At 44.4% G+C, this 134,678-nt stretch overlaps 4 protein-coding genes across 4 annotated transcripts; 1 reads left to right on the top strand and 3 right to left on the bottom strand.

Annotated features, from left to right (window-relative positions):
- Positions 1 to 16,180: 16,180 nt before the first annotated feature.
- LOC139930898 (G patch domain-containing protein 2-like) lies at positions 16,181 to 38,279 on the bottom strand. Its single transcript, XM_071924227.2, has 10 exons — positions 38,251 to 38,279; positions 36,107 to 36,799; positions 31,342 to 31,403; positions 29,939 to 30,097; positions 29,759 to 29,838; positions 29,600 to 29,664; positions 29,432 to 29,471; positions 29,218 to 29,309; positions 24,598 to 24,683; positions 16,181 to 19,767 (listed from the first exon to the last, which is right to left on the bottom strand). The coding sequence occupies exons 2-10, from the start codon at positions 36,793 to 36,795 to the stop codon at positions 19,577 to 19,579; spliced, it is 1,464 nt and encodes a 487-aa protein (XP_071780328.1). The 5' UTR covers positions 36,796 to 36,799; positions 38,251 to 38,279; the 3' UTR covers positions 16,181 to 19,576.
- A 23,229-nt stretch (positions 38,280 to 61,508) lies between these two features.
- Positions 61,509 to 75,298, bottom strand: ift43 (intraflagellar transport 43 homolog (Chlamydomonas)). Its single transcript, XM_071924229.2, has 9 exons — positions 75,251 to 75,298; positions 74,235 to 74,336; positions 71,164 to 71,234; positions 68,706 to 68,741; positions 67,807 to 67,853; positions 63,349 to 63,421; positions 62,541 to 62,616; positions 62,324 to 62,386; positions 61,509 to 62,059 (listed from the first exon to the last, which is right to left on the bottom strand). Exons 1-9 carry the CDS (start codon positions 75,293 to 75,295, stop codon positions 61,949 to 61,951), a joined length of 624 nt encoding a protein of 207 aa, XP_071780330.1. The 5' UTR covers positions 75,296 to 75,298; the 3' UTR covers positions 61,509 to 61,948.
- A 1,296-nt stretch (positions 75,299 to 76,594) lies between these two features.
- Positions 76,595 to 87,481, top strand: tgfb3 (transforming growth factor, beta 3). Its single transcript, XM_071924162.2, has 7 exons — positions 76,595 to 77,341; positions 82,609 to 82,772; positions 84,193 to 84,322; positions 84,486 to 84,593; positions 85,333 to 85,504; positions 86,122 to 86,275; positions 86,375 to 87,481. Exons 1-7 carry the CDS (start codon positions 76,996 to 76,998, stop codon positions 86,531 to 86,533), a joined length of 1,233 nt encoding a protein of 410 aa, XP_071780263.1. The 5' UTR covers positions 76,595 to 76,995; the 3' UTR covers positions 86,534 to 87,481.
- Positions 87,482 to 88,080: 599 nt separating this feature from the next.
- ttll5 (tubulin tyrosine ligase-like family, member 5) lies at positions 88,081 to 133,960 on the bottom strand. The gene is made up of 32 exons (XM_071924196.2): positions 133,902 to 133,960; positions 131,709 to 131,815; positions 131,475 to 131,557; positions 130,496 to 130,602; positions 130,058 to 130,188; positions 129,809 to 129,891; positions 128,915 to 128,984; positions 128,691 to 128,775; positions 127,044 to 127,145; positions 126,783 to 126,874; positions 126,415 to 126,522; positions 120,724 to 120,805; positions 120,163 to 120,224; positions 117,379 to 117,470; positions 116,731 to 116,772; positions 115,642 to 115,749; positions 115,395 to 115,486; positions 114,725 to 114,787; positions 114,256 to 114,288; positions 113,497 to 113,645; positions 112,949 to 113,213; positions 111,176 to 111,293; positions 110,554 to 110,700; positions 110,246 to 110,340; positions 109,960 to 110,108; positions 109,104 to 109,688; positions 108,780 to 108,967; positions 105,669 to 105,808; positions 99,378 to 99,576; positions 96,090 to 96,298; positions 92,384 to 92,466; positions 88,081 to 89,456 (listed from the first exon to the last, which is right to left on the bottom strand). Exons 1-32 carry the CDS (start codon positions 133,958 to 133,960, stop codon positions 89,404 to 89,406), a joined length of 3,981 nt encoding a protein of 1,326 aa, XP_071780297.1. The 3' UTR covers positions 88,081 to 89,403.
- Between the last annotated feature and the right edge of the window lie 718 nt (positions 133,961 to 134,678).

Here is a 134,678-nt window from a genome sequence, read left to right as displayed (position 1 = left end):
TAAGCTGACACAGAGCCAAATGCTTCTGCACACTCGCCAGTGCACACACACACACACACAATTATACCTGGCCCAGGTCCCTGATCTCTCAGCGATACAGAGGACCTCAACTTTTTCTGGGCGTGATTGATGGACGGCAGAGTATCCCTGAGGGAGCGGTGATTAAACAGGAAGTAGGGAGAGTCAGAGCAGACCGGGAGCTGGCTGACCCCTCCTCCCCAGCCACTCACTGATCTGCTGCTACAGAGAATAGAAGAGAGGAGGGAAAGAATGAAAGGGAGCCATGGATTATCAATAGAGTCAATATGGCGTTGTGTTACATGTGCCCTCTGACCTAAGCAGGGTTTCTGGCTCTGATAGCCTTACTGCGATATCCTCTCGTCAGGATCCAGCAAGGCCAGTGGAGAAGACTGTTTTAATTCATCTGTATTCAACATCAGATGTTTGGATTTTTATCTGTGTGCTTATCAGGGGTTTTTGGATCCAGTAATGTTCTGATTAGAGAATTTGAGATTCATTAACTAGCCTACCACTGAACCATATCACATATTGTAGACTGTGGAATTTCTGTTAAAAGAAAAGACTCAAATTGTTTTGACAAATATTGTTTAATTGAGCAAAAGATGTTTCATTCATGGGTTAACTTATATATATATATGTGGTAAGAAATTTCCATATATATATATATATACATATATATATATATATACAGCATGTAATAGTTGTAGTAGTAGTAGTATAGTAGTATATGTTTATATATATATTTTTTTTTTTTATTCACAATCTATTTCATCAGATGTCTCATTTATGTAAAGTTCTCATATTAGTATGCAAATTATTCAAAAAATGATCTTGCAGGCACTTTATCAAAGCATTATCTCTTCATTCCTAATTAGAATTCTAGTCACACCGTCAATGAAAAGCTTGTTTCAACATATACCGTTCACCACTGGTCCTATACAGTATTGTTACTGAGCTGAAATCTGTCTCAGAACTGCTACTTTAATTCATCTCCAGCATTCCACGTTTAATTTTTAGCCTTGGCTGCCCACAGGGACTTTAACCCTTTCTGCTGTCTCATTTTAATCGGATGCTTTTTTGTTAAATGTTTAACTTAAATTGGGAGCCTCATAAATATTCCAAATCACTCGTCCTGTGTTTGATGAGGAAATGAGCCTCGTACCCGCCGTGATTCCCCAGGCAATGGGGAGAGAAAAAAATCCCTACAACTTAACTCTTGGAACTAGACCTGTGTGCCGCTCTGACAGCCTACATTAGCAAGCAGCAAATTGTTTTAACAATGTGAGGGCCGCCTTTGTGTCGAGATAATGATGATATCTCTTTTCTGTGGCGCTACATGCTACTGAGGTAATCATAAAGGTCTCCTCTGTCATCACTGCCTGAGAGACCCTTTTATGGTCTAAAGGGACAACAGCTTGTGCTGAATATGAATCTGAATCACACTCCACTAACAGAACATACATGTACCGTGATGATCCCAGGTGATGTAGCATGTTCTCTGAGGAGTTTGGATTTATGCTCGATCAAATTAGAAAAATCATAATCAGACGTTACAGTAATATTTATGTAATTTTCTAAGACTGAATGTATTATTTTAAAACTTTAATTGAATCTGGACCTCCTCAAAGGTGAACACAGGAGCAGTGCATAGATATAGTTAATATTGTAGCTCCCTTAGCAAGGGTCAAGCAGGTCTGACCTTTGAGTCAGATAGGCCTCACTTTTTTTTTTTTAGTTCTCTCTCTCTCTCTCTCTCTCTCTCTCTCTCTCTCTCTCTCTCTCTTCTCCCTCTCTGTCTGTCTGTCTTTCTCTTTTTCTGTCTCTCTTTCTCTCCGTTGGCTCTGTGGTCATTAATCTTCCACACAGGTGCTGAGGTACCTGACCCTCTGCTCCACTTCCTCCATTAGCACCATGACAACCCGACTGTAAGGTTCATATACCCAACAGTATTTCCATCCCTCTTCTCCCACCCAACTTCAACTGGTCCGGAAACTACAATCTGTGCTGCGTCCCCTTCACTCCACAAGGCAACAGTTACACTTGTTTCAATGCAGCTTTTATCATCCAATCATGACATAACGCACTAAGTGATCTGGAAGCAAAGAAATTATATTTTGTTCACACTGGTATTGGATCTTCAAAAACAGATATGGCTTGCATTGTGATCTCAATTCTACATGGTTCAAATGCAACTCAGCCACAGTGTGTATAGCAATATAAAGAGATGAAGAGAGAGGAGAAAGAAGTAATGCAAAATCTGAGCTTTAGAGTTAGATCTAAAAAATTGTGTGATGACAATTGTAACCGTAGCCTTTATTCAGTGATAAGGCTACTCACAAATCAAAGATAACTTGAAGAAATATGACAATTCCCTAGAGTCCCAGTGGAACATTAAAGGTTCATTCCGGTTATTTTCAACTGTTCACTTTCAAGTGTTGAAAAGATTTGTGTTTCAATCCCTTTCCAGGTTCAACTGTCAGAGCTTAATTGGCCCTTGAGTGTGTATTGGAGAGCAGCGCTCCCGGCGAACTGGAGGTACGTAGAGCTCTACAGTGAAGTAAGTGATGACATTTTCAACAAAATTAACTAGGAAAGACTAGGAAAGTAAGGCCCAGGTTGAAAATAACCAGAATGGTCCTTTAAGCTCTATTCTTTCCTAAAAGATACAATAAAATTAGCAGTAATACAGTAGATATTCCGTCTACTGTTAGTGTAATCATTACACTATACCAGTGTAATGATAATGCGACAAGACCATGACACGATTTCTCGACCCGAGAATAACACACCAGCTCCATTTTAAACAATGGCTGTGGAGGCTCATGTTTTCATCGGCGTGTCCCAGTCAGAGTTGTGAATCTGTGCCATGTTCTGGGGTCGCGACCCCATCGCTGCTGCTGCCTCCTCCACAGAGCTTCAGTTTCACACCAGAGGAAGGCCTCGTTCAACAGCTGGACTGTCACGCACACACACAGACACACACACACACTCTCACATCACACACACACTCTCTCACATCACACACAGACATAACCCTACACAAATACACACGCTCATTTGGTTTTACATATGCAGCATCTCTCTGCATCCTCTCGCAGGCCGCCATACGCCCGGGCCCAAGGCAAAGGAAAACACAAATGTCACTCAGGATGGGGAAAGGTTACAGGGAAGCCAAGAGCTAGATACTGTTAATTTGTTCCCCTGGGTTCAAGGAGGAGACCAGCAGAGTGATCTGGCTTCTCTAACTCCGGAGATATTTCCAAAATACCAACTCCTGCGGCAGTCTACATCATCTATGAAAGAGAACTTTGACAAAGAGTAACTTCATGACGTTGTTAGTTAGTGCAGGCAGAGCTGAATTACCTGCAACCGTTTCCTTTTGGATTACACTACAACTTACTGCATCCAAGTATCAAGTATTAAAACTTGAAAAGATCAGATTTTGTGAACACATCAGCAAGTAATCAATCTTATAGAAATAATACACAGAATAATATCATGAAATACTATGCAGACTGTACTGCCAAAATTATAGCTATTATAAATCTATTTTGGTGCATTATATCTTGCAGTTCTCCGTATCGTACAGTACCATTAGAGAGAGTCTGATGTAATTATGTACAAGCGGTAGTCATATTAGATCCTGTGTATTGTTAAATGCATATATAAAATATTTAGAGACTACACTATACAGAGGACTAAAGGATATACTGTGCCAAAATAGTTACACGAATACTTTTCTATAATTTATTATCCACCAGCGTCCTTATGGGAGTGGTTGTACATTGGGAGGTGTGTGTATTCCTGGTGGTCCCATCCAGACTGTGTGTCTGACTTTCAGCATGTCTCTCCTCCCCATCTCACTGAGGTCACCTCGTTGGTATCGCAAGCGCAGCAGTCACATTGTGCTTCAATGCAGACAGATTGCTTATAATAACCGTTAGAGACCTTTCATTTTTCCTTGTCAGCGATTTGCAGGATAATTTTGGCACCCTTTAAGGATCCAACTCCCCTAATAAGAGGATAAAAATAAACAAGCTAGTTGTTGAAACACTATATTGGGATGGCATAATCCTATTTACAAGTCTGAACGCACTCCGGCCAATAAAATCAAACCCCAGCAACGCGGTTATATGTGGCAATTTTCACTATTTCTAAAACAAGAAAAGACTGAGTGCAAGGCTTTTAGAGTGCCAGGATGTACTAAATGGATGAAACGTCACTTTCCAAATTTCATTACGAAAGACCTACAGAGGAAAATGCTCAGTCAATTTATGTACCATAGCAAATATTAGGCACAGTACAGGTACATTTATTTTTGGGTCAGCTATTGACCACTTTGATAACAGATTACATTATAAGTCTATTTTCATTTGCTATATAGCTGTTTAAAAACAAGTTTCAAATTCTGCAGAAGTGGAGCGTATTGATTCCTCCGGTGAGATGCAGAAGTGCTGCTGCTTCACTGTCAGCCCCGTCCGTCCATCCGTCCGTGTGTCACAGCTGATGGCTGGCAGATCTGACATCAGTCTGACAACCACATCAAAGCCCTTTAATACTCTGTCTGTGGCTGAATATACAGCGCACTGCGTTGCATGGATACATTTATTCTGTTGATTTTCATGAGAAGTAGAAACGAAAATGTGGTTTGTGTATGAAAGGGAGATATTGAGAGACATTAGGCAATACTGAGATTAAATAAATTAATGAAGTGAAGAAAGTTTGAGAAGAATATAGTAAAAGGTGATATATGAAAACTGAATGCAAAGTATTATAGGGTGAGCTAGATAGAGTAGGGTGAATTAATCAGAGGAGGCTGAAGGACAGAGGTTGAAGGAGCAAACTAATGTCGGCTCTGCCTTGAGTGAGATGGACATTTAAAAACATAGCTGGAGATCAATACACACAAGGCTATCTCTGTTGATAAGATCTATCCATTACTGTCTTCAAACTTCAACACATTTAATTCTGTTCGCTGATTAAAATAACTCATTGCTCAATCAAACATATCTAGGTCCAGGCCAACAGAGTTCTTAGCGGACTAATATTGTCCCACTGCTCTTTATAAATACGAATTATAATACCAACACAATATACAACCTATGAGTTAATAATATGTGGAGATAACCTATAAAACGTTGAAGCAAAACTGGGGTTCATTCAGGGGCAGTGAGACTGGCAAAAAAAATAAAATGGGAATGTGTGACATTAATTCTGGGCCTCTATTTACCCCATTTCCTATACTCTCTTTATGTATCTAATATTTCTAATTTACCACCGTCCAGGAAAAGTGACACAAGAAGCCATAAATTCCCTTCTAATTCCAAATAATTCCGATTACATGGACGAGTAGTTTTCAATCAGAAAGATAATCTGGATGATAGATGGTGGGATAATTGGCTGTCTCTGCCACGTAAATATTGTGTCGTTCTATTAATCTTGCCGAATGAAGTGTCAAGCTGTCACTCATTCGTCAAACTGAATTAGGAAATATAACGAATAAATAAATGCATGCGGGTGGCGGTGGCTGTGTGTGTGTGTTTGTGTGTGTGTGTGTGTGTGTGTGAGAGAGAGAGAGAGAGAGGGAGAGATAAGATGAGATGAGATGAGAGCAGGCAGCTGCAGTGGCCCTGAGTGAAAGTGGGAGAGAGGAATGGGAGACTTAGAGAGGTGTGTGTGGTGGCCGGCTGTGCTTTACTGTGTGTGTGTGTGTGTGTGTGTGTGTGTTTGTGTGTATTTAAGAGAGTGAAAGAGAGACAGAGAAAGAGAGTAAAACGTAGAAATGTGATGCTCATAGAGACGGAGAACAGAGGAAGGACACCACTATCAGTTCTAGCTCTCCTTCAGCGAGCCTTGAGTATAAAATCATCTGGAGTATTACGCATCTTAAAACATTACTGTGTAACCGTAGCCTGCGCTTAATCTTGCCAAAGGCATTTTTATCAGGACGGATACCCTCAGAATTACATTGTGTTTTCTGTCCCAGGGTCCATATCTGTCACATGTCAAATCACTCTCAAAGACAGCTGCAGTCGCTGAATATTTCACCCCACCATCAGGTGAATAGCTGAGATTGTTTCCAGCCTCAGAGGCAGAAAGGCCATTTGTTCAAATAAACTCACAAGGATATTCACACAGCATTCTGGTAATATACAGCAGTATAACTCATGTTTACTGAGACCTGGATGCAAAATATATGAAGCGCGTGGGCCAATCAAGTATTTGTAACATATAATTCATATGTAAGAGGCTGTATTTTTTCCCTATCATTCCAAAGGTAATAAATATCTCATCTACTCTTTTAACCTGTAGGAGAGGAAGATAAAAAAATCAACCGGTGACATCCTCTTAATTTAATTTATAAAGATCATAATTAACGACCTGCAGGCTGCAGGAGACCCCATTTCAGAGTGGAGACAGAAAGGGCCTCAGCCATAAGAATAAAAATGAAGTTTTCATTGAATTCTGAATTAAATCTCAAATATCAGTAATTTAAAAGAAAAGGTCAACTCTAATGGAGTTCCTCCCTGCTTTTTAATATCTCATAATTCTCTTTAAGGGGTCTACCTGGCATGACGCGGGCCACTAATTGTGGCCGATTAATTAATGAAGCCATTAGGTGTTTGCAAAGGCAAACAAAGAGCCAGGCTCTCCTAAATCATCAGTGCCCTTCGACATGGTTATTATCCGGCGGCAGGTGAACCCCAGGCTTGACGCATGACAGATTAGATCTTCTCAGAGGATGGGCCGTCCATTTATCTGCCTGATAAACTCAGAGCCTCTCTCCATTTTCAATCATCAGAAAGGAAATGAGATTAACAATCTAATGACGCCAGCACCCACACACACACATACACACACACAAAACAATACTCTTAAGCAACTGTCCATTTATCGTAGCTTTGATTATGAGCTCAGGAAAAAAACATCTTCAGTGATATGTGATCAAAATATTATTTATGATATATCAGAAACCGGGGAGCTTTTTTTATTTGATGAACCCCATTCTCTCCATTTCCATTCTCCCTGCTCTGCTGTGTCCCTGTTAAATCACACAGCGCAGCGTGGGTTCACACTGTTCTAGAGAGGTCTGGGCCTGTCATTTCACAACTCCAATACCTCAGACCTAAATTTACAGTGCGGGGCTTGTGTGCCCCGCTGCACTCCCCCGGCGGGTCAGCCCCTCCCCCGCTGTCCCTGACACGCATAGCAAGCATCCCGGCCCTCGTAAAGCTGACATCTTCACTAAACTATGCTAACAAGGCCGTAGTGATTTGTATATGCACAGCCTGGTGGCACGTGGGGGTGGGGGTGGGGGGCGGGACGGGGGGGCACGGGAGGAGAGGTGCAGGCAAGGCGGGGTGGGGAGGATCATGGGTGGGATCTACTCGCACGCTGGGGGGCAGCTAATCAAAGCGCCGCCGCACTGCCAAGGTGCAAGTGCACACACAAACGCACAAATACACAAACATCCAAAGGTTCACAACGGCGTAGGGTGACAGGCCACCCTAGGGTCCGTGGAACATTCCAGCGCTCCGATTCCTCCCAGCGCTGGGATTTATAGACTTCAGGCTGAACGGTTGGTGCAGGTGCAGAGCACAGACAACTGCTCTGCTCTGCTGATGCAATATATTACCGAGCAACAAACATCAGCCAGGGTGTCAACACAAACAACACTCTTATTATTTAAGGCTGTCTCTTTTAAAGGTGATGAGCTTGACTGGCTGGGATGGAGGAATCCAGTTGACTTGGGGGTTGAGCGCTGTGTGCGTTATTTACGAGAACTGAAGGGTTGATGAATCGACTTCATTTGCTTTATTCGGCTCATATGGATCAAGATTAACTGGAGAGTGAACGATTTATATGCTATTCTGGAACATCATTATATTTTACCTATAGATATACTGTACACAGCAACTGCTGATGGCAAATTTGAATACAGACAGACACGTGCGTTGCTATTCCCTATTAGCTGATCAGTATAAGGCATCTCTCGTCATGGCTGTGCCTAGTGTCTATTAATACCTGGTTGTGGGCCGGGGGACAGAGACCCGTCCACCGATCACTTGCTTATGATTGAGGGCCATGCGTGATCTTTTACTGCCCCGACAGGTGAGGCTTATTTGAGGGCATCGATGAGAGCAGCGGCCCTGTCATGACCCGGCCGCTGCTAATTTGAGAGACTCACAGTTAAAATTATATTACACTTCATTAAAACACACTCCTTTTTTATCTCTCCAGGAATGACATTCAGGAGGCGCTTGGTTAATAAGATCATCCTGCAGAGAGATCCTCAACTTTGAAGTGGGTATATATTGCATTAGTGGCAAGCCTCAGTTGAGCAAAAACTTCTGGATGGCTCGAGGTAATTTTGAACAGAACAAATTTGCATAAAATTCTCACTACACCATTTTTATATTTTACCTTCCAATTGCATATTTTAGAACAGAGTCAGCTCTTTGCCTTATACTCAAGAGCTTATTAACCTGGTAAATACATTTATATATGTATTAAGACTAATTACCTTTACAGCAAAGGCCTGGGGAGTAGCTGTAGGTGGAGGGAAGGTTACATACACACACACATATACACACTTGGCCACCAAGGTTGAAGTGCCTTGTGTATATGTGTGTGTGTGTGTGTGTGTGTAGAATTAGTATTAATCATTAATACTACAGTACTTATGTACAACAACAAGGCTCCCACAGCTTTGGGAGTAAGAGAAAGGGAGGCCGCCATCTTTGAAGAGGCTCGAGTGACACCAAGATGAACTTTAGAGGAATGCAGAGGATCTCCCTTCACTGTCCAGCCTGTTCCTAAAACTAATAACCTCACCTGCTGCCTCATTCATAAACCAGGCCATGACTCCATCACTTATTAGATCTGTTGCATCATCTGACAACAAAGAGCTGCCATAATGTGACACAACCGATCCACTGTGCTGTGAATACAAGACAGACAGGGTTAGAGTGGCATGATTCTGTCACTACACTGCAAAAAGTATCCATCTTAACAAGTCATTTAATGTAGTATTGAGTCCTAAAAATATATTTTTCTTAAAATAGGAAAAAAAAATCTGGCAATGGGGTGAGATAAATTCATTTATTTCCAGTGCAAATCCACTTGTTTCAATAATTTTATTGAATTAAGTATCATTGTCTTGGTATCTTGTTTCCTTGGAGCCTTTTTTCAAGATATTGAACTTGTTTCTGGAAAATTCTTCTAACAAGTGGAATTATCTTGTTCCACTGGCAGGATTTTTCACTTGTTTTAAGAAAAATTAAATTTTAAGACTGACAATGAGACTAAATGACCTGTAAAGATGGGCACTTTTTGCAGTGCTCTCTCTCTCTCTCTCTCTCTCTCTCTCTCACTCACTCTCTGTCTTTCTGTCTCTCTCTCTCTCTCTCTCTCTCTACCGGGGGTCAGCAGGTAGTGCGGCAGTAGCAGTGAATGAGCGAGGCTGTCAGCGTGGCCTGGAGTGGGCCGTGTGGAGCTGCTGTCAGAGGGTGTCAAGTTTCTCCGCTCCACACTGTGGCCCTCTGTCCTGCTCGTGGCCGCATCTCAATGGGCCCTTTGATGGGCCACCCGAGGCCTTTCATCATGCACCTTGCCCCAGAGCACGGGGCCTGGGGGGGGGCAGGGTGGGGGAGTCCACACAGCACAACACCTGGCAGGTACGCAAAAACCACGTGCCCAGGCCGAAACAAAAGCTACTCTGTCAAGACGTTTATTGGAAATTAATTTCCTCTCCCCCATCTTTTTGCATTCATAAAACGCAGGACGGAAAGGAGCGGGGGCGATACGGGCGGCACTCAAACATGAGCAGACACAGGAAGCGGCAGTTCATTAAGGAAATCATAAGACTTATTGGCTTATGAGTAGAGCAAGTTTGTTTTTGTGAAACCCATTGAGACATTTATATCTGAAATGTCTTTACAGGAGAACATGTTTTTATGACACTGTTCTCAACCCTTCTCATCTGTTTTTTATATCCACTTTTCAACATACTGTACTATATCTGCAGCATACCGGTCAGATGAATACGTGATATCACCAAACAACCAACTTCAAATTGATTAAAAAAGTGGAAAAACTATAAAATCTGTTTGAAAAGGGTGCTGCGGGCCCTGTGATTATGAAACTTTCGAAATAATAATACAATTCAACAATGATACAAATATAGAGAGAAAACTATTAACATCGACATTAACAGGTTTCCATGTGCCAGCAGCAATATCTACATCAGTTTTATACCGCGTAATACTAAAAGTGCAGTGTAAATGATTCATCTGTTCCATCTGTCTTATCTGACTTGGCCCTCTAGGTGCTCCAGTTCCCATACACCTGTTCCCTGCTTCCCTCTGCCTGTCCTGCCCTTCCACTCCTTTACCCCCCCCCCACCCACCCACCCACCCCAAACACACTGCGGGCCCGTCCGAGGGATCATCCTCTTCCTCCCTTATCTGCAGTTCAAAGCCTGTTGACTGAATTATCTCCGGACGGTAAGAGAGAAAGGAAACAACTGTCGGCGAGCTCTCAAGTCGGCCGGGGGAGAGACTCTCCTCCGACAACTGGTTGGTTAACTGGGCCTTGCTGCCTAATCCCGAGGCGGAGAGATGGCTCAGAGAGAGAGAGAGAGAGAGACAGAGAGAGAGAGAGAGAGACATCAATGCCTGTACACGGAGCTCTCCACAGACAAATGGGCCCTGTATTATTTCCCTTTCGGGGAGAGCAGTGTCATTGGATAGTGGATGTTAGGAGCGGGAGCGGAAGCTGAGGTCTCAGGTTTGAGTGGCCACAGAGAGCGCTTGACTGAGGTGTTGAGAGGAGAGGTGTGGCGGCCGAGCCCGCCGGAGGACAGAGTGGAGAGATTCAACTGCTGCGCCGAGGGGAAGAAAGAACAACCGCCGCTCCGCAGAGTGAGTGGAGCCTATTGAACCCGGGACACCTGTGAGCGCTGATCAAAGGCAAGTTCTGCTTGTGCGTGTGCAATACTGTATCGGCCATATTGTTTCCATAATCACACATGCTGTAGAGAGGAGACTCTGAGCTCAATTAAGGGACTAGTTCACCCCAAAATCTACTCACCACCATGTCAGTCGAAACACACAGTGAGCCCGTACTTCCATAGGAGATAAATAGCTAAATGTTGGACTTTTGGACCCACAGTGCAATTGTTTGGCTACAAAACACTTGGATTATGCTGCACGAGCTTATTTGGAAAAATTTGATGGACATTTTTCAGCTTTTTTAGGCGCTGTAAAAAGAAGGCCCCTATAACTTCAGTAGTTTGGTAAAAGGCTGAGATGGAACTACGGGGGCAAACTGGCTGTGAGTTTGGAGGTCCTACAAACAACAATGGGGTTTCGACTGACATGGAGGTGAATAGATAATGACTGAATATTCATTTTGCGCTGAACTACTCCTTTAGCATTCTGACTGCATCCATGCCTAACGGCGGGCCAGATGCATATCCATATACGTTTGAAAAACCCGACACATTTGCACAGAAGACATCAACACCGCCAGTCAGCATAAACGTTTTACCGCCATATGGCTCGACCCTTAACTACAGTATGGGCTGTTAGATACAGTTGATTTAAAGAAGCCCAAGTCCTCCACATCCACATAGATCTCCCCCCCTGGCCCCCTCGTCTGTCTTGGCTCTCTGGCACACAAGGTCATCCCCTAGCTAGTCACGACACTCCAATTAAGGCGACTGATGGACGCAGCTAATTGGTAGGATTTATAACCTCCTTTTATTATGCTTTATGAGGAAGGCAAGTGGAGGGCATTACCATTTATAGGCCCCGGGCTCCATGCTGGATCACTGTCATCCGCTTCTGTCCAACCTGACTGCTGAATACCGCAGCAGCCTGAACCGCCCGAGCCGGGACGTCTTCGGGGGAACAGGTGCAGTGTCCCCTCACCCTTTCCTGTTTCCGCTTTTGATATAATGAGAGAGCATGCGGGATAGAAAAACGATACATCACGCAAACACAAAAGTGATATGTGGGGGGAAAAGAGGAAGAGATAACCGAAGAGATAGGAAGAGGGAAATAGAGAGAGAAAGGGAAAGAGGGAAGACAGAGTTAAAGGTGGGGTGAGGCGCAGAGGAAGGCTCCACGGGGCAGGAAGGCAGGCTCCCATAATGACTGTGTGGTTATTGATTGTATTGTCAGGGTGGCTGACCAGGGTCCCGTGTGCTGCGGGCCCCAGTCCATCTGTGGACAATGCAGTCAGTTACAGCTCGCTGCTCCGTCTAATAAAGAACAGGCAGATTGATGTCACCAGTATGGTTGAACTCTACCTAACACTCACCAGCAGCACCTCTCTGCACACACACACACACAGACACACGTGCACGCAGAGACACACACACACAGCGGGACAGTTGGAGAGGAATGAAGGGGTGAAATCATTTTATTTTATACCCCTGTGGAGATTCCTCCTTAGGAAACATTAGACCTAAGAATCCCAGTTGAGAATCTGATTCAAAAATATACCACTAAAAAAAACCCAACTATAATTTCTTCTGTGCTTGTTTGCTTTTTATAGCAGTTCTAGGAATCAGTTTAATAGCAATTCCATGCATCTCCGCTCAGGCGGCTTTTTCGTTACACACCTTGATTCCGCAATACTACAGTACTGACAGAGAATTTGCAATAAACTGTTGTTTTCTAGGATACAAAAACACATGCATCCAGATGCATGCACGTACACACACACTCAAATTATGTGCAACCTGTTTGTATCAAGCAGAGCAGGAAAACACAGTCTGTCAGAGATCTTTGTGTGCGTCCCCTAAGGGAAAACTACGCCACACTGTCAGCCAAGCACACACAGAAGAGACCGCTTTTCCCACCTAACAGCAACGCAACACATGTCTGCCACGAAGCAACATCTTATACCGCCAGTCGGTGTGTGACAGGGTTTCAAGTCAGCCGTCTCGTTAAAAACGGCAGAACAAGTCACAGTTATAATGACGGTGTCGTGTTCCGCTGGTTAAAGTTGTCTACTTGTGGAGGAAGTCGGCGGGCCAGCTGAACATTTGGCCGCACCCCAGCCCCGTCGCCCGTGTGGCAGCAGCACGAGCGATTACTCCTGTGCAGCCAGCCAAAACACAAAAATCAATAAACAATCTCAACGTTTCTGAGGGCCTTTCGTCTGACCTAATAAATGTCTCAATTCACTGTTATGACTTCATTTTGCTTTAACGTCTTCTTCATGTGCATCTTTTGCCGATCAATTAGAGAATGGAGTGCCCCCCCCCCTGCGCCCCCCTCCTCCCCCTGTCACGACACCTGCCCTCGATCGGCCGCTGCAACACATGCAGACACACACACACCACACACACACACATCCCATGCCCAACCACAAGGTGAAAGGCTATTTTTATCATTGAAATTAGATCCTATTTGAAAGCACTCTCCAAAATGGCTCAAGAGAGGATGTTGTACTTGATAGGCAGAAATCCATGCCATCCAATACTTTCAAGTTATTCTACAGCTCATTTTCCTGCGTTGGGTAATTTTATCTCATCTCAGTTTGAGGAAGGATGATTTTTCCCATCAGTAGTACATCCTGTACATTGTTCTCATACAAATCCCACTGAGTAATGCGGTGCTTGGGTCCGGCCAGGTAGCCAGATGTGTTCATAGTGTAAGTGTGCGGGAGAGGCTCCATTTCCAGGCTGTCAGTGGCAATGACGAGCACAGTGTCTCTCTCTTCAGGCTGCTCCCGCTGTCACAGGCCCTAATCCTGGTGCTGCAGGGATGACAGGTGAGCGGTGCCAGAGCCCCCGGTCTGTGACTGGGAGCTCCGGGAGAATCTCGCGCGCGCCCCCTCTCTTGTCTCCCATCGATTCTGCCAGTTCCCATTATTGTCAATCAGAGCGGTGGCGTCTCCACGGGCAGGAGCTGCGCAGCGAGCGACGGCCGGGGCAGCGGGGTGCGGAGGAGAGAGGAGAGCCGCACGCCGCACGCCTGCCAGGCGGCACGGGGGCCGCCGGGGGCCCCCCTCCTGAGGCCGCCCGGGCAGGATGCCACAGCTCAAACCGGGACCTTTTTTTGCTTTACAACACACAGCGCACATGGCTGAGAAGCACGGAGGGGTGAAACCTCTGGAGCAGAAGCGGCGCTTTTGTGTCGACAATAGGAGCAGCTGAGGCCCCTTCGCCCGCAAACATAGTTTCACAGGGCTGTCAGCAGGAAAGCATTACTGCTCTCTCAGACGTGACTGCCTTGTTAGAAAAATGACATAATAACAATGACAGGAGTAATGGAACAGAAGTGAGGCACTGTTCCGCAGGATAAGGAGGGTTTGGGAGGTGGCTGCTCTCTGGGGCCGGGGCCGTCGGAGAGCCCCAGATGGCTCCTGTGTGGGCACATCCCCCCGGTGGCTCCTGACCCTGAGTGGGCTGCCGGTGCGGTGCCGCGCGGGCGTTCTGGTTGGGTAATGCGACCATGCGGCGGCTATAAGCCCCGGAGATTGATGGGAGTGGTGCCCTCCCTCCCCGCGCTGTAAAAGATTATCCGCTCACCCGCTGGAAACAAAGCTGTGATGGAAATTCGTCTCGCATCATCAGCAACAAAATATCTACACGGCGAAGCGGGAGTCTCTCATTTTTCATGGGCTATATATTAAATAAAAAAGGGCATTAAAGAAAAAGGGAAGGGGGGTGGTCTGAGTGATAGCACTAGTTAGTATTTTTTTTTAAATGGGCCACTTGAATCGGGGAGATTATAAGGTTTTTATTGGCTGTCAGGAAACACAACTTTCTGCGTACTTCACCCGCTGAAGCTCGTAACGCTCTGATTAGAATGCCAGCAGAAATGAAAAGGAATGGTGCTGGTGTAAGACGGTGCAGGAGCAGCAGGACAAGCACAGATGCCCTGGAATCTGCTCTCCCTCACAAATACACAAGAGCCCCCCCCCACACACACACACACACACACACATACACACACACGCAGACATGCACAGCGTGAATGAATAGGCCGCTCACCGTCTCCAGACGTGGGATTTATACGCCAAGTTTCACACTCAGCTCTGGTGTCAGGATCCAGTTATGCTGAGGGAGACTGAGCCACGCTTATTCTAAGCAGGATACATGAGATACATCAACTAGAGTGTTATCTCTCTCTAAGTGAATATTGCATTCAGCTGATATGTGTTATTTGAATTTCCCATTAGGGGGGAATGTGTGTCTGAGTGAAAAAGCTCACTGATGCTTGCTCATTTCACACCAAGCAGCGAATGGGAGCCTTGCTTCACAGTTGCAGTGTCATAGTGGTGATAAGGATGGACTGATGGAGGCTACTGCCGGGTGGGTGACTAGTCGGGAAACTGACTCCTGTTACTCAAAGGGTCACCTACACAGAAGCTGCCGTGTCAGTTTGGAGCCTAACCACCATTCACTAGAAACCCAACCAACTTTTCCCCTGATCGCTGTGATCTTTCCCAGTGGCTCCCTGCTTGATTCTAGTGCTGCTGCTGGCACCATGCAGTACTGATACTGCAGATCAGACCTCATGAGTAAAGTATCAGGTTGAAATGGGTCATTATATCGAACTGAGAGACTCCAGTCTGTTCACTTCTGTCAGTTTGTTCAAATTCAACTTTCAATCTCCCACAGTAGAGTAAGGCAGGGAGAGTAAGAGAGGGGAACATCAAGCTCCTAAACATGACAGAGCTGGCTCTTTCTGACGAGAGGAAGCCATTGATTTTTCCTCCATTTCGCCATCAATCTGGTGGAGAAGAGGTGGCTGTGGGTGCTCAGACAGCTGATGATGTGATTTGTAACAGTGGACCACCGGTGAGCGGAGAGAATTGCTCCAACTCTCAACACGTGGCAAAGTGACTACCACCTTCTTCAGCATCCAGCCGCAAGATTAACAGTGGGGGATCTATTGATAATCTCCACAGGCCGAGGGAGTATTTCCTCTGTCACACACAGCCACACTGCAGCCACACTTCCATTTATATTCAATAGAAGCACTGTCAAATCTTGTGGGACTCAAGCGGCGTAATTCTGTATTCAATATTTATACCGAGGCCATAAAGCATATGTAAAAATGTGATTTCAAATAAAAAAGCACAAAACAAATTACAACACTTTCACATGCAAACGTGTACACATATTTTTAAAGTCAGTTTGGCAGATTAATTGGTTTGATGTTCAACCTTGATTTCAAGTCACATTTTCACAGTCATCATGACCATTGAATCTCATTTATTGAACACAAATTCACTATTTGGAATAAATACGTTTTGAAAGGCATACTGTAGGCTTTACTATAAATACTCATGACACACAGGAATGATTAATACATCACCTATTGGATAGGCAAGACATTATGTAATCGGTTAAACATTTCACATTCGAATAATTATGAAATTGAACAAAGGTCATAAATAGACCTAAACCAGCTTCATATTAAAAAATAGTCTAAATACAATCAAACCTGCTCCTACAGAGTTTATACAACAGCTCAGGAAAACAGTCTCCACCTGCTAGCAGTTATTTTGACCAAGCCTTGGGTGATCAGAGCTTCTGCATAAACACTGCACTGCAGGTCTGATTGAATTTTACCATTGTAATGTCTATCTAACATCTAGTGACACCGTGCAGGCTTTCTAAGGAAGGAGTAATCCTCTTTAGATCATTTGCAAAGCAATTAGGCATGCTTCCACTGCTATTAAATATGAAGATAACAGCCTATGAGATAAGATGCTATTTGTGCTACATATCAAATGGGATAGCTGCCTAAGAGCCCTGATATGGGGGAGATAGATTTAAATCCTTGTAAATGAAATTAAAAAATATGATCGTAAAAAATTAGAGAGACATATCTACTGTACTATCTATCATGAAATTGAATTGATTAATTTAACGTCCACAAATTGAAATCCTCAATGGATGAACCTGTATTATGCATCACATCATAAATACTACACACACATATATATATATATTTTTAACACAGTGCAATAATTTTGAATGCGTGGTTTTATGGACAATATCAACATTCTGACATTCCATTGAACAAGGCAAATATATAAATACGTTCAGCTGCCAAGAAAATAAGAGATCATGTACAATATACTGATTATTACTAGTTACTAGTGCAGCACCACCATACTGACAGTCACAGGAAATCCAGAGAGCACACAAGGCTTGATTGCAGTGAGTTGAACTGTTATGACTCGCAACATGCAGCCGTCAGCAGGAACCAAAGAGACTCTTTTGCATGTGTTTCTACCATCACTTGCTACACAGCAGAACAAATGCCACCGACAAGAAAGGGACCCAAAAAAAAAGCAAATTCCCCATTGACCTGTGACCCGGGGGACAGAGGGGCTGCCCTGCGTGCATAGAGAGGAGGTTCAAACAGAGTTTATGACTACATTATCTCTCCCTCTCCTCATCTCCTCTCCACCCATCAGTGGACACTGGGAGCCACCGCACTGGAGGAGACAGACCAGGCATCACTCATTCACTCGCCTCCTAGGTGCCTTTGTCAGGTGATTGCTGGCGGAAAAAGGAAAACAGATCAATACATCTCCCATGGGCCTGACAGGTAATCTTTACCTGGGATGAAATATGAGTGGTACCAGCCTGCCGGATTCCTTAACTGTAACCGGGCGATTGACTGGCTGCGCGGAAACCATTCCCCCGCTTCCTGGCCATTGGAAATTCATTTTGGGGGCATGCGGTCCGGCTGAGACGTCATTATGGTGACTGCTAATTACCATGGGAGCAGGTGAGGCGTTTCCCCCGGCTACTAATGGAAGCTAATCTGAGCTGATGCGGCTTCCTCCCTGTCAATGCTCTGGCACCAAAACACAGACTGACGGATAAGGCAACAGCGAGAAGCTCTCCTTAAAACACTACACAGTCAATACTTGTCAAACGTGTTCAGGGGCATCCGTCTGGCAGCAGCCTTCAAAGAATTTATCAAAAGCCTCGTTTTTTTTCTAATTATGAGCCTCAACCGGCGCTATTCCTATCAATCAGGTCTATATTCCTGGAATGGTGCTACCCAGGAAGAGTCCCGGGACTGCAGGACTCCCTCCAGCCGCTCTGGTCAAGCTGCAGAAAGCGGCAGTGGCCAGGGGGCGGGCTGCTCTCTGCCTCAACACTTTGACTGATTCCTGTGGCGGGATGTCTTGTGAGAGGCATCCATTTAGACGAGTGTGCACACACAGCATTTATAAATGTCATCCCGTGCCAACATGATCACATAAAGCCTTCTCAAGAGGGATGATTGCAGAAGTATAACTCATGTTAATTGACAAATTTCATTCTACTCAACGTGAATCTTCTCCTAAATATGGCTTTAAATTGTCTAAAAAGACATGCAGTATGTAGTTGATAATTATGCGATTCATTTCACTAAAAAAGTCACTTATACAGTGCAGGTAAACCAGGATGTACATCACTTGACTCCTATATATAAAATGCATTATTCTTAAGATATTCCTTGTGTAACTGGTTTGGAGAGAACTCTATAGCTGCAAAGGATCATTGTGAGCAAGGATGCCTGTTCTCTTTGATCTTGCTGTACGCTGCCATTGTTCTTTTAATGCAACTGATGCTGAGGAAGCTGGGGCGATGTATACCCCAAGGGTAGGTGAGGATACTGTGTACGACTCTCCTCTCCTGTTCTCTACCGGCTCCTCCAACTCCTCTCTGCTCGCTCTCACCCGCTCTCTGCACAGCTCCGAAAACAACTAATCCACCGCCGCTGAAAAAACAGGCTGTTCAAACACATTTGCAGCTGGCCTTGAACTTAAACACGTTTGGGGAAATTTGAATATGGAAGGTAAGCTGAAGAGAACAGAGGCGGCCCTCGGAGGACCGCGACTACACTCCCTCTATGTTGTGCTAATGAGCACCTTTGTAGCAAGTGTAGCTTTTCAAATCCATGCTAATAGGAGGCCTGTACTTTGTGTGGCTCTCTACCGGTGGTCGCCTCTGTGAACCCTGTAGCAGCATGTGGCAGCTAAACATTCTGATGCTCTCCTGTCTCTAAGCTAGCGACGTGCTGCTACATGGCCTTGTTGGTCCCGCTCTGGCAGGCGTAAAGTAGAGCAGACCCCCTAGCCACTCCTGACCATCTTTCCAGTTCCCCGCTGACAAACGCTGGGCTACTAGAGAAGACATAATTGTTGGGCCTGTGTGGGAGCAGCTGGCCTGGAGACTGTGTGCAGAGGCAGGAGGAGCCGCCTGGTGCTGGAGTCTTGAGTCGCAAACGAGGAGCCTCTTGAAGCTGCCTTCTTCCTTGAGGACACGGCTGGCTAAGGAGCGCTTAACAAGGCTTGATTGCATTAACATTTCTCATCCTCAAAAAACACTAACTGGAAAGACTTGATGTAGCTGTAAAATGCTGATTTGAAGAGTAACGATGTGTTCCGTATTCGTTTTTTTTTTTTCATCATAAAGTTTGTGCAGCAAGAGGAGTTTCAGCCTTGTGATTCTCTGGCACAATAACTTTCCTTTTTGTCACAGGGCCTCCTTCCAAGCTAGGGTGTGTTTGTCCCGCCCCTCTCAGTTCTCCTCCTGGTGCCCCTGGGGGTTAAATAAACTCTCAGGCTGGATGAGGTCTGGCTGGTCAGAAGTGGAGGGCTGTGGGCCCGCTGCACTTGTTGCCCCTGAAGCCCCCACAGCCTCTGGGATTAAGGTGTTCCTGGCTGCCCGTGCCTCTTCTCCCAGGTCGTCCTTATGAAAGGGGTTGCTGGCTGCAGAGGGAAAGGGAAAGCACACATCATATTCTGGACATGCAGCACAGCACCATGAGCAAATGTTGTAAAGGATATTCACATAATTCCTAGATTGTTTCAATGGCTCCCCAATAAAAAATTAAATTTAGTCCACGACTCACGGATCACTCCCCATTTTAGGTATATTGAAATGGAGCAATCCTGTCCTAATAGGCTAAGTATTAATGAGGTTTTGGTCAAGTGAGCCCAATCCAATTTGGCCCCATATGACTTGTGGACATGGTTATTAAAAGGCCAATCTGTGCTGCTCCTATGGCTTAACTCCCCACCCCCCCCTCCAGTTATGCTGTGTGAGGAGCTGTGTGTTTTTGACTCCATTCATCACGCGTTCACATCTCACTGACTACCTTCCTTTTTAAAGATCCTCATTCTCTTGATCGCGCTCACCTTTAAAACTTTCCGTCTCGGGGAGTGGGGGAAATAATCTGAAACAGAACTTGGGCCAATTTTCACAGAAGGCAGAGGAACTCTAAAACAATTGCGCTCGCTAACATGCTTTCTGCTTTCCTACTTCACATTGATAAATAAATCTCTCCCCCGGTCTCCCAAAAAGTTAGTGGCGGTCACACAAGACATTTGCGAGGCAGTCCCAGAGCAGAGGACAAGGGAACTAGAAGTGACATTGTGGCTGTGGGCTGTCTCAAAGGATTAGGCATTACAGCATTCACTGGCATGTGCTTTTGCTCGTTCCCATTATATCTGCTTGTGCCTCTTTCCAGATGACTTCTTCCCCAAACTGATCCGGCGGGCAAGATAATTGATTAATATTTCTTGAGGGAACGATGACTAACCGTTGCTGAGGTTCAACCCAAACACTCAGAGGTCTTGGGTTAAACATAGTCAAAGCCCTGGATCAAAAAATCAGGAGTTTTCATATTTGACAGATACACAGGAATGAGCAGCAACATTTAGTCACTTAGTGTGTTTACATGCACGCAGCATTCCAGATACTAGCTCGTATCCTAGGTCAAGGTCATGTTCAGGATAAGCTGTTTCTATGCATCTTCACATCCAGAATATCCACGTATAAATAAATATTCAAGGGTCTCATGATTGGGCTAAGAGCTTGCGTAGGTAAGCAACATATGGCGATCACATGCACCAACTCATAAACAGCAAATCTGAGTATCTCAGAATATTAATATGTAAAAACATTCATTGAAAAAGGAGAATTGAGAAATGATTGTGAATAATAAAGGGCTGTTTCATTTGGCCCAAACACCTAAACCTACGTTCAGTTGGTTTAACATGAAGGTCAGTGAAGACATTATAACGCAAAGGTTTTCTGTCAATGGGAGAATTACAGTACACGCATTTATTGGGGTGATAATGGGTGGTTGAATGGAACCATCTTACCATCTTAATAAGCTCTCATGTGATGCTCTCTAAAAACAATCATTACAGGCCTTCCTGGAGCACTCCCCTTCCCCCTGTTTATTAATCAGCTAATTACACATTGACAGTAATGGGCCTGCTGATTCCCACACTTAAATGAACAGGGCTGAATAGCTCTTTAATGATTAGCCTTTGTGTTTCTCTCTCTCGCTCATACTACACACACCACACACAAGCACACACACACACACACCATTCATTTCACAACTGGAAAAAAGTAGGACATTCAAAGCAAAGCTCCTAGTGAGAGGGTTTGAACGCCAGGCAGTCAAGAGTACAGCACCTGACCGACTGAGCTGCTAATCGCACTAGAGAGCCTCCTAAATAAAACTGGCTCAACAAGAAGGAAACCGAAAAGAAAGCAATTTGCATGGTTACAAGGCAACAAGGCAGTAAATTCATGGTTAAAAATAAATGTAAAAAAAAAAAGGCGGGGGCTCTCCTTACACCAGTTTGTGTGGGTTTTCGAGTGTTTCGCTCAGCCTCCAGCAACAGCGAAACCACCATGAAAGTTTGGTGGAGCGGCGGAGGCAGGGGCAGGTGGAGACGGAGGAGGTGGGATTTTTTGAAGGACGCGAGCGGGGTGCGGAGTGGAGCCGGAGAGGGCGAAATAGTGCGGTGGGCTGCATTTCTGTCAGCAGAAGTGATGGCTGAGTGGTAGCGTTATTTGTCTTGTGCTGCCATACGGCCCTCGCACCAGCCTGGGCATTAATGAGAGGGGGCCGGACCGCCGGGCAGGAACACGCCGGGCCCCCGACGCAGGTGATCTGTCACACAGCCGTCTCGCTCAGGCAAGGAGACACGCGGAGACAGAGAGGAAGGGGAGAGGCGGCAGGCCAGACCCAGGGCCGGCCTCCACACCGGCACCCAGTCGCGCTTTCCAACATATAGAGATAACATTCAATAACCTGTTTGACTGCATTAATCAAAATCTAAATCGGCCCGAAGGTTAACTACCCCACCTATTTACCCCACACCAAACTCCAAGCCCCTCCTGAAATGTGGCACGCTGAATGGGTGCGAGTTTGAGTTTATTACCATCATCCCTTTATAGAGATAAAGATGAAGGGCATTATAGGAGACAGCAGGGGAGGAGTAAAATTGCAATAATTAATTAGTCTGCGTGTGAGACGAGCCAAGGCTATTAAAATCCATCAGGATCTTTACACTTACTGATTCATCTCTGCCTTACAAATAATTCTCTCCCAAAATTGTGGAGTGTGTAGAATGTATTCATTTGCATTCCCCATCCCTGGGCTACATTATGATATTTTCTCTAATCCACTAGTCATCCTCTCAGTGGAGAACAGGAATATCAATATCCTTATGGACAAAGCCTGAATGAATACAACTTGAGTAACAAAACTCATAAATAACTTCAATCCTTATTTTAACAATACCTGACCACATATAACAAAAACCTGCCATGCTTTGTTCTATATCTAGTAAGGAGTTGTTGTCTATTTCTCTAGTTGGATTGATGGTGGTGAGAAAAGCAGAAAATGGCCAATTTAAGGCTGAGAAATGGAATGGTCATCTAATCCAAACAGATACCTGGCTTGATAAGTTGTTGGTTTTTTTCACAGCCAGCTTCGACACTGCCGTGGAAGTGCTAAAAGGGTAAAGAAAGAAGACAAAGCAACAGCTGGGTACCGCCTCAGCAATTCCCCACGGAGCCCTGGGAGACACCTCCGGCCACAGACCATTTTCACTCCTGATTACAGAGTTTCAAATCAACCACTAACACATACAACAATTCACTTCCTCTGGCCAACTCAAACAAAGAGTAGCCTGTCTTGTTCACTAAGAGCAACACAGGGAGCCATACTATTCTTACAGAAAATATTCCTTCCCATGCAAACAAGGTGTTTACCAGAAAACAGGTCCACCACTCTATGAATCACCCAATCAGAGGGAAAGGTTACTTTTGCGCCTGTACACATTTATGACAAGCAGAGAACGGCAACAACCAAAATCTGTACACATAAAGTGTAAAGGCTTGTCAGAGTGAATGTGCATCTCCCGGCAGCGGTGAGATTACTGAGGAGAGGCATGGTGCAGCAGGCTGCCAAAGTAAAGATTTATACAGAGCAGTTGCAGCTGCAGAAACTGACATTGGCCGACACGGGATGCATGATAAATCACGGTGGACAGGGGGCACTAGACTCAAGAACCAGGAAAACACACTCTGAACAGGGCCGTGGGGAGATGCGCGAAACTGGAACCCTTTTATGCAATTTAAAAAACAGACAGTGTTTTAGTCACTTCAAGAGCTTCAATATCTACACATTTAAGTAAAACATTTAATTAAAGATGTTTATTCAATTAATATTCTGTGAGCATTTGTTGTCTTATTTGTACGTTTTTATTAGTTCATTATTTGTCTTTTTTTGCCTGGAGTACACCAATAGTTCATTTAATTTGTGAAAAATAAATGAAACAACTATCTTTCAAACAATCTATCATGTTTAAGTGAATTTTTATTTTCCCAGCTGACTGTGGAGCTGTAAAGTGTAGTTCTGCAGGGGAGAAACTGAGGGATGCCCCTCTCCTGGTTCCGCATGTTGAATATGAGGGGTCTTTAAGGGGCAGGGGTGAATCTTTTTTTAGTTTTATGGGAAGTGGTTCAGCGCTGGCGAGGTGAAGGACAGAGTTGCCGGCCGTTCCATCACTCAGTGCAATAAATGGATGCAATCTGTATCCCAGTAAAGCATTGGCTGTTTTTAAATTCCACCTCTTTTATCCAAATGAATGATGGACCCCGGTACAGTGCACTGTGCGGCAATATTAATATACATCAGAGGCCTGCACCCCTCACTAAATCAGGGAACCACCAGCATTTGTTATTTAAATGACAAACAGCAGCTGCAGGAGCGGAGCACGGAGAGGAGACTTAGGAGAAAAGGTGGACAAACCAATTCAGATTTCAATCCGGCAAAGACACAAGGCCCCGAGCCATCAGTCTAATGAAAAACGGCAGCCCCACCGGCCCAAACGCACGAAACGGCTGCTGCTCAGTGCCACCTCCAATAGGGTCCACCCCACATCACACTTCTCTTTGGCTGTTCTAGTCTGTCCTGTGCTCCCAACATAACACCGCTAACTGTAGACTTCCCTCTGCTGTTGGCAAGTCCGCGCTCACAAAAGACGAGACTCACCCTTTGCATATTGTGATGCTGGGGGACTTAAGAAAATGTGTAAAAAAAAAAATACATGAAAACAGAAAAATGTTTACATCTGAGAAAAACACCTACAATTCAAAAGGTATCATTCTAAACGTATGGGGTTAATGTGTGTGTGTGAGGGGGTGTCTAATAACAGAACCGCTCCGATAAGGGTTTAAGTGAGAGTGGAGAAGGCCAGAGATTCATTAGTGTGTGTGGAGTCTGTTACCTGATGTGGTGACGGCCACAGCAACAGTCTTCCTCCTCCTCTTGATGTCTCCTGTGCATAACAGTCCCAGAGGGACGTTGGTCTGCCTGGGGGACACGAGAGACACACCAGACAAACGTTACTCACAAAGGTGGTGACACAGCCTCCACCCACAACCCCACCCACCCACAACACACACATACACACATGTACCCAGAGTGTAGAAATTAAATAATTTCACAGACGACACTAAAAGCCTGTCCCGCACAGATCCGAACACTGCAATTTACATTTTATCCTCCGTAAGACGCATATTTTGCCACATCCTGATTTTTCATCATTCATCCCTGTTTTCAGATATATTAGATGAGGAGCGTAAGAGGTGCCGGGGTCGTGCGGCTGAGTCATTGCAGAGCTCACACAAACAAATTACACCTGCTCTGTGCCTCCTGTGTCATATGTCAGGAGCCCTGAAATAGGAAAAGCCCCCCCACGATCTCATAGCCCTGACTCCTGAGATGTAAAGTTAAGGTCAAGGTCCCTTCCATCACTGTGATAGGTTCACTTTGTGTGTGTTTGTGTTTTGGGGGGGGGGTTGGGGGTGAGAGAAAGAGAGAGAGAGAGAAGGAAGAGTTTGAGTGTGTGAGTGAGCTATAATGAGAAACCGTGATAAACCAAAAGAATCAAGCAGAACTACGACATATGCTGATACACAGCTACAGTAGACTGCATCCAAGAGACAATTTAAGCAACAATATGGTGCGCTGTTTGAAAATGCCAATCAACCTGTAAAAAAAGTGAGTTCTTGACAGTGCAAAACAACAGCGGACCGTGAGGAGGAGAGCTCCTCGTTAACCGCGGCGGCTCATCTAGGACTGCAGGCTACATAAAGCTCACAACCCCGGCAGGCACGTGCAGCGACGGTCCTGTCAGGGCAGCCTTTTAACAGGCTGCGTGTTCCATGACCTCAACACCCATAAATCACATGACGGGGGTGCAGGCGCGGGGCGTCGGGAGCTGTGCAGGGCGCGCTTTGAGCGAAGTCTCTATGTTGTATAATCAATAGATATAAAAATAAATGGCTTGACCGTTATTCTCTCCCTGCTACCCCTCTCTAATAAAATCCCAGTAATGCATATTTCATTTACTTTTATACTTATTGATTACCTGTACTCCAGTTAGTAAATCACGCGCCTATCGATCCCTCAATCGTACCTCTGTCGGACAGCACATAACCAGCCATTTGCGCCCCTGATAAAGAGCTCAGACATTGAACTCCCCACAGTAAATCTTTGCAAACTAACTTTTTAATTCCAAAATCGATCCGCGTTTAAACGTCGCATTATTTCACGAGGCACGCCCGCGGTATTAAAAGTAATACCCTGATGCATTTGGTCTTAATGTGCGGAGGTCCATCCCTCCATCTCTTCCCTCATTACAGCGGGGCCGCGGCGCTCTGGGGCCCCGCGGCCTGCAGGGAGGCGAGGGCCCTCCCCTGCTGCCGAGGGCTGAGAGGCAGAGCCGCTGCGGGGCCGCCAGGAGCCCGCCGAGACGCTCAGCACAATGCTAATCAAACATGAGAATACCATCAGCTGGCTCATTAACCGAGGCAAAACACCACCATTCATCTCAGAGTGGAACCCAAAGGCTTTTTATAAGCGTGTTAGCTGGCTCAGCGTAAGTCTAAAAGAACTGGCAAAAAAGCATAACACTGTTGATATCGTTTAACATCTGTCACTTCATCATCTTATACAGCATAGCAGATGCTGGCTGGTTGTTTTGTCCCTCAAATTTTTTTAAATAGTGGTGAGAAAACTAAACACTCCTAAGACTGAAAAAGCAGCAATGAGCAATGGAAGAACAAATGATATGCAATGAAGACGGCCAACAACAACTAAATTCTATCAAAGACGCAAGGACATTGAGGAAAATGTCTGCAAGATGGATTTTTCAGGTCATATGAGACACTTCTAAATGCAGTGTGGTCCCTTAGGGTGCAGAGTAAAACAGCACTGACACAGGGTCAATTGTAATTTTGGCGCCCACATCCAAAAGCAGATATATCAATTAAAAATAATAAATCAAAAGAGGAGCGAGGAGCTGCAGTTACAAAATGGCCATCTATTTTCATTAGGGTACATGGCGCTTCAGGTGTGAGCAGGATCTCAAGATTAATAGAGGTATTCAAATGAATCAGAAAGGATTAGGGTCTCCTGGGAACATAATCAATAGCTCCAAATCAATAATCAATAGGCCACTCACACCAATATACTAACTGCTGACACCGAGATCTCACAATTAAAATGAAAACTGGGAAGGGAGTGGCGTAAGACTATGATTTATCTCACAGTGCAAATGTCATTTAGAAATAAATAAGTCAATAGATAAAAGCTGCTGGTGCCTGGCTCAGGTGGGAGGCGGTTATGCATTTTAACATGGCCGCCAGCCCCGAGCATTAGAGCCAAATCCCACAAAGCATCGTCCCTATTCACGCGCCGATACGAGGATAAATGGCACGCAACCCCACACAGCCTTTATCACTTAACATCAAATCTCTGATTGTTGCCGTCAACTCCCGCCAAACAGGAGATGACAGCTTTTATTAATACAGTATCATTTCAACCTGGCCGCGATACAAGATTAATGCTTACACTTTGCCCACAGAGAAAACACTTTTCTCTCAAGGGTGTTTGAAAACAAAGAAAAGTCAGATGTATGGGAGCTCAGCGCTAAAAAAATCGATCATGCGGGTAAGTTGTTCAAAAGAAATGAAAATATAGTGAAGAAGCCGAGACTGGCCGTTTTAAAGTTTGCTGGGATCAAGCTGCTGCATGAACAATTACAGAATCTCAGTTTTATCTAGGAGCTGTCATCAGTTACACAATACAACAACTGCTATTGTTATTGGGCTATATGGGTAGGGGCGCTATGCATAAGGGATCATTATAATTGTGTGTGTTTGTGTGTGTGTTTCAGAGTTGACTGAGGCAGAGGAGGGAAGCAAATGGGTGCCATGTGTGCAGAGCCGGGTCGTAAGGACAGAGGAGCCATCTCACTGGAGAGTGGATTTGAGCAGCTTGGGGAGATGGATTCAGCTCATGCCGTCCGACGGGACACATCAGAAGCCCCTCTCGTCAATCCCCCCTCTCTGCCTCGTTCATTTGGGAGTATGATTTATACTTTTTGAAGTGAAGGGTCTTGAATCCCGCTATAAAGGAATTAAGAGGCCTCCCCTGAGTCCGCCATTCAAATGAGAGCATGGCAGGGATATGAGGGCTTTTTAATAGAGAGAAATTAGTATTCACAATGCCTCGAACTGGAATCTGAAGGAACCTTTCAGGTGGAGAAGAAAGGGCCAGTTTAGAAAAGAAAGCCCTAAGAAGTTGGGGGCTTTTCATAGCAGTCGTGTTTTTGCCCCTCATCAAGGAGTGGTGGAGCGCTCTGTGAAACAACCCAAGAGAGAGAGAGAGAGAGAGAAAGAGGGCGCTTGAAACAAAATTAAGAATGCACCATAAATAGGCAGAGTGGAAACAATACAATGAGGAGTCCCACAGTCTTGAGGCCAAGGGGCTGCTCAGCCTCTCAATAGTCCCCCATGCAGATCCAACAGTTCCAGGGATGACTTGGAGCAATGTGAGGCTTTGACAAACATCTTTTAGATAAACTTTTTAAAAATGTTTTTCTGCAGTCCCAGAAATGCTGGGATTTGAATCTGCATTACAACTATGTCAACACATTATATTTCACTATTTGGGAAAGCTGACCTTGAAAACTACTGAATTCAAGTCCAACTGAAACTACGTGTTAGATCCAACTGCTGCTATCCATCAGTCAGCTCAGCTCAGAGTCCAAACCTTGCCATTTGGTTGAATGTGAACACATACGATATGTGTGTTTACAGTATGTGTGCATCGTAATGTTTTATTCTCTGCAGCAAAGGAATATACATCACGTATAGGTTAACGTTTAAAATTCCCTTCCACTGGCTCCCACCATGAATATTTTATTTTTCAAACATGATTTGAAATCATTAATTTACAGGGCAAAATAGTGTGAGTGAATGAATGAGTAACAACTCATTCATCTTAAATGACACACACATTTGGGTGTGTGAGGGTGTGTGTCCTCTTCCCTGATTCCCCTCCTTCATGTGTTAATCTTATTTTGACGGTTGAGATGGAGATGGTTCATCTCATGAAGTATTTCCCAAACAGGTTAGAAGTCTGAGAGGGGTGATGTGGTCACTGGAGGAGGGCTCCTGAGGACCTGCTACAGTCTATTTAAGGGAATACAAGAGGCTTGGCTGTCTCTAGCATTCACATCAGTAGTGGAGACAAAGAGCTTCACAGGAGTTCAGAGCCCTAGACCACAACCCACCTGCTGTATCTGCACTCTCTCTCTCTCTCTCTCTCTCTCTCTCACACACACACACACACACACACACACACACACACACAGTCTCTGAGGTATAAACTTAACATAGATTACTCTAGTTAAAAGCGACCTATGCTCTGTAACTGATTCATTTAAGAGAGTAGACCATGGATTTGTCCATCAATATATTGAGCTTTAATGGAAAAACTCGATGGCGTCTCCAATAGGCCCTTGAGAGGCTGCTTCATTTTGCATGGCATCACCTACCTGTTTTTGCAGATTGAGGAGGAACATCTGCGATGGGAGCTCTCTGACACCATGCCAATAGGATACACAGGTAATGGGCACAAAGGGTTGAACTGGAAATAACAATCATCAATACTGTTTAGATTTTGCCATTTCAGAAATAGAGTCTGAACAAACTGGTGTAGAAAAGATAAAGTTTGGTAAAACTGTGAAAACCAGCAATATTGTAACATACCTGGCTTCGGTCTCGTTTTCCAATAGAAGGCAGCCAAAAACTAAAAGGGGGATAATCAAAGTAGAATTACTGGATGTAAAATGATGATGCAAACAGATGGACTTAATGCCTCAAGAGTGTATATAATTTTGTTTCTGAAACAAGACAATTCTAAACAGTATATCTTACTCTCTCTGGTAAGGATCTTGAGAAAAGTGCTTCAATCTCTCCACAAACATCGGCATACTGTTGTCCTGTAAGACAGAAACTTAGAATGTGAATACTGTGTAACGGTTTTCAGCAGCTGTAAGTCTATAGATAGTGTATGTAGATGAAGCCTGCTGTAACCTTGCTGGGAAGCCTCCTCCTACCCTTCCTGATGCAGCGGGCAGCGGTGCCAGGCAGTCGGTTAAGGCGGGCATGGTACCCTGCAACAGAACAACAACACACCGCATTTATCCTCCTGTGTTGAGAAACGGTCAGACAAGAAGATCAGTGCTTAAGTGAGACCACAGTGTCCTCCATCACCTCTCTGCGAGGGCCGTGCGGGCTGCAGGAAGGTGGGCGAGGGTCGTTTGTCCTCCAGGGAGAGCTGGCTGTCCGAGTCCCAGCTGGGCAGCAGGCTGGCGACGCCCTTCCCTGCTCCACAGTCTCCCTCGAAGAACCAGTCGCTCTGCTCATCATCACCTGCACACACAGGAAAGCACATTGGTTAGCACTTTTTCTACCGGACATACCTTGAAAGGAATAGTTCACCCCAAAAATGAGAAATCAGTCATTATCTACTCAGCCTAATGTCAGTCGAAACTCCATTGAAGTTTGTAGGACCATTAAACACACAGGGAGTTAGCTCCCTGTACTTCCATCTCAGCCTTCTCTCTAACTATTGAACTTAACAGGGCCTTCTTTCTACTGCTCCAAGAAAAAGCATAAATAAAATGCCCAATGTCCACTTTCTCCCAACAGCTCATGCAGTTGAGTGGGTTTTGTAGTCAAACAAGTGCACTGTGGGTTCAAAGGTACAACATTTACCCCATTATCTCCTATATTTTCCTCTCTGATAATGCTCTGGTCATGTGCACACCCTACAGTAGTAATAGTAATAAGCAGAGTCTTCCACCAGAAAGCTGTAGTGTGCGTGCGTGACCTTTTGGACCCACGGTGCAATAATTTGGCTACAAAACACTCGGATTATGCTGCATTGAGAAATTTGAGGGACATTTTATTTATGCTTTTTTGGAGTTGTAAAAAGATGAACCTGTTAACTTGAATAGTTACAGAGAAGGCTGAGATGGAGCTACTAAAACAATGTGTGTTTGATGGTTCTACAAACTGCAATGGAGTTTCAAATGACATGGATTTGAGTAGATAATGACTGAATTTTAATTTTGAGGTGAACTATTCCTTTAATTACACACCAGCAGACAACTAGACAGTACCAGCCCAGTCTCATCCCCAGACAGCGAGCTCTCCTCAGACCTGTCAGTCAGCAAAGCGCATGCAGGAACCATGCCTCTCACAGTCAAGGTGTAGTGACAACTGTTAAATCAGAGGCCGCCTGGCCCCACCACGGCTAATGAGATTAGCAAAGGCTTCAGCGCTCATTAACACGACATGACAACGTCTTATTAGAGTCGCCTGGGTGCCCAGCAACCGGCCCATTGTATCGAAACCTCTCTCTCTCGCCCCAGCATTCCCACAAAGCGGAGCTGTATATTGTCCAATTCTGACGACCCGTCGCCGTTCTTTCCTCAATCAAGAATGCTCTGTAAGCTGCAAAGACTCTATGACAAAAGCATGGCAAAACAAAATCAATCAGCTGTGTTAATTTGCAATTTTTTTTTAAACCAAAGTAAGTTATGACAATGTTGTGCAAAGAGGAGAAAAATGTAATGGTTCCCTGTATGTTAAAATGATGAATTGTCTTATACCTTGTCTCCCCTCATCATTGGTGTAAAGGCCAGGGTCACTGCTGCATATACTGCTTGTTTCACTGCAAAGGAAGAGGAAAAACATATTTGAATTATCATCATTGACTGGTTTCTTTAATAACAATGACATTTGAGGATGAAGAATTCTGTTTTGATTTATAATGTCAAAATTGATGGGTTCCTGGGTCAGACAATGTTGTAGCATTTGAAAAGTGAACAATGTGAATCAAAAATGTACATGCCCCCGTAATGTCAACATTTAACATGTAACATTCAATAATAAAAATAATGAAGAAGACCGGAGCTAGAGGTCGACATAAATGGAAATGACACAAAAAGACAGAGCGTGCTCCGTTCTCCCTTGTTGCGATAGCAAACACAAAGGCAAGGGGAAGGACTCTGATCGAAGCCACTGAGTGACATGCACAATCTAATTGAATATCCTCCGCTGTCAGCTCCAATCTAATCTGGCCTGCGTTGTGGAGGATGACAGGAGAGCGAAACACATTCCCCTGCCCGCCCCTCCCTCTGGGTGTGCCCCACACAGAGAGAGACCCACAGACGTGCCTCCACACAACAACTGGCCAACATCTGCTGCGTGGGCTGCTGCCGCTGCTGCCTGGGCCGCTCCGTTGCTGCTGCTCTCCACACCCCCAGGCAACCCCTGTTACACTCCCTCCACACCCTCTGTGCTCCCTCCACTCCCCCAGACGGCCCTGGGTTCCTCTGCCTCTGTCACACCTCAGCCGCCTTGGACTGGGAGCTCCAGACACTCCAAGGTCATGGAGGGAGGCGGGGGGGTGGGGTTGGTGATGGTGATGGAGGGATAGGTGCTCACAAAACTATTTCTTCTTTTTGACAAAATACCAAGTTGTCACATTATTGTCATTGTTTTGATGAACCTGCAAGAAATTTAACATGTATATGTATTTCTAGCTGCAGTCTTTAAATTAATATTCATGTTTAAATTCAATTTCCTGACTACATCTAAGTCATAGGTGGGGGAGGTGGCTCCTTACATTTCCTAAATCCCCCCACAGAATGCCAGCTAGCTTAAATGGTGCTAATGGCCATTCAAAGTCCTTTAGGAGAGTATTCTCCATTGGGAGTGGGGGAGCCTGATGCTCTTGATTGCCTTGCATTTTGCTTCATGGTGATCAGCGCTGACCTTGGAGAGCGAGGCTGGCAGGGTCAGATATGCGCTGATATGGTGCTTTGCCATATTGCAGAGGCGTGCCGGCGACGGCAGGATCAGAAACACGGCCGTCCAGCCTGCGCGTCTCTCTGGCCAGATGGTCCTGCATCATCTCCCCTCACATACACAAGAAGCAGATGTGAGAGGGACCAGGCCTCTCCGGGGAATCTGGAAGATGTCTGGCCTAGCCAAGCAGTCCTGGACCGTCCCTCTGCCCCGTCTCCACCCCTTCAGCCTTCTCTCCAGACTCTGACTCCCCAGGCCTCTGCTCAGCTGTACCCCACCTCTGGACACACAGCCTGGCATCTGGACCGCACTGCTCTCCTGCCCAGCGTCAGCAGAGGGCACAGACACAAGCTCTATAATAAGCACTAACTGCCCTTTTGGTTTTCTGCTTCATTCCACAAGCTTTCTCCCTCTCAAAGATCCAAGTGTGTAGGTGGTACCAGAGTAATAGAAGCCAACGGTGTACCCAGTGCTATTTATTGATTAGGTGTTGACTTTTAAAATCACAAAAAAGAACCGATGATGATAAACAATTTCCAGCAGCATGGCGTCTTCCTCTATTTGCCATGCTGATAAATGTGTTTGCTTCTTATCAGAGGGATTTTGTGCAAAGTTTGAAAAAGAATCACAGGTATAAACAATTAATTAGAGACACCCATTAAGTATTTATCCGTATTAAAGGTGTAATGTGATGTCGCTTGGAGCAGCCCAGGGCCGATGAGAGACCGTTTCCATTAAGTACTGCCTAATTAATGCCATGAATAATTGAGACACCCATTTTTCTCGAGACCAAAAGAAACACCTCTTCTCTTTCTTCAACAGTGACCTTTGTCAAGAAAAGTTGACAAACACTGTTGTCGAACTTTGGCTTTTGTTTCACGTAGAACTATGAAGTGAAAGGATATCATTCCAGTGTTTGTTTACACCTCATCAAACGGGACGCCAAAAGCCTTGCAGAAAATAGCACTTCCCCCACTCTGAAAAATAAGACAACTTATTTAGCATTAGGTACCATAACAACAAATAAGTCTTAATTAGCTAATATGCCATATGTCCGTGGTGAAACAAAGACAAGGACAGAAACAAGAACTGCATTCCAGTGTTGTAGGGCTGAACTAATCGATTCCCCACATGGCCCCATTGTCTCTATACAAGCCAGAGAGGTGAAGCAAAACACAGTATCCAGATGAGCACTAATCATTAGGATATAATCCTCAGCTCCTGGGAGAGACAGACCAGTTTGCACAGAGATTACGGGCTAGCCGCCATTTATTGAGCCCGGGCTCATTCTGCAGAGGAATAAAGAAGAGGCAGAGACGGAGGGGGGCAAAGCGCTGATAACAATGGATCTGTGGGCTCTTCAAACAAGCCGCCCCAACCCAAATCCATGCCCTCTTCCATGGGTGTCTGATTATAAGGTTATCCCACCCTCCCTGAGCTGCAGTAATTGGATTAGTCTCAGAGATTTATGAAAATGAACTTCGGCAAATGGTGCACCGCTTTACCAAAAACTCCTCATAGAGTTTTCAAAATATAAATTACAGCACGATAAAGCTGGTTGTGAGAAAAGCGCGTACAATGGCTTTGTTTTTTTCTGGTGGCAAGGTTGTCCATGGTGAAATCAACATCACCAGTAACAGCACACAGCTGGAGACGGAGGCTGAGCCTGGGACGGCGTCTACCCACAGGTGAGGCCTGCTTGCTGGGCCAGCCTGGGCGCCAGGTGGCCTCACTGCCAGCAGGCTGGGCCAGGTCTAATCAAGGATGTGGAGCCCAACTGGAGCTGCCAACATCTGCTCCCCTTGCACTTGGGTGGCTAAAGGCAACGCTCTGCTCAGTATGCACATATGAGGAGTGACCTTGAGGAAAGGGACGTTTTAAGAGACCAGACGCATCGTACGGAAAGGTTAATGGAATGAATGGAGAGCAAAGAAATCCAGGTGGTTAAAAAGGCATTTCAACAATGGCATCTGTGTCTGACATCAAATGGACCATAGACTCTCTGAGTATAAATACTGCTGTTGTACCACTGTCAACCCCTCATCACGGCTGCCATTTTTTCATATCCTTTGGCTCCACCAGGGCTTAACCATTAGATTGTTCAGCCCTCGGTACAGTGTGGCAGTCTACTGAGCAGCAATCAAGAGCGTTGGTGTTGTGTAAGTGAGAAATGATTGACAGCGTGCCATGGTGTTCCCATTTATTTCTTCTCCGGAGCTGTTTTCTGTCAGAACGGCTATTGATTTTTCCATAAAGTAAGAAAACAAGTACCGTTAAGGGGCTAGGGAGGTCAGCACAAATTAAACCAGAAGATGTAAAGCCCTCTGTCTGTCCCATTATTGGTTACCACAAACGTCTTCTTCTCCCATTTTTATATGATCCAACAGATAATGAGATCATCAAGGGAAATACACTGTGGAGGAGTGTGGCAGGAGAGACGCTGGGAATGAGAGCAGCCAGGCTCAAACAACTAGCTCAAGAAGATCCCTACATTGTACAACGTCATTTAATAATAAACTACTGACCATATTTGTCTATGTATCAGACCATTATACATGTGGACCATTTGAGGTATACATAATTAAAAATAATTAGTTACTTTCATAAATAAGGATGATTTCATGAAAAGTGTTAGTATTTACAAGCAAAAACCTTTGCTTTGCTAATAATTTTAATAATATTCTATCATGAGTGGTACTTTTATGCCAGCAAACGCTTTCTGAGAAAAAGTGACTGTTTTGATTCCACAATATATTGTAATATTTGCTTAACGTTGTAGTAATACAGAGTCACATTCTGCTGTCAGTTACAGCAACATTTACTGTTGCTAAATAAAATGCACACAAGAGGGTGCACTCTGGGATGCTGGGACAGGCACAGCTTTAATTACCCAGCCCAAGACAGGAATTCATTTCAAAACGAATCAATACCACGCCAAGTCACTTATTTATTTGTGACAATATTTCTCGAAAGGAAATAATGAGCTGGCAGATGCCCCGAGGCATAACTATCAAAGATCCCTCCCTGGTGATCATCTCAGCTATGGGAGATGAGGATGAAGGGACTATATCATTCATTTTTAATGTCAACTCAATACTTTAAAGTGGAGTGGCATGATTGTGATACATTTTTTGGTTTAGATGAGGACACACTGAATATTGACAACTGGCTAGATGAAGACAGGCAGTATAGATCATCTTAAATGTCGCCTTGTTTAATTGCTTCTGTCTGATAGTAGTTATGCCCATGACTTTTATGTTATGGGTTTAACTGCCTTGGTAACTTTCCATTTAAAGGGTAAAAAGGGCTTTTAGAATTTTGAGCACATCCTCCAACGTGGCTTTAATCCTGTCTCTTTAACCAGAGGTAGGGTTAACATTTGGTTTGCTGCAAATTTGTAAATTAAATGTAGGCCTTTGGAAACTGGAAATGCTTATTTGTCACAGATAATGGACCTAAAACCTCTTTTTCATACATCTACATGGACGTGTGGATCTTCGCCTATGGGCCTGACTGTGTAATAATGCAATGAAGGAAGGGCTGAGTTTGAATCTAACACATTACCCTTCGGACATGTTCTCATCTGAGGCATCTCTCTGTTCCTTGGCCTCCAGTGTGATCTTATCCTTCCAGCACTCCTTCGCCATCAGGCCGGCTCCTTCAGCCTGTCTGTCTGCTCCCACCCAGCCTGACCTCTTCTTCATGTGCAACAGACGCTGCTTCTTAGATGACCTGTGGCTGCAGCCCCGCTTGCCGTCCACACCGGAAACTTTTAACTTCTGCTGCAAGCTGACCGTGACGTCCGAGGTCATTCGCTTGACCTTCCGCCGCCTCCGGAGCGGCCTTCCTGGAGTATTCTCGGTGAAGGAGTCGGACTCCGGCCAGGAGTGCTGCCTGGTCTTGGCAGAGCCGCCGGTGAAGGAGTGCCACCGGTTGGTCACAATCATGTCGTCGGAGTCGCTGCAGTTGGCCGCGGAGGCCGTGGTGGTGGAGGGGGCGGCGAAGGCGGCGTTCTCCCTGCCGTCTTTTGCCGCCTCGTCCAAGCTGGACTCCGAGGCCTCGCTCAGGCAGCGCCGGTGCTCCAGCGGATACAGGGAGGAGTCGCAGCGGCGCTTGCGACCTCTGCGTCGGCGGATCTGCCTGCGCTGCTGCAGCGGGCTCAGGACCATCTCCTCCCACAGCTCCCCCAGCTTGGTCTGCTCCGAGGTCTGCTCCAGGGCAGACACCAGGTCCTGCACCAGCTCATCCATCATGTTGCTGAGGCCGAGGGAAAAACAAGACGAGAGGCTAAACTTTATTGCTGTCCTGACAGTTATTTAAACAATTTAGATCCTGGTACATCAAATATACATCGTGTTAGGTGTGAGCAGGGTAACTCAAGCAGTCCACTGGTTTGCTTGGCACACAACAACAATGACATAATCGCACGTAATGAATGCTGACGCAAATGTGCGGTTTGTAGGAGACAGGGACGGCAGGGAAGATATCAGTGGAGGCTGGTGACTCAAGAAGTTGAGGACATGGCTTGCTAAATTGCAAGGTAAAAGGGTATAATCCAAAAATGCATGACTGTTACAGGAAGAATCCACTCTCAGATATTCACACACTGTTAAATAGCCTCAATTTATAATGTCCAATGCATTCCAGGAGTTATTTTGTGACAAAGTGTTGTAATTTACTTTATTGGTGTACCCACTTTCCCTCACCCTGCATTGTCTACTTCTACCTCTACTTCAGCAGCTAAGAAAAAGTTACTCCCGTTACTCAATGCAATATGTCTTGTGGCTGCATTGCATTATGGTCTAGTGAGGTTACTGCAGGTGGAGGAATTGGCATCTCTGCCTTTCCTTTGGTGGATTTCTCCCTGTATGATTGTTGCAGAATTTTGAGTCTAGAAAGAAACGTTTGCTCTTTGGGGCCTGATTCCAAAAGCTGACATTTACTGTTGATGTTTTAGATGATTTTTTTTTTCTGCAACCAATCTCCATTGTAGCTGCTACTGGAAAAAACGTGACGTCACATTGTCCACGTTTGGCCAGTTATCCGCGGGAATAAGAAAAACACGGAGCCAAACAACAACACGGGCCCAGAAATGAACATCGACAGTAGCTGTTGTTTGACAGCGTCAACATGATTCAAGGTGGATTATTCCTTTAAATCTACTGCGCTCAAGACCTAGCAGCCTAACATTTGAGAGGATAATCGACCCTCCCCTCCCCTAGAAACGGTGGCGTATAACACTGAGGGTATCACAAGGTATAAGCTACCCTTTTACGCTTACAATGTGGAAAAAATAATTGGCGGGATTTGTGCTGCTTCTTTGAGTGTTTGCACCCATAACAGGAAAAAACACACTTTCAACACAGTCATAACTAGCTAGGGAAGAGGCTGGATAGCTACATAACGTGAGTGCTATACAACAATAGCAGAGAGGGTACTAGAGCTGTCCGCATCCCCTGTGCAGACTGTGTTACATAACATCACCTAACACGTGAGCTCAGCACAAGGACAGCCTGCGACACACACACACACACACACACACGCACACACTCATCTCCCATGCTTTAACTATCAGCCACGCGCGCCGTTTAACAGCATTTAACGCGGAAACCGTCTCGTAAACCGAGTCCCGTGCCTAAACAGAAGCGCTATCGTGGTGTTATGTAATCGTTAAGCGGACAGTCCGGTGTGTTTCGGGGGGCACTCACCAGTCGCAGCTCCCCTACTTGTTTTGTTTTCACAGCTGTGACACCTCGACGCACTTCCGCCCTGCTGTCAAAGCGATGAAGTAACATCCGGCTCGCCGTAGTTTTCCAGCAAAACAGCGCGCGATACGACGACGGCGACATTATGAGAGATAGATAGGTATATCTGGACCTAAACTCGGGTTTAGCTTGCTAGGCTAAAGAATTGCCTATTTAACTTTCTGAAAGATAGGAAAACAAACGGTAACATTCCTATAATATGCTACTAAACTACTCCTATAGGGAATAGTGTGTCTGTGGTACGCAGGAGTGAGTTTATAGTGGCATTACATGGTATTTTATGGTGTTTTTTATATTATGGTATAACTACTATACCACTACTATTCCTATAATGTTCCTATAGGGACTTACAGTGTGTCTGTGGTGCTCAATATAGTTTATAGTGACCTTATTGTAGGCTACTTATGGTACTTTTTTTTGTCTCCTGTGCTAAATAGTGTATAGGATTTTTTGTCAGGGCATGTGGATTTCAAGGCGTCTTGCTGATAAACAGGCCATTGTTATAAACATACATTTTGTTAATTTCTTGAATCCTATACAAAACAGTGTAGGCTATAGGATTTTCTGTGGAATAATTTAATAGTGGATGCATGATATTTTAATGTTTTGCTGTCAAATTTGTGTAGTAGGCATCTAAACTGTATTATAGGATTATTTTTTGTCAGAGCATGTGGGTATCAAGAAGTCTACCCAAAATGCTGCTCACTGATAAAGAGACATATAGCCAGGCCATTGTTATAAACGTATGTAACATTTTGTTAATTTCTTGAAACAAAATACAAAACCGTGTTAACTTTGTGATTAGAGTAGCTTATAGTAATTCTGTCACGTCCTATACCTTTTAAAACAATAGTGGACTAATAAGTGTTTTATGATGTGTGACAACTCCCAATAATGAAGGTTTGTCTCAAAGCCAGTGTGTTGCTGAATGAAGCAAAAAGTCATTTACCACTTCTTTCATCTCTCAGATGAAGGCAGCCCAAATAATAAAAAAAGAAAAGTCTGTGAAAATGAGTACAAAAGCCATTTAATCTCTCTCATCTTCCTCTTAATAACTGCAAATTTCCCCTTGGGCCCATGGGAGAGGGCCTCTCTGTGCCGCTGCCACCTTATCTGTCGCCTCCATATTTCAGCATGCTGAGCGGCTCCCTCAGTACCCAGCCCCCGGCCTCCTCTCGCCCGGGCCTGTGGGAAAGCCGGGCTCCTGGGCCCGCCATTGTTCTGGCCTGGGAGGCAGTCCGGGGAGAGCACTGAAAGCCGGAGAGTGGGAATATTTAAAAAAAAAACTTCAGCCACTGCTTCATTAAGCGGCAGCCTTTCACAAGCAAACATATCAGAAACAGCCCCCTTTCAGAGGCAGTAATTAGCAATTTGGAAACCTTGCCCCCTCAGGATATACAGTTTCAATTTAGTCAGCAGCTTTAGATTCTTAGGCACTTAATATTCATTGTTTCTCCCATCTTCCCAATTTCTCGACGTACATTGTCTAGTCTTTCACTGGTGATAAAGTGTTTTATCTTTCATGTAATTCTTCTTTTCAATGAGCCCTCTGCAAGAGAAGTTAATTTTTATAAATAATTTTCAAAGGGATTTGCAAAGAATGTGTGGGATATGATAGCAAAGTGCTCTTCAAGAAGTGCCAGGCTGAATATCCTATGGAGCTTGTGCTTGATTGATTAAGTCGGGCAGTAAATAGTGTATAGTGAGAAAACTTCCTGCAACTTGCCAGGAAGTTTCATTGCGGAGCTCCCTCTACAACTCGTGACATGGGTGGAAAAAGTAAAGGACAGTAAAGTTCAAATGACAATATTCAATGCAGTGATATCTAAACATACCAGGAGAGAAGCAAAGGCCTTCATCATGCCAACAACATCTCCAGGGTTTGACCCTTTGGGCAATGATGTTACACTATTTAGTTCTGTTTTACAATAACTTAATCATGAGTATTGTTGCCATAAAGTATTTTCCCATGTTTTCCCTGGCATGGTAAACCCGACACCTTTGCATGGACGGCATGGCAAATGTTTGCAAACTGCTTAACAAGCTAAACCACATATCTTACCTCAGGGGGCAAGAATGACACTTATCTTTGCCACCATGGAGCCTTTGTTTCAAAATGCTACCACTTCCATTCATTTGCAATCAGCTTTGTCTAATAGAAATAATTGATTTTTGCCTCTTCTCCACAAATGAAAAAAAGGCTTGTGATTAAACATTTTGTCTCGAAATCTAAATTCCGAGATCCCCATCAACACTTCGGAAAAATAGGCAACTCATTAAAGCAAAAAAAAAAAAAAAGAAAAGCTAGCTAAGATGTGAAAAGAGGGGCAGGGAATGAAATAATGAATGGAGTCCGAGTGAGCTATCTTTCCCAGGCAGAGCGCCACTAGGGATGCAAACTCTCAGCCACCAGAAATGAGCTACCTATCTGTGAAAAGAGTGACTGCTCCATCCTATTTGATTTGGCTCTCCTATCATCTCTTAAGAAGATGTCAGCCTTGCTTCGTCTATTGCTCTGAGCCTTTATCAACCCGGAGACGATTTCCCTGCAAAAAAAAAAAGGGGGGAGACGCATTTCAGTGCCTTTCAGGGAGCAACACTAAAGAATAAGTGTTATGCGATAAAAAGGGGGTTGTTAAATAGATCTGTCTATTTGTATGGTAATAATGATCGCTTAAAGACCCGCAGCTCCGTGACTTGTAGAACAAGGAAACAAATCTGTATTCGGGTATTGTGTTAACATGACTCTCCAAACGACCTTGTGAAACTTTCATACAGTAAAAAATGAGTTGGATTCTTGAGGGGTTTTTTTTTACTTTGTTTGCATGATTCTTTCCCCTGTAGAGTGTAAGCAGCCTTGTGCTGAATGAAGCTTGTCCCTCCCAAACTACACCATGGATTTTGCATTTTAAAAGGACATTGGACTCTTGATATCAGAGTTTTCTTATAGACAGATTTGAAAAAACAATATGAAAGCGTTATTCATTATTGTGTTATTGATTCATGATACCAGTAACAAGTTCATAACAGTCTTGGTAGTTGAGCATGTTGGGATGCTTGTGTGTTTGAATTCAGGTCTTGACCTTTGCCACATATTATACCTTTTCTTTTTCCATCTGATATGCCATGAAAATATATACACTACCAGTCAAAAGGACACACATTTTTCTTTGTTTTTACCATCTTTCACATTTTAGAATAATAGTAAAGACATCAAAACTATGAAATAACACAAATGGAATTATGCAGTGATCAAAAAAGTGGTTGCCTTGATGGAAAGGCAAAGGCTTTGGAAAGAAATTTATACATAGGCATCCTGGTCATTGTGGTTACCAAGTCCTTGCTGTTGTAAAGTCCCAATTCAGCCATAACTGTGAGGACCAAAGCAGCATCAACTGACTGACAAAAAGCCAACCCTGAGGTCTCTCATTAGGATTCAAAGGCTCCAGTTTTCTGTCCCCAGATGGCATAAGCTATTAACAAAATTATCTGGAAAGCTGGTCCATAAACCTCCGGAGCATTGTTTTGTTGTCAAGCAAATCAAACAGTAAGTGGGGTTTGTTTGTTGCTCTGTGTACCTGGAGACCCTCCTGTACATTGTTCCAAATGCAGCGCTGCCGTGCTTCGTGATGTCAACCTGCTCCACCAATGTAGGTTTGACATGTCAATTTAGCAGGTGGCGGGCTGAAGCCGAGCTCAGTCATTTGATCCTTTATCTCCCCTTTTGATATCTCCGTGGCATGTCAGTGCAAACAACAAACAGCCCGGCCGGCCCGGTGACGTCTGCCAGGGAGTGTGTGATGAACATGATTGATTCTTCAAGCGCAACACAGAGAAAGACGAGGACTTCTCTGCTTGATTGAAAAGCCCCCATTTCTACAGCTGGAGCGATTCTCTCTGTAATCTGTATGAACAATTATATATGTATACAGTGATGTAGCGGTAAATAAAAAGGTGGGCAAACTATGACCTCCTATCGGTGATCACTGCAAGTAAAGCATCCACTAATATGAACAATAATCAATTATATTCCAGAGAAGCATTATTGTTTTCCTTAAATGACCTTATCCTCGTGTAACTTACATCAGTTTGATGCTGCTTACTATGATGGGAACTATGAATTTGCTTCATAATGATGTGAGTAAACTTTTTTCTGCAAATAAAAATGTGGGTGAGTTTACCCTCCATTGCAACCTGAATATAAATAAAAAGAATATAAGTCACCCAATGCAGGGGATAGATGCACAAAAAATGACATAAAACAGAATAAAAAAAACCAAAGAGAAGATAATCAGGAATCAAAACTAGATGTTAAAATATATGACATTAAACGGTATAAAATAAACTATATATAGACTTAAGATGCACAGAAAATATGTCCAAATTTACATGAACTCCTCTGATTTGTCCAATGCAGAAGACTTAAGTCCCACTACTGTTGTCCATCACACAGTGAGCTGAGAGAGGTGCAGGTAGCATCCATCAACATACCAATTAGCACATGCTGTACGATACAAATAACATCGTCTCATAACACCGAGGCAAAGCAGAGGAAGACGACAGACGGCTCAACCTGTCTCTGTCAGCCACCGTGATGGAGGTGAGAGCGCTGAGGGCGGCGGGGCCAGAGGGCCAGCCAACACTCACACACTTAACCTGCCAAGAAGTAAGAGCTAATTCAATGTGGGTCTGTGCCGATAGCTGGACAGCATGTCTAAAAATATAGAATGTGAATGGTACCAGTAAGTGTAACAGTACAGACAAAAGTATACATTTCCACCATGATATATGACAACAACATAGGACTGACAATTACTGGCACAGCAGAAGATGCAGTCTATGTGTTACACAGTAAAGAATGTGGTTTGCCATTTAAACTCAACAGCACAAGGGGTGCAACGGTGAACTAAAGCATTTTCTTTTATTCCTTCTGCCAACTCATGGGCAGAGTAATATGGAATTAACATTAACAGATGAATATGAGGCAGAGAAGAGACTCTTCCACTTTCATTATAGATATTTACTGGTTATTAAACCAGAGTGAAACATGACAACAACAAAACAGACCAAATTTGCCTCAGTGGCCCTGTAGGCTACTAAGCTGCTGACCATATTTGTGTGTAATAATTTGTATGAGGGAAAACATTCATGAAATACCAATGCATACAACTAGAAATGGCCTCTTATTAAAACAACAACATTATAACTATTGATTTGGAAGATAGATAGATAGATTTTGCACCATTAATTTAAACAATGCACCTTTCCACAATTGAGAATAACCTGATTCAAAACCACTTTTATCTTTTAATGTTGCAATGATCATTATTTTTGGAGAAGTATACACTTTGGAGGTGTTCAAAGGACGAATAAGCTTGGCATATAGCAGTAAAGCCATAACAAGGATAATTGTCAACAAAAAATCCCTGAACAGGTTTGGTAGAAGCACATAAATATGTGCATGAACTTTCTACTTTCACTTCTGGACATTTGCAACATTTTGTCAGTTTAAATATAAATCTCTGCTCAGGAATAAAACATATCTCCCGCGTTAACGTGTCTAATTTTTTTCTTCTGTTTTTAATTTAATAAATATGAGTTTTGAGGTATGTCAATGCTAAGGTAAAAATGAAAGAGATCAATCAAATGAGCGAACCAGAAAGCCCTGATTTAATCAAGACATGTGCACTCTTTTAAAGTCTAGAGAAAGCAAGCCTGAACTTCTCATAATTTACCAAATCACTATTGTGTGCACCTTGTATTTCCCCCTCCAAACTGCATTGCTCTCTACAATGGCTACTGTTGAACAAAACAAACATGGGAAGATGATGAAGATGATGAGGAAGATGTAAACTAGCTCTCCAGGCCAGGGTGGAAAGCACTAGAGGTAGATTGATTAGCCTACTCAGTTCGGCTGATTAATCAGGGCCTGTTAGAGCTTTTATTGAGAAAAAAAAAAGGAATAAACGGTGGTTATGAGTACTGTTTATGGTTGATTATTTTCCCAGAATCTTAAGGTAACCCACAGTGGAAACATTTCATCTTCCATTTAAACCAAGGACTTTCCATCCTCTTATGTTAGTCATGAAAATGCTGCTTACATGCCCGGTTTCATTCAGTTCAGTTCCATGTTTCCAGCTCAGCACATGATTGATACACTTGCTGTATCATCCAAAGCACCGCTATCACACACTTGAATGAAAACATCAAAACTGATGCTTTTGTTGACTGACAAACCCCATAAATAATATGATGCTGTTAAAAAAGTCAAATTTGAATTGTAATTTTTTTTAGTAAAATAGAAGAAAAAAAAATGTTTTTCTTTCTTTCAATGCAGAAATGGTAAAAGGTATTTTATATTATTTTATGGAGCAACATTTCCAGGTGGATATGTCAGTATAGATACACTGTCCATATTTCATCATATCTACATCACTCAGGCAACCATCCCAAGGTTTAGGCTAAAGACCAAAGAGGAAGACCATCAAGAGAAGATCCTGAGGGGCTTAAAATCAATTCTTAGACAGATTGTTATAGGCAGCCTTTAATGTAGTTGTTTTTTACATACTTTATTAATGTTTTTTTGTTCCTGTTATTCATTTAAACCCCTATTTTTAATCATATCTGATTTTTTAATAGTTAATAGTTAAATACCTTTTATTTATTATTGTTTTATTGTCTGTTAAACAAAAATAAAGGAGCACAGATTTTCTCTAGATGCAGAAAAAGCCTTTAATCATATGGACTATATGAGCATTTCTAAAGCATTTTGGTTTTGACACTTCAGTAATTATCACCCTTACAAAAAAAGTCACGTGAAAACCCATATGTGAATTCAAAGCACATGTGCTGTTTGTGAACATGCAAAATTTCTCATTTCCCATATGAAAATGACATTTTCACTTTTGAATTGTCTCTTGGCATGTGAAATGTTCACATGTGAAACAAATATTGTCATATGTAATGGCAGGTAAAATGTGGAAAAAATGTTCACATGGAAAAAAAAAAAAAACTTTTTCACCTATGAATTGACATCTGAAGTAAAAACTGTCACACGTGATGGCAGAATACAATGTGAAAAAACCAACATGAGTCCAAAAAGCACATGTGCTTCGAATTCACGTGGGTTTTCACGTGATGTTTTTGCAAGAGCATGGTTTATATGCTCTTTGCATGTATTCAAACTGGGTTTATGTTGTATCTAGCTCTAAGACAAGCAAAGCCACGTCCTTTGTCACATGAACAACTCTCTCCAGATAGAAACTGGAGAAGCAAGACTCTTAATCTGAGCTGCTACCCATGTCCCGCCTGGGTCTGCTCCATTGACAATGAACGAGAGACTTTGTGGACTCATGCAAAGTGCGTCTGACCTTTTACATTCAAGTGAGCTTGATATTCCAGTAGTGCTGACACTTCCAAATCGGAAAATGAACACCTATCACCCTGAGGACAGTTGCAATCACCCTTTCCATCTTTTACAATTCCTTCTCAATGGAGCTAGACCGCGGTGCGACATGGGACTTTAACTTTCCTCTCCATCTCTAGCTATGGAAAGACAGTTGTGAAGGTTTACTAACACAGGCCAAACTATCAGGTATTTGATTAACATACTGTATTTCAATGTCGAAAATCTTAGGTGTTCCCAGTTAAGATGGGTTTGTACATGTTTTACCAGTACATTTTCCCACAGAGTTTACTGGGACGGTTCTGGTGGTAACAGAGCCCACATCTGTATGAGCAGCCCCTTGGTTGACCCATAAGTGTTCACCCCTCCTGGTGCTATTGTCCAGCCCCATGTACCCCACGCTCGGCTCCAGAATGGCCTTCCCCAGCCTGGTCACCCGTTTCCATTTATCTGCTGGGATAACTATAAAAATCTGTCAGGAGGCAGGGTGGGTTTTTTCGCTCTGCTCCAGCCCAGCTGGCAGATTGAGAGCCCCCTGTAATGCACAAGTCTGTTTTTATTATTCTTGCTGGGGGAACACTATTTCATCAAGCGCATGATTCCACAGAAGAGAGGAGATAGCCCCGGCCCGGCTATATTTCTTCCAATCAAACATTCCAAGGGGAAAAAATGAGTGGGTGCCATCAAATCCCAGAATAATGCTGCCAGATTTTATGTAAAAAGAAGGACTGATGGACAAATACAGGAAGGCAAGACAAGTTTAATGACGTGTGTTCAGGAGCTGAGATTGGAAAACTGACAGAGAAAAGCAGCCTCTTTGCTGGAATATAAATTGTTGTGTGCTGTAAAAAGGCTTTTATCTGGAGTGAATATGGGACGTAATACACAGGTCAGGGTTAAGTCATTTTCTCCGGCAAGTTAAGCGAATAATGAAGGCGAGCCCGCACGGAGAGGAGCACTGCTACTGCCAGTTTGTCTTCATTTATTATGCCAAATCTCATGATTTTGGCGTTGGCGCGGTGAGTGCTCTGGCGCGCACCGGTGGACGACATATCGCTTAATTTACACAAGGTAATGAAAGCAGGGAATGGGAGGACAAAACAATTTACCTGCTGACACGGGAAGAAGTGATTTGCGAACATGGGGGTGAGCGAAAGAGCAGGCAGAGGGCCAGGGCCAAGGGGCGGAAGAGGAACGGAGATAGGGATGAGGTGAGGAGGAGAGAGAGAGAGAGAGAGGAGCATGGAAGAATGGAAGAGAGGGAGGTAGAGAGAAATGGGAAAGATGACATGGAGTACAGGTGAGAATTAAGAGAAAGAGAGAGAGAGAGAGAGAGAGAGAGGGAACTCAGCTTCCCACCTCTGGTCTCAAGCATGATGATGGCTCCAATGAGGCTACAGTAAACTCACTCTCTCTCTCCCTCTCTCTCTCTCTCTCTCTCCCCCCACAGACAGAGACACGGCACCCCACACACAAAAATACACGCAATCAAGGGGGCGAAATTGACCTCAAATCTGATGGAGGGTCTGTGTTGACAAGGCCCTTGTTTTACTCCCCCACCCCCCCACCCCCACCCAATTGTAATCACTTATCAGAGAGCCACTTGTGTGGAAGGGACAGGGGAGGCGGCTTCAACAATAATCACACTGGTGCCGCAACAGGTATTTTTACCCAAAGACCCGAATCTCTTACTGCTGTCTCAAACTGATCTCGCTCATCCGTTCGGTGAGCATACATTTGATTAATGTTTCTTTTTTTATTTTCTTCAGAAAACGAACAAAGCAGAGTAAAAACTGCCATTCTTTCAAATTTACAAAATGAGGTTGGCAGCCATTTGATTTGTATTCACATCACGGAAATTACCTGAAATTAGGATTACCGCGTAAAATGATGACGCGGATCTGAATTGGATATGACGGCCAATCACTCCACGGTATTGATGGACGCGCTCTAAAAGTGTCCGACTGGCCATTCAGCTGATGGCCTTTCACCCAAACAGAAAGGAGTCTGGCTGAGACTCCCTGACAATATGGCTGGAGCAGCACTGTAATTTTCCAATCACTAGCCCTTCAGGCCAGGCCGCTCCTTAGGGCAGTAAGATCAGATGAGCTCCGGCATTTTCTTTTGTAAGAGGCCAAACTCTATTTGTCTGCTCACAGGAACAAAAACAATCAGGGAGCCGAGAGAGAGAGACCGGCTTTTTTTCTTTTGGTCTCTCTGGAGAGGGGCCAGAGGCAGAGGAGGGGGGGAAGAGAGGGGCAGGGAGGGGGGGGGGGGGGGACAGCGGGGTGACACAGATAACCGAGTCCCCCTGCCCACGGTGGGTGGCTGGTTGTGGCGATGATGAGCGGAGTGGCGGCTCAGCGGCGGGGCCCTGCTGTCGGGGCTCTCCGCAGGACGAGACAGAGAGAGGAAGTGTCACTCTCGGCGGGCCTGCTGGGCCAACCTGGACTCTGCTGAGTCCTGCTGCTCGAGTCTTCACAACAAATCAAACACCATAACACCCACCCCGCCCCTCCCCAGACCCAGCCACAGACACAGCTAGGGGGCCCCCACTGTCTGGAAGAATGTGTTAGCAAACAAAACGCCGGGCGTCGCGACCGAACGGAGAGGGAACCTGATTGTTAAGCGCGCCGCATCTGAATATCTGCTTATGTCCGCTTACCGAGGAGCTTTCTCAGTGTTTTGTTCAGACGTGGGCCGACAGCGAGAGGCGTACGGAGGGTGGGAGCTCTGTTCTCCTTGGAAGAGTGACTAGTCCTTGGGTGGTGGCTGTGAGGGGCTCCCTGCAGCCTCGCCTCTGTCCTCCACCCTCCCCTGGCCACGGCTCTCTCCACAGGCTTATTTCCCCTCACAATGAGAGGTGACAGTGAACAGCGGAACTCGTCAGTGTGAATAACACGCAGTCACGCTTGGTGAGACCCTCTCCGGTCCCTCGCACACACACACGCACACACACACACACGTGTCACAGAGGCTCGCGGGCCCAGCGGTAGGCATGCTGTCAGGCTCAGTGCAACCCCTTCCATTACAGCTTAACCAGGGACAAATTGAGCAATTTGATGGGTTAAATTTGATGCGTTTGCCGGACTGACGTGAGTTCATGTTTTGTTACACAATCACCTGCCCGTACCTTCATGGAGTGAAGAGAGTGAGCGCCGTATATGAGTTCTCTTAATGCAAACAATGCGATCAACAAAACGCGCTGCGCGTCAGATTCATACCAAGGTCAGCCAGCTTGTTTTTTTGTTTACAAACCCAGCTAAGCTCACATTACAGTAAAATCAGGCCTGTGGTAGTTGCATGTCCCACAGTGATGTGCTGTTCACTTTAGTGTCCTTCAGTGGCGGCTTTAAGAGCAGTCCATAACACAACCAATGGTCAGGCTTAATTTACCCACTTTCTCTGTCCACTGCCCCATCAGCATATAGTATCACATAACTGCTAATGGGCTAATGGAGGAAGGGGGGGAGGGAGGGAGAGAGGAAGACAGCGATAGTTAGGGAAATGGAGCTCAGGTTCATCCAAACATTTAATAACTTATCCAATCTGGAGCGTTCACCTCTTACTGGGCTAATTATATCATTTAACTGGCCTGGATGAGGGGCCAGTGTGGACGCTCCGTCTTACACTGTCATCACATAATTATGACTTATGCCAGCGCAGCCTAGCAAGCTGGATGAAGTCAGCTTGCCATAAATTTTAATGATCACTTAGACAATACGAACATTCACAGGGCTTCCACAGCATTAACAGGAAAATATGGACGCCGTCACCAGAGGGCCCGCCACTGCAAAGAGCAGACGACTGGAAACACGGAGAGAGAGAGAGAGAGAGAGAAGAGAGAGGTAAGAGGAGAGGAGGAGCGGAGAGCGGAGCCACGCTACAGGAAACAAAGGGAAGTGAGATGTGTGACATGTTTGGGCCAGGTGAGCGGCAGACACGGCCGCTCGCTTATGTGGGATCAGTTTCTGTGGTCACTGGGCTGCGAGGAGGCCAGCGTCAGGCCTGTCAGAGGGCTAAACACCGGAGTAGACTGTTTCAATGGAAAAACAGCAGCTGACACTCAACGCTTGTGGTCCAACTGCTGACCTCATTCAAAAGAACGAAACTTGCTGGACGGACTTGAAGGAAGCCTGGCGTGTCAAATATGGAAAGTTGGTTTTGATGCTTTCACCTCAAATTACCAGAAGTTTCTAATAACTTTCAAAAGTTGAAAAAAAGAGAAAAGGCCGTAATGGTGCGAAAATAGATGGGGTATAATGAAAAGGGTTGAGTGTCTTTTTTAATAGCTGTAAAATGGCTAATTAGTCCTCTATGATTGATCATTGTGGGAGCACGCATTGGGAGGTTTGAGTCTCCTGAGCTTTAATAGTTTTCTGGTAAAATAATTTTACATTTCTCATGTAATTAAGAAATGTTCTATGACCTAAGTGACCTTTAACTGTGGCATGTGAATATTTTCAGTCAACTTGAGTTCATGCAATTTTGTGGCAATAAATGTGTTTGAAGACACACCAAGAAGATGTTTTTTTGATGTGCTAAACAAATGGCATTTATTTAAAAAAAGAAATGTAATAGAAAGCATCAAAATTGTTGTGTCTGAAAACATATACGGCAGGATAAGAAATATTGATTTGGAGATTTACTGTAGAGGGACTTCACAGAAGCTGATGGCCTTTCCTGATATTCTGCACTTATGAAAAAAGGAGAGGGGGAGAGTCGGAGAGATGTGCAGTCCAAAGAGAAGTTGATCTCCCTTGCACTTAATATTAATGTCTGTTTTGTGGCTATCCCGTTTCAGGAGGACCCAGCCTCTGCGGTGCAGCGATTGAATGACAAAGATTACCTGTTTGGAAAGCCCCACGAGACAGTTGATTGATAATGCATGACACAAAAATGTTTTTGTTTACCCACAGATATGGCTTTGAGCGGGGTTTCAGTTTCTTGTGTTTTTTCTCCAGAAACCTGATTCACCGGACCGAAGTGGATTGCGCGGAGAGTCGCGGGTCATCCGGGTCTCGACTGAGAGTCCACTGCGGCGTCTCGCTCCGTAGGCACCCCATACCTTCTGGACCAGGGGTCGTCCACATCATATTCATCCCATTCAGCCCGTGTTGTCCTAGAGGGGGTATAACATGAAAACATAATCTCACACCACACTTTCATTCCTTCACCAGCATTAGATTAGATTGAAAGTTCCCCTGCACACTTTCCTGGGGCTGTCAAATGAGCTGTCAGTCATGTGTCAGAGCCGGCCCCTGCTCATCTGCTCTAATACATCACAGCCTTTTATATGGATCAGTATGAGTGTTGCTTTCTGCACAAACGCTAGCAGCCCCTCCGCCGGGACTCGGGGTGATTGATAACATCTCCGCAGCTCTTCACACTCATGCCCATTTGTATAGTTGGTTGGAGAAGGGCCCCTGGTGTCCACTGACATCCACGGTGCCCGTCATCGCCCCACGGAGAACATGACATCAGCCTCCCAAACACAACAGGCTGCCGTGATACATGCTAGGCTTGAGCGGCGTTTCCATTCATAAAGTAGGATGTGACAGCCATTGACGGATCACACTTACCGGAACGCTGATATCAGTATTTTCTTAAGAGTTTACAATAAAGGCAGTGTGAGATATCCTGGGAAACTAGCTCAGCTAAAACAAATAACATCAGTTTATTTTTAGGTGACACCTCATAGTAAAGACTGTCATACAACAGTTCAGCTATTCAATCCACAATTCAACACTCACACTATGAGAGTTGCTAATTATTTCTCATCGTTAAGAGTGAGATTATTACTTGTTGGTGTGTCAGTACAGCTTTAATGCTTTCGAAACGCTCAGGCGCTAACTCCAGTCTGAGTGTTGAGATCACCGAGGGGAATCCTGAGCTTGTTTTGTGTACAGTCATATTGGCAGGTGGTCGCCCTGCCAAGCTAATGGCCACTTGGCACATAGACAGCTATCCATCCCAATCTCAGCTTCGGTAATCCAATTGCGGCGACCTGCTTGGCATGAGAGGGACTCATCTGTCTTTACTGTTCATTAACAGCGCTCCTCCTGGAGCCCGGGACCCATTCACATTCCTTTGGATCGGCCCGAAAGCAAACCTGATCACTGAAACACTGGATCTGTGCTGGAGATTCAGTAAGTAAGGGGGGGGGGGATACATAATCACTGCTGTGTAGTGTAAACTCCGAAATTATGAAACTTCCCTTAGGAGTGAGCGACATATTTCCACAGACAGAGTAAAAACACACTTCCCTATTTGCCATACAGTCTTATAAGCATGTAGATATGTGATTCAGTTCAATATCATGTCCCTGTTATGTCTTTTCAAGCCTGTCTCAACCTGTCCTGAGTAAAGAGCCTTCATGGAGATTTTTTTTCTTTCCGTGGCAGGGCTTTATGTCTAGGGGTGGGAATGATAATAATGTTTCTAATCTTGTTACATTGCACACAGAATTGTCTCCCATGTTAATGATGGACCGGCCCCCTCCCTGCTCCACTGAGATGCTTACTTTCAATTTGTGTACTGTCATCTCCCCGCCACGCGGCTGAAATTGATGCACCCTCTTCCTTTTAATTAAATCAAAAAACAGTCGGGGGTCCAGGCAGGTGGGGGACCTGCGCCCATACAGCCAGCAGAAAGACCTGGCTGACTCCGAGCCGAACCTGAGCAATGCTTACTCCTGCTTTCCTTCCTATATGTAGCCGCATTCAGTCAAGTTCCGCATGTAATTGATATCAGATTTAAATTATGGGCACATAAAGGATGTCAATAAATGAACAAACTGAGTTTTAGTGATCTACAAGAGGCCTACGTCTTGTTTTCCCAACTTTGATCCAGTAGTTGTGTTTAACTATTTAATTTTGGGCTCCATGAAAATCCAACTTTCTTAAAATATCATTTTCAGTAAAAAAGCCAGCGGACATTTCTCCTGGCAAATAAATAAATAACAATCCCAGGAATCTCTCTTTTGCTCAGGTAGGCTTGCCCCCGGGTAGAAATTGGAGCCAAAGTCTAAGAAACGAGAGCGTAAAATTCCCACACATTAGACGGCGGATAATTGGATTTCGTGTGTTCTGTACGGTGGGCGGTGGGCGGTGTGGCTCCTGCAGCTGTGACATTATCAAGGTAACATAACCTGAAGGCTGTGGTGTAGCGGCGCAGGCCCCGCAAGGCCTGTCCTCCTGTTCCACATCACTGCCTGCTTGGCTATTCATCCTGTGGACCCTGCAAATGAAATTATGGGAGGAAGAGCAAAGGACATTCTTTGGGAATTAATCCCATTTATGCCTAAACCCACTTCAAATTTTTATAGTGAGGCCCTCTTCAGATGTAAGGCGCATTTACAATTAGACAAGGCCTTGGGAGGATTGGAAGAAATACGATGTGTATTGGTTTGTCTGTGGAGCAACTTGTGGAGACCAGACGGGAAATAAGTGAGCTCTTAGAGAAAAATGATAACTGAATTAACTGAGTGTTATTTTCATAAATCAGCTGTTAGTGAGGCACATCTGGACTGTATCTCAGGCATAAAAGTGCTATTTGATTGAAATGTGTTGATGTTCCTTTCCTTTTAATATTACACTATGTAATATTACAGGCAAACATCCAAATAAATGTAGGCTATTCATTGTGATATAAAAATTTTAAATAGCTTTCATATCCCGTTGAAAATCTGAAATAATTCTTTGCTCTGGATACATGGAACTACAGTAGCTTATCATTAACATTTTTTTTTTTTTTATTATCAAAAATGTTTTTAATTCCCCTGTTGAGAGAAGATCTTTTGATTACAGTAATAACTCTGTTAGTTGAAAGCTCTTGGACACATTTTACCTTCTGAGGGCTTTCTGGTCTCTGCAGTACTGAACCAGGTACAGTCCTGCACACAAGAAGTCCTTGTTTTCTGTAATGAAAAAAATATATTATTTTCTGATTTCATTTCATGACCCAAATTAAATCATCTCTCAGATAGTAATACTATAATATTCTTTAGAAGGATACTGCAAAAATATAACATCAAATCTTTATTTTTTTATTTTTATTTTTTTATTAATTGAATGCAGAAAATTTTATAGTAACACCATAGGAGATTACAAATATACCATAAAGTAGCCTACGATGGGTCACTATAAACTGACCCATCGTCACTGAACACCACAGACACTGGAAATCCCTATAGGAATATCATAGAAATATTATAGGGATATTCTAGTGATTTTTCGTCAGAGAAAGCACAATTTATAGCTCCTGTGTTGATAACGAATGATGAGATGTTTAAGGAAAAAAATAAATCAAAAAATAAAATTATGCCATCAATTTAGCAATAAGTTTACAATTACAACGAGCTGGGGTTTTTTTTTTGGGGGGGGGGGGGGGGGGGGGTTTGGTTGGTTGGTTGTTGTTTTTTTGTTTTACAACTAAAAGAGTTGGCTTTAGGCCTAATTCCTGAGTGGAAGTTGGGCTTCAGTCTCACAGGACCCCCCCTGTTTTATCCTCCTTTCCATGAAGTTGCCCCTTCTTTATAATTGAAGAATCGTCATTTTGCTAGCAGCTGAGCAAAGAACAAACGGTAAGCTACATGCCAACTGTATAAAGTAGCCTGCAGATTTGGCAAAGCCCGGTGTACATAACTCAGGTCAGGATGTTATATCACCTGCAATAAACCTGCAAAACAGACTCATAGTCTTTAAAAGCGGTGTTTCCATTTTACCTCTATTACAGACGCTCTAATTGCCTTGCATCCTTGTTAATGCCTCATCGTAATATCCTGCTCCAAAACTCTTTCTTAAGCAGAGAGCCAACGGAAGCACCTGACATCAATAAGCCCCGTCTGTTTACTCTCGCGATGCATTGCAGATAAACACTGCCCCCTAGTGACGACACGGGAACACAGTGATTCAAACAGAAAAACCTAAGCCCATCATCACTCAGGTCTGCACAAGTCTTCAGCCTTTAGTTGTTCAGCATGTAATTTAACACTCGTAGTTTTTTAGTCCGTCAGCGCCATGTGATTTCACAAACATGGAAGCATAATGAACAAAAACTTGAAAAAAGACTGTTGCTCTTTATCAAAAATATGATTTGTAATTCTATTTTGCAGCCTATGTTCAATAAAACAGCCCAAATCACAATGTATGGTTTTTCAGTTTCAAATTATAAGATGAAATGTAAATTATTATATGTTCAAATATTAATTAATCAATGTCATGTTTGCAGCAAATATTGTATTGGAAACGCATATCATTTTAATTTCTCAGTGCAAAATAATATTCTCACTCTTATTTTACTCCCTTGATGACTGGCCCTGCAAACATCTATGAAATAAAGAAACACATCTCCCTTTGTCACAAACCTGGAGGTACACTGCTGACATTAGGACACACACACACACATACACACACACACACACATACAGGAGTATTAGTCCAAGGGGCTGGGCTGATTACAGCTCCTTCACTGTCCTCATCAAGAGCAGCACAGACCACAGTCAGAGATGAGAGGCCCCACACACACACACACAAATACACACACACATACAGTGCATACAGTTGCCTGCTCTATCCAACACACACACACACACACACACTGTACTTATAAACACACAGGCAAACAAATTGAACTGAACACATAAACATACACAGGGCCTCCTCAGTCAGCCTCAGAGCTCGGCAGGTCCCTGCCATTATCCCCTCCTCTACCCTAAACACGCAGTTTTAATTTCAAAGCTCTGATTAGCTGATGATTGCATGACAGCCGCCGACCAGGTTCCCTTTTCGCCCGGCTCCCAGACTGCAACTCAATCATGCCCAATTAGTGGGTCCCCAAACACTCTCTCTTATTAGAGGACTCATAATCGACTCATTGTGTCCTGATTTGGCAAATAAATCACTCTGGAGGCTGCTGACTCCCCCTCCTCCCCCCCCCCCCCTCTCTCTCTCTCTACCTCTCTCTCCCCCCACCTCTCTCACTCTGTCTTTCACTGCCCACTCCCCTTCTTTTCCTTGTCCAGGGGTTCAGTGACAACGTTTTCAGGCGTGCTTTTCATTGGAGCTGACAGTTTGAGCAACGCCGGACTCCTTTTTTTTTTTTTTTTTCTTATTCCCCCCGAAGAATGAAGAATAATTTAGCGGCTAAGGCAAGGCAGGCAGCATGCGGGTGTCCTTGTCCTACAAGGTTAAGAATCCATTCCGTCTGAGCAAGAAAGGAGTGAATTAAAATAAATGATGGCCAGATATTTATTGCGAGTTTGTAGATGAAGCCAAGTCACTCCAGTGGACCAGCGGGGCCCGCGCTGCCAGTGGCTCAGTGTAGCCGAGTGACCTCCCTACCTCTCCCTGCCTAACGGGGGAATAACACTCAATGTCACATTACTCCTATCCTGCGTTTGATATATTTATTTATATCCCCATATATATTTATATCTATAAATGCACGTGTTGGGGACATTGGGGCGAAACGTCAAATGAGATAGCAGGACATATGAAATTATCTAGTGGTGGATGCTAAAAATATTTGTAATTTGATTGAAGGAGGGGAAATCTTGAGGAAAAGTGAACATTGGAGACGGAGCTGGTGGCTGACATGGACAAGGAGATGCTGAATGAGAGGGGACAGGACACATGGAGACAGGAAGCCGTCCCAACGTCCTTCAGTCTGGAGACGCACGACTCAAGGCCGCTGTGGTCGAAGCGTCCGCCTCTGCCTGAACGGGTCGTTCTGGTTCCTGGAAGACCCGGGTGAGGCAAAGACGGGGCATTCTGCATTCTTTAGGGTAAAATCTTCACACTGTACCTTAACAGAGAAACCAGCATTGCAGAGATCCAACAGGAGAGCTTTGCAGGCTCAGTGGGTGGACCGGCCTGAGCCAGGGGGGGCTTGAGGAGCACCAGGAGGCCTGTGATGTTGCAGGCGGGCAGGGAAGCAGAGGACTGTGATGTGCTGGACTCAGAGCCACAGCCTGAGAGGAGCTTGAGCGACGTCCCGCTGTGACGGTGCGCTCACTCTGCAGGCTCAAACGGCCCGTCCCACAGAGGAGCCCACTGGATCCTCAGAGGTGACTGTGGAGTGACCTCAGCTGAGAGACATACAGTGGTATTACTGTTTTAAACACTGGCTATCATAAATCTAGTCATATATACTCGCTTCCTCTTTCCAAGCCAAACCAACCATTGCACCTACAGTAACTGTATCTCCCACTTACCCCCTCCTCCACCATACCGTTGTATTGGTGTGTGTGTGTGGTGTGGTGTGTGTGTGTGTGGAGTGGTCATTAGTCTCTGTTTACAGTGGAGAGAGCCTGGCCAGCTGGCATGTGACGTGTGATGCGGCGCGCTGTGGTCTACCACTGTGAGACCCCCATGGCAGAGTCATGGAGGCCCGGCTACCCCCCCACCACCACCACACACACACTCCCCGTCCCCCAGGCGGGCCGTCGAGACCACCGCAAGCCCCTCAGCAGATGGAGCCTCCAGCGCTCTCTCTCTCTCTCACTCTCTCTCTCTCCCCTCTTCCGCGGGCGAGGAGGTGGAGCGAGCGCTGGAGGTGGGAGCGGCCCGGCCCCCATCACAGATGCCAGAAGAGAAAGGCTGGGACTCTGGCGGAGCCCTGCTGGGAGGGCGCCGGGCCGAAACAGGTGCGATCTCAGCCCCTCTCGATCCCCTCTGTCAGCACCTCAGTGGTGGAGCGCGCTCTCTTCCTGTCTTCGCTCCTTCTCATTCACACACTCTGGAGGTGTAGCGGGACTACATCCAGCCCCTCCCGCCGGCCCGCCACACATCCATCCATCCTTCCGTTTTTCCAGCCGCCAATTCCCGACCAACCGCAGTTTATCATTCAACAAAACACGGCTAAGGGGATTCTGATAGATGTGCTCTTGCTGCCTTGTGTCTTCCCTTTGCGAGGAACAAAAATATAAAGTACCAAGTTCAAAGTACAGTGGCAGAAGTATATGTTTGTGACCCTGGGAGGGCAAACAGTGGAGTTGTGTTGACTCAGGCGTTTTCCTCTGCTGGCCATGATAAGCTCCTCGGCTGACCTGGCCACTGCCAGGGGGCCTCCACAACCACTCTCCCATCAGCCCTTGCTTTATCGCCAGCGGCTACAAGACAAAGAGGTTCTGCTGCACACATGGCTGCAGCCAGCGTCCTAACGTGATGGAGAGAGTTTATGATGGGGGGGGGGGTTGGCGAGGCCGAACAGCCCACCTTGACCTGTCCCTGCTCGGAGGGCCTTGGTGAACCCCGTCCCGTCGCCCCCAGCCCCCACAGTGACCTGGCCACTCCAACCGCCACTGAGTTATTATCATAATTTCCCAGAGAGGCATTGCAGGGCCTCCGCAACGAGAGAGGCGCCCGTGTTTTACAGAATGTTTTGTGTTTTATTGCCTTTAAGTCACTCGTAGGCCAGCGGAGAGGGCCCACAATGATAAGAAAACCAGTCATGTGAAAAATGAAGGGCCTCGCGTACAGGACTGAGAGGTGAAGAGAGGAAATAATAAAATACATGACAAATGTGGAGCCCGACTGTATTTCATGTTCAAACCCCCGTCTCGCCTTCCAACCCCCAGCCGCACCAAAAACATATGAGGAGAAAGGGGGAAATAATAATAATGAATTCAGCCAATCTCGCTGTTACAAAAAGAACAGAGGCTTTTTTTTTTCCTCTTATGGTTTGTACTTGAAAAAAACTCCCATGAATGCCACCCGGCCCTCTCACTCCCCCTCCCAGGTCCTTTGACAACATGACGGCCGTAAGATGCCCAGGGGCATTCCAAGCTGCCACCGTCCCAGTCATTTCATGTCCAAGCCCACCTGGGGTAAACAAAAAAGGACTTGGAGCGATAGAATATTAACAAAAGAAGAGAGGGGAAAAATAGCACTGACAAACTGAAAATACTTTTTCAACCCATCAAACTTTAGGTCTTAAAAACACCACTTTCATTGTCTCTTCTATGGAGTAAATCACCCTTCCCCCACACCCCCCTGCGGTCCTTTAAAGGTGCAGTATATCTAATGAAAAATAAAACATCTGTTTAATCTGGCTGTTTCAAAGGCAAATCCCCTTTTGATCAAAAAATGATATTGATCTGGCTGCCTTAGTTCTGTGGCGAGGATTTCTCCTTTAAACTTGAAATATCATGGAGTCTTTGTGGCAAATCAATACTGGGGCTAAACCACCACGCTTTTTCATGTTTGTTTCAAAGGGCATGAGGTCCATTTGAATATGGTTGCATTTGCATCTATTATTTCAACAATCAGAATTCAAATTGACCTTGCATACATTTACGTTATAACTTAACCTGTAAAACGTGATCCTATCCTACTGCAGAAGACGGCTGAAAAGAGGGGGCAGCTTTATGTTCTTAGCATTTTAAACCGATAATCACGCTCTCGTGAGAGATGCAGGACTTGGCTGGGTTCACGGCACCTGACTGATGCCGCGCTGGCCGGGTCAGCGACAGGGAACCTGTGACAGGCGCGGCCCCTGGTGGAATGAGCCGGTGCTAATATCCCATGAGCTTCGGCGTGTCTGTCCTCACCCCTCACTCTGTGTCTGAGGGGCCCCGGCATCGGGCCCCAGCTATCTCCACATCTCCCCATTTTCTTAACGCTTTAATTACACATCAGCATATTGCTTTTGGGCCATATGGAAGGCAGATATTGAGACCAGATAAGATGTATAAACTTCTGTCAACACCACAGCATATTAGGTAGAGCTGGAAGCATATTATCTCTATTCTATCCTTCCAATTAGCGCCCTATATCAAAATACATTAGGACAAGCCTGTCGAGGAGCAGGAAAAAACATTTCTTAAAGGAGGCCTAGGTCCGTTTTTATTAAAATTGTATTACTTCCCCCGTTTGTTTTCTTTGCCACAAAATGAAAAGTCATTTCCACCAAGGGATCCAATAAAAACATAGATAAAGGACCCATTTAAACTCAATGGCCTGAGAACTCCCTGTGCTCAGCTGGTCCATACTGGCCTCAAGGTTTTACAGTTGGACTTCAGCATAGACATACTGCTTTAAAAATAAGCAGCGTAGATTCACACGAGAAAAGCTTCTTTTCCTAAATAAATACGGCTTGAGAAGTCGCTTCGGCATGCAGCGGTGTCGCGTGTGTCCTATCGAATCAAAGGATTTTAAACATTGTGTCATTATTGTAACATTCTAAATGAAATATCGTATTACAAAAGTATGCACTGGAGCAATCTAGATTTTTACAGCGGTAATGGCCCCATTATTTTAATAGAAAAATGTCAGGGAAAAACAAATTACACCCTAAACCCCAGTGAGGCCTGTATCCTCCGATCTGATATACACACGTATGAACCAGCGCGGCCTCAGACTCAGCTCACCTCCCAGTGACACCATGTTCATCTGAGAGCTAACGCCATAACTGCAATGCTCTCCAGGAGCAAGACTGTCTTTCTCACTAGAAATAACGTATATGTTTCAGTTGGTTTGACGTGATTAAATTCACTGCACCCCGCCGCTGAGAGGTCATCCTGAGCCTTGCTGCAGCATCAGGATATATACTGAGAGATGGGAGGAAGAGATGGAGAGAATGAGGGAGGGGAAGCAGAGAGAGAGAGAGAGAAAGAGAGGATGAGGGAGTAGAGAGAGGTCACTTTGAGAAGCTGGATGCAAGCACATGCCAAACAGCGTCTCTGGATCTCTCTCTCTAATCCCCTCTATGATCCACCGATGCTCCGGCCAATCATCCGGGGCCGGCCACAACCCGTGATCACTGGGCCCTAATCTGAGTCCTCGGCCCGTGAGCAGTCCACCTCAGACGGCACCGGCCCGCTGCCAGCAGAGGAGTGGCAGGCTCAGCCTTCTCCAGAGAGACAGCTAGAGGTTGTCTCTACATGGATGGGCACTTCGCGGCTCGGCGGGGGTGGGAGGAAGGGGCAACATAGCAGCTGCTCAGGGCATATGGGCAGAATTCATTAAGTCTGGCTAAATAAGCCAATTGTGGAGGCTGTAAAAAGTGTGCGTTTGTATGTGTGATAGAGAGACAAACAGAGATCACTCGCTGCATCTGAGCACCGAGCTCAAATATTCTGCCACGCACAAATATTCTGAGCACAAATATCCCGGTTGATAGCTTTGTCCTAAGGTATTACGCTTGATGAAGTTGATTCAAGGCCTACCAAATGAAAAAATCTGGATCTATTTGTGATGGGCAGTAATTGAGCTGTTAGATGCATAGATTGTGTGTCCTTGAGGACTTTGGTGTGCATCTCCAAATGTCATGAGACCACTCTCTGCCTCAGAAATAAACCTAATCACAATCTGTAAATGTTACACCTGTTTCCCTAACAGCCCTGCCTGACTTCGGAGGCCTGCATTTATATTCACACACATGAACCAAAGACAATACTGAATGCTGATACATACTACCAGCACGTGCTAAAGGCCCAGTATATGACCATAAGCAGATGTGCAATAAATGGTATTGAATTTGGTGTGTGTGTGTGTGTGTATGTGTCGTAAGGCCTATGCTACTTACGCCATATTCAGTGTCATCACATAGTTGTAAGGAATTTTATTCTTTAACTTTGAAGAGCACACACCTGACACCAGCAGCCATGTTGGTCCAGACTCAGATCCATTCTTCTTTATCCAGTAAAAAGGTATAATGTATGCTAATCCCCCAGGTGTCAATAGGAACTCTGTTCAATGCATTTGAGATAATAGTGAAGAAGGGGCTGCTCCTATCGAAGAGCTGGAAGATAAAGTCAATGGCACAGTCAATAACAATAAGGTTGTAGGCTTTAATGAGGAATGTTAATTTGAACACAATCAACTGGATTTCAGCTTAGCTGATTATCAACCTTGGACTTGTAGGAGGGGGTTGATAATGCTGGCGGTACAGGAAGGGCATTTTTATCTGTGCCAGCTAATTTCAGAGGAGCTTTTAAAACAAAAGTTAGTTTGCCTTTTAGCTGTTTAATTAAACAAGTGACATTTTACTCAGTGAAAAACCTACACAGGTTGAAATAAATTCAAAGAATACTGAAGAATGTGGCAGAGGGTAAGACAATACAATGCAAAATACCATATGTGAACTTTATTTAAAAAAGGCAAGAAATATATACATTTTCACAAAATATAAACTCTGGATATGAACAGTAATTAAAGTTACTGTAACCAAATTCATTGGCCCTCTATAGGCACCTTATTCCCGTTGGAGCCATCCGAGGTCCCGGTCCACACCTCATGTTACCGGCAGCGCGGCCTGCTCCTCATTCTCTCCTTGATCCCATTCCGTCAGCAGCTCTGAGGACACTTCTGTAAACAGATGATCCCAGTCCCAACCCACATCCTCCTGCAGAAAGAGCAAGAGAGAGAGAAAGAGGGAGAGAGAAAACAAGAATCGGAGAGACAGAGAGAGACATTCCAAGGAGTGCGAGGGGGGATGGAGGGAGCAGAGAGAGGAGAATGAGAGAAGGAGAGCAGAGGGTGTTAATGTACACATCATAAATCTTGATTACCTGGGAGACAGAGTGGCGACCTCCCCTGGTGCTCCAGAAACAGCTGGACAGGTCCTCTCTGGGAGCTCACAAGCTATATTTACTAAAAACTCACTCACCTCTCTCACCTCCTGCTCCGGTGCTAAAACCTTGGTGAGGAGCTTCAAGTCAATCTCTCCGTCCTGAAGGAAGAGCGCAGGAGAATCTACTTAGCTTGCACAAACAGAGGTCCCAAACTGAGGTGTGTGATGCTGGCTGCAAAACTAAATGGACCACCTTGACGAGAAGAAAGGTGAGAAAATCAAAGAGATATAAAAATATAAGACCTTGACTTACTAAGGTCTGGAAGGCAGAGTAGTGCTTCAGGTCATTGTCCAGATCTCTGTAGGTCATTACCCGGTTCACTTGAATGCTAATGGGGTGAGAGAAAGCCACGATGAGGACAACATGCCACGGAGAAAAACAATAGCCATCCTAGCCGCAGTGCTTTTACGGCACTACATGCGGCGTATGGCTGAGAGAAGTGGTTTCGGATAAGTTTGAAGTCGGTGCACAATGAAGCACCAAGACTTCAGCAAAGACCACAGAGAGCAGGAGATGGTTGCCAAGTGGTAAACGCCTCAAATTGAAACCCAGCTGCTTATCTGTGGGTTGGAATTAAGAGGGGGGGCTCTCAAAGTGGCCGGGGCCTAGCAGTGCATGCCAGTCCTACTTACTGCACATTACACGCTACATTGCCCCCGCAATGAGTTCAATGTGGATATTATCTCGCACAGAGAGCAAGCCCCAGCCTAATAACCTCCACCGCTGTCATAGCCTTGCTACATAGCCGACACATGTCGGCGTGTCTCTCACTGCCCTGTAAATCAAAGGGCCCCGTTAGTAAGGGCCCCGCTAACAGAGTCGCATAAATCACACCCTACTGTTATTTCTGCATAACAGCCCGATATGGCAAGATACTCGCAATGCCACCAGAGGAGGACAGGTAACCGTCAAAGTCACCAGTGCGGTCGACTGACCTTGTGTCCCAAGCGTGCCTCATCTTGGGACAGAGGTCAAGTGTCATACATGGGTCTGGGGGATAAGCTGTGTGTGCATGCATCCTGTGTGATAAAGATGGACTTTTGTTTAAGGTGTTCAATACCTTGGTGGAGCTGCAACTTGCATGGTGAGGTCTTCTTCCTGCACTTCATCAAGGTCTGGAATCACTGGGATATCTGAGAGACAAACACAGAGACCACATGAAAATCATTGGAAGCATATCATAGAGGACCACTGATTTCATTTTAAAAAGTGTCAAAATTTGGTGATCTATAGTCCAATGACAGAATCAAACATTTACAATAAAATAAATAAATAAAACAATCTGCTGTGTCTGCCTGTTAGAAGGTGTGCATTTGTGTGAGTATGTGTATGTGCGACCATGTCGGTGTGGCACTTGATTCCTCCCCTCCCTCTCTCTAGCTACATCCTCATAAGAGCTGCCCTGTCACAATAGCCATGCGGCCATGAATATTCAGGAGGCGAGGCGGCAGCTCTTCCTGCTGCGAGAGGGGCGCTGGCCAGGGGCTCCCCAGAAAGCACCCCCTGCTACCTTAGCATTTGGGCCCTGTCAGCGCCGCCCACCCCCAGGACCCGCGGTGGCCGCTAGGCCGACCTCCATGTCCACTCTGCCACTCCGACTGGGGCGGCATCCAGCCATGTGCAAGAGTATTTGCTTGCGGGCCCATCTGTGTGGGGTCGGAAGTCACAGTGCGGCCTGGCAGGGGCTGCGGTGCCAGGAGCCGCCAGCCCGCTGCTCAAACAGTGGGAACCCACTTTAATTGGCAAAACGCAACAGGACAGAGGATGGCTCCACTCCCAAGAAGGACAGGGCAAACTTTCACAGCATTTTTCAGATGGACATTTGTTGGAGCAGGGAAATAAGAGGCAGATAGTAGGGGATATAGAAGGATTGGACGGGAAAATTATAAATAGTGAATAATGAATAAAGGGATTTTGACTGAAATGTGTTCAAAGACTTTGCTATAAGATTTTGTAATAATAAGTACCTCACTGTGTGTTGAAAGTTACTGTATAACTGCGGAAGAATGTAGAGCACAATAATCAATGAGGAAGAGCAATTTATGTCTTTGTTCAAGTAAAATAATTGGGCTACGCTTCCATATGTCATCACTCTCCTTTTTGTAAAGTCATGACAGTTGCCAAAAAACATAACTGGCATCCCAGGTGCCCTTAAGGAAAATGTGTTGACTTTAGGTATTTTGTGCCTTTCCTGAACATTAGTTTTGTTTGGGGGCAGTTGAGAAACGCAATTGCACATCCTTATTAGCTCTGCAGCCGAGTGGTGACAGTGAGAGAGACAGAACGCTGAGAGAGACAGAGAGACAGAGGGGAAGCGAGAGAGAGAGGGAGAGGGAGAGAGAGAGAGAGAGAGAAAAAGAGAGAGAGCTGGGCTGCACGAAGAGGGTTGTCAGTAATCTCTAAACACAGTGCTGCGCCCTGAGGGGAAAGTCAATAGAGGAGCTAAATAGAGGTGAGGAGATGGAAGTCCGCATCTGATGTGAGGAAATATCTTGGCATCTATGTCACCATTCCTTCAAAATAACTCCTGAAAATAAACTGGACTTGAAGAAACATCGATCATTGATGGCCCGCCAAAATCTAGCACTCCCTAAAAGTTATGGGCTGTTGAGATGAAGGGAAAATATTTAGATTCTGAACATATCTGACAGATGGATGAAGAGTTCTGAAGACAACCTGGTCAAAACCAAGCCTATCAACTTTCCTTAGATAACAAAACCCCATCCTCTGTTGATAACTTATTCCTTTCTCTTTTTTAATTAAACAAAATTAAAAATGCCACGCTCGTTTAGCCGCTGACAAGATTCATCTGTGTTTCTGATATCCAAATAAATGCGGGCGCGGGTATTTCATATTCATGAGGCCCCGGTGACACTTTGTCCTCTCATTTACAAAGCACAGCGTTCAGCAGAATCCGTCCCCCCTGGACCCCCAATCAAATTTAATGGTCTTAGTGCAATGACATCAAAAAGCCTTGCCGTCCAGCTCTTTGCAAATAGCTTCCTGGGTTGTCTACCCCTCCACACACACCCCTACCCCATTTCAGCCAATAATGCACTATCAACACAATTCCATGAGAGTTCAATGTGAAGCAGCGCGGCGTAGGTTCTCTATATGCAAACTCTATTATTAAGTGAAAAAAGGAACAACATTTTTAAATGAGCTTTAAATTCAACCTATTACCGGAGGTCAAGGAGGGCTTAAAAGCAGCTGCAAACAAGCCGGTGTTTTTTCTGACGCAAAGGGCAACTCCATCAGGAGGAGCTGTCTCTGCTCGGCGCGGCCGGCACACATTACCTACTACATCGCCTTCCCTCCCTACTCTGGACATCTATCAAGGTGGCTTTGTCTGGCAGCAAGCGGGCCGCGCGTATCCTTATTACACGCTCGCGTCCAGTTTCCCCCGCTGAAGCATGTAAATATCAAAAGGGGATAATTTGCTGTGAATGTAGACATACTCCCGGCAGGCACGCGGCAGTCAGCGACTTTTGGAGAGCGGGACGCCTCTCCGCATCACCGGGGCGCCTATAATCTACGCAGGGGTCCAGTCAAATGATTACCTAGGCACAGAATCCATTTGAAAGGCTTATGGGACAATATTCAACAGATCACCGGCTAAGAGTAAGAGAGGGAGACATGAAACAGATGAGTGTGTTTGTGATAGTGGTGCTATTTTAAGTGACCGGCAGGAGGCTGAGGGGGCAGCCGATGGGGAGATGGGAGCAGGGGATTGGGCTAGCCTTCTCTCTCTCTCTCCCTCTCTCTCTCTGCTTGTAGCCAGTGGACATAAGGGATAAGGGTAGGGGACATAATCAAGATCGCAGGGGCTATCTCACTAACCCTCAGCACTGTAATTTCCAATGCCCCTGCCTCCGGCTCTGTATTAAGAGGTCTCCCTCCACAGAGTAATAATCTTTCCAGCGGCATTAACTGCAAGAGAACCAAACCACTGGGCTCTTCACTCCACCGGCCCTTTTAGCCAGTGCAAACTAGACAGTGCGCAAACGATTTTGTTTAAAATAAATATATATATATATACTCTCTCACACACACACACATTTCAGTAAGGGCTATTTTGAATATTAACCAAAACTGCCATTCCAATGCACAGAACTTCATGTAATTCATATAGGCTAAAAATGTTATGATGCATAAAAGAGAAAGACAAATTCACATACATTCATGTACAATGATTGTACATATGATTGTACAACGTCAGCTATTGGTGGTGACCAAAGAGCTATTAGTTTAATCTTAACATGATGCTTGACCCACAAATTAATTATATTAGAATTCTTAAAGTTCCAATATAATTAAACATTGCGATTCAGGACTGCAAAACATCACAATTTATTGTTACGTTCTTGATTTGAAATGGTAACAAAATAAAAAAATAAAATCGCTCTGGGCAATTAAATGTCAAAATCAATTATGTTTTTGGGAAAAAGCCATTTCAGACTGTCTAGCACTCTTTGAGTGGTTATTTTTTTCCATTTTTACCAACATCATTTTTAAGTACATCATTATGTGATCATTCAGCAAGATCTTTGAAACGTGAATAAAAATAAAATTAACACATACTGAGCGTCTTGATACAAACGTGTAAGAAGAATTGTGACATTTTACTTTATTTTAATATTTTTCCCTACCCCTGACAGACAAGATGCTCAATTTACAAAAATGGTAATGGATATGTGTTCATTTTTAAAATGTGGGTGTACATACAGCCAAAAGACTTCTGATATGTTCATAAATTGCATTACACAATGCTGAGGCGCTGCTATTGGTATGTATATAGGTCCTTTAATATTGTGCGTGTGCGTGCTGCTCTCCTATCTTTACTAAGGCAATTTCACCCCTATTTCCCCTGCTGCTTTGCTCTGAAAAATAGAACAATTATCCTCAGCAGTGCTTTGTTGAAATGTCCCCCCTCTATCCTGACATTGTTTGTGATGCGGAGAGTTGGGCCCTGAGGTGACACAGTCAAAGCAGCAATGTTCCCGCTAGATCTGTGCTCCACGGCACCTGCCTAGGCACTGTGTGTGAGTGTGTGTGTGTGTGTGTGTGTGTGTGTGGGGCTGACTGTCGCTCTGGGGGGTGGGGAGACCACTTAAACCCTGCCACACTTTAGCCAATGAATAAGAGAGGGGATTTACTGAATACTTGAGGTCTGCTATGGACTTTGTGTGACTTGAGTGAGTGTAGGAGATTACCAATGATCCCCCCCCAACCATGGCTCTAACCTTATCAAATGAACATATTCACTTGTCACTTTCATCTAAAGGGTCTGTGGGCTCATAGGGTGTCTCACACTAGGTGGTCAGAGGCAGAGTTCCAACGTATGAATCCACACTTGGACCAAGAAGAAATATGTTGGGAGCATCAGTGAAAAGCGATGATCTGACTGCCTGCTTATCTGCTCTACTTCCAGAGGATGAATGTGTTGGGGAGGCACTGGAGGGCCCCACTTTGCCCGTGAGGAGAGACACAGGATGGGGGATTGCAAGGGTGCTCTCACCTCCTTCATCATCGGAGCCCTGGGGAGTTTGTGGTTGCAGGCGGCGGCTGTAGAAACAGGAAGTGTGAGAGCATGAATTATTTAATGCTTTCAAAATGCAGCCCAATGGTGAGGTCATCACAGGGAGTGAGTGAGTTGGCTCCTGGGCTGCTTTGCTTTGATGATGGGCCTGTTTTTTGTCTTCTCTCGCGCTTGTGGCAGATAGGAGGCTCGCTCTGCCTGCTACAGGCTGACTGGGACTTCACGACAGCAGCCTCTGCCAAAAGGCACTGATGGTGCTATGAGACGCTGTTGCACTGTGTGGGTGACCAGCCTGGCAGGCCTAGACAAGATCACCTCTAGGAATGATTAAAAAACAAACCCAGCTGGAGCAGCAGTCTGAATAACTGTTCCTGAGACAACAGAGTCGTGACAGAATCACAATTTAAGGGACTTTTGTGGAGGGCAGCAGCCTCAGTTTCACACAAAGCCTCTGTCTCAGTACTGCCATTCAGGCATCGGGCTCCAACTGTGATGATGAGTAAAACATAGACGACTACGTCCTCTACCTGCCTCTCCTCATGTTGATGGCTATTCTAGTCACAGAGTGATGCAAGGGAGGGTGAGGAAAAAAACTAGAATAACAGGAAAACTTGGCTCCCAACAGCAATAAAAGTGATGACAACTCAGTCACGCTGTTTTTTAATCATGTTAAGTGATTGTTCTTGAAAGGCAAGGATTAGTCGCAACCAAGGACAATCTGAAAGTACAGCGCCATTTCCACTTTACTGCAAAGGGAACAAACAAACATTTAAATTGACCTATTTTTGATCCATATGAAAAAATGAAACTGTCATTGAATTCAATCAGCAACTAGAGGAATATAATGAAACATGGATGAGGCGGCTAAGTGAACTTACTCTTCCAGGTCCTCAGCTGCAGGTCTTCTTGAAGATCTATGCACCAACAGAAAAGACAATCATTAGGCAAAGCTAAAAAAAAAAAAAAAAAAGCACTAGAGAGATACCATTTTTCCTACCTGCAAAATAACAGTAAACTCAAAACTCAAATATATACTCAAACACACAATTTTTATTTTATTCCCGGAAGAGTCCTCACCAGCATTCTGATAGATACAGCCTGTAATTCAACTGTATTTAATGATAGTAATCCTGTTAGGTAAGGCACAGTGGGGTCTACAGTAGTGGTGTCTTCTCCCTTCCTGTCTGCTTTCTCAGCCTCATCTCCTACTGGATCACGCGGCTATTTTCAGACTTCTCTCCATTTACACTGCCCAGCTTGAAGAGGCCATGCCAGACACCAAATTACTGTCTTTTGACACTTTCCTACCTCAACACAGTATTTTTAGCACACACTATTTTATGTAAGGTAACAGACACGCCTAATATCAAAGAAAGAAAAAATAACCACACTATTATTACCGTACGACGCATTTAGCCATATCAAAATCGTGAGAAATTAAAACCTTGTAAGTTTTGGTATTTATGCATTCTTAGCTGTCAAAACAACTCCACAAAATGTATTTCAGTATGGCAGGTTTTATTCTTTTTTTCATGCGTAACACAATGCTTTTGCTTGCTCTCCTGGTTGAGTAGTGCCCCCTACTGGTTTTGAAGGCAATACATTCAGCACTGAAACTCCCTGATATTCACCTTCTTTTGCACTGACAAAAATCAAGAGATAATAGGCATACAGTATAAATAGAGATGAAATAAACACACATCTACTAAGTATTAATAGAGGTGCTCATTACAATACATCAGTTTGGGTTTTTGGGTTGGAAACCACTGCACGCGACGACTCCCGAACGAATAAAAGCCCCCCCAAAAAAACACAGCTACCTAGCCTTATAGTCTTGTGTGGAGAAGGAGCAAAACCCACACAGATCCCCATACGTTCATTTTAGATTACACCTTACCTTAGATCATGATTACCTTGAAATTGGCATTTGAGTTAGAATTTATTTATGTATGTATTTTCAGAAGTGTCACCTTATTAATGAATCATTTCTTTTTTCAAGGGAGACCCACAACAAAAACGAGAGAATGATAAACAAAAAAAAACAAATTTAACTAACAAATTCCTAGCCAATAATCTTTACTACCTTTTTCTGTCTTTTCCATGCTTTCTGAGTCTAGACCAACAGCAGCAAAGGTACTAGAGTCCAATCAGGCAGGGCAGAGAGGAGCTGAGGGAGCCTACCTGCCTGCCCTTGGACTGTGTCCTGTCTGGGGGGCGGGGGTGGCGACACTTAAGACACATTACAGGCCCCTTGATTAAGACTCATGTAAGGCAAAGCGATAGACATGGTAAAACTGTCTGGAAAAAGTTGTTAGGGATAAAATATATTGTGACAACCTGGTTTCAAAGGTTCATCAATAAACTGACAGATCATTTAGTGTCAATTAGGAGTGATAGATCGACAAATCCCGGGATTTCTGCGCTGGGATTAGTGGGAGGAGGGCGGCGGTGATTGAGCATGAGGGGTGACATTGAAGGGAAAAGTCCTTGCCGGTTCCAGGGGGGACCATTACTTACTTTGTTTCAGAGAGGATCAATGCACGTGCAAAACCCTTTTACACCTCCTGTATTTCAATCTCTTTGAGACTGGGAATCAAGTCGGGTTACGCAAACGCGGGGAAGCGACACGCTGACCTTCTGTGAGAGAGGAAAGATCTATCGGGTTTGCTGTTCTCCCGGCTTGCACTAACGGTGCAGAAAACCACGCAAATAAGCCCAATTGACTCAGCCTGTTCACTTCAATGTATGACTTTATGCATCTCCCAAGCTCTCACCTCCACTGAGACTGGAGAGTAGAAGCACAGCGGTGAGTGGAAGAGAGGACAAGCGAGGTAGTTCACCAATCGAATAAAGGCTACAGTCTCATTTTGAGCGAGTCATGTCCACTCTTCATATTTGCGGTGCTAGTTGTGGAAAAAAAATGTTTTGGCAAACACATTCCATCTGTTTCAAATACTTGGTGAATTCTACATGTTGTGCTTCCCTTGTAAAGAGCAGACAGCGGTGGTAAGGGGTGATTAAGTGGCTTGAACCCCTGTGATGAAGTGGCTAGCTGACTAACAGTGCCCTCCTGTGGCTGATGCATTAACCATGTCAATTACCGCCTCGCTCGCAGATGAAGACGAATGGAGAGTTGCCTGCTCAGACAGGCTCCCTCTAACCTTGTTGATTCACAGCCCGAGTGCCAAATATGCACTGATAAATAAGCTCATTCAACAGCATGAGAGTTCATTAATAACACATAACACAGGACCACAGCTCCCAGTCCCGGCCTCGAGTCTCTGAGAAGCCAATGTGAACCAGAGTGTAGCCACAGCAGATGGAGCAGATACTCACTTGGCAGAACCAGATCCAGAACTTTCTTCTGCCCAGCCTCCCTGCCTCCGGGCCGGTTTAGGAGGGGGGCCCTGGAAGGAGAGAGGACTTTAATAACAAACAGCTTCTTCATTACAAAGGTTCATTCAGTCAAATAGAAAATAAATGCCTTCACTTCTTAAGCATATAAAGTGTGATTACGATTCGATCTCAGAGAGCAAAGCACAAGAAAGAGCATGCTTGTGTAGTATATAATATTTTGTCTTCATCACAATTATAGGCCTTATATGTTGAACCAATACACTTATATTAAACATTTACATAGTGGTGAGTAAGCTACATCATCTGCTTTATAAAACGACAAAATCCACGGACCACTTATTTCAACCACTTAACAACAACAGAAAACCAAAAACCCCAAACCAGGACAAATGTGAAATGCAGGAAAGGCCCTGCTGAAGGTGGGGGGGCTTTTTCAACCATTGTTCTCTTCTGATAGGCCTAATCTTATACTCCAGTATCAAAGTGGACACATTGTTGCAAGTTAACAATGGATCATAGCATAGCTCACGTAAACACCAGTGATTGGTATGTGCAGCCGCAGAGTCGTCCATATGCAGGCCATTGTTTTGTTTATTATGGTTTTCAATGCTGTCCGACTCCAGCACCAGAACATATGGAGCAGAGTGTGGGAACTGCCAGGGGCTACGAGTCTGACCCAAAATAGATCCACAGGAAAAAATGACCCTCTCCCTCTCATTCTTTGATTCTGAAAATAGTACTGGAAATAGTCAATTGAGTTTGGACCCTGATCCTGAGACCGGACCCTGAGACCAGCACTTGAATGAATGAATTCCTCAGAGCACACAAGGGTGGGCACTAGACAAATGAATTAGAAAAAAAAAGGCACAACATTTCTCATTACTAAATTGGGTCTGCAGAGGACAAAGTGCTCAGGAAGAATTTCTTTCGTTTATGATGAAAGAGGAGATCATCTTTCATGGCTGGTTCCTTCACCAAACCCATTTATAAATCTGAATGTCAGTATTAAGCAGGGCAGGAGGAGGGGGAGGCTGCTCTGCTCTGTTGTATATTGCCATTATCAAGAGCTGAGGCTGAACAAGCCCCCTAATTTCATGCAATTAGTGATTGCATAAAATGAGGGATTAAATTAATGGCAATTGTGGCTTTTTAAGCAATAACACAAAAATTCCTTGAAGTGATATTAAATCCTTCTGATGTTTAAAATCTCTTACCACCATAGAATTTATGCCTAATGTTGGTATTGTTGACAACGGAAATTATCATGGGAGACAAAAGTAAGCTTAACAGGACAACAAACCCTGTCTTCCGTGTAATGACTCATCCTTTGACAAAGTTATTTCTCTGAACAAAAATGGAGAAGACCACAAGTATACTGAGAAACAAAACAATCCTGTGCCTCCAATACTTCATGACCAAATATGAACCTCACAGTCGTAGTAACATAGTTATGGCTGTTAAGGCAATTAGCTTTCGCTCTCATGTTTTCTAATTCAGGATTCTCTGATGGTCTCTGGGGCAAGGAACTTGCGGTAGTCAAACCCTAAGAGCCCATAAAAGTAATTCAGTCTTTGTTTAAAAGGATGTCAGGAATGTGACCAATCAGTTGGGTATTTTAGGCAGAAGAGGCCAGGGTTGATAAACGAAGACTGCAAATAAACCCACCCAGTCGCACGACACTCTGGAAAAATGTATTACATGTGCACAGCAGGTCAGAGAGGGCGCGAGAATACTGGTTCATACATTAGCGAAGTTGGCCTAATTTGGGAAGATTAGCCTACAGCAAAAGCATCGCTGGAATTTTTGCTTTGGGAATGTTGGCTGGTTTACAGTTTGCCAATCCAGGAGACATGACTGATTCCATGAATGCCAATACTGGTGCAGTGAAATGGTTTGTTGTCTTTTCGCTGTCACTTCTGATTTGACTTCTGTCACTAGTACTAGTCTTATATTTAGTCCGAATTTAGCACCACTTATTTCAGCATGTCTCAACAGCTGGAGATCACTGAGAAAACTTCACAATGGCATTTCTGAAAATCTGAAAATACAGTTTAAGTGTTTCATGTCATGTTATGCAGTATGAGCAGAGGATTTACAAAAACTGATGATTGTCAAAAGGATTCTAGTGATACAATGTGCTTGTTGAAAAGTGCTTGAATTAGACGATTTATAACAATTACAACATGCCAATTCCACAATTGCAAGGAACTATTAATTTTGGATAAAATGTGGTTGTAAAATTGCTATTTTCTGGAAATGCTGGGTGTTCACTACAAAGTTTATACTGACGACAATGTTTCTCCTAGAATCATGTTTGCCATGCAAGCGCATCGGATGCAACACACAGGACAATGAAGGCGTTTGAATGGATTCCATAAACGTTACTCAGGTTTCCTGAAGAGTAGCCGTTTTTAAACTGCCTAGGCCTTACAGTCAATTGAAGTACGAAAGAGGCAACTCAAACTTCTCTGCCTAAATAAGTGCTCCTCTATAACTTTATACCATCAGTAAAAAACCTGTGTCTGCTGCTGTTAATGTATAGACTATAGATGTGAATTTACCACAGAAGGCGTGTATGAAATACAGCTACAAATTAGGCCTGTTATGCAAGAATATATGAAATAACATATGGCCTAATGTGTGAACCATGAAACTGTATGAACAAGCTAAAGTCAAGATGTGATGAGGGCCTTTTGGAATTTGGTGGCTAAGCCATATGTGAGTTGTTCTGTTATGTGAGTTGCTAATCTTTGAATTTCAACAGGCCTGGATATCAAATCCCACGTGCCGAACTGAATCAAATAATTATGGTAACTCAAGTTAAGCTGCCAGTATTTATGAATCCAAGACTACTGTAAATGGTATAAAGTTACTGTCTGGAGCTTTAACAACACAAGCCATGCAAAGTCACTGTTTTATTCATGCTACCTACCTCGTCCTCATCCTTGGATTCATGCATGAGACAAAACCAAAATGCATGTTGATAACGATCATTGCGAGGTGAAATTATAACCATGCAACTGATTGTCAATGATTAGGTGATCTCATACCTCTCCCATGGAGGCAGATGAGGAGGACTTCCTTATGTGACGAGCCTCCTCAAAGGATGATTGGTCTGCTGCAAGGCGAGCCCTTCGTCCTGTTTTTGCAACCTGGGAAAATGTACATAGTTTTAGAATGGAAAGTAGATTGCTTTGATTTGAGAAAGCCCTTACTTACCATCCACAATACCACTGATACTTAGCCATGGATGCTAATCTGGGATCAGTTGAACAATACTCAAAGTGGCTCAAAGTCAAGAAGTAGCCTACATAATTGAGCTGGTCAAATGTTTAGTATCCTACATTCCCTTGCAGGTGTTAAATGTCTGGGACTGAAAAGAAGTATATTTCCTCTGAAATGTAGTACAGTTTTCTAAAATGTAAATATCTATGTAAAGTACAAGTACTTCAGAATGGTACTTGAGTACAGTAGCTTATTTATTGTCCATCCCAGCAACAGGTCAGGGGAGGAGACACGCTCTGACATAAGAAAATTGCCCTTTAGGGAAAAGATTACCATAACGATTGGATTACAGGGACTATATCAGAATATGGACTTTACACGTGAGGCTTTGGTTAAACTCGATGGAGTAATTGCTATCATGGGCGATCAGCCAGGTCTCGACTTCGCCAGGGAAAAGAGTAGAGTAAACCCTGCGACCCTGCGACCCTGCAGTTAGCAAAGCATAAGCTAAGCTAAGAATAAGCACAGACTGGGCTATGAAGCTCTGTATGTCGCACAGTAGCAGCTAATATAGCTACATGTTAAGCAACCATTCACAGACGCAAGCCTTTAGTGCTACTGGACTGTTTTCAGAGTTGAAGAGAGTGGCTGTCTTGTTCACTGACTATTAGCTTGCTTATTAACGTTAGCTTACTTAGCCTAACAAGCTAAGTAGTAAACTAGCTAGCTACAACGTGACAGAGGAAAATAAAACCTAGTCTCGACTGCACTAAACGCGTATAATTACCGTTATCTCTGTCTCTACTTTCTACGTAATCTGCGACACAAACATGTCACTCACATTTTTCACAACTCCAGTATCTGCGAGTTGAAGGCTATCGTCCATTTCTCTCCTTGCTACTGAGCCAGCGTCTTCCTGGATATCAACAAGCGTCACATAGCAACCATCTCCATAGTTACGCCAATCAGGAGGGGAGGCGCGTTAGCGGTCCACTGATAGGTGTCAGTCAAACAGGAGGACCGTGAGATAATGGCCTTAACCATCAGAAACTCATGACGTGAAATCTGTTATAAAAATAAAATCAAACACTGCGTAGCCTATTCGAAACAATACATTTGGGAGAAAAAAAGTCTGGATCACACAGTTAGGATTAATGCATTAATTATGTTGCTGCTGCTGCTGCTGCTGCTGCTGCTGCTGCTGATGATGATGATGATGATGGTGAGGCATTCAATGACTCCAGACTGGACTAGAGAAGGAGCATCCTTCGTCTAGATGGGTCTAACAGGAGCACCCTAATCTTTCGCCTGAACCAGGTAGTAGCCTATTCATCAAGCCTTCCCCTGCAGACTTCAACTCAAGCTGAGGTAGGGTTTCTCCTAGCCGCTCTGATCCGCTAGATGTTGCTATTGTGTATGTTTTATGTCCTTATATAGGAATGTAAGAACCTGCACAGTAGCAACATCTAGCGGATCACAGGAGCTGATTTGGGCTCCCTGTGCTCCTCCAACATCCCAGCGGTGAAACAGCCTGTTTGATGTGTTAGAGTCCTGTTGCTTTTTACTTTGTGTGTTCATTTTGTTTTGTTTTGTGGTTTATTTTGGGGTGTTGTGCATACTGTGTTTAGACCTCTCCATTACAAAAGTAACTATTGAGTCTAGGCCAGTGGTTCTAATATTGAGGTCCAGGGACCCCCAGGGGTCCTTGAGGCGGGTTCTAGGGGGTCCAGAGCAAAATATGGATTAGTTTTAATTTGATTATAATTTCAGTCACTAGAAGTTAGAAATAGGGGAAGATGTAGCCTGTATGAATGATTATTCTGATCAGAGGTTTCACTCAGACTGTCATTGACAGTAAAGTTTTTGGGAACCCCTGGTCTTGGCCAGGTAGCCTATCCACTTAAGTAATGGGTTTTCCTTTCCTTTCTTAAAAAAATAAAATAAAACACACATTCAGCACTCTCCCTCTCGCTCTCGCTCTCCATCTTAAAAAGAATGGCAATTGTCCAAATCAGCTTCTTACAACATAAAGGTTTTGATGAAGTATTATTGCAGAATAGGGCAGACCTTATTGTCCTAGTATAGGCTGTAATTTGCAGTCCCTCCCTCGATCGAAAACGTCACAGCTACTTGTGACTATAAAGTATGAGTGAGAGGAGAAAGAGCGTCTGTTGAGTGTGTGAGGCTGGACTGCAGGGAGCAGAGAGACGCTCTTACACCATAAGCACAAGTGGATGGAAAGAGCCAAATGCAATGGAGAAAGTGAACTACGGTGCAGAGATCGGTGCTCTGTAAACTAACGAAGAAGGGAAACGATGCTTGTGCGCGTGGCAAAGGGGAATGAAGAATAGGATAAGAGGTTTTGATGAAGAGTTGAGGTTGTTTTCAAAAATGTCACGGATCTGCCCTCACGCAAATACGCATTTTGCAAAGATGACATAGCACTTGACAATATGGGAATCCTCGGAGAAAAGAACTCTCTCACGACTTGAATGAAAAGAGATAAGGGATTCTGTTCAAATCGGAATTTAGTTTTGTTTTTGTCTTTTTTTACTTGACAAGCCTCAGTTGTGAGCAAACAGAAATATGAATCTGGGCAAAGCACTTCTGTTTTTTCTCCTCTCAAATTGTGTGACCATGACTTTGTCGCTATCCACTTGTACCACTGTGGACATTGACCACATAAAGAAAAAGAGAGTAGAGGCGATCCGGGGACAGATTCTCAGTAAACTGCGGCTGACCAGTCCGCCACAGACAACAGGTCCAAATCAAGTACCGTTTCAGGTTCTGGCCCTTTATAACAGCACCAAGGAGCTCATTGAGGAGCTGGGAAGAGACAAGCAGCAGAGTTGTGGACAGGATAACACGGAGACTGAGTACTATGCCAAAGAGATTTACAAGTTCAACATGATCAATGGTCCGACAGAAAACAGTAAGTTGCCTTTATCCATATTGTATGCACTCACCCCACGCTCAAAAGTGCCTCTTATTCACATACTCACCGTATGATAAACGTAAACTAACCCACCAAATTCACTACTAACTCCATGTGCTGAGAGTTTTTGCTCAAGGAACTTATCGATAAGGATTATTTAAAAACAAAAAGCCCAAAGGTGTCAATTCACCAAACTTTAAGGTATGGCAAAGTCCCTGCGTCTAATATTATTTGCCACCAAACTCACTTACATCTAAATTTCTGGGGAGGAGTGGAGCAGAACTGAAAAGATATTTGGTGAATGTGATACATTTTTAGACGTAGGTCCCCAAACTATGTGGCACAGATTCACACAGCTGGAGAGAACATTGATCCCGAATGTTTTTTTGCTTCATCCTTACTCATTATAATGATAAAAACTACAAGATCAAATTTGGACTAACTTGGGGTAAGGTATTGCGCGTGCCACACATTGCAGTAACAAACTGACACCCATAAAAAAAGTTTTTCATCTGGGTATGATATGCACTGGGTTGTAAGGAGTGTGGAGACAATGTCAAAAACAGAAAAAGAACTTCTCCAATTGGCGTTGAGTCCACTCGGCTCGGCGCAGCTTTTTACGCACAGACGCGCCTGTGCGCAGTGGAGCGGCGCGCGAGGGAGAGGGCAAAGTAAACAGTCTAATTGGAATGAGCACCATTCCTCATACATACCTCACACCAAAGCCATGGGAACTCCAGCCTAAGTCTGACACATTCCAAAGGGGGGAAAATTCTCAGGCAGTTAAGTTTAGTATTTATTGCCAACCCCAATACCTCATTTCCAATTTTTTTGGCCTTGAGTTTCCCAATATTTTTCGTCCACCGTTACGACTCTCTTACTTATATTTCCCTACTATTCATTTCTAGTAGCGAGGCGCTGACTGGCTCTGTATTATGATCAAACTGCCTTGCTCGTCCATCCATGGCATTTCCTGTATAAACTATGGTCCATTGATTGTTCCAGGAGTCAGAAGCTTGCTGAAAATCTCTCGCTCACTTTGCAGCGATTCTCTAGAGAAAGTAAGTTTTAAGTGGAGGAGTTGGAAACGTGCCTATTCACAGTCAGAGGCTGGTCAGCGCATGGTGTTACCACTTTGAAATCAACAGGTGTTTATGCTGTGCTGTGACACTGAGCAGAGCCTCCTCTGGCTCCAGCATAAGCCCCTGAATCAAATCCATTTCACAGGTCCCACAAAGTGCTCCTGACACTCAAAATACACAGCTCCGGGTTTATCCACTGGTCAGAGGTAGCCAGAGCTCCCAAAACAAACACAGGTCTAAGGAGTGGGATCAGTGATGGCCAGGTGCCTAGGACACATCACCCTGCCATGGTCTCATACTGTAGGCCTCCATGGTGATAATGCATGACATGAACTTGACTTACTGTTGGCAACGTTTATTGCCCTAAAAGAGCCTGTCCAAGGAGGGCGTTACCCTAATTAACACGGGCTGCCAGCATGGATGAATAATCACTTTTCTGTCCCTTATGACTTTCCATTATGTAATTTAATAGGAAGCAGGGCATGTTTCAGTATCTAGGAGCATAATGTCTGTCACCACGGTAATTCTGTAGTATATAGTCAATTTTCATTCCTATTTGATCTAATGGGTTTTACATTCACTGTTTTTGGAAGGTGGGAATGTCTTGGAATATGGTCAGGTTTTGCTTTTTTGTTTTACTTTTCATGCCCAGTTAACAGCCCGAGCAAAAAAATGAAGCAGAAACTTTTCTCTCATACTTCACTTGCTTAAGACTAATTTTCCTTGACACTAGCACTAATGCCAATCGAGGTGTTTCTGATTAGAAAAAAAGCAGAATTTAGAAAGGGGAGCAATCTAGACATGCCTTTTCTGGTGCATCATAAGGCCAGTGTGGTCCATTATGTCATCAATGTGCCATACTGAGTATCATGGTAAACCAAATGCTGTTGAAGAATTCAGACATATTTGTGCATCCACATATTGTCCATTTACAGACTTAAGTTTGACCTGAGGCTTAATAAAACTGCACAGACAGTCCAGCCACCATACTGATCATTTTAACAATCCATTGGCTCTTCTGTCTTAAAATGAGGCAGCTTGTGGCTTGCAAAGAGAAGCATACAGTTGCAGTGCAAGGTCGAGCACAAGGCAATCATTGACTCAGTGTTGGGCCGGAGGAAGACGTGGACCAGCGCTGAGGACAGCAGTGTTTCTGATATATGGAATAGTAGAGAGATGATGTCATCCCAGCAAACAGAGACAGAGTTCTTTGGCGTCTCTCACCCCCACCCCCACTTTCTTACCATTTTTGCCTCTTCATCCTTGATCAAGTGGAAAAAAGCTGTCTTACTTCAGAATAGAGCTCCATCACATTATCTCATTCATAGCAGCCTGCCACAGCCAATGTCCGTTTAGAGCCGCTGTCTTAGGAAGATTACACATGTTGAGAAATGGGACCTGGTCCTCTGACCACTGGACACAGTCTGCATATGAATTCTGCCTATTAAAAGTATTTGTTTTCAATTTGAAAGCGTGTGTTAAGATATTTAAAGTAGTCATCACAGTCACCATGTCTGAGTTCATCTCTTGAGTCATGGGTCAGTGAAAATGAAACCTATTCACAGTAGCATATGGATTTATTCAGTAAACAAATCATTAAATTCTAATTTCAGATACTGAAATGCAATTAGATGACGCAGCATTCAAATTGAATACTTTTCATCAGGAATTTCTGCTGCCATGTCACAGTTTTTCACTGTTGTGTGAGCTCTAGACACCTCAGCAGCTGGTCAGCACCTGCCTCCCTCTGCTTCCTATTTCCTTTGTTTACTTCCACATAGCTTTGGAGAGACTGACATCACAGGCAGCCCTCTGGGCAGAAGGGAACAGAGAGGTGCTTACTGAGAGTTTTTTTTATCAGGGAGCTGCTGTGTCATGTCACCTGTGAGGGAGAGGAGAGGAGAGGAGAGGAGAGGAGAGGAGAGGAGAGGAGAGGAGGGGAGAGGAGAGGAGCAGGCTATGTGGAGTGGCATCCCAGACGCAGGAGGGAGGAGGCTGAGCGTGCGTTAGAGAGGGAGGTGTGGACAATGAGCGTCTGGGCCAGACACTTTATGAGAAGCTTTAGAGCAGAGCTATTCAAAAGTCTGTCCCCAGGCCTTCCTGTGCAGCCTCACCATTAAATTCCTCACTTACAGCCCATCTATGTTCCAATTAATTGAGTGATAATATGAAAATGAGATCGACTGGGCATCGTTTTGTAATCCAAGCTATTAAATCTGACTATAAATATACTGTTGCAAAGGTGTTAATGAGAATGTCCAGCAATAAAACTCAGCTCTTTAATTAGAATCTAATCAGAGAACAGTCTAAGACGGTGGCTATAACAGTAGATCAAAATGTTATATTTCCATAATATTTACAATACAATACATAGCATTATTCACAATTCTGATAATCACTGTAGGGAAAAAAAACACATAAAATTCAGCTGAAGAAGGACCAAATCTTTAAATTTCTGAATGGGTGTTATTGAAGAGGGGAGGGCCCAGAGAGGCTTATTGACATAATCTATGTTGCTTCAAACAGTGTACAGGTCAAACTGATGTCAGCATCTCAACGCTGTTCTTCGGACCAAATCTAAAAACGGTGGGGGTCAGAAAATTAGTGAATGTTTTTCATTCTAATTATACAAGCAATCCCCTCCACTCACCAACATGGAACAAATTACCTTCAGACCCTTGGCAAAAATAAGCCGTAATGTGAAATCCACCTAAAACCATTGCAATGGGAAAAATGAGGTCATCCAAAAGGAAACCAAAGACTTGATTAGAATTTCAAATCTCCCCTCGAAGTGGGGCTTTCCACCTTCTTTGAGGGAGGCAGGGGGACCGGGAGAGGGAGAGAGAACCATAAGTGAGGGGCAGGCTGAGGGAGGAAAAGGCTACTGAGTTTTCCTCCTTATGGATTGTGTGGAAACACTGGACAGATATCTGGCTTGGGATGAATGCTGAAAAGGTCACCTATAAATAGGGAAACTTGAAAAAAATACATTGTGGAAATATTAGATAATGACTGGGAGGACACTGAAATAGGATTATGGGTCAAATCAAGTACAGATACTTGGAGATGTGCAAGTTCCTTTTGCATGACACAGAAACAAATGAACATTTGAGTTTCCATTGTCCCAAAACAGCTCGAGGTGCAAATCAGCTAAAGGTGCAGTGCCCCTGTTAACCACCAGCAAATCTTAGGGCTGGTAATAAAGCTTAAGCTTAGGGTAATAAATTAGCGATGGCTTGGCTGTAAATGAGTGTTTCCACTTGGCTCATAAAAAGCTTGCCGTGTGCTTGTTTTGCCCAACACTGCATGTGCTCAGCCTGTTAAAATAATAAACGATTCAATGGTATTAGGGTATAAAAAAAAGAGAAAGGCATGAGTGGGCCGTGCAACAGGAAGCATTTCAGAGGGAATCATAGTGGAGCCATTTCATTTGTTTCTGCTGAGTTCAATGTGCTACACAAACACACACACACACACACACACTGTGTTAAGATGTACGTTGCTGCTTGTCAATCATGTACTCTTTAGAGTCGCTGTCATGAAGGAGTCTCCTTCCCGTGCAGATACAGCCCACTGGCCCAGGTACTGCTCTGTTTCGGCATGTGATCCCACATGTTCCTAGCTGAGCTGCTTAGTTCCAGGGAATACTTGGCTCCTGTCCTAGCCCTCGGAGCACCTGTTGGGCTCCAGAGCTGGTGGGAGGAGCACGCTGCCGTCTCTCTCCAGCCTGTTCCACCACCACATGGGACATTTGGTTTTCATTTCATGACTTCAACTTGTTGCTAACTCGGACTGCACAAAGCATAAGCAGATGGTCCATGGCAATGGCTCACTCCTCTTCCCTGCAGGGGCTAGAAATAGTTAAAAAAAAACTGTTTTTCTGTAAAACATCTTAACTTGTAGTGTGAAATCCCCAACAATAAGCACACTAAGTATCATCAATATTCATAATGTAAACATGTCCACCCTTGTGCAAAGATGACAGTGGAAAATAGGCTTTGATAACGTGTACACAATGAGGTAACAGAAGAAGAAGAGCTTAGAGGGATCTGATAGAAGAAACAATGAGTTCCAGCCTGATCAAACAACCAGAAATGATCTTCCGCTTATGTGAAGGAAAGGAAAGTTTTAATAACATTTTTTAAGGCCACTGTTGAGTCATCATTTCCATGTGCCCCGCAGATGACCTCCCCTACTGCCCCAAGGGGATCACCTCCAAGGTCTTCCGCTTCAACGTCTCGGCCATGGAGAAGAACTCCACCAACCTGTTCCGCGCTGAGTTTCGAGCCCTGCGGGTCCCCAACTCCAGTGCCAAGAGAAACGAGCAGAGGATTGAGCTCTACCAGGTGTGTGAACTGACCATTCATTCCCACTGCTAGCCGAACGCGGGGGGTAATGCGCTCCAATTCTCTCAGAAGGCCCGGCGCTGTGAGACTGTGTAGGTCAACGAGAAAGATGAAAACATTTATATCAGGGCGTCCAACTCCCTCTCTCCTCTTTTCAAGCGCTGATCATTATTCCATGTGCTTACAGTCAAATGGATTCTACATTAGAACAAATTTAAGAGCTTGCTACAGCCGTCTTTGAGAAACTCTAGATTACCATTCGGCAATTTCTTCTTTCTCAGCTGTCAGTCTCAAAGCAATTGTCCATTCTTGTTATTTCAAGCGAGGCGTTATGCTTTCAACAGAGGATTTATAGATCTGCACCTGCATTTGTGTGTTTATGTGGCATGAGCATTTTTCTGTGCTATCTGTGTGTAAAAGTGTGCGCCTGTTGGATGTCTGTATGCAGGGTGGCGAGGATGGATTTTTGCTCGGTTTCCTCATTAATCTCCCGTGAGAGACTGGGAGTAATGATCAGGTTCCAACATTTCCTGCCAGGGAGACAAGCGTCTCCGGACTGCATACCGCCTCTGAGGCAGGCTCTGGCCAGGCCCGAATACAGACTGTCAGGCCCTCAGATTGTTTCCAGGGGCCCAGGAGGAGATAGAGGCAGGGTCAGCCACTGGGGGAGTAAAAGGAGCTGCTTGCCCCCACACTTCAGGCAGGGGCTGATTGGCAGGGGGCTGGCGCTGGCAGCCCTCGGCCCCCTGTTCCCACAGGAAGCCAGATTAGATGCTGACAATGTTCAGGAACCTGGTTATCCCAGCACTGCTGCGGGGCTAAGTGCTCCAACCCGCCCCCCAAACACACACACACAAACACTTCACTCATTTCTCCCTGGAGATAAACTTCTTTGTTCAGAGAAATGCTACATACTGGTGGAGGTATAGGGATCCCTGATCACACTGTTGTAGTCCTGCCATTTAGATCACATTAATCTCCATGGTCAATCATCCACATTTCGTCTAAACTTTCATCTAAACTCTGACATGATAACACAGCCAGGACACGGATGCCTTTAGAAATATCTGCAACCCTGCTTTCTGAATAGTATGGGACTGTATCAACCTAAAATGTTGGGAGCCCAGCTGAAGTCAAAGTTTGAACTGCTGATGGGAAGGACAGCCAGGTTCTCATTGGCAGTAGGGTAACACGCAGGCATTAACTTGCAAAATGGGGATATCAACACAGGGAGTCACTTTTTCCATGAAGAGAAGACATTTGGCCCAGGGCATCCTGGAGAGTCTGGCTCAGACAGCTCTGGTTGAGTGTGTGTGTGTGTGTGTGTGTGCGTGTGTGTGTGTGTGTGTGTGTGAGAGAGAGAGAGAGAGAGAGAGAGAGAGAGTTTATGCAGCTGGGTCACACTTTCATCTCCTTGCAGATCCTCCAGAAAGATGACCACATAGCCAAGCAGCGCTACATTGGGGGCAAGAACGTCCTGACCAAGGGGACGCACGAGTGGGTCTCCTTTGACGTCACAGAGACAGTTAGGGAGTGGCTTATGTACCGACGTGAGTGGGGCTCCTCAAATTTTCCTTGCATCACACCTTATTACATATCAACGCTCGCGCCAAAGGGCATTACAGTTTGAAGTTCATATAATATCAAATAAAGGAAAATGGCCTGAGGGAAAATGTCAGTTCCTTACATCCCTCGGCTCTTGTTTCTCCTCAGAGACCAACCTGGGCCTGGAGATCAGTGTGCACTGTCCCTGCCACACCTTCAGCCCTAATGGTGACATTATCGAAAATGTCAATGAGGTGCTAGAGGTCAAGTTCAAAGGTAAGATGGCGTTAAATACCTCAGTGGCATGAAAAAAGTTCAGATAGCTTGAGTTTCTATCAGCGTATCAATCGTGAGATTGGTTTGAGGAAAAAGTCTCTCTGAAGTCCAGTCCAGTGAACATGTGCCTCAAGCATTGATACTCATTTGAGGCCTTTTTAGTAAGATAATGGGTTTCCTTTCTAAGCGGGAGAGAGACACAGAGCATGGGAATACAATTGGTCTGGTATCTCACTTAGCGTTGGGGCCCCCGGGTCCTTGGTCCTGGGAACACTCCCCTGACTGGCTTGGCCACAAGGAATGTGCTGCCACGGCGCTCAGACGTTTGGCCCTGAATTAAAGAGGGGCGTCCATATCCACCAGCGGCGTCTCTCCTGAGATCTCCACTGCTTTAGCTATCAGGGGCAGATTGGATGAGCAGACACAAGCCCAGGGGGGAGGATGGAGGAAAGAAGGAAGTTAGCCACCAGCTCTGACTGGTGCTGGAGAAGGAGGAGAAGGAGAAGGACGAAGAGTGAGTCAGAGATGAGTGAAGTCCAACTTGGAGATTATCCTTTTACTGTAAACTGTAAGATAGAATAAACTGACGAGAGTGAAGTAAGGGTTCCACTGAGGTCTCCTGTTGAAGCACATGCCATTTTTTACTATCCTCAACAAATCCTCTGTACTTTTGTTCATTTGGCCAATTGGATCAAGTTCCTGTTAGTATCATCGCTATTTAACTGTCTTCCTCCCGCAGGTATGGATGGGGACTTTGACGAGCAGAGTCGACTGGACATGAGCCGTCTGAAAAAGCAGAAAGAGCAGCTCTACCCCCACCTCATCCTCATGATGCTCCCTCCCCACAGGCTAGATGCCCAGTCCTCCTCCCGCAGGCGCAAGCGGGCACTTGACACCAATTACTGCTTCTCGTAAGAAACCTTTCCTCGCCCTGGAAAATGTAATACACTGCTTAGACTATTGTTCATTGTCTTCGACTTTCTAAAAATACTGCTCCGCACTGCACTGTCAGTTCCTAGAGGTGCAGCACTTGTTGGAAGACAGACTGTTGGCGAGTTCAAAAATAGTAATGAAAAAAAAAACGGCTGCTATCATTGTCTTCTAGGCAAGGGGGGCGGGGGGTGTACATATTGACAAGGCAACCTCAAATGCAATATCACCTGTCATCTCACTGGGCGAGTACATGGGCACAGAACACATAGAATACGCTTGTTAATCACCAAGCCGAGCGTGACAGAGGCATTAGCAACCCGATACAAGTCGAGATCTGTCCCAGTACTAGGAGACGCTACCTCCTCTTACACGCTGTCTCCTCCGCTCTGGATTTCCTCTGTCAGGCTGACAGGCAGCACCGAGACACCTGGGCTGACTCCAAGAGGGAAAATAAGGGCACACCTAAGAGTGGAATTTCTGAGCTCTTCCCGTCTCTGGCTGTGAGGCCATGGGGAGGAAAATGTATACAACCCTTAAAATTGTGTGTTATCTGTGAAATGAGGATCTCTTCACCTCTCTCCCCTCTTGTCTGTAGCAATTACGAGGAGAACTGCTGTGTGCGGCCACTATATATCGACTTCCGCCAGCACTTGGGCTGGAGGTGGATCCATGAGCCAAAAGGGTACTATGCTAACTTCTGCTCCGGTCCCTGTCCTTACCTACGCAGTGCGGACACCACCCACAGCTCGGTGAGACGCAGCAAAATAAAGGCATGAATCCATGTGCTTTTGTAATCAGGAAGAATGCACTCACTCACTGATCCCTGTCTCCCTGTCTTTCTTCTGTAGCTGCTAAGCCTGTACAACACCTTGAACCCTGAGGCGTCCGCCTCGCCCTGCTGTGTTCCTCAAGACCTGGAGCCCCTCACCATCCTCTACTATGTGGGTCGCACCCCTAAAGTGGAGCAGCTCTCCAACATGATCGTCAAGTCCTGCAAGTGCAGCTAAATGGCGTCGGGGGCCCAAGCGAGAGACCTGGGATCTGACGGCACCCAGCACTACTCAGGAGGGGTATGGCGGGGTGGAAGGGTGGTGCGTCCTGCAGCAGTACCTCTATCCATCAGCACACCCTCCCCCCTGCTGCAGCCATGCCCGAGCGCTCTCTCTCTCCCACAGACCAACCCTGCAGACGAGATGCGGCCCACCACTGCTCACCATCATCGGCAGCATGTACCTAGAAGACTTTTCAAACACCACTTCGCTAACGACGCTCTCAAAACCCATCAGAACTTTTTTTTTTGACCTTCAGCGGTGGCCTTTTCACATCAGTGTTTTTCCTCTGTTTTTGTTTTTTAAATATTCCAGCCCGTACCTTTGTGCCATATGACATGGGCATTCAAAGCCCGTTTTCAACGAAAACAGGAACAAAACAAAAAATCTTCTTGCTATGACCACTGCATACTCAAGGACATAAAAGTAATTGCAGTCAAAATGAGAAAATGACTGAGAATGCAGACTTAACTCAGCGTGATAGGAATACGTCAAAGGGGGTAAAACAAACATTATTGTTTGCTAAATGCAAACACATCCCTCGGCCAACAATGCATGGCCCGACACGCAGGACACACTCGATTGTCCACGCTGGAAACTAGTGCTGTGCCCGCCACAGCTCCCTACACTGTTAATTTAGGATTAAATGCTGTTGGATAAAAATGATCTTAGGAAAAAAAACATGCTGGAAACCAACCTTTATTCAAAATAGTATTTTCATGGTTATGTTTACCTCTGTAATGCAACAGGATGGTGTTCCCTGGGATGGTTTTCTTCTGAAACGAAGCCTTTCTGTTGTATGAGACAATGTACGTCACTAAGTGAACACTTCACTAGATCACAAACTGTAAATGTTTTTCTTATTACTCTTGGAAACACTTTTTTTTAATTAAAATATGGACAGTCTTGGATAGTTGTACTATTTTCATTATTGTTGGAGTTTTTCCATTTTCATTATTTATTTTAGACCACCTTACTTTAAAGGGCAATAGAGTAAACTCAGTTCATTAAATCATGCATCCAGGCAAGAGTCAGCCTCAACTGACCACTTTTTAAGCATCCAGTGTACTCATTGAGAACACATACACTTACAGACATGATCAGTTTGTTTTAATGTTTGCTGGACAAGGTATGAAATCATTTCAATATTGCTTGCTACATTAACTGTCTAAAATGGTCCCCAAAATGGACCTGACACGTTATCATGCTTGTGTACTGTAAACAAACAGCAACAAAACAGCTTAAAACATACAACTGTAAACAACTTTTTATCAGCGCAGCAGAATTTACACATTGATAAATACTGTATGTACACATTTGGATTCTAAGAATCTCGTAATACAGCATGCGTTGGCTTTAACAGTAGTCAATACACAACATAAACTTTCACATCAACCATTACAAATATTACAAAGAACCCCAACACCATCAACAAGTGTAATAAATCTAATACCTTTGCAAAATTGCAAACTACATTCATGTGCAAAACACTCTATTATCATTTGATCTGAGAAAGAGGATGCATAAAATTCAAGTATTTCTCACAAAGCAAAACAGTCATCATAAATGTATACTGAATCTAATCATGTAACAACAGAGATGTTTTATTTCATAACAAACCCTGAGTACGTTCACTATACAGTCATAAATGATGGAATATCCACATATTGGTCTCAGAGGTGCAGCATTAACCTTCCTTGTAGGCAAGGCTGTGCATAAGCATAAATCCTCTTTATGTTACGCTGTGAGCTACAGAAAGGGCCAAGAAGGCCTTAATGGACACTGTCATTAAATACTGATGCAATAACATAATTTACTTATAAAGCCAAAGTAATCAATTTGGTCCATCCAAAATAAAACAGGTTTTCTCAACAATGTACAGGAATGATCATAAGACAATTGTATTCTTGATGGAAAACATTTGTCAGATCAGCAAAGATGTTATATCATCTTTAAGACTATGGTGTGTGAAAATGTGTGAAGCAAAAAGGCAGCAACCAATCTTATTTGAGCTTTAAACATCAGAGTTTCCTTTTACATCTAGCCTACAAGCAAAGGATGCTAAACTTTCAACACATCCTTTGGCAATGAGCAGAGATTCATGACTGAATTGGCAACTGTTTGGGTTTCAAGAGGGAATGGGAGCTGGAGTGTGTTGTACTGCAAGCTGCACATGAAAGGAACTCCTCCACATGTTCAGCGTTTATAGCAGCAAGATGAGAAGTTATTGAGGAAGAATATTGGTCTATTTGCAGTGACTCAGCAGATCTCTCACATTAACAAAATCCCTATCTCACATGCGTTTGTATGTCTTTTCAGCAACAAAAACATCTTCATAATGCTACACAAATGGCTAGGGGACACGTCCCACTGCGTGAACAGAGGCTCAAAGTTTTATCTGACAGTGATAGTGCCTACGGGGCTCGAGGAGCCATCTGCTGAAGGCTATCTGTCACTGAAATCTTTCCATGGCATCAGTAGCATGGGGAGAATGAGGGAGGACAACTGTTGGGATATGGAGATTGAGGGTAGCCGAGGGGGACGAGGGGAGGGGGGAGCTGAAAAGGCCGTCTGATCTTGAGCTGTGCAACAGAATCCCAACCTGCGTCAAAGCTGGGCATTCCTGGCTCGGCAGGCTATCCCCTTGCATGTCTGCGGCTGTATCATAGAGAAATTAATAGGGCCCTGTTCGATGTCTGGCATGCTTTCATCTGCTGCTGTTGTCCTTTCCCAGTATACACCTCTCTGAGGATGCGGGTGTGTGGTTACATGCAGAGACACCTGTCAGGCCGGCAGAGCGGCAGGACGTGGCTCTGGTCCCCTTCATGTCATCTGTGATTGGGCCCCTGGCCCTGGAGCAGCTTGCGGTATGCAGAAAGACCTGGGAAGCAGCAGACAGAAGTAGAATTAATAAAGATCCTAGAGGAGTGACACATGGTTTTCCTCACGGTGCCCATGTGTGCACAAACATAAATATTTAACATTCTGCTTTATTTTCAAAGCTGAACCTAAAATATGGCAAACTTTAAAACTCTTTCCTCAGAATAAAACTATGCTGGTGCATGTTCCTAGTAGATCCCTTTAATTCTTCATGGTCAAGGTGGTTACCAGCAGATCTGCTCCGTCAGCTCGCGGTGAGCCTTTGTCTGGCCGTCCCTTCGCTCTCAGCCCCTCACTCCCTATCCTATCGCCTGGCCGCGCGCCAGGCATCCAGTAGAAAAGGAATTCCAAGTACAGTTGGAGCTGCCGTGTTTGTGCTCCCAAACAGTATTCCCTTTCATTCCCTCTCGGCAGACTCTGTTTATTTTGGTGCTCTTTTACACCGTGGGGCCTGACGGAGCTGGAAAACGAAAACATCTCCCTGACTTCCAATCCGATGACATGACCGCTGGAAGCAGCTTCTTCTAGCTCAGCAAAAGAAAGATAAAGGCACAATATTCTCTCTTACTTTTCCCTCTCCACTTGGCACAGTTGAAACCAAAAACGATAAACTAATGACACCGACTGCTTAATCCGTGGCAAATTAACCCCAAAGGTGTAACAAGCAGCCCATATTTCTGTGTAATTGATATCCGTGATGATCTACTTCTCTGGATAATCAACAGTGTATGCTATGTAGTTACATATGTTGTATCTACCCACTTCCTTGTCACTCTCATAAAAAAAGATAAAGGCTTATCATCAACTGGTTTGAATAAAACAGCCACTAGCATACATAGTACATCTGAAAAGGGGATGATAGCCAATAACTACCTTTTCTTTTCCAACACGGCACCACACAAAGTCTTATTTTGGTAGAGAGAGGCCCAAAGCTATCCGTCTTGACATGATCAGGATCCCATTAAAATGGCACAAGTGCAGCATTCATTTCCTTCTCAAACAGAAAGCAATAAATCTCCTCTCAGTCGCCGTCTGTGGAGCCCTGAGAACTTCAAGAGAAGGATTGTAAAACACATGTGGCCGATAGATATAATCTAGTTTCATAAGCACTGATGGGTCCTCATCAAAATCCTCTCCTCATCCCACATCAAAAATGAATGGGGGTGCCACAAAGAGACTAAGAGGAAGAAGTGGGGAAAGAAAGAAACTGAGACGGAGGAGGGGGATATATGCGTAAGAGGGTCCAGAGAGAGGGAGCAGGGAAGTTTTCAAAGTATAAAGGGGGAGTTGTACGAGCAAAGAGAGGAAGAGATGAAGAGAGAGCACGAGAGAGAGATAAAGGGAGAGTGTGATTAATGACGGCTGACAGCTGATCATAGAGAATGCTCTCCATTTGGACCCACTCTAACTCCCTGTCAGAATCGATCAGGGGAGCCCAGTCATCTCGCTACAAAGGTACACTGGGCAGGCAGAAAACCCTGACTCACTCCTAAGCTCCACAAAGGCTGTGCCCCTTCTAATAACAATCCCCCCCAAAACACCACACCAAGTCTCTGTTAAACTCCCAGTGCCATTCTAGAATGCATGGCTAAACCTGCCTTGTTAACTGGTTTTGCTGCTGGGCTTTTTGTTCTTTCTTTCGTTCAGACTTTTTTTTTTTTTGCTTTGGAAGTGGAAGAGCGAAGCATCTCCCCCCACCCTTTGCGCCCTGAACGACGGAAAAAATGCATTCATGAAATTCAGAAGCTGCTCCCAACGGATCCAGTTACAGTTATTGATGAGTTTATAAGATGTTTGTTAACCTACGCCAGTCTTCATACTTAAGGGGAGAAAAGGGAGAATGAAAGAAAAAGAAATGTTCTGGTCGCAGGCACGCACACATTTTTTGGGGGGGTTGGTTGGTGCATAGCTACTGTATTTTTCCAGCAGCTCAGTTTGGACAGATGCAGGCTGATCTCGTTTTCTCTGGGTCGGCTCGAGTGTGACGCTCACATGATGATGAATGGTGTGATCTGCTAATGCTAACGTATAGGAGGTCTATGGAAAAAGTCCTTGATCAGACAAACAGATGTGCATCAGCACAAACTGCTTAATATCACTGTTACTGCAATAAGCCCAACACTCAGACTCCAGGATGGAAAGAGTTGTGCGACTGCTGCAGGATGACAGAGCGCATGTGAGTGCATGCATGCACAATTGCATATAAGACCACAATGCACTTAGCAAAGACCAAGCTATATTTTTTGTTCTCTTGATGTGATTTCTGGGGCACAACTGGACAGGGATTTAGGTGGCTGGGCAGCAATTAGGACTGGGGAGGAATGGCCAACAGATGGGAATGCCCGAACTGTTCCCATCACTGGATCTCATTACAAAAGAGAGATGTCATCACCATAATGCCTCTTTATCCTCCAGCAGTAATCTGACCTCTAGACTTGGACACATGGAGACTATATGATCAAACGGCAGATTACTGCACTGGAAAGTTAATTATGTGTTTATGCCCACTCATTTCTGGCTGCTTCAGCTCTACTTGGCATAAACTCTAAGGAGGGCTATGGCACAAGTCATTATGATATAATAACCGGTAAAACCTACCCCTGGGGCATTTTCACGTGTACTGTTCAAACACGGCTGTAATGAAAGTTTGTACAGTTTTTAATGCTATGATAAGGTAGTAATCTTTTACAGTGTGCAAAGCCTGAAAAGGTGCCCACACGGCAGAGTCTTTTAAACATTATAAACCAGCCATCCTGTACACCACTGAGCAAGCAGAACCAAGATAAAAATATCCAGTGGTGTTTATCACTGCTCAATGGGGGAACGGCTACTATGCCTGGCTGTAATCACTGACACTGGCATGGAGAGGGCATACCAGCATGCAGCATGGCACAGCGCTCGTGTGGAACTGCGGCGTGTCAGACCCACCTGTTTTCCCGCAGACGGCCTCGTACACCATATGCTGGCCGTTGGACACGCTTCCACTGGCTGCACTCTCCGCAGACGTCTGCCTGTTGGTTCGGACACAAGATAAGAGTGTGTGAAGACTGAACAAGACCCATTCCTGCGGGAGTATGTAGTGACAAACTGTATCCCCAAGACCACCCTCATCTCCCCTGTCCTGGTCCAAGCTGCAAGGAATGACATGAAGTTTTACACCTCGCTCTGGATTAATTCCAGTATCTTTCTACTAGAGTAAATATAGAGTCAACTGTTTTGGCTAACTTGCGAGTGTATGTGTTTGTGCATATCTAAAATGTGAGCATGCACTTATGACTGATCTCCTGGCAGGAGAAAAGTGCAACAGATTTAAAATGGTCTCTCTATGTGTTCAGTCCATGGGGGCTGGTGGGGGTTTCTTGACATTCAGTAGAGGTAGAGGTTAAGTGTTTACTGAGTGCTTCTCATGAGCTATTGTGATGGGGAGGGGGACATTCCTGCTCCTGGGTAGCTGTCCTGGGTGATGTGCCTTTCACATTGGTAAGATGATTGTGGTGATTGATAACTGAGTATATGGGACCTGTGGGCAATGGGCATAGACAGTAAAGTCTTAGGTGGATAGTGAAGTACAGCATTGAACAGAGACACCAAGAAACAACAAACTAGTACATTTATCTCAAAGAGCTTCATGGTTCTGGAGCTCATAAACAACACATTATACAGTCTTTTATTACAAACAGAGTGTCTGTGCAAATACAGTGTTTTCACAGAGTAAGCCATAATAAGTAGTGGTAAGGCAAAGAGCAGGGGCAGACAAGTCTGTAACCTTATACATTAAATCTGTTAAGCATTTTTTAGGGGGAACAATAAATAAAGCTTAGCTGGCATTAACCTCTCGCCCCTTAACAGCAGCTCGCCAAAGCAGCATTAACAAGGTAATGAGGGTACACACTGCCTCCTTGTAAGGGGCTGCACAGTTGTTCTTTCATACCATTACACAACCACAAATAGAACTGGCCCACTTTAAGCGTGGCATAACTCAACAGGAAGCAACCCCTTTCATATTCGGAGGAAAAAAAAACTTGACCTCTGGGTTCTTCACATCACTTTCTTTGTCAACAGTCTCTCACTCTGTCACTTCAAGAGTCAGGCGGTCAGCACCAGTGTAGGGGAGAACTAAATACTCTGAACTTGCAGTATGCTCAGATAAAATACTAACCCACAGTTCAACGCTTCACAAAAATACTACTGGAGAAGGTGAAGGCTGAAGTACATATGTAAACAGAGTTGAGGTGCAGCTGCTGCAGCACTACTTTTTGTGCATGCAGGTAGCTAGCATGTCTTAATGTTATTCAGACTGACCAAGGGGATAAAGTTCAACCATAAACACACTTTTGGCAGCTTCTGTGTGTATACAGTATCCTGTGAGGCTAACTGCTGCTGCGGCTGACTAATAGGGAGTGAAGGCAGCAGCGAGGCTGACATTAATGGTGCTGCTGTAATTGTCACCCTATTAGTAATGCCACACGACAGCCCGGGTTTCCGTAGTTACAGCTGCAACTAGCCAAGCCCCGCAAACAAAATACCAAACATGCTCATTTATTTGTGTTACAAATTGCTCCTTTCAAAGCCTTCACTGAAGTCATACCACTTTGAGACCTTGCAGCCCCTTGAGTTGGCAGCCGCTTTATGTTGATAGACCGGAGAGTCCTGCCCTGCTGAATATGATGCAGCAGCAAATGTATTTCAAGTTGGTTGAGCTTAAAAATCAAAAGGCACAATACGAGGGGCTGTTACTGAGAAACACTGCCAAGGTCTACTCAGCTTATTTTAGTCAACACATAAATTAAAACTTAATGTAATGAGGCAGAAACGAATGCTGACTAGTCAGCTGGTCCCATCAGTGGGCAGGACTGAGTCGGCATTTCTGACAATGTTGTGTTGACTGGATGAAATTCTGGTGAATGGGGAGAATGAACGGAGGATATTTTGTCTTGCAGGCTTTCAAAAAGAGGAGACCATTTGGCTGCATCAACAGAAAACTCCCCTCCCTTCCTTCTTTTCCTAATCTTGATCTTTATTAAAACTCCCTTCCTATGCAAGGCCCCAAACCAAATGTCATTCTGATAAATAGATTCAAATAACAACTGTTAATGATCATCACTGATGTATTATTCAAGGGAGAACCAATGCTGGTAAATTGTTATCAAATGCAGCTTTGCTGGTTCAGAGTTCAACAGCTGGCTAGTGGAAAGGTGTTTGGAGGGTTGAATAACCTTGAGCTGTTTGAAAACACCCAGCACAGTGATTCTATTATAAGGTGGAGGAGCTTAGGCCCACACTGGGATGGGTTTCAGATGTGCCTCAATAACCAAGGTATTGAGTTGCCCCTAAAACGAGAGCTGGGAATAAAGGGAAGCAACTTATTATCCCACCATTTTCTGCGAACAATCATCTCCTTTCTTCTGGACAGCGTTTACTTTCTCTGTCATTCTTTCTTTTCCCCTCTCTTTATTCTTTCTTTTCATTGTTTCCATCAGTGCATTTTTGGTCTTGAAGCTTCCGTTTTTCCCACACTCTCCCCTGTCACACTGGTCGACCACAAAAATGCAGGACAGTGGAGAGTGTGAGGGGGCCCTGGAATTCCACATGCAGAGGGTAAACACAGCAACTGCCAGGAAGACACACACACACACACACAGGAGCAAACACTGCACCTACCCGGCTGCCCTAACCTACTCTACAACCCCTGTCCTCTTAACTCTTCACTTGCCTGCCCTCTGATGGCGCGGCGTGTCCAGGAGAGGAGAATGACTGACTGCCCCACATTAACAGAGCGAGGCCGTTGCCCCGTGCTCTCTGCTACTCTCTGGCCTCATCAACCACATCAAAGCTCTGCTGCTCAGAGAGCCAGCAGGCCTGCAGAGCTTTGTTGCACTGAATGAATGGACACACACAGACAATTGGACAGTCAGACAGGCAGCTCACACATCACATTAACTCACAAGTAACGCACGCACATAAAGATTTCTCCCGGTCTCAGTGCCACTCCAGTCCGGTCCTCTCCTCTTACACACCGAAAGAGTGTGAGGAGCCCTTCACCACTGCAACAATGTGCTTTAAACAAACAAGCAGCCCCGATCCGATCACCGAGGTTTGCCGTTGTTGTGTAATTTGGCCAGATGTTGCAGTCATAAAGTCATACTGCAAGCGTGGGAAACAGCTGGCAGTTCAGCCTCTTTCACTCCTTTTTACTCCTCTCCTCCTTTTCTTTTATTTTCCCTCCTCTGCTCTTCAGCTTATCTCCAAACCAAACAGGGTTTAAATGGAGCTCAGGGCCCGGGCCCTTCCATTGAACCGCATTCTGTTTACGGTTCAGGCAGAAATCAGGCCTGTGATGAGGTTGTTTACTGAACAGGCAGATACAGCCTGCAGCCAAGAGGCTGGGAGTACTCCACGCCACACATATTCTAACTCTCATTAGCTCTAGCCATTTCCTCTTGAACTCGCTGATGCCATGCACCCTGTTTCACTCCAGAAGCAGGACCCAATCAATGCCACCCCACTGCAACCACTTAATATAACATAAATTAGATGGTGACTAAACTTCAGCTATACTGGATTCAAGCAACATGGAAACAGAACAGTTTTGTGGAGAGTTAATGGACTGAGTCAGCTACAGTGCTGGTCTTACTTGATGAGGCGCTGAGTTGCCGTCTTCCTGACTCGGCCCTCTCGGCCACTGCTGGGCGGCTTTGGGGTGAGAGCGGGATTAACATGGGCCTGGATGTGGCTGTGGCTATGGCTGTGAGTGGGACGGACAGGGTGGCTGGCTGCAGGGTGGCTGGATGCGTCTGTGGGAGCCGGGGCCCGTGGAGCACCTGTCTGGTCTGGCATTAGAGCCTAAGGAACAACAAAGACAAAACTGTTAACTATTAAAACTTAAATTACTTTAAAAGAATACACTTACTTTTGACGAAAAAGCTCTGTGATCAACTTATCTTTGTGCAATGAGAAGACTGGTGGCAGTTTCACCTCTATGTACAGTACAAGCTAATGCTTTAGTGGACAGTATGAGTTTCACTTTTTCACTGTTGGGCACTAAACCCCAAACACACAGTGGTCAACTGCTAGTAATCCTACTAACCCTCTCATCACACACATTTTAAATGATTCAAGAGCTTATTTGCTGAAAAGTTGATGTATTCTTTCAAAACACGTGCATATACACAGGCACACGGCCACACTTAACCAGACAGTAGTCGTCATCTGTGTGATATTCATTGTCTACACAACTACAACAACACAAAAATTATCAATGAGTGTGTTGCTAGCAATTTGTTATGATATGCAACTTCCATACCAAAAGAGGAAAGGGGAAGAGCATTCAAATTTGGAATGGGTTACTCATGGGAAAAAAATGCTGTCTCTGGTCATTAAGGTGAAATATCAAAGGCCCTGACATGAATTAGTTCGGAAATTAATGAAATGCCATCCAATATCAAAACAAGCTCTACATTTTTTGCAATTGGCTGCACTGAAAAAGCAAATTCTTAACATTATTTACTTGTTTAGACAAGATAGCTCTTCAAAGGCTCGGGAAGGAGGAAAATAGCATTTTCTTCCTGACATAATATTTAAGAGCCACAATTCACTGGGTCCTTGTGATGCTGGGGAATGCTTTGCACACATTCCTTCCACATCTCATGTCTATGCTATTTTCTCTGCCGCTTTATACGGCTATCTAACAAGCTAATGGTTTTCCAGCTTCCCAGCGCAGCCGTTCAAAGCGCCGGCAGTGTGACAGGGAATATCTGATGTAATTTCTGTGTTGATAAATGAGAAGCTGAGTTTCCAGGTTGCAAGGTCTATAGCCGCGTTGCAGTTTGAGCGGGGCCAGGAAGGGCACCTTTCTTTGGCTGCCAGGTGGCCCCGGGCCAAGCCTGTGGAGGAGCCGCGCAGTCTGCACCCAGTAACTGGAACACGGACTGGAGCGCCGGAACAGCCCCCTCTCTCTTTCTCTCTCACACGAGTACACACACACATACACACATATGCACATGCACACTTGCGCTCCACGAAACACTTCCTTTTCTGTATTCAGTTAAGCCAAATACTTCAATAAATTTTCCCATAAGGCCAGAAAAGCGAGGTGAGTTCAGGGATGTGGAGCGCAGTTGTTTCAACAAGACCAAAGTCCCTCTCTATGGTTTCTCTCATGTCACTACAGAGTAGAGTCAAGCCACTGACTGAATCTCAGAGGATTTACCAGACAATTCTACTGAATTCTATTGAGTCTTATGTCCGTGGAACACATAGAAAACCTGCAGGACTGAAGATCTCAGTCTCAGTGAAGATGCTCATCACCAGACAGAGAGACCCATGTGGGTGGATCAGGGGAGTGGCAGCAAAGATTTCAGGGAGGGTTCCCCGATTTGATGGTGACTCAACCATGCCCAGAGTCGGCCCACCTATGACTTCAGTTTGTGAGGGTTGAACAACAGGACGACTCTGGCTTAACACTGGGCCCTTCATAGCACATACTGCACTGTACATACTCCAATTGGGAGAGACGCTCTTGCCTCCGTACGCTTCAGCAACAGGTACTGGTGGATGGTGGGAGATAGCAATGAGTGAAGCTTGGTCAACTGGTGAACTGTGCTCAACCAGAGAGCTGACTAGGAGGGGATGAGGAGGAGGAAGGGACCCGAGGCAAGGCAGGGGGATCACTTTCACAAAGTGCCTTGCGTAAGGCAGCCGGACCGAGCCAAGAAAAATATCACCTCAATTGCATTAATTAGGGCCCGACCAAGACGATGAAAAAAACAATGACGTGAGAGCAACTGCATTACTCAGGACGGATCGGGAAAAAATGAGTGCATCCAATCATTCCACCCTTTAAGCTGTCCCACGGCGCTCTCCTGTCTCCATTTCTCTCCATCCATACAATGACTCCACAACAACCTTCACAAGATGAATAAACACACTTTTCCTGTTGAGATCCCCTTTCAAAGCAACTGTACAGAAAGACAGAGAGCCTATCTATTTTCTCCGAACGTGAAAATAATACTGTGTCAAATGACCGAGATCCCTCTACCTTTCTAATCTCCCTCAGCAAGCCGCCAAATCACATCTGTCACGGCTAGTCAGGCATGACTAAAAGGTTTTTTGTTGCTACATTACTACAGCTGAGAAAATCGTGTCCCAAAATTTTGTTTGTGTTGTAATGGGAACATAAACAGAGCTCAACCCTGACATGAATGTAATGCTAAGACTTCAAATCCATCATGGGATCTGCACCGGGGCCCCACTCGTGCCCTTATGGGCAGCATGCCTTGATTACTCACCTTCTAATCTAAGCCTGGCCAAGTCACTCATCCGAACAAAGAGTCGTCTTGGTGTGAGGAGTCATGTTTGCTCTCCAGGAATGAGCTTCTGGTGAGGATGTTCCCACCGAACACCACTTTGTTCAGTGGTTTGGACCGAGATTCTCAGAATAGCTCTGTAAATGCTAACATGAAAGCTTTCCCCTTGATGTGGGTGCTTTTTGCACTGTTTTGGACAGCGCTGTGCTTGACTAAAGGAATATTTTGTACAGACACAAATATGAGGGTTTTCCTGAGTTATAAATCAATAGCTCTCATACGCTTCGCTCGGTGTTTTCATCCTTGCGGTGCTGAAATAAGAGTAAGACATCAAGAGAGACAGCAGGAGAAACAATCCAGTTTCCCTTAACCCTAATTAAATAAAACACAAACGGCACTAAACGTTTTCAAAGAACAAACTATAAGAAACTGCTACAGATCCCAGTAACATGTTGCTGTTAAGATCCCCAGCTTCTAAACACCCTGGGCAGTAGGTGGCGTAGTGAGTAGGGAAACAATCCTTCCACCAAAGGACCTGGGTTCAAGTCCCGGTGTCTTTTGTTTGTGTTCTCCACAAACTATGTGTGAATTACCCCCCACACGGTGCTGTTGGCTACCTGGTGTCGGCAGTGGCTCTGGTCCAGGAGTTGCTGAGACTGGAGTCTCTGCTGCTGCAGTTGTTGGATGGCGAACTGAAGCTGGTAGCTTCCTTGTGTGGGCTGGTAGCGCTGCTGGGGGTTCACCCCCGTCACCAGGCTGTAGGCACTCTGCATCTGCCCGTCCCAAACTCCCTCCTCATCCTTCAGCGGCCTGTGGCTTAGAGAACAGGGATGAAGAGAGAGAAAAGTCAGTAAATAAGTAAGACAATTTAAATAAACAACAAAAAAGACACACTCCATCTATATTATCAGTTGAATGTTTTGTATGTATATTGTAGTGGACACTAAATTCCTATGAAGTTCAAGGTTTCACCCCATGTTGAAACCCAAGATTCACTATTCACTAAAGATAGAGATCTGACATTGTTACTCTATCCTTATAGCATACTTTGTTACTGTTAAGCTATATAGTAGTTTGATATGTGTGGTGAGAGCGCAACCTCCTTTAGATTTCTCTCATTGAACGTAGACAATAGAGAGAGGAACAGGAGATGGGGAAGAAGTAGGTGTGACAGAATAGTACTGCAGAAGAAAATAAATTGAAAGGTAGAAATGCTGAGACCATGTTAAAAAATATTGAGTACAATTGTCTTTTTTTTTCTAATGACTGCTTGCTGTGTCGTTAGACAATTATTTTTACAGTTGATGAGGAAGTTAATAATTTTCAATGATGGCAATAAACTGTGCCCTCCTGTGTTTTCCACCATGTACTTCTCCCCAAATTCTCCTTCTCCCAGATGAAGCTACCAACTTAACAGCATGATCAATCCACAGTTCATACCCCTGGTCTCATAGCTAATCACTGCAACACGGTGCAGGTTTCAGTGGCTCAATAGTGAGCCATGAGAGCATTTGCTACCATCTTCTCCTTGTCTGTAACTTGACCATCCAACCAAGCCGGGGATGTGGTATTAGATAATTAACTGCCCCATTTCCCTCCACATGTTGAGCTGCAACATCATGGGCGAGAAATAAAAAAGACAAGACAGCTCACAGCGTCCCAGCCGGTGGCTGCTGGGCACCACAGAAGCCTCAAGTCAAAATGTGCAAATCAGAGTCAAAGTAGAGGGCCGGCCTGTGGCAAACAGGCTGCACTGGAAACCTTTCCTATTCGCCTCAGCGCTCTCAGAGCTTCACGTTCCATCCACATCACAAAGCCACAACCTGGAAAGCAAACCTTTTGACCGGCTCCACACGTTTGTAACTGGATTATCTGTCATTAGGACTAAGCCCGTTTCAGCCTTTTGCCTTTTTGGCCCCTGCTAAAGAAATGAGGTGTCCAGCCTCCCCCTCAGCCAAGCTTCAATAGACTCTGTGTGGAGTCTGGTGTGCTGCTGTATACGTACCACCTCAGCCAAAAATAATGCCATAAAGAGCTGTGTTGGGAGCTGAGAGGAAAAATATGAAGGAGAAAAAAAAAAAGAGGGAGATAGAGGTACAGATAAAGAAACACGATCCCTGAGGGTCCTAATGAGAGAAAAAACGTTCCTGGAAATTCCTCCCATTACATGTAATAACATTTGTCCATCGCAAGAGTTAAAGAAAACATTGTCAGACTTGAAATCACAATTGCTGCAACATTTTTAGAACCAAACTATGATAAAGTCTAAAATTAGAATTCAATTAATCTTGAATAACAATGCACGCTGCGGGAAAATAATCTAGTGTCGCTCAAGAGTCTGCATGAAAAATATTCCCGTCCTGTGTAGCCAAACAAAGACACAAGGGATCTGAAACTCGTGTGAACATGCTATACGCCCATGCATTTCTCAGTTCACGTAATGGCATATATATTGCAAAAACAACTGGTGTGACCGTGAGCCCATTCAATTTTTTTTTTCAGCCTCTGCAAACAAAGGCTTGTCTGTGAACCTTGTAAGGCCAGAGATTCTACGACGCCAGGAGACAAAACAAAACCTTGTTCTTTTGTTTATAGCAGTTGTTATTTCCTTTAAGTTGGCCACGGTTCGCACAGTCCACAGGGATCTACGGTGCTACCATTTTATTAGCATATGCTCCAAAATTTTATTCATGCTACCTGGAAAACAGAAAAAGGAGCACACTTGAGATACTGCAAAGATGTGGGCATTCGCAATTACTTTCTCCTCAATTTCTTTCATGTGCTCTTATATTTTTCAGCTCAGGAAAACAGTTCAGGCGTACAGGTCTATTTAGAAAGGCTTGTAAACACAACATAATGCCACAAATTAGACTCCCACATCAGGAGGAACCAGAGTCCCTGGCCATATAATTCCAACACAGTAACCAACAAAATAGGGAAAAGGGGAGAGAAGAACAGCGCTACATCTGAGTTTCTCATCACTAGCACAGCACACGTGTGGGGCTTCAACTATCTGGGACTTCCCTGCCTGCCGGACTGCTGCATGTGGGTGTCAGTTCACTCCCCGCTGCGCTCGCCATCCTTTAATATGCTGATATGACTTACAATAACACGGCGGTGCGAGCGGAGCACATGTGCGGCATCAATCTAACTCAGCGTGAATGTGGGAAAAAACGGATGGTCTGAGATGACATCATGCCACAGCCCACAGTATCTCAGTAGGCTAGGCAGTGTGGACAACATCAGCCTCAGGGGTTTGGGGGTATTTCCAGAAGTTATTTATTTTGTGTTTCACTTGTTCGGTGCAACAGTATGAAATTGAGAAGAATCTTTCCTTAAAATACCGAGTATCTGGGGGTTAGTTCTGGGAGTAGCCTAAACAGGGATACTGATGCATTGGTGTAGTGCAGTGGTTTGATCCAGAAACCTCCAGGGGTCCCTGAGGGCCTTCCAGGGGGTCCCCAGAAAGATGAGAAATAGTTCCTTTTCATTATCATTTCACTCCCTAGAAGTCAGCAAAATAAGAGAATGTATAAGGGCGACTGTTTTGACTATAGGTTTCATTCTCCACCCTGCTGTTATACCCCCTCCTACAGTATCAACAGTTACGCAGTTACAAAAATGAGGCTCCTTAGGACAAAACCTTACTAAATGGTGATCTGGGGTTTAATGTAGATCTATTTGGGGGTCCTTGAGTTGAAAAGGTTTGGGAACCCCTGGAATAGTGCATCTGTCCATCTGCGAGCTGGGTGACAGACATGTAATAACTGTGAGTTGGGTGACAGACATGTAATAACTCTGCACACCGAGGGGTTGGGTTCTGCTGTGAAGGTGTGCATGTCCACTCATTAACAATATGGCCACCGAATCCATTCGGTGGAATTTCACTCATTCTTACCTTAGGGGTTCTCCTCACTCCTATTACCACATCTGGCTCCAATCGATGTGAATTTTTTTTTTTTTTTTTTTCCAAAGAAGGAAGACATCAAACCAATTTTGTGGGACTTTTTCCCACACCAAGCAAGTTTTAAATTTTCACAAGAGTTTTTTTTTTGGTTAGCTGGATTTTTGGTTCAGCAAATGTCCTTATAAAATCAGACCAAGTAAAACAACAGTCTGACAAAACATTGGATAGAACTAAAAATACCCTGTTTGAGTATGGTGGTGGTATTTCTCAGTTGTAGTGGTCCTACAGCGAACAAGATACCGTGGAGATGATGGCTTTGTATGAAAACTGAGCTAAAAGTGCTGTGGGCAGTGTGCTAAGGCAGCGCAAGACGCATTAGTGAGTGTTCAACTGACTGAGATAAGTACAGTGGAGCAACCAGGACCTGCTGCAGACTTAATATGGAGCTACATCACAAGCTCAAACCATAACTGTTATTAACAAACCAAAGCAGCAACCAAAACATACTGGAGATTAATTTTAATGGAGCTAAGAAATGAATCCAGGATCAGGATAAAGGAAACCTAACCAGACGTAGCTAACTGTCGCTCGCTCCTGAGGTTGTCGCCTTGAGTGCAGCCTGAATATCACATTGTCAATATCAGGCTTTAAAATGTCCACTAAATGGAAAACGTGATAATGTATCAGGGGGTCCAGTATTGTAAATGACAGCCGAGTTAACTGTGGGTGTATGGAGGCAGAGCGTATGGTTCATAGGCCCTCCGGTTGTCAGCAGACTGGAGCGGGGCAGCGGCTCTCAGAGTGCTGATGCAGCATACCTGGCAGATCCTGGCAGCGGCACTTCAAAGAGCCGCGCTACTCTTTGAAACCCATCATACTTCACCCCTGTGGTTGCTTAAAGAGCCAGTGGGCTTAACAGTTTCAGTATGTTTGGCACAAACCGTCAGCCCCAGTGTAGGGGGGAGGGGCTCAGGAAATTCTATGTTATAAGAAACAGTGCAGAGGCGAAATCAAGGTAATTTATCCTAATATCTTAATAAAGATATTACACTGCTATAAGAGGCGAGTGCCAAGCCTAGGGTTGGGGGTACTGGTGTAAAAAAGTTGTTTTTGTATTTCTGCCCAGTAGCTTATGGAAAGTTATAGCGAGCCACGTATTATCAGAAGTTTAGAATGAACAGCTTTGTAACGAAAGCTATCTTGTGTGGAGTAAAGGATTCAATATTATTCTTACTTCTTCGAAAGGTTAACCTTGGTCAAAGCTGAAATGTGAAGCTATATTCAAACTACTTTTCTGATGAATGAAGTACCAAAACAATCTATGGAAGGGTAGGAATATACTGATGTTTATACAAGGTGTCAGGTGAAATTACTTGAGGAAATGAGTAAATTCACAATAAAAAAGTGTAATCCATCAAAGCATTGGAAGTGAAAGTTGAAATGGGAGATCAAAAGGTGACTTGTGTTTCCTCAGTATCGTATGCATAGGCTAGGCTATCCTTAAAATTATAAATTCTATCAAAACTCTCTTCCTTAGTTTGTGGAAATAAAAACATTTTAAAAAGGGAAAAAGCCAGACATTCCAGGAATTCCCTGACAGTTCCATACATAAGGAAGGGCTGGACTGGAAAAACACTGAGCTCGAGATCAGGGCCAAACTGTCTGAGACATTGTCACTCACATATCACTATAAAAATAAGAGGGGAGCAACCATGGATGCTTAACCCTTAATCAGCCACGCCTCCTGCAGCCTACAGGTCGATCGTCCTGGCCGGGACTCAGGTGATTCAGACCGGCCAAAATACAGACCGTGACCATGGGATCACATTCTCTCCCTGCCTTTCCTCCTCCTTTCTCTTTCTTCTCTTCTCTCTCCTCTATCACCCTCTCTCCGCAGCGGAGCAAAGTGAGGGGGGAGCTCATGGTAGCAGAGGAGAGGGCTTGGAGCAGACAGACTATGTGGGTGAGTTACTGTTGACTCTGCCCCCCCCCACCTCTTATCCAGTGCAATGTATTAAGCTGCCAGCATGCTTCACACACTCCAGGCAGCCAGCAGCCAATTCCACTGCTAGCTAGTCCCACAAAGCACAATTAAAAAGGGAACAAAATGCCAATTTCCACGGATGTATTGAACTAGCCTGCCCAGAGGGGTGTTGGAGCTTGAAAAGACTTTTCCAAAGAATAACAGTCTTCAATCTAAAAATTCGTCAGAGACCATTAAAAAAGCCTTCAGGTTCTATTGAGTGTGACCAAATAGGCTACCACAATTTAAGCGCCTACAGTAAGGAGTTGTATAAAGTTGATTACACAGAAAATCCTCAGGACATTAATTTGGCCGTAGTGAATGATACTTGAGACCTGAACAGCTCTTGTGAATCTTTCACATGAAACTGTCAGGCTCTGCATGGCGGTAAGAATGAAAAAAAAAAATGCAGCTTCCTTAAAACTCACAAACTCAACTATTTCAACTCCCTCCTTAGACCAACTGAAATGAGCTAAAACTTGTTTTCCAGCCTTATCCCAGGTTCTGAAAAACAAAAAAGGTTGTTTATAAGGACTCCGCTGCCTAAGCGCTACACTGAACCTGCTCTGTGTGTATCTGTGTACAACAGGCCAGCATCTCAGACTCGAGGCTCTCGCAGGAGAAATGGCTGTTTATCTTGGCAGTAAACCCCGCTGAGATTGTAACGCACCATTCCCTCTCTGCTGCCTCTGGGGAGGGCAAATAGCACACGTGAGCACAATGGTCAAATTTCACCCAAAGCAGCATCAGAGCTCTTATAAGGGAACAGAGGTATGCTGCCAAATGCAGAGGTGGGGTAGCAGGAGGGGGACTGTCTGGGAGCTGTAATATCCATAGTATCAAGGGATGGTAAGATGTTGAAGAAAGGACACCTCTCTCTTTCTGATATGGAGTCAATGCTACGTCGTCTTCATTTTTGATAAGGAATAGTGCTTGTGAAACTGTGTCTCCTCTGTAGTGTAGTTTCTTTGGACTCACCCAGTGCTGCAGACCAGATCCGTGTCAGAGTGCACAGCCTTCACGGGCCCTTGGGTGACAGCAGCAGCATGGTGCACCTTAGGGTTAAGTGTGAAGCCCCCTCTGCTCAGCATCCCGTTGGCCAGGTTCAGGTTGGTCAGCTGTGGGCAGACGAGGAGACTCAATTCAATTCAACTTCATTGTCATTCCAACCTTATGCAAATGCAAAGTGAAATGAAAAACTAAGAGTGGCTACTTTAAAGAATCTAAAATATAAGATATAAATATAAGAATATAAGACACTTTTTTGCTCGCTGCATATTCCATTTGTGTTATTTCATAGTGTCTTTACTATTATTCTAAAATGTGGAAAATAGTAAAAATAAAGAAAAATGTGGTGTGTCTAAACTTTTGACTGGTAGTGTAGGTATAAAGTGACTAAATCAGTGTAAAGTCAAGTAAAACCTCTCGCTACCAGTCACCCCAAGGTCTAATGCAATGGAAATGTGTGATGAAGTGTTCCTACACAGCAGCAACATAAGTCCTGATATTGTGTAAATTACAACTGCAGACAGAGCGTTCCCCACCCGCCCCTCGTTCTCAAATTCTCTCACCATCAGCCTCACAGCCGCCCTGCGTCGACCACTACAGTCTCTTTTATCTGGGGGGCTGTGTGAAATGTACACGGCACATGGCAGAACTAGTCTCCGCTCAGCACTAAATCCAGGTGGTCCCCTCTCCCTCCCTCCGCCCCTGAAGGCATCAGTTATCATAAGGCTCGCCAGGCCAAATCTGTTTACAACCACATCAGCATGAGCATACTGCACCACACGACCCTGGGAATGATTATTGTGCTGAAATCTAATGGAAGTGAAAAGTGCTCGTACTGCTGTGGTGCTTATTTACTCTGTTTCCTCCCCTGCGGCACTATGTATCCAAAGTGAAAAGTGTGAAAAGTTAGCTGGTACGGCAGCACAGATGTCACAAATGAAATAAGGCCTATAAATCCCCTGTTACGAGAGCCCAGATCAGAATCATCGTTTCAGTTTCAGAGAAATTCTGTGTGCCGTTGCTATGATTCGGCAAAGCTGAGAAAGTTTCCTTTATCCGACTTGCTTTTTGAAAATGACAAGGCTGTTTATTTTGTCTAAGCTTTAAGCTGAGTTCTAGGCAGGTGAACGAATTGTTTGGCTAGTCACCATGCCAGGAAAAGGGAAATACATTCCTAACAGACAGGTGTTTAAATTAAGGCAGGAGCTGACAGAACAGCAGCCAGGTCAACAAGCTCCTCAAAACCCAGATGCAGAGTTCCGTTTTTATTTTCTCAATTTGCAGAAAATTTACAACACAATGTCAGTAAATATCAATGGTCAAAGACCTTCAAAATTGCCCAGTATTTTTATTGTTTCTAGCCAAGTATAGCATTAACTCTCAGTTGTAATGCTGCTCTTGCTGCAAGGCTTTAGTACAATGTGAACAAACTTGTTAGCAATTTGATGACAAGCATGGTGTAACACAGCTAAGTTTCTCATTTGGGTGGACTGGTCTTAACCTTACAAACAACATCTGTTCCAAGCTGTGAGCATTTCTCTGCCAACTAGAATTACACTTGATGCTTGTCTACTACACCTTCTCTGGGTGTGACTATCCATTACTCAGGGTGGGAGCGTGAGGAAATGAACACACACACACACACACACACACACTGGGGTGCAAATAAGGGTTGGCTTGTGGCCGAAATGTCATGAGATATCAAGAGCTGAACGCTATCATGTTGCACCACATATGGCACAGGTACCCTTCTCCAATACTATGTAATTGCTATAATGTTCCATCGTGTTAGGTCATGTTTGGGTGTACTGCATACAGGCAGGCTTGTCTGAGACAGAGGGTTAAAGATGTATAAGGTCTTGGACACACACACACACACACACACACACACACACACACAAAGAGGCACGCATATGGGAAGGATTCACCATGCCTATATTCCACAGCAAGACTCCTAATTATTAATGTCCACCTGATTGGACAGTGATTAGGCCTTGCATATTTGGCGCAACTAGGCTTTGATCAATTACAGTTTCTTTTGTTACATTTGGGTTAGCATGAAAGTGAGTGATTACTAAACCCTCAGAGGTCAACTAGCACAACAGGGTGTTGTTCGTCTTTACAGAGTTCTCCATTCAGTTAAGCAAGTGATTTAATGACTTCTAATCTGAGCCTAAAGAAAAGCCAAATGTACTCCCAGGCTTTAAGTGCAAACACTGAACTATTTCACTCTTCAAAATAAGCTGCTGCCATGCCCAGGATTAACTATTCATAAAAATTACAGCAAACACCTTTCAGATAGACAGAATAATGTACAGCCAAAAGGAAGCCATAAAAACTGCAGTCTGTGTGGTCTGGTGCCATCACAAAAAAGCTCTGACAGAAAAAACTCCAGTCAGGCAGAGAGGAGGAGGGGAGAAAGGCTGAGGGGCTCCCCACACCGAACGACAAACCTTCGGGGAAGAAAGAAGAAGGGGGTGGTGGAGCCAGCGGAGCTGCCGCTCCCCTGCTCGGTGCCAATTTGCCACATTCTTCTATTTATAAGCATCAATTACCACAAAAAAGTGGCTGCCTGTTAAGTATCAACAGAAAGCACTCCCCCATGGTGCATCTGATAATGAGACCTCACACAGAGCCGGGGCTCAACGCGGCTCACCACTGCTTAGACCAGCCAGCTCCAGTCCCAGTTCCAGACCCCCCCCCCCCCCCCCCCCCCCTCCAGCCCACAGGCTTCAGGCGAGCTGAAGGCTAAAGGAGGAAGGTGCGCAGTACGGGGCAGCAGACCCACCGGCTCCAACTGCTCTGCTGAATGAATGAGCAGCTAGATGCCGCCAATCAGCATGGGGTCAGAGCCAGGTTTATGCATCAACAAAGAGGAATATCATAGACCTCACAGTGAGAGACTACTGCAGAGGGGCCAGATCCTTCTTCCTTACTTGAAGCATTGCAGAGATCAGTTTACAATTGCATAATAAGTCAAACTCAAACATAGTTTCTTATTCAAACATAAAACCTGCAGCTCCAGGTGATATTAGCTGTTAGCTCAATGGGATACGGAGGTGAAAAATATAATGAACTCACATGCTGTGTCAGCAGGTTGATGTGACTGGAGCTGGTATAGTGACGAGCAACCTGCTTGTCAGCCAGTTTCTGCAGAGCTGAAATGATGGCCTGCTGGTTAGACTGGGCCTGGGCAGACAGAGAGTTCAGCTCCTTGAAGGCCCCTACTGAGTTTGACCTCAGCTTACTGGAACTGCTCCTCCTGATCACTGACATAAGAAAAACCACATGGAAAGAAAGCAAGAATATATGAATGAATTCGATAAAGGAAGGATCAGGGTTGAGTTAGACAGTAGTGAAACAGTAGACATAAAACTGCAAATATAACCATGAGTACATGCTTACCTTGGCCTGCAGAGGTGGGCCTAGAGAGCTTCTGGCTATAGATGTGCGCGGCACTTGGCATGGAGGAGGCTGCTGCAGACGTGGAGGAGGTGAAGGACTGAATCCTCCTCAGCACCTGGGGTGGCTGCGGGGCAGGCGCTGCGTTGGGGCCGGTGGGAACGGCCGTCCACATCACTCTCGGGGGCTGTACGGCAACGGGGGTGGAGCTGTATGCCGGGGGCTGGGGAAGCGTCTGAGGTTGGGGAGGGGGGTAGAACTGAGACTTGGCCATGGACTGTGCGTAGGACGGGGGCTGAGAGGGTGGCGGCGGCGGCGGACAGTGGAGAGGCAGGGACTTTGCGGATGGAGAGCAGTGCTGCAGATGGATATGGGCGCAGTCTAAAGCCGCAGGGAAGCTGGAGCAGTGCTGGGAAGCCTGGACCTCTGGCTGGGCTTTGCCAGTTCTAACCACTGCCTGATGGTCTGCAGTCGAAGTATGGAGAGAAGGCTGGCTTCCAGTGGCCTTGGTGTCTGGGTCTGTGCTGATTTTGCCGGTGGAGAGCGAGGACTCTGAAGCGCTGGAATCCTCTTTGGCCACAGGCAGAGCTGTTCAGAGGAGGAAAGAAGCCAGAGCTCCTTTATCACCAGTTAGCCATTCCATGGCTCTGACACACATTTGTTTTCCCCCAATGAGGGCTAATCATTGGAAGCTGACCTTTTCTTGACTCTTCATGACTCAATTTTTTTCCCTGAACTTCTATGGATTTACAAATCCAAACATCTAAATTTCCTTTTACTGTGCTTGAATGATAAAAAAATAGACATGAACCAGAAGGCAAGAAACAAAAAATATGGAACAAATATGGATTTAACTCACTTTTAGGATTCTCACATCTGACCGGCTCTCCTGAGGCATTTATTTCACAAATGTCTTTCTTGACACTCCTGACTTTTGTTCCAAGGAAGACACTGGCTGATTTATTTTTGTGTGTGTAGAATGTCAGAACCTCCTCCAGATCATTTTCACTGTTAAAAAAACATAAGACAAGAGGTTAACATGTGTACAGCAGATTGAGATCACTGTTCAGTCAGTAGCATATATAACTGAAACAGTAAGGAGCCAAGCATTGAACAATAGCAAGCAAGTTTGCCAATTCACTAACCTTGCTGCAGTGATGTACTCCTGAAATACACTGGGGTTGATACAGTGCTCCTCCTCTTTGCTATTCTCCTGTTTCTTCACCATATGTTCAGTCTCCTGATAGGATATAATAAAGGATAGAATAAATGAGACAAGCACGCTCAGTCGTCTCTAGGGAGGTAGCAGCATGTCTTGTGCTTGTCTTTACAAAAATATTTGCTATTTGTAAGTAACATGAGGGCATTCAATAATGTCAAAAGGTGTACCTGATAATGGATTGCAATGTGGTGGCAAAACAGACTTATGTAATGGCAGTCTAAGAATTGGTACCTTGTTGTAACAGTGGATGAACTCCCCCAGTTGGTGGGACAGGATGCGTCTGCGGTCTTGGAGTGGTAACTGGCGACTGGGCAGAACCATCTTCATGTCCTGTTGAAGGTTACTGGCTGCTCTCTTCAGGAAGCGAATCACCAGCTCCTGGACACAACAAAAAACATCCATGAGACATCTTCTGTTGTCGCTGCCCTGACTCATCGACACATCACGCTACAGTCATGCAGGCTGTGTGAGCGCTTTCAGTGTCCTTTCAGTGTTAGACGACGCTTGAGCCACTAAGACCATTGAATTCAAAGGCCCAGAGATCGGCTTGTGTTCACATTCATTTTCCCCAAAGGTTTGAGGCCAATGATGATGATGATGTATGCCATTCCAATGCGCCAACGAGACTTTCCAATCAGGCCAACTTTGATGCAGACCGCATTTTCCTTTCGACGTGGCCACAAATGCCTCGTACACATTAACACTACAGCCACGGTACGGATGAGTAACAGAGAATAATCAAATGGAAAATCATGCGTATATAAACATAAAACAATGCTCCAGGGTGTCCTGCCCTGTACATTTATTAGAAAAATTGGTATTTCAGGGAAAACACAGATGGTTATCATTGTACCATTTGGTCGTTGTCCTTCTCTGGCCAGGCTGGGGTGGTGTTGGCCCTGCTCTCTGCCAACAGTCTGAGCTGGACCCGCTGCAGGTAGGAGGAGAAGGCCATCCGGGCCTGCACTTTACTGCAGAGCAGAGGCACAGGGAGAGATGGTTTTTGAGGAGGAGTGAATGACTAAGGGTTCCAGGAGAGAGAAAGTCTTCATAGGGAAGAAACTGCAACCGTGCAATGGAAAAGGAAAGACACACACATATACACACACACACAATTATCGTCCCTCTTTTTCATTCCTTGACAGTTGATAATAAATATTCTCAACTACAGCTCCAGCCAGTTCACTTGGAACTGATAGTAAAGGTTGTTTTGTTTTTTTGTAATCTGTAATACATGTGTTACAACAAAAAGCACAAGCAGTGACACACATTCTGTTTGCTGACTTAGGCATCCAGAGAGAGAGAAAACAAAAACAGGTATGTATCAATTTCAGCCAGAAGTTGTTGGGAGCACAGTGTGACTTGTCCTGCGCCAGAATCAGAATGATGAATTGTTTTCATGGCCCGAGTGAACCTGAAAAGGGTACTGTCAGAACATTGTAGTGGGAAAAAAATGTTTTGGAAAAAGCTGTCAAACACAAACAATGATATACTGTACTATAATTGCCCAGCTCCATGCACAGTCCTGGCAAGCACTAAGGAATTTCTACAAACTCAGACTTGTTATTGTAATTCCTCCTCAAATTACAATTTCAGGCCCACTTTTAAAATCAATAGGAGACTGCAGTCTTTGTTGCAATTTAGACAGAAGTATGCAGTATTTGGAGGTGGATTTTGACAGTGTACAGTACAGTCCTGTTTCTTTCAATTAAGGAATTTATAAAAAATTAAGGTGTTTCATCCTCAGCCAATTTGGACAACATGCTTTTATATCATCTTGTCAAGACTATTGCAAATGCCTTTACACCTGCCTCAAGCTCTCGTCTTCAGAACTAAGAGCTAAACGAAGAGACCATATCACCCCAATTCTAGCATCTTTATACGGGTTGCCAGTCAGTTATAGAACTGATTTTAAAATTTTACTGATTACTTTTAAAGGTCAGCAAGATCTGGCCCCTCGTTATCTTGCAGACGTGTTAATCCCCCATGAACCTGAGTGCAGCCTGAGATCCTCTAGCAAGGCTCTTCTGATGGTTCCTCGGTCTACACTCAAGACCAAAGCTGACTGAAGTTTGCTATCAGGGCCCCTGGATTGAGGAACAACCTGCCTTGCACAGTTCCTACTCAGACTAGCTAAATCAGTATCATCTCTTGTTGTTGTTTATCCATGTCATTTTAAAAGCACAGAAAGCTAAATAGTTATGGTAACATACTGTATCGCATAATATTAGGTAGGGGGTGGGGTGGGGGGCTTTAAAGACAAAAAAAACATCCCTCAGAGACAAAAAAAGACATTTTGACCGTGCAATTAGCAACCCCACACAAGCAGCGTATCAACCAGTGGTCTCTACATGGAACTGAAGCATAGGATTAGTTGACCCTGGACCCCTGATCATCCATATGTTGACCAAGGAAGACATAGAGGAGTCATGCTCAAAGCAGACTGATCAAAACGGCATGAGCTAACTAAGGAAGGACAGAATTTCTTCCTGGCTCTTTTGGCTGACGCCTAACTTCATAATTCTCCTTCTAACAGAGGGAAGGCGGGGAAGACAGGGGAGAAGGAATGGATTAAGGGAGGAAGATGAGCTGCCAGCGGGAGCAGCAGCCCGGGAGACAGACTGACCTGAGGTCCCAGCCCTGCTGGAGGATGTGGAGCAGGTTGACTTTTGGCTTGGCAGTGCACTTGGCTGCCTCTGAGGTGGACAGGGCCTCATTGTGGAAGCACTCCAGCGGGGTGGCCACCGGTCCAGTCTTCATCACTACCGGAGCCTTGTGTGAGATTGGCTCACGAACCTGCTTCTCCTCCTCCCTTTCCTCCTGAACACACTCCTCTCGCTCCTCGACATCCTGACCACTGCTCTCAGTGGGGGAGGCCTTGGATTCCCTTCCTAAGTATGCAGCATTATGGGGAAAGACAAATGTGAGTTGCATCACTCTGCCTTATTGTATAAAATACACATACACTCAAAAGAAGGTTCTTATTGTTGCTGTAATGAAATGAACTCATCCGGAGTCATATTTGGCCAATGTTACAGTGACACAGGGGAGTTCTTTATTGAAACCAAAAGTGCATGAGTGGCTGAATTTGTCCCACTTAGCTAGGCTGCCCTCCATTTGAGATGCGAATTAAAGCAAAGCTTGCTGAACTGAGCCAGAATACATCAGACCTACCCGATTTCTTCTTCCCTGCAGCGGAGCGCTGGGCCAGGTGGCGCTGTCTCCTCTTACGTACCTCCAGAGACAGCAACTTCCTCTCATACTGGAGGACATGACCTCCATGGAAAACATCCACCTGCAGCTGCACATTCCCATTCAGGTTCCTGGGAGACAGAGGACAACAGGTCAACAGAACGGTAGTAGTAGTAGTAATAATAATAATAGTAATTATTTGTATAGCAGCTACAATATTTACACAGCCCTTTAGAGAGCATAAGGACAGGAAATAAGTAAAGAGAAAAAAGACATAAAAAAACAGATTACACAAAACCTATTAATGATAAATCAATAATAAATAAGTCAACAATAAAATAAATAAAATACAAAGTATAAGAATTGTTACAGCAAGCAAGTTTATTAACATGGGTTTTAAGAAGTGATTTACAGTAAAATACTGAACTGATTTATCGAGCCTAAGCTCCTCAGCCAGGTTGATACACAGTATATGGGCCCTAATGGAGAATACTCAAACCCCTTTTATCTATTCTATTCATCTAGTCTATCATAGATATTGGTAAAAATGCAAGACTTCACACACCATTGGATACTTCAGATTTCAGAATAAGGCAGACAGCTAGTAAGTAGATGAGACGGGGTTAACTGACGCCAGTTCTGAGAATGAGTAATGTGTCTGAATATCTTGTCTAGCAGTCTCTGAAGCGAGACGGTGACGGACCAAAGGAGGGCGGATAAATGGCAAATGATAATACCAACCGTGGTCTTGCAGTAACAGACGGTCTCCCCAATCTGGTTACCAAAGCAATATGGAAAAATCCTAGATGGGCTAAGTGGGGGGCCAAATCCCCAGACAATATTTTGCCATAGTCAAAGTTGTGGTTAAAAGTTGAAAGCCCATACTGATTTAAATAACATAAATGCATGGTGTATTACAATAACAAAAATGTGGTTCGATAAAAAGGCACAGTTCATCTATTTAAGGATTTCTTTTCTCTGTTTTTTTCATGCTCCATAACTATCTTTCCCCTCCTGCCCCCAAAAAGAAGCCACACTGCCACATAGACATTGGGCGCGCGCTGGAAAACTTGACTGTGTGACATCTTTTCAGCTGTTCCTCTCACCTATCCAATCGAAAGACCAAACAAACACCACGTTACAATCCAACCCTTTCCACAAACTGATGGAGAGACTATTCCCCAATCCCGACCACAATGGAAACGCTTACCTTCCATGGAAAAGTCTGTTTGCCAACATGGAGTTCATTGATGTCTTGGACTCCAGATATCCACTGAGAGAGGGAGATAATAACCAAATTACAATAATCATAACGGCAGGGGCCCGAACGAGCCTCGACTGCCTTATTTGTGGGAAATGTGTTAAAATGGGGCTACTGTGATACAGCCACTCTGAAAGCAGCCACTGTTGTAAATGCCCTAACAATTTCCCAGACCACTCAATAACATGCTGTTAAAAATGCCACGAAATCCCCACTACTGACAGCCCCATGAAGCTAATCAAGCAGCAAATCCCTCATATAGGAATATGGACTGTAAGCACAAAAATGGATTTCCTCTCAAACAGGGGCTTTAATGCCGTTTCAACTTGAAGTCACTGTGGGATATGAGCCATGCATGGAAAATAATATATAGAGCTCTATAAATACCTTCTGACAACTAATGTACAGTAACTCTGTAGCATACGCCTTTGGTCTGGTGGGTCATTAGTAGCAGTCGAGAGGAGTAGTATGGTTTGGCTTTAGGCACTGATTGTGTTAATTTAGCCTAAAAATCCTGAGCCAAATTCATTTGAAGAGGGTATCAATAATGAGCATTTGTGGACATAGAGCCTAGAGGGATTCATTAGTGATCAATCCATTCATTCTTGGCTCAGCTTACCTATAGAGCTCCCAGGTCTCTGGGGTAGGGAAGATCCTGATGAAACCTCCTCGCCTCTCATACTCCTCCTTTATCTTCCTCAGCACTTTGATCTACATTAGAGAAAGGAGATAGAACACACTTTCTCAAACAGACACATTTTTAAAAGAGTCGGTGTACATTCAGTTTCCCAGCCTGCCTTAGTCCAACAATATTGATTGCATTGAGAGTGTCACACAGCTCCATTATTACAGTTAAGAGTAGTTACCTCCTCAGCAGTCAGGCTCAGAGTGCTGTCTCCCTGGCCTTGTTTAGCTCCCAGTTTGTCCTTAGACCCCTCTGTTTCTGGATTATTGGCTGATGCGGGCCTCTGCCGCTGCAGGGGAGAAGGGTGGAAATAATATCAGTATATTGATAACATCCGTGTGCTGTATTTCCTCTTTTCAACACAAATCCTTGCCAACTTTGCAAAGAATTGGATGCTTCATAATCTGAATGAATTGGATGTTTTTAAAGATTGTCAGACTAGGTTTAATTCTTAAATTCATGCCTAACTAGTCATGTTTTACTGATAAACCTTAATCTACGGATCTGAAATATAACAAAGATAGAAATACTCTTCTATAAATGGAAAATGTGCAAACTATCTTTGGAATAATAACAAAAATCAACCCCTCTTCTTCCCTCCCTGTTACATAAATGGCACATTTTTGTTATTCACTGGCATTCCTGGCTGCCTCCCCACTGCATGCACTACCAGGCCGTGATTGACGACTTTGGCACGCAGGTTTGAGCTCGGGCCAGACGGCGGGGCATAACCCCACAGGATCACATACAGAATTTGTCATCTAAATAGCAGGGGGATTACATTTAATTTGTCTGATGCGGCTGGGGGGATACAATGGCAGCCAAAGAGTGACAAGGCCTAATCCCTCTGAAAAAGTCTCAACTGTTGCCCCTAATCAGAGTACAGGGAGAGGACAGGTTCTCCATAGGCCCCTGGAGTTCTTCAACTGCCTCTGTGACAGCCCTGGTTTAGGGGTGGGCTTGTTTTTGCTCTGTCTGAAGAGCCGAGATTCTGCAGAGATTCTGAGTCTAGTGCTGCATTGCAGCATTTAAACCACTGGCTTGTAAAGGCCACTTTGCTAATGTAATGAGGATTCTAATAAAAATGGCATTAGGAATCAATAAAAGCCATCTGTCTGCCACTATGAAAAATACCAAGGCCATAATTAAATAAGTAGCAGAAAGCAGACGGCAGTGAGTAATTTCTTACCGGTAATGCAACAGGCATCAGTGAATGGCAAAGGGAAAAGGCAAAGGGAGGTTAATATGGATGAGTTTGAAGAGAACTTACCAGTCTGCTGTGTGCAGTGGCTGTCTGTGCAGAGAAAGGGTGCTAAGAAGCAATGGGTGAAGATGGTAAGTTGGGTGTAAGCATCCACATCAGCATCTACTGTGACACATTTAACTTCCATACAGGCACACACAGTCTCAAGCATGCACACATGAACATGCAACACTGAAGCATTGTTACTGGATGTCTTAACAGGCCCTTTACACAATATGAGGTGGAGCAGAAAACTGTCTGATTTGGTAATCTCCCTCCAGTAGATCCCGGGCCAAAGCTGGGTGCAGTAGTTGACTGGAGGGAGCCAAGTGCATTAGCTGTTGTGGCATCATTAAGCAACAAGGCCTAGTGAGAGCATTAGTCACTTGATTAGAAATGATAAAACAATAAGCCACAGAGTAGCACTCGCAAAGTGACGTCACTCAAACACTGTAATTGCATTAGCAGTTGTTTTGCATTACAGTGAATTTTCCGTGAGGGTAAGAGGGGAGCTCAATGGCAATGGCAAGAATATACCGTAAGAGACAGTAAGACCAAGACAAGGATGGGAATGTTTCACAAGGAATGGTGGATGAGTGCGACACTTGGCTTGGCTGTTTTTTCTCATCCCCAAGTGTGCAATATGTACTGTATGTGTTGGTGAGAGTCCAGTACCTGTGTTCTTTGGCCTGGGTGCTTGAGGCTGGGGTCCAGGGTGACTCGGTCAGAGCGTGGCTGTCTCAGAAGGGGGTCCTGACACACGAAGCCTATGGGGACATAGTCAGCCGTAAAGGAGAAAGACATGAATGAAATCAGGTTAAAAATATGTTATTCCTTCCTGGTTCTGACCTGATGGCACTGCTGTAATATGAAGCTAATTTGGCCGGAAATTTTCAGACAAATATTATTTGAGTTCACAAAGTCACACACAGTCTCCCATCTATTGTCAGCAGATCAGCTCCAGTGCTATACAATGCTGTGCAGTGGAAGGCATCACAGATTAATATCTTAGTACTCTGATTTCTAACTTTTGTAGAGACTTGTGCATGTTCATGAATAATGGTTGAGATGTCCCAGGTAAAAAGAAAACCATAAGTAAGTTTAGGTTAGTTCCTTGCTCAAGATAGTTAATGCTATCAACATTAAAGTGACAATTTCATTAATTTCAGCATCGTGTAATTGTCTTTATGCAAGGGACTGTATGAAGACTAATTCTTGGTCCAGACTGTGCAAGAAACCAGTAGAATGTGGGGCATGGAAGCAATAAATTATGTGTAAACCCACAACATATATCTATATACTACTTCTCTGGACATGAATTCAAAGAGGCATTCATTTTTTACCTTTATTTAACCAGGGAAAGTTGAACATACATGCTCTTTTCAGCACCTGGGAGCTGCCCAGTACAACCACAGTCTCCTACTGTTGGCCCCTGAGCAGCTCTACTGGGGCAGTTAGGGGTTAAGTGTCTTGCTCAAGTGCATCTTGACAGTAGTTGATGAGGAAACGTGAAAAACATTTGCCCTAATACATTTTTCCCACCCTGTCCTGGGATTCAAATCAACGATCTTCTGCCTAATAATTCCCACACCCCCCATTACATAATTGCTCCCTCTTTACAGAGCTCCTCCAAAGCTAACGGCTGGTAAAACTGTAAAATGTTAAAGAAACATGTTTATATTGTATCTTGCATTTACACTTGAGTTGAATCAAGTCAATTGACAGGTTGGACCCTGAGGCTATTTGTACTACCTCATCCAAGCCGTCAGGTAAGAATCAGGCCTTTGCCATACTCTTGCCTAAACGCAGCAATTATTACAAACACGGGTGACACGTAACTGACAGCTACACACAAGGGGAAAATGAATGTTAATGGCGTGCTGTCATTATTTACAGGGCTGGGATGCAACCCAAGTGTTGTCAGCCAACAGCGCCTGAGTTTGTTTGGTGCATAATAGATGTGCTATGTTTTACATGCCACTGCTCATTTTCCCCAGGCCCACACAAATGCCTCAGTCCAAAGATAACTGGCAATTTATGATTCTGCTTTCTCATTTAATGAGCTGGAGGGGAGGGGTTTGAAGCCGCATCATGGCCCAGGCTCACACAGACACACACACACACACACACACACATAGAAAATAGCCGCTCCCTTGGTATCATTAGACAGAGTCCACAGATAGACTTAATGGCTCAGTGCCAGTCTAGATGGAGGCCTGCTGGCCAGTGGACTCCATGGATGCCACGGACAGTAAGGAGGAGAGAGCAGAGGATTAAGTGGAGTTAAAGAGTCAAGATATATCAAAGAACGCTTAGATAATATCTGTCACTTTTGTACTGCATGTATACTTTTCAAATCCCATTTAGTAGGGTAAAGACCATACTGTCAGATTGTGTGTGTGTGTCAGGATGTGAGATTCCTCTTGGGTTAAAACTTGCATTTCACAAAATATTTCGAAGCTCTCCCTGCTGCATGCGAATGCAATAATTAAGAGGGGAGGAGACATAACAGAGACACATCTCATTCCCTGCCGCTAACACTGTTGTATAAACAGTGTTGATCTCCGCCTTGGGCTAAGCATTTTTTATGTCTACATGCTAAAGATTGCTTTAGCTTGACAGTGCAGGATCCAGTTTCTCAAGAGAGCTTAATGGCTCCAAAACAACCAAGGCCTCTGTTGACAATTTCCCCCGCAAGTCATTTAATGTCAATTAATGAAGGCTGCGGTTTTTGCTCAGTCCTGGAGCCCCATTACGGAGCCATGCAGCTATTTTCAACAGTTTGCGCAAAGTTAACAAGCGGAATGTGGGGCGAACATTTAAGTGTAAAACAATAGCTAAGTGTCTCCACAGGCTTGAAACCTGTCGGTCAGGAGAAAGGCCAACTAGCATCTATGCCTTTGGAGCAAGACTATACTGAGGAGAGCCCTTATTATTTAGAAACACTGGGCTGAGAAACAAGCACAGTGGAACCTGCTGCAGGCTAAATGCTAAAGAGAGCAGGACCCTTGGCCAGGAGGCTTTCCATCCACATTGCTGCTCCTGACAGTGTTGTAGGCCCCGACGCAACAGCAAGTAAATGTCTTGGTTGTAGGACACACAATAGAAAGCCGCACACTAACAAAAATGGATGACAAGATGGTTTTAGGTATCTATGATTGTGGCAGCAGAGTTGCCTAGTGGTTAGAGAGACTGTCCCATATCCAACAGGTCACAGGTTTGATCCCACAAACGTTTAATCCCCTTTGAGCAAGACACTCAGTTTAAGAGCATCAGTTGAACAGCTACAATATGAATGCAAATCAGAAGTAGCATGCAGTTCACTATGCTAGTGGATATGTCACAAAAGAACATCTAGATATAAGCATACAGCTTGCAAGAACTGAGTATCTATGAAGTGGAACCACTTTGGAAATCTGTTGGAAGAACTATTGAGACGCTGTTTCAGCATGCACTCACCCACAAGAGAAAACATGTCTGCTATCATGCTGGCCTTTATCTTCAGATCCAAAGGTGCATCACTGCAAATAAAACATATTATTATTTAAATAAATAAATAAATAAATACAAACACCCAGACACACTCAGTGTAGAACAATGGCCTTTTTCATAAGCAACATGAGTCAGTTGCTGCAAGGAGAAATTGATTTACTGTCTGACCCTGAATAAATTGCTTAGTGGCATTTCCAGAGGAGTAGAAATAAAAGTAGAAATAAAATCTTTGGTTACAACTCTAGCCTAAGGGTATTTATCAACAAATGTAAGTGCCATTTCCCTCAGTGCGCTACCTACTGTATTAACAACCCCTTTTTTTTACTCAACCCAACCAGAGGATGTTTATGCGTATCTGGGAAGAACAGAAATTGGCTGCATATTCCAAGAAAAACACTTGTTTGAGTTGGTAGGATAAAAGAAACATTTTCAGCGAGAACTTCTCCTGAAACAACAGATAAAAGGATCAAATGATAAAGCATCGTGGAATTCCACTGAACGGTGAGCAGATAAGATGGCGTCACTCACCAGGCCAGGGAGGGAGAGAGGTTCACCTCTAGCAGCCAGGGTTTGAGGTTGGAGTCAATGAGCACATCAAATCCGTACAGTTCTGCAGAGGGCAAAACACAATGAATCATGAAGTTATCACCGCAGACTGGGCAGCAGACACAGGCAAAATCACAAGCCTCTTCTCCTTCTCTACTCACTGCAAATGAAGGATGATGGGTAAAAGTATCAAAGTCACAACACAGTATTTCCAGAGTCTTATCGTAGCCCCACTATGTGGCAGTTGGCAACACGGCCTCTGTCTTTCTGCTACTGATTACATGCATATTATATATCCAATCACTCAAAAGAGAAAATACATCAAAGCCTGCTACTGAGGGATTGGCTGCATTACATTAGCTAAGTGCATACACATTTCATCTCTGCTGAAGCTGCTTACATAAGGCTGCAGATCAAAAACAAACTGTGGCTGTGAACATTTTCATACACGCAGTCGATAATCTTTTCATTATTGGGCGGTTCGGCAGTCTACATATTGTCACCGCATATTAACAAGAAGGACAGCACTCTAATGGGTGGAACAAAAAGCTTCACTTCTGTCATAAAGCGAGTGTCTTGTCCAATTGAGGCAAAGCAGATGATTATGACAAGAGAAAAACTCTGATAAACGTAAAGCTGGAAAGTTGAAGATGTTCCCCCAAGTGAGTGGAACCTGGCAAATCAAGGCAGCCTTACATACTCATATATATTCCACTCCAATAGCAGCTTGGCACCGAGTGACACGATAAAAGCCTTTTTACAAAGTGATCAGGGAGTTCTCTGTGCACAAACTCATCCATTCTCTCCCCATTTCGCCTCTCCTTCCCTTGAGTGATATAACTCTTGCTGTGACGTGACTGTGAGAGCCCACCCCACCGCTCCCTCACACCGCTCTGGGGAGTGTCACCCCAGCCAGCGACCCCCAGGCCCCAGCTGCTGCCTGCGGGGAAACAAAAACCACAGCATTTTACAGGGATAGGGCAAAGCATAGCCATAAAGCCAGAGGAAAAATCCTCCTAATGGCACTTCAAAAGAACAGACTCGGTGTTGAGAATAGGCCAGAGGGTTGGAGGTTTCAAAGCTGCCATAACCAACATTGTTTATTCTAGTATCTCAGGTCAATGCCAGTGTTAAGCACACAAAAGCCAGCGTGACGGCGAGTGATGGCTTCATGCTGCACTTGGTTGAATAATGATAGGCTGAGCAATTCTAGTTTAACAGAACAAGTTACATTTATTAGGCTGTACATTACTCGTGGTATACAGTTAAAAACCTCATTAGATTAACTGTTTCACAAACCATGATGTCTCCACTTTAGCCGTGCAGCCTGTTGGCCCACAACAACAAGTGAAGCTGCTTGTTAAAATTTGCACCTACAACAAAGACTATCAGAAGATAGTTAGCCAGCTCTGGCCTAGTTCGATGCTTAGCTAATCCTCTGTGAGCCATAAGCACATACTGTGCTCTCCAAAATCCCAGGCCTCCACCACTTGGCCCTTGAATTCAGATTGTCACCATTTCCTCAAAACACTCATACATTTGGATTTAGGTTAGCCTAATGCATAGGGCTATGTTGCATGGGTCTGCAGTAAGTAATGTGATAGGGTCATGAGGTTCAAAGTGGTTCGTCTACTACTAACTGTATATCCATGATGGAACTGAACAAAGTTTGTCATATGTCCCTGAGCCAAGGACTGCAACATAAGCTGCAAGAGCCATCTTTAACTTCTGAGGATGGATTGGACACCCAGTGCTAAACAGTAGTTGCTAAGCAGAACGCAAGGATTTTCTTTTCCATTTGCAGGCTGATCCCTTTCTCTCCACTTTTATATAAAAAAACCACACACACACACACACGTACGCACACACACACGCACACACACACACACAGAAAGAGAGCGAGACAGACACAGAGAGAGACAGAGAGTGTGTGTCATAAAACATTATGTATTAGTCTCGGGGAACGGAGCACTGGAATAAATTGGTTTGAGCCTGCAGTGCCTCATCAGTGGCACCACAACAACAGGGGGAACGGGGGAGGGAGGGAGTGGGGGGGTGGGGGGGTGCACCACCTCGCCAGCCCCCGACAAGCAGACTCCATGTGCCGTGCATTTTCCTCCAATTACGGGCAGACGCCGTTCCTGCCCCATGAGCCCGCCGAGCCGCTCGCTGCTAGACACGTTTGTTCTGCGGCTCGACCGCTGCCGGGCCAGCGCTGTTAAACGAGCCCGCAGCGAGCCCACAACAAGCATCACAGACAGGGAGAGGAGAGGCAGCGTGCATCCACATCACACCCATTAAAGAGGGAGGGAAAGAAAAAAACATGACAGAGGAGAGAGGAGGGATGATGCAGAGAAGTGTTTTTTTGGTTTAATATTGGATGGGCGCTGCTGGAAACTCCACCACAAGAGACAAACGCCCAAAAACAATGATCTCTCCACCCTGGCCATGCAGCTTGTTGGCCCACAAGAATAACAGCAACAAGCATCTCCTTCATGTGTGTTTTCGTCGTAGGCGAGGACAATTGGATTACTCTTGCATCACTCTGTGATAAATTATTGTTGTTGAACTGTTTCTCTGCTGTTGCAGAGAGCAGAGCAGCTTGGAGCCAGAACCATAAAAAACACCCTGAAGACAACAAATTAAAACAGTTAACACTGTACAGCCTTGTTGTGATAGAAGGGCCCAAATCCATGTATCATTCTTAAAAAGACTTTGAATTTAGTAGCAACCATGCTGTCATCATCAGGGTACCCCTATTTGTGCCGCAATAAAGTGTGGGACTGTCTGACAAATGTAAAACAGGGAGAGTGGTTCACAGACGGGGGATCCAACCACACTCAGCACTCAGTGAGGGACGTTCATTGGAACACAGGACCAGTAAGTGGAATGTTTTGTGTGTAATAAAATAGGCCTTTGGCTTGGCTAATCAGATCTTAGTCAAAACATCTCGTAATCAGTATCCCTCGGTAAAAAGCCTGTCCATTAATCACAAGGCAGCGGTAAGGAGCTGCATGGGTGGCATTCTCTCTCCACTGACGCACACACACACACACTTCTTACCAGTGAAAAACTAAAAATCTGTTGTTTTTATTCCTTCCCACATCAGACATTACAGAGCTATAAAAAGATTTTGTTACTGTATGCCCATTTAGATAGGCAGGGTAATTTGAGCAAAGGGCAGAAATCCCATTTGAAAACAATAAACATTGTATTAAAGGCATTAATAGACACTAAAATGCCAGGGAATAATTTGCTGCAAATTAAGATTATAACGTGCTTTACGGTCTTGCATGGCTCCCTTCCAGACAAGCCAGAGATTGTGTAAAAACTCTGAACAATGGCTGCTGTTATGGGGATATTCACTGCCCGTACACACAGTTATTTATTGCCATACATCACAGCATTCTGGTGTTTTGCTTTACCTGTTTATTTTTGTAGGTTGCGGAGGGGGAAAAGCAAGGATAAGTGGTGTAGAGGAAGGGAGAGGAGGCTGACAGCAGCTGAGAGAACACGGCTCCTCGGTGGTTTGGGTGGATATTATTTAACAAGAAAAAGCACACAGGGATACTAGACTGGACTCCCTGAAGCACAAACAGACCTGCCTGTTATACACTAGCTCCTACATGTCTGTATGTGTGTATAATACATAGATACACAAACACACACACACACACACACGCACACAGGCAGTTAGCATGCAACAGGCCCACCTTGAGAGAGGCAGATCAACAGAGCGAGGATGAGGGTGGTCCTCTGGAACCGTCAGTGTCTGTCTTTGGAAACTTAATCCTGTAGACAGACTATGAATGCTGTAATTAACTTGCTTGGGGCCATCCGAAGACAACAAAATTACACTACATTCAACAGTAAACTGATATTGCTGAGGTAAGGTAATGGGCATGTTCACAGTAGACCACAGTGGTTTTTGTACCGAACTACAAGGTGTAGGACCTAATTGCCTGTGTTCCACACAATGATATTGTTGTAGTGGCATGATGAAAGTACTGAATTTGACAATCTCTGACAAATCCACTTGCATGCGCATTAATTTTCTGCTATTTATCAGAAACTATAGTATTCTATACAGCTATAGCATTACACAACAAAAATATGTTGCACGCTTTGGTGCTGTCGAGGCCATATCCCGTTTATAGATGCCAATAAACACATTATCCCACCTACTGTTTTTACAGTCTGTGTAAATTCTGTTTCCATGGTTGTATTTGGAATAGTTTGTCTATTTATGTATAAAGCACTTTGTGTGATTGGGATAAGAAGATAATAAACAACTGATCCCAAATATAAGCTTAACTGGGCAAGTAGAATGAGAGAGAGTGACAGAATGAATGAGAATAAGAGGAAACAAGGTTTTTTCTTTCCTTTTTCCACTCTCGCTCCAAAGAAATGTGTCATCTGGTTGTTTATTCATGTCCATCAGGTGTGTATGAGGGCCAGATTAAGGCTCGCCAAGCCACCATATCCCATAAATACCTGCACAGTCAACATTCACACCCTGGGCCTGTGTGGCTCTTTAACCCTGGAGTGATGCTCAGGGTGCAGATAGCATCTTTATGCAGGCGATCGTCAGATAGTGTGAATCTACGCACCGATACAGCCCACACAACCAGCAATCAGGGGGCTATTATGTCTAGAGAGGCGTGTCAAAAGTGCAAGGGCCTTTATTTTTCTAACAACTGAGAGGTGGAAGAGAGAGTGAGCAGGACAGTGAGAACGATAAACGAATAGAAACAACAAGAGAAAAGAAGAAGAGGGTGAAAAAGAGACACTGAGGGAGGCTTGGCCAACATGCTTGCGTTCAAACCCCAAATCTCAGAGAGACTGCCAGAGACAGAGAGAGACAGAGAAAGAGCGCAGGCAATTAGTGCCAACACTAACATGGGTAATGGCTCCAAAATGGAGTTCACACGAGCCCGCTGCTAGGCAGGAGCGGCCAAGAAAACAGTCAGCCGAAATCAGACAGACCTGAATGGCAACAGAGAAGAGGAAGCGAATTCCTGCTTCAGTCAACAGGCCTTCCACGGCCCGGCAGCCAGTCAGAGAGCAGCAACAGGCAGGAAGGCTCCGCGCTCAGGAATGACTGTCTACAACCACAGCCCAGCTCAGAGCAGAAATAGTATAGAGGAACTGCGAGACAATGAATCTGAAACTGAAAGGAAATCTGAGGGGTGTGGGAGTGTGTGTGTGTGTGTGTGAGCGAGTGTATCTGTGGTGTAAGCATGGAGAGAATTTGCCCGTAGTTCAAATAAAGTCTGTTCAGTCCTAGGAAAGTCTTGCAAAGCTACAATCCTCATTCACCCAGAATGTAAGGGCACCCCAGGAGGAGGAGGGGTGTCAGTAGCACAAATGAGTGTGGCAAGTAGGCTAATTATTTGTATCTTTAGCTGTTGCATTGGGTTTTCCCTGTCAAAAAGTGAAGACATGTTGGTTTGTTAACGATGCCCTCAGTTCAGATCAGAGCCATTGTATCTGAGAACCTTGACCTGATTCCCAAATTCAAACAGGCTTATGTTATACCTGCAATAGGCTTTACAACTTTAGCAGGTGCAAGCAAGCCTTATTCTATTCTGCAAACATATGTGAGTAAGAACAGCGTACTAGTTCAGTTTACATATGGTCGAAAACACTTAGTGAAGAACATGGAGATGGTACCAAAGCAGTTGGTCTTGTGGGGGACAAACATCTTGCAGGCAGTGGCAATCTGTAGTTCAGCACTCAGCACGGCTTTGATGATGAGGTCCTCCACCTGGCTCATCAGCACTGGAACACACAACATGGAGACAAAGGCAGGGTGGGTGGGGGTGATGGGTCATAAATGTTGCTGATTTACTCTGCTTGAATTCTAACATTTTGATGGATAGACACATCTGGACAGATAAAAACTGAACAGGAGTTGAGAAGTGCTACTACAAACTGAGTCAATTTTATTTTCCTCATCTTTGCATGGATATTAAAACCAAGAAGAGTCAGGGAAAGGTGAAAAGGATGAGAATGGAGAAGAGAATGAAGCTCTGACTCACATGTGGTGTCTTTCCCCTCCTGCTTCAAATACCTCAGCATTGCACTCATACTCCATTTGTTCCCATAATCCTCGACTTCAGGGTCATCGCAACTGAAAAGGAAGAAATGCCAACTCAAATTTCCAAGTAAACAAATGGATGACTCACTCTGGCTACCCATTAACTGTCTCACCTTCAGTGCAACATATTCAGAAGAAAGACAGTAAGCTTATTGTTGACATACTACAAACTCGATATATCTTCATCATTGATTCAAGTTACCTGACATAGTCGCTGCTCTTTTTGTTCACGCTGTAGTTAGTGAGATGCATGAACTGGTTCTTGATGTTCTTTGAAGCCCGGTCATACTTGACTGTGGCAAATCTGTGGAAGAAACGAAAATGCAACTCATCACAGCAAATTTGTTACATATCTGCCATAATGACCACATTCACAAGGCTGACACTTGACTGAGTAATGGGGCACTTTGAGGAGAGATTAGTTTCTGGCAGCATTTGAGAAGAGTGGACGCCACATGTGCAATAATGAGAATTCCTTGGCACACAGTGTGTACCTGAATACCATCAAACCCCAGTGGAATGTCAAGAGATAAAAGTGGGATTCAGAATTTGGCCAAGATTTATTGCTCACAGTTCATAATCAAGCCCAGCAAACGAGAGGGCAGTGGCACTCTGCTTCCAGCACGTACCTCTGTCAGACCGCAGCGGTGAGCCAGTCGTTCTATCCATCATCTGCCCTATCCTGCCCTAACTCTGCCTGACAGCCTTAATCTTGAATGAATAAATTATACTGGCTCTAAAGAGCGCGAGTCCAATCAATACAGTGCAGGTACACAGTAATCACAATCTATGAACAATGTCATGACCAACAACATTTGATTAGCACATCATTCTACTGAGACAATAGAGAGCTTTGTTTTAAAACCACCACCAGCACACTATGGTAGGTCTGGAAAGTTGAGACTGCCCTCTTCTGGTCACTGCATCATGAGCAGCAGTGATGATGTCTCACCCAGTGCATGATGGATCTCATCAGGGTCTATACCTGACCATTGACACATTATTGTAAGTCTTTACAGATACAGATCCTAATTAGTCATAATGAGCAATTACAGAGAGGATTTCCTTAGCTATTCAAACTGCACAAAAGAAATAGACTAAAACTGCATCCACACAGCTAATCATTTGACTGGATGACTGATTTAATGAATCCTACACCTCCCATGTCTAAAACATTGGCCTTAAAGGGATTTGACTCATCTTGTTTCTCCCGTGTCTAAAGTTCAGCAACTGTACATCACTTTTATGAGATGTGTCGTACCTGTCAAATTTCCTGAAATGCTATTATGTTGTAATGTTGATGTCTAATAATGTTTATCTTTACCTCAGTCAACAAAGTTGGAAAGAGGTTATGTTTTCACCCCTGTCTGTCTGTCTGTTTGTTAGCAAGATAACTCAAAACATTACAAACGAATGTTGTTTAAATTTTGTGGACAGATTATAGCCCCTGGCCCAAGGATCAGTTGATTAGATTTTGGTGGCGATCCATTCAAGTGCTGGTGGGAAGGTCCGAAATCCGTAGCTTCCAAGTCGGCTTCTAAACAGCACTGCATTCATGTGCTGTTTTGTCAGAAAATCAAACCCGGTAGACAAATGATAAACAAACATAAACCATTACGGAGGCTGCAGCATTGCAAGTTGGAGACTTGCTCAGTGTTGGCAGAGGTTTGCGCTCTGCTGAGTGCCTTTTAGTTTCTGTTGTCTATCTGTCTTTATATCAAATTTGCTGTAATGTCTTTTTTGGACCCCAAGAAGACCAGCGGTTACTGTAGCGTCAGCTAAACAGGATCCCAATAAAGTATAAATAAACAGTTTAGAAAACAACACAAAGATCCAGCACACAGCTCACCTCGCCAGGCCCTCCTCATACACATAGATAAGGAGGGGGTCGTATGATGTCACCAACACGTACAATCGCACATCAAACTTGAAGTCTGGAAACAAAAAAAAAAGTTAAGGCAAGTCCTATTGATCTTTCTGTTCAAATCTGCCAAAATAATTCTCAACTAAAAAGTAATGACTAAATAAGGCAACACTGTGTCTTTAACGGTAAAGCTGGAGAGAAGAACTCACCATCTATCAGTAGTGGATTATTAATGTAGCGAGACACCAAGATGTTTTCATCCATTGAAATCTGGCTTGGCTGCAGATAACAATTAGAAACATAAAATATAACATAAATGAACACCTCACACAAAGGAGGAGATGCAGGTGTTACTGAATCACAGCAATCCATCTTAACAGGTTTGAGAAGTCCAGTAATACAGCGATTTTCTGTTAATTGATTCAGTGTGACACACTGAATTACAAATAGTTGGTATGACGCTGTTTCCAACCTCCAAATACCAAGGAATAATCAGATCAAGGAATGGTAGAATCTGCAATGGCGTTGGCCACAGCAGGTCAATCCTCAATAGCAGTCTATGAAAATATAATACGGTGGTGGGAGATGGGTCATTTATGAGGTTAAAATGTGTTGCAGGTGGCGAAGCCGAGAGCAGATGGGGGGGTGGGGGAGGGTGGGGGGGTGACTAACCTCAGTGCTGGCTACAGTTCAGAGAAAACCCAAACCAAAAAAAATGAACGTATTTCTTTCTTCTCTCCAAATATCGCCCTGACATTCTTTCCACTGTTTCATAAAAATGCCTTAGAAGAAAAATCGTGTATACGTTGTCCAAGAGAGAGAGAACCTTGTGGAGCCGTTCCAAAAGCCAGGGCCTTGGAAGTGTGTGATTTACTCCACAACGCTTATTAATGTCTCAAACACTGGTTGATATTTATTTCAAAGACAGCTCTATCACTACACCCCCACACACAAATATCATCTGGCCAACTGACTGTTTCAGTTCACACGGCATTGCTTAAGGTCAGCATGCTTACGGTTAACTTCCACCAATGTTGCTCTGTGTTAACACATGCATTAGAGGAGTCATAGAGAGTGATAACTCCTGTGGCAGAGTCACTTACATTGCTGACCAGGTAGATGCCTCGTCCTCTTGAAGACGCTACTGGTTTGATAATCCAAGGCCCCTTGTCCTTGGAAAAACAACCTAAGATTAAGGCAGGAGAGAGTGGAAGAGATTCAGAGGTCGTGGGTAAGACAGATGGAGATTTGCGGTGGTTTATTATGTATACATTTAGAATGAGTAATGATAGTAAACATATCATAAACTGAGCTCTGCTTAGTCAAACAGGATCGGGGGGGGGGAGTCTTACTGCAGAAATCCTGGTACTCCGAGGGAAGCACAAAGGTCTGAGGAACGATGTGGAAGTTTTTGAAGCCATGAGCCTGCTGCATTCGCTGGATGTTTTTGTACAGGCGGTCTTTGCGCGTCAATTCATACGACCTGGAAATGAACAGGGCCACTGACCTTTAAGTTTAAAACGCTTCAGCGCTCCACAGCTTTGATGCTGAGAGAAAACAAAATAATTCATACAAACACAGTGATAATAAGACGCCCTCTGCCTGACAATATGATTCATTTCATGTTTCGGAGAGGCACCAGTCCAAACTAAATGTACTTGGCAGTGGAAGCCAACAAACACACTGCCTGAACTGAAGGGCTTACAATGACTCAGAAGTGTGATTTTTAACATAGGAAACAGTGGCAGGACACTCTGCCTCAACTCATACAATTGAGTAGATCATTATACCTGGGGAAGTGGTTGACCTTCTGGAAGTCTTGAAGGCTGCGTAGTAGGTAAGGCTTGAGGTGAGACCCCGTCCACATAAGGTTAAAGTCATTACTATTTGGGTGAACCTGAAAAGCAGACATTTTGGTTGATGTGAATCCTCAGGCTAGATCAAATCATTTAGATTCACTGCACGCAGAACCAATGACTTATGCCAGGGGATCATTCAAAAACCAAAAGATTATGTAAGCTCAAAACTAAGTATAGCTATTGATGTTCATACTGTATGAGCTCTGTACAGTTTCCAGTCACCAACAGCAGTATTAAATTCTGATGTCCATCACATATGACAGCTCGGTTACAATGAATCTAAGAAGCAGATCAGACACTCCGACACTAACCTGGTGAAATACGGCCTGCTCTCTTGAAATCATCTCAAAAGGAAGGCCAACCTGCCAGCTACTTTCATCACCATCATATTACTTTATCTGCTTTGTTTTGTTTTATTCCAACAATTGGTGAGGAGGCAGGATTCGCATGGCCGTTCACTGTCTTGGAGAAAGCCAGATGTTTGTAATAAAGGCTTATTAAACTTTGGCTCTGGTGATGCTGTGGTAGACACTAGCCTGCCTTTGATGATGGGTTAGTGGGAGTCAAGAAGCATTGAAATGAAATAAAAAGGGAATTAATTGTAACTGCTTGGAAAGAGCAATAATGGGGATTGCGCGCCCTTGTGAAACAGGATTAATGCTCTTGAGGTCCAATTCGGTTTTTTTTCCATGGGTGCATTCCCAGGCTTTGACACAGGCAGTATCAGTCAAGGCAAAAATAACAGGCCTACTATCCCTTATGCTACACAGCAGAGAGGAGCATAAATAGCATGCGCTGCTGAAAAAGAATGCAACATTTTGGGCGATTCAGACTAATCTACCAAGTTAAGACAACATTTACGTAAAAAAGCTACCATTTATAATTTGCATGATTTAGTGGAGAACTTTACCTCATGGAAGCCATGATTGGTCAGTATTCCTCGTACCAGGCGGCTCTCTGTGCGCACAATCTTGAAGGCCATGTGGTATCGCTCTGTAGCAAATGAAAAACATGGGATTTTCATTTCATATATTCACAACAATAAAACATAGTATCCAACTGATTGTAGTCTACACAGGTTACATCAATTAGCATCATTACTTTTCCCATAGTCATTCTGTAGTTCTGTCAAACTGTAGCATACCTCCAACAGAGCGGATATTCCCATCTTTAGAAATGACAGCTTCAGGGCAAAACACCAGAACTGGGATCTTCCTGCTAAGGCCACTCCAGGCAATGCAATAATGGTCTCTGGGTGACAGAAAAGCAGATGAGACATAGTAAGAGGTAGAGTTTCTAGATGTTTTTCAAAATCAAAGACCCCAAAACAGACCAAATTCAAAGAATCTGGAGAAATAAATGCCATATATAGAGAATAACCTAATACCATCATGAAAGTACAATGTAAATTTCACTGCCCATGATCTTATGTTTCAATTCCTGGATGATGCTAGCGAGCCTATATGGATATCTTACCTAACACTGGGGGAATGCATCCTGACATGGTGTTTACGCCAGTCGAGCAGATAGAGACAGAACCACACACAGTTTCAGGAGGCGCTGGGCAATAACAGACCCAGGCACTGTACTAACACACACCCTGGTAACATTGCACTAAGAATATCTGATAGTACCAGACACAGCGCGCCTATCAGGGGCTAAAAAAAGATAAGGTAGCATGTTGATGGAGTAGAACTCAATCAGGCATGACCATTCTTGATAACGCGGGGCGAGGCTGGGAGGCATGTAAACAATTGCTGCTCCTGGCTCAAGTATCCAGATATGTCAGACAATATGGCAGCTATCTTTTACACTGTGATATCTTGGCCGCACACCATTAAACAAGGTATTTTGATAACACTGATCTCAGGTCAGTCTGAAGGTGATGCTGGGTTAGTAATGTGTTGAAATGGGACAGGGTCTAGTCTACTACACTAGGAAACTTCTTTTCCACAATGTAAAATCAAAGTAGTCTACTGTAGCTGTGCGGGTGACATGTCTTAGGAGGGAAAGTTTTTTGGTTGTACTTCTCTGGCAGCATCTTAGTGAGTAATAACAATCCTGGCAGTAAAAGAAGCACTTTATAGAGGTTTTACAGTCACCTGGAGGTTAAACACTTGCCAATATTAAGCAATCCAAACTAATTCAGGAGATGTAAATTTAAAGAAGGCACAGTGATTCTCAGTAAGGTATAACTAAATATAGCTTAAGCGGGAATTAGTTGGCAGAGGACAGGATAACAAAGACCAACTGGTGCAACAATGATCTACAGCAAAATGTTGTTCTCTCCTGTTCGGTTTCCAACTTCTTTCAGCGTGTTTAATTAATTATGCAAAATGAGAGCCAGCCAAAGTCTTCACTTTGTCTAAATGCATTTGGCATCAATAATTAAGATGTGGTCAGGACATCCTCTGTAATCTTACACAGATTACATTACAGGTGGCAGGTCGCACTGACAAGGGCCTTGGTACAGCAGAACAATATAAATGTTTTTTCTCAACCATGTTGCTCAGGCCTAGTGCCACATTAAGGAATGGTCTATTTAGAGAACACCTTGCAAGGTCTGCCAGGAGGATCAGTAGGTTAAGAATCTAGCTGACACTGAAGGAGACCTGCTAAATTCAGACAGACAAGTCTACAAGGTGCAGTGACTAGCCATGTTCTGCTCATGTATCCATAGTTTCTAACTGCCTATGTCACAGTTCTGCATTATTTGTACCATTTAAGTCAGTGTACAATATATCAAGGGAGGAACCTGCACACTGTCAAAAAAGGGAATGCTCACACAGAGGTTTACGAGCTAAAAGAAATGAAACAATATATATAAACTGATTCAAAAAAGTGCTACAGTAAAAAAGTACAGTATCATCAGTTTGTTCTAAGAGAGAAGTTTGCACAGACATGTAATATGAAAGCTAATCACCAGACCATGAGGTGACATTTGTATTTTACGAGACATTATCTCATGAACATAAGGGCAATGTAAACATGACAACAGAGAGATAAAATGACTTCAGCTTTGGGATTTTCCCTGTTTTACTAGAAGGTTCAGGGTCAGTGGTTTTATTTATGCTAGTGTGCAGACTCCTCCCTTAGAAGATGAAATGACACCATTCATCTGGACTCGGGTTCAAAGGGTGCAGACAAGCTCCATTATTTCTCATACTTTTTAAATTCCGGCATTGGGATGTACTTGTGGGTTGAAGAAGGGGCTTTTAGTCCTTCTAAGCTCTGACAGCTCATTTCTGGAGCTGACTGGAGTGGACCGAGGCCACTATTCTGTGAGAGGATGATCTGACCTATTGCAAACTTTTAATCAGCAATCACAAACACTTACTCCTGCTCGTCCTCCGATGAGGACTCGGAATCCTCTTTATCCGGGATCACAGCTGGCATTTCCACAGTGAAAGGGGAAGAGCTGCCCGGTGAAATCTTCCTGGGATCAAGTATCTAGGCTTAGCTACCATGGCATCTCCAGCCTCTAGTCAGCTGCAAAAATATCAGTCATAGTCAATGAATAGCTCAGCTAACTAGCTAACTCTGATTAATGACAATCTATTCGTTCAAAATAAATAACGCTATAGTTACTGTGCTGACAGGATTACAACAGTAACGTAACTTCAATCACATAACTGAGGCTTGCTAACAAAGAAGGTAACGTTGCCGCAAATGTGCTCCTATTCATCTAAATTCACAATTAGCTGGAAATATTTGCATTGTCTACTTGTGGTGGCAATGAAGTTATCTTTCTACAACAGTAGATAGTACTGACAAAGCCCAGGCAGCCGGGTAGCGTCAACAGGCGTTAGCTAACTAGCTACGTAACGTCAACTGACGTTAGCCAAGTTAGTAAATTGAGCTAATTTGGGTTTTGGTACCTAGCTGCGTGAAGTCGGCCTAGTTTGAGATCGATAACGTTAATGTATTTGTAATAACATACCCAAACACGCCAACATAAACCTATCTCTATTTTGAGAGCCCAAGCTTGCTGGTGCTAAGGCCAGCTAGTGTACCATCATTGTTAATCTTCCTGGTAACTACAACAACTGAGTAGCAACAGAGCAGAGAGCATGCGCACTTACGCGTACAAAATCGAACCAAAGATCTCAAACCG

The sequence above is a fragment of the Centroberyx gerrardi genome, chromosome 17 (assembly GCF_048128805.1).
Source record: "Centroberyx gerrardi isolate f3 chromosome 17, fCenGer3.hap1.cur.20231027, whole genome shotgun sequence".
Classification (NCBI taxonomy): domain Eukaryota; kingdom Metazoa; phylum Chordata; class Actinopteri; order Beryciformes; family Berycidae; genus Centroberyx; species Centroberyx gerrardi.
The sequence above is the reverse complement of the archived record's forward strand: the minus strand, read 5'-3'. Positions and strand labels throughout refer to the sequence as shown.

Bases quoted from the DNA above. Each gene is read 5' to 3' on its own strand.
- LOC139930898 (XM_071924227.2), bottom strand. From the start codon at position 36,795: ATGATGGATGAGCTGGTGCAGGACCTGGTGTCTGCCCTGGAGCAGACC. The intron at 30,098-31,341 runs GTATAAGACAAT...CTGTGTGTGCAG, and splicing joins CAATGATGAGGGGAGACAAG to GTGATGATGAGCAGAGCGAC. The intron at 29,310-29,431 runs GTATGTTACAAT...TGTTATTTCCAG, and splicing joins GAAAACGAGACCGAAGCCAG to TTCAACCCTTTGTGCCCATT.
- ift43 (XM_071924229.2), bottom strand. From the start codon at position 75,295: ATGGACGATAGCCTTCAACTCGCAGATACTGGAGTTGTGAAAAAT. The intron at 71,235-74,234 runs GTATGAGATCAC...CTCTCCTTCCAG, and splicing joins CATCTGCCTCCATGGGAGAG to GGCCCCCCTCCTAAACCGGC. The intron at 62,387-62,540 runs GTAAGTCAAGGT...CTCTTCCTTCAG, and splicing joins ACTCTGCCTTCCAGACCTTA to GACGGAGAGATTGACTTGAA.
- tgfb3 (XM_071924162.2), top strand. From the start codon at position 76,996: ATGAATCTGGGCAAAGCACTTCTGTTTTTTCTCCTCTCAAATTGTGTG. The intron at 77,342-82,608 runs GTAAGTTGCCTT...TGTGCCCCGCAG, and splicing joins CAATGGTCCGACAGAAAACA to ATGACCTCCCCTACTGCCCC. The intron at 85,505-86,121 runs GTAAGAAACCTT...TCTTGTCTGTAG, and splicing joins GACACCAATTACTGCTTCTC to CAATTACGAGGAGAACTGCT.
- ttll5 (XM_071924196.2), bottom strand. From the start codon at position 133,960: ATGCCAGCTGTGATCCCGGATAAAGAGGATTCCGAGTCCTCATCGGAG. The intron at 130,189-130,495 runs GTATAATGATCT...GTTCATTTCCAG, and splicing joins AAGGTCAACCACTTCCCCAG to GTCGTATGAATTGACGCGCA. The intron at 105,809-108,779 runs GTGAGTTCATTA...GTCTGCCCACAG, and splicing joins TCAACCTGCTGACACAGCAT to CTGACCAACCTGAACCTGGC.